This window comes from Grampus griseus (genome assembly GCF_964374135.1).
Source record: "Grampus griseus genome assembly, chromosome: 19".
NCBI lineage: Eukaryota > Metazoa > Chordata > Mammalia > Artiodactyla > Delphinidae > Grampus > Grampus griseus.
The window spans coordinates 16,651,409-16,795,587 of NC_139013.1; the positions used below are offsets into that span (position 1 = coordinate 16,651,409).

The following is a 144,179-nucleotide window of genomic DNA, read 5'->3' on the forward strand; positions in this document are numbered from 1 at the left end:
AGATATACTGAATTTGGGAGGACAGAGAAATGATAAAATAGTTCTACATGGAAACATCACCAAGACCCTTACAAGGAGGGGGGCTAGATTAGATGAGTCAGCTGTGATGTTTTAAAATTGGCTTTCTAAACCTGGCTGATCAGAACTACCTGTGGGACTTAGGCAGATTCCCAGGTTTCACTGCAGAACTTCAGAATCAGACTCTCCAAGTGTGGGGCATGGGAATTTGTACTTTAAAAAATGCTCCTCAGGTGCTTCTGGTATGAGATTTATGAACTACTGACAGAGAACAGGATGAAATGGTAATTCCTATGTGATGATAAATGAGTTTCCAAAATGTTGACAGTACTCTTGCAAGTAAGGTCCTTTTCCTTTCACATACCATGTAAAGATTCTTTAGTAAAGTTTTATTAAAAATTTTTGGGGAAAAATTAATTCCCCACTCATTGTCTTTCCATGTAGAGGGACTTTAGTCAGTATTTCTCGAAGTGGAAGGGTCACTGCTGCACTTGGGCTGCATAATCAATTATGGCACTGTCTAGCATAGCACAGAACATTTACCATCCTGGCCCTTACTCTTAAATGCCAGTGGTGGGCCCCGAGTCATTGTGATAACCAAAACACCTGCTTTCTCATTCCTAAATGCTCCCTGGACGGCAGTTCACCCCTGATTAAGATCCATTGAGCTGAATTAACATTCCTGACCACTCTCCCTACCCCTCACATTAAGTCGTGCTTTTGGAAGGAGAAATGGTCTATCCAAAGACAAGTTTCAGCAGAATCGGCCCTTCCCTTTTTTGCCTTCTGCATGTGCTTGCCCACAGAGGGTGCATTCTAGCCTAAGGTTTCCAGCTTGGCCTGTGCCTGGTTGGCTTAGTCTCCTCATGTCATGGATTGTAACTCAGGAGCTGTCTGTACTCTAGGAGGGGGAGAAAGGGCTTCCAGCTTTAAACACAACACTGTATAAATCCTAGGAAAACAAATTAATTTATCTATTTTAGGGAATATAAACATGACCATAATTCCATTGTTACATGTTAAAGATGCCCTTCACTATACTTCTTTCTACTGTAAGAAAATATTAGTGTTTAAGGAGAAAGAACTTTGACGAACATTTTTTATTGAACAGTTTTATTCTGTCTTAGAATTAAAAACCTTTTTAATATTGTAAGGTGCACTGCAGGTATGTCACGCTGCCGGTTATTACTGGGGTACCAAATGCCCTAGTCAATGACGCAGAGGGCTTGGAAAATGCATGAATTCATACTTTCAGAGCGTGTAGAACTGGTATTTACAGGTTTTTTTTGTTTTTGTTTTTTCAAATCAGCCCAGGACATCTCTAATAGTCTACACAGGTATTGCCATAGCACTTGCTCTGATGTTCAGAATGCCTCAGAAATGTGTTCAATGCCATGATTTATGGGTCCTCCAAAAGATTTTGTTGTTAACATGCGAGCAAACAGTATTAAACAATATTATCTAAACTATGGCTGCCAAGTACTGGACCTTAATAATGAAACCAAATTACAAAACATTTTCTTGTAGAGCTACACAAAAGATATAAAATTAAAATTATCAACCACCTTTATATACTCCAATTCTCCTACAGTGCAATTTTCCATATCTTTATCACTACTGAATATTTCAAGGAGAAAGTTAACAAAAATCAAAATAGATAAAAATATTTAATCTTTGGATCCCTTTATTCCACGGCCTTCATAAAAACACAAAGTGGCCAGATTTTTTTTCCACTATAGCTTAAAATACCAAAAAGATTTACTAATAATTTTAGCAATTAACTCTATACTGAGTCATTTGTGGGTCACAGGCCTAAGGACCAGTGTTATGATATCTTATAGGTTGCCAAAATAATTTCTAACACTCTGAATCATCTTGAAATATAATGGAAAGAGTCAAGGTATCACAACAAAACTCCAGGCATATCAGGAAGAACAGGTTAATTGACACCTAGTTTTATTGTCTTAAAAAAGGGGGGGGTTACTTATTTGAAAATACAGCTAAGTACATTCTTATCTATGATTATTTACATTTGTATACTGAAAATATCTATTATGTGGATAAATCCTGTGATATGCCATTTGCTACAAAATAAAGTTCTTACAATGAGCATAAGTAATTTACCCTTTTTAGATAATGAAAGAATGTATCAAATCTTCATTTACGTTCCAAACATTTAAAAAAAAATCAAAATCAACAATCTTAAGCCTGAAAAGCTATGAAAAAAAGACCCACCCATACTTCTGCTCCTCAGCACATCAACTTCTGCAAGGACACAGTATGTTTGCTGACTTTAAAATGTTTATTCTTTAAAAAATTAGTTGCTTTTTATACAGCTATACAAAGTTCTTAATGTTTCTTTGGCAATGGAATATAATGGAATTTTACAACTATATAAAAAAGTTACCTTTGCCTAAGAAACAGTATTTACTGTGTGTACATAGTTGACTGACAAAATTCTCTACCATCCAGCACCCTAATTAATTGACGAAATAAGCTACCTCAGAAGGGTTATTACAGGATTTCCAAAAAAAGAAAGAAAGAAAGAAAGAAAAAGAAAGATATAGACAGACACACAGACACATAGACACACAGACCCTTCCTTCTGTGGCTCAAAACAGTAACACGGCCCTATCTGCAGGCAACTCACAATAATTGCCAAATACAATTTAGTGATAAGAAAAATCCTTTCAGTGATGAAAAAATACTTATAAGTTCCACTGGAGTACTGCTTTAGTTTAACTATACATAAGAAATTACTTAACCTTCTGCTATTCCAAATATATTTAATGCTCATTTATTAAGATGAGCCTTCCCTCCCACCCCCAAAATTAACTGTATTGTATCTTTGAAATTAAGCAGAAAAACAAACAAACAAACAAACAAAAACCCAGTGCTGGTGACAAATATACAGCAAATTCACTTTTTCATTCTTCTCAAAGACTGAAACCAATTCTCAGGACCACGAAGAGCTAAAAATCCATCTATTTTCAAAGACTTGTTTGCAGACTATGCAGCAACTTTGTTGTCTTTCTAAAAAGGAAAAAAAAAATTAGCTCATGTTTCAAACTATTGGGGTTTATTAATAAGTATTTCTTTTAAATTTGCTTTATTTTAAGTATATTTTTCATAACCTTTAAATATATCCTCCTCTTACTTTCATGTATAAACTCGTTTCACTGATTTCCAGGAAACACTTTTTATAACTTACATACCCAGCAGTAGCTCATTATTTGTTAAGTGTATTTTCCAGTTAGTAGAGGTTAAAGCAGTGGTGCTGTGGGCTTGTCCTAGCAAGAAGGCCCCCTGCTAAGATATAGGCACACCCTACTACCTTTGGTGCTGTCCTAATAATTTAAAAAAAAATTAAGCCTTCATCATAGTAGTCAAACTCATCAAATACAACTGACATTTTTTGGAAGAAGATAAATAAAATTCCCGAGTCTTTGATATCTTTACTATGCAATAAAATATCCAGGTGGTAAAATAACATTTCTCTCCTCCACAGTTTCATGTCAGGAGAAAGCAATGATTTGGAAATTCATTTTAAAAGGACGACTTTTAAATCTGAAATAAGTTCTGAAAATCAGAGCGCTGCCTGGGAAATGTTTTCAAAAGCAACCAGGGAGAAAGCAATAAAAATCTCAAGGAGCCTCTAGCTTTCCAGTGAGATTAATCCTAAACCAAATGCCTGTACACAGAGCCAAGGGCTTCTCTTTTCCTCAGGACTAGTTGCTACCAACTAGCTGCTACTAGTTGCTACCTGATTTTTACTGCTGATTCTCACCCTGACTGTTAGAAATACACACTGCCTATGTTAAAAACTTAATTTTATCTGTGTATACAACACCAAACCATTTGTACAATGTTATTAAATTAGAATGCAAACGGCATGGTGTAAGTTGATACAGAAAGAAATAAGCTGAAGATGACCCTGATGTCTGCCCCCACCAATGCCAACCTTCACATGCCCTGTGTTTTTTTTTACCTTTCAGAAAGCTGTATGATCAATCCAGACCTTTTTGGGTTCAAAAGCTGTGATTTTCTGAAAGGTAAAAAAAGAAAGCGAGATAGAAAGGGAAAGAGGGAGGGAAAGGGGAGAAGGAAACAGAGAAGTAGCAGGAAGGAAAGGAGAAAATAAAAGGGGAAAGGGAGAGAGTACCATGCTGAGTCATTTCAGATACCTTGTTGTCTCTGGACCCTCTCTGAAGAAACACAGACTCAAATGAAAGGCAACCTGTCTCACCCACCATGGCAGCTTAACCTCCTTAGCAGCAGCGTATAAAATAGGAGTGGGCCACTCTCTCATTAGCCCCAGCCTGATCTCCCAGCCCCCAAAAAAGAAAGAAAAGAAAAAGCACCATAGGACCAAACTCACCACAAGTTTATGTTTCTAACATTATCCTAAGGAAAACTCAGAAGCCGAAGAGTAAATTTTGGCTAAGCTTATACCTAGATCAAGAGAGTTAACTCCTCTGGGTCCTTGGTTTCCTAACTATCTATTGCAGTAGGGTGGGAGAGAAGTTCTAGTTTGACTGATATTTCTAAGGAGTTCTAAAAAAAAATATATGATCCTATCACCCATGTTTTCATTAAACAACCAGATCTGCTTATAATGTTCATGTCAGTAGAGCATAAAGAACGAAGCTAACCCATTACATGAAGGCTGCTGCAAATGCCACTGTACTTCATCTCTGAGAAGTATTAGATGCTTCAGAAACAAGTATAATCTTAGAAGGTAAATTTCCTTTATGTAATAGTGGTCAATCACTACTTCCACCTTTAAAGGTGCCAGATGCTATGATTTAGAAGGAACAGGCTGCTGAGAAGGTCCGGGATCTAGTGGCAGACAGAAGATCATTCAACTTTGGAATGGACAAGCAATGGCTAGCCACACTGATGGACCTTCAGCCTCACTGAAGTAACTTATTCCTAATCAACATGCTAAGTACTTACTTCAAGCCCACTATGGCTCCATGCTGAGATAGGTGTTCTGGTGGAAAGAAAAGTAAAATACATATTCACTAATGCCAAGAGGCTCCCATCTAGTTGGCGATGCAGAACAAAACAAAACACATGAAATAGGGAATGTAAGTATACGTAAAATGTGTGGTGATGAAAGCAGATACCACAGGAGGTCAGAAAAGGAAGAAATCAGTGGAGGAAGGAAGAGAAGTTTCTAAGGATAGAGCAAACCTTAGGCAAGACTGAAAGGAAGCCCCTGTCTTTCAGCTGGGTCTGTCTTCCCACTGGACCATAAACATCAAGAAAGCTGGGACTGCATGTGTTTTGTTACCACCAATGTCCAGCATAGAGCTTGGCATATGTGAAGAATTCAATATATTTGGTCAATGAATGAAGTCAGAGTTGGAATCAAGCAGTGTGTATAAGAGATGACCATGAGTCAACTGCTTGAATCGGACAGGTTAAAGGGTAATAATAAATGGGGCTGGATATATCCAGTGGGACCCTTACAGAGTAAAACGAGCAGGCAGTGCAACGTCACATTAGAACCTTCTAGCCATCAGCCTGAGGTCTAGTGAATCTATCACTCCTTGAAACACCCAAGCAGAGGTTGAACTATCTGTCAGGGATACATTAGTGCGGATAAAGACTCATGCAGACAACCTCTACAATGCATTCTAATTCTACAATATATATGATAGGAGTTTTAACTAAAGGCTCAAAATGGCTGAACAGTGAGACACGGCCTCAAAACGAAGGTTTGCATTAATAAGTGCATATTCTATGCACACAGTGGTTACTCAAAGGTTTACTGATGACTGCTCAGATAAAGGGAATTAATGTTCCAGTCTTACACAACATGACAGCTAATTTTTTCAAATATATGAAAAATCATTACGAAGAAGAGTATATATTCTGTGTATAGACAAGGATAGAGTTAAACTAATAAGTTTAGAAGGTAGAGGGAAAAAGATTTTTTCAAATTATGTGTGTGTCTGTGAAATCCTAATAATTAGAGCACCCTTGGGGTGGGATGGATGCTCTTAGAAGGTGTAATAAGTTCCCAGCCCTCATAAAGGATACCAACAGAAGAGGTGTTTGGTTTGGCCAGGAGGTCACAACTCTCAGATGCTTTCCAACTCTGAGACTTTAATGGTGTGTCTGAAATAAAACTGTGCAAAACTGAGGGCCAGAAAGGTTTAACAACTCAACTGAGGTCATACTAGCAAAAATTACTAAAATTCTCATCAGGATCAAGGTCTAATTTAAACGTACTTTTTCTCAAACCAAGCTGACTCAATGTGGTCTTCAACAGGAGTTGCCACACGTTCTTCAACAGGTAGCTGATATGCCTGAAGTGAGGTAAAGAGAAACTGAAGGTCTAAACACCAATCAGTGGGTTATTATGGTAGTTGGCAGAAACGCCTCAAAGGAATGAACGTGGTGATGTGGAAATGGCCCATGATCATGGATACCTCCACAGCCTGGGAGACAAAAGAATACCAAACTGAGATGATGGGAAAGTGAGAAGATGATGAGGACATTCTGAGGAAGGTTAAGTTTAAGTTGATCACAGGACACAATGCAAGTAAATATAGAAAAATGTAAGTGAAAGCATACAAGGTCCAAGTTGAAAAACTGATTAGAAGCTATGAATAGACAAGCTCAGAAAGGGGAGGGGGAAATTGCTGCAGGAGAGGAGAGAGGGAAAGCTCGAGCCTATGCTAGAGTGCAAACATGAACACAATGGAGCAAACTGAACATTGCAGGCAGAAGGAATGGGTAAAAAGGTCGTGAGATAGGAATAAGCTTGGCACTAAACAAGAGCAAGAAGACCCACATACGTGTAGCAGAATGAATGAAGAAAAGGGCAGTCCCACTGGCAACAAGATCTAGAGCAAGTACTAGACCTCTCATCTGGAGAAACAGGCAGATCATGAAGCACCTTATAGGCTGTGTTAAGGAACATACGTTATTTTTATAAAGAGAAAAATATCAAAAGTGTTAAAAAAACAAAAAGCAGGAAGAAAGACTCCACGTTGGGTAGGCAGTTATCAGTGTCAAATATTGCAGAGTAGTTAAGGGCAAATATTTGTGAAAAGGCTACTGAATTCTATAAGCAAAGGTCACTGGCAACCTCAAGAGGAGTAATAGTGGCAAGGAAGAGGAGTTCTGTAGTTCCTAAGACACAGTCCCCTAGCTGGAATGGCCATTTTGCAAGTTAGAAGTGCTGAAGCTACATCAGGCTGCATTTACTGTGGCTGGGTATCCTGAGCTAACGACTTGAGGCTAATTTTCAGCAGCCCTGGCTGTGATGACACAATATTAAAGGCATCAAAATTAATAGAACAGATCCAAAAGCCACTAACAATGACCCTTCAAGAGGGATCTCAACAATGACCAGTTTTAAATACTGAATAATGGAATTCCTGCTAGTAGATCTTTTTGTTTCTTTTCCTTTTCTTTTTTTTTTTAAATTTTTTTTAAAATTTATTTTTGGCTGCTTTGGGTCTTTGTTGCTGTGCGCAGGCTTTCTCTAGTTGCAGCGAGCAGGGTCTACTCTTTATTGCAGTGCATGGGTTTCTCACTGCGGTGGCTTCTCTTGCTGCAGAGCAGGGCTCTAGGGTGTGTGGGCTTCAGTAGTTGTGGTATGCAGGCTCAGTAGTTGTGGCGCACGGGCTTAGTTGCTCCGCAGCATGTGGGATCTTCCCAGACCAGGGCTCAAACCCATGTCCCCTGCACTGGCAGGCGGATTCTTAACCACTGCGCCACCAGGGAAGTCCCGGTCTTTTTGTCTCTAGCTGCCCTATGTAATTCCTAGTAGACTTCTTTATGATAGGATTTTGATCGTTTCTTTGATTATATACTTTCCTCTCCACTATCCCTAAAATCGATGACTAGGATAGTAACACTGACTTAAAGACCCCTTTAAATATGTTCTTCCTAGATTCTCTTGGTATTGAAGCATACTTTGTAATATGAAATAAAGGTGATACAATATGGCTCTTTTCTGTACCGTATAATATCTTTTAGTGATCCCCTGTGCCTCCAACAACAACAAAATTTTTTTAAGGAAAAGAAATTAATCCTAAGTCAGTCTCTTAACAGGTTTTTGGAAGAAATTTTACCAGTCCATTAAATCTGAAACCATGGTTTTATAACAGAAAGATAAAAAAGAATATCACATTTCTATCTCTTTACTTCCTCCAACTGAAAAGAAAATAGTTAAAAAAGAATTAGATTCATTAACCAAGAAGTTACTGCTCCTTAAAATTATATAAATATCCTAATCAGGTACATCCTCCACTGAAAAGTCAAATGGAAGTTATACAAATGCCCTAAAAATATTCACCTCTAATAGATAAGAGTTTAAAACATTTTGAATTTCATACAACTGCAAGCCAACCCCAAAGCACATAATAATACTTACCCTATATTCGAAATCTGCAAACTCCCTGCCCCCACGACCTCCTCTGAATCCACCACGAAATCCTCGAGGAGTGGCAAAGTTACCACCTCGGCCGCTACCACGTCCTCGGCCACCACGGAAACCAAGACCTCCCCTGCCTCTGTACCCTCCACGGCCACGGTTTGGACGAAGTGGGATTCCAAATGTTTCTGCATTTAATCTTCTTTCTTCAGCCCAGGTTGGTCTCCGTTCTCTATTATGAGAACAAATAATCTTTAGTGTATCAAGTTTTAAAGAACATTTTCCAGCAAAACTATGCAGCACTGATTCCCAAATTAAGGCTAAGTAATTCCTAAGAATCAAATAAAAATAAGCACCTTATCTAAGTCATCACAAGCTGTCCATGGCAATATGTTCCTATAATTCATGTGAAAATATGACTGGTATTAAGCTTCTTGCAAATGCAGTTGATAATACAAAGAAACTGACTACAGCCCCAATAAATGGGATTGGCAATTGACTCTACCCTCCAATCAGCCCCAAAGGAAGAAATGGCAAAGCCAGGAAAGGAAATGCTGTCTCAGGATGTGAAGAGATGGAGGATAGATCCCTGAGTTCCTAGTATGCTCCTGGCCCAACCTCTGAACCTGACGCCTGAAGCGTCTGAATTGCTGCTGCTGGCCCACAGCCCAGATAATCAGAGGATTCACAATCATCCCCATTCACGTTTAAAGTGAAGTAGAAAACTGCCACCAGGTGGCACCAAACTGCAGCCAGGAGGACGATTAGGATCAGGCAGCAGAAACCCTGGAACTCTTAGTTTGTTATGTTGGATCCTTTAATTAACCAGTTTTCTGGATCCACATTTACTGCAATATAGCAGAGCTTTACTGTATCAGCAAACTTCATCTGAACTACATTGTAGAGGGGTAAAGTAAAAGGTGTTTAGGTGTTAGATGAATGCCTCTATTTTTATTTACTAATTTTCAAATGTGAATGCATCCCCAAACAAAAGTATATGATTATTTTTCTCAAAGAGTAATATCATTTAAAATTTTAGTATAAATTATTTTCTTTTAGCAAAATAAATCATTAAACAATTGTAGTCATTAGATTTTTTTTTTTTTTGGCCACACAATGCAGCATACGGGATCTTGGTTCCCCGACCAGGGATTGAACCCGTGGCCCCCCCACCCAGGGATTGAACCCGTGCATTGGAAGTGCGGATTTTTAACCACTGGACTGCCAGGGCAGTCCCTAGATATTTTTAAGTATTCATTAAACTTTGTGAATTTATAAGAATTCATTTCACACTTCAACCTCCTAAGAGCATAAGAGCAGCTTAAAAGACTGTACCTGTTATCATCACAAGAAATATTATCAAAGAAAGATTTAGTTTTGTCATAATAGCAGTTAGGTCCAAGTGGATCTTCTTCATCTGCATTTCCTTCACTGTTTTGGGTGTCAACTCCTGAGTCTCCTTTATCTTCACCATTTACAGGCTTCTCCTGTTTCTCAAGTTTATCTTCTAATGAAAAACAAAAGTACATACCATAAAAGTCAAGACTTGTACTAAACATCCATAATTCACAAGTCAAATAAGAGTATTTTTTGAATAGAAAAATAAAAACTCACCTTTCAATTTAAGTTTATTATGAAACTCTCTGTCGATTTCCTCCTTGTTAAATTGTGCATTTGCACTTTCAAAGTCAAAGTCTTTCTCAAATTTCATTGGACCATCTCGTCGAATACCAAATCTTCCCCTGCCACCTCGATGACCCCCACGCCCTCTCCTTGGAGCTGAAGGAGCACCTGGAACTATATTAATAAAGAAAGAACAAGCTGGTTTAGAGCAGAAGCTATTATTGTGGTCTTTACGGTCAACAAGAGAAATGCTTACAAGTCTCCATACACATGACGATATTTGTATTTTTTAATATAAAAAAGATGAAGTTTCACAAACATTTAATACATAATAGACTGAGAAGAGCACATATAAAATTTATAAACATGAAATTTATAAATGGCACACATGAAATTTATATCTATGGGGTTTACACTCATACATGCTACTGATACAGTATACAACCAAACAATTTGGGAGACTTCTGTACTAAATTACTTTGTTTTTCTTATATCCCTAATACCTACAAAATGTCAAATATATATTGGGTTCTCAAAATTCAGGAAGACTTTTATGGAAAGGATCATAGAAATCAAGATTTATAGTGAGAAAAATAGATGAACATTTAGCAGCACAAATTGCAAGATAACACAAAAGACAAGAAGTACATGGTCTCGGACTTCCCTGGTGGTGCAGTGGTTAAGAATCTGCCTGCCAATGCAGGGGACACGGGTTCTATCCCTGGTCCGGGAAGATCCCACATGCCGCGGAGAACCAAGCCTGTGAGCCACAACTACTGAGCCTGTGCTCTAGAGCCAACGAGCCACAACTACTGAGCCCGTGTGCCACAAGTACTGAAGCCCACGCGCCTCGAGCCCGTGCTCCACAACAAGAGAAGCCACTGCAATAAGAAACCCGTGAATAGCAATGAAGAGCAGCCCCCGCTCACTGCAACTAGAGAAAGCCCGCGTGCAGCAATGAAGACCCAACGCAGCCAAAAATAAATAAATAAATTTATATATTTTTTAAAAAAGAAAAGACGTACATGGTCTCAACCACTTCCTGCTTCACCTTTACTGTCTCCCTCTAAATGGCTCCATATTTTTCAAGTCTTCCTGTATCTATTTTTCTCTACAATTTAATACAATAACAAGATTTATGAGGTATGATAAAGCAATACCAAAGTAGCATAAATTATAGTGAAAACTTGAGAACCCAAATATCCAACACAAGAGGAACAGTTAAGAAGAAAAAAATTAAAGAGAAACATGGAATAGTATTTGATGTCGGTTAACAGAAAAATATAGAGCACAAAGCACTATGAATTCAATGATTATAATTATGTGAAATGTTTAACACATACTGATAAAGATCAGAAGTGACTACAGAGTAATAGACAGGTTTGTGCTCACTGTTCACTAAAATTTGGCAAATTGTCTAAGTTTGAGAAAACAAACCTCAAAAACCCACAGCAGTATATCCAGACACTTAAATCTAGACAAGCAGGATGTTTAAATATTCAGCTCTACTACTGAAAATGTCTTGGCCAAAAGCCAGAAATTACAGCACAGTATTTCTGTCTTAAATTTTGAAGGGCAGTGAGAGATATTTTATTTATTGCTTTACATGATTTATATTTTATTTTTTAAATTGAAGTATAGTTGATTTACAATGTTGTATTAGTTTCTGGTATACAGCAAAGTGATTCAGATAGACACACACACACACACATATACACACATATTCTTTTTATATTAAAATATGCAGTGTTTCACGAATTTGCATGTTATCCTTGTGCAGGAGCCATGCTAACCTTCTCCGTATCGTTCCAATTTTAGTATATGTGCTGCCAAAGCGTGCACTACTTTACACGATTTTTGAATGATGGAAGCATGGCAATTATTTTATCTTGAGAAGAGAGGGGTTCTTTTTCCAAATTAAAAAAAGTGAAACATAGTACACCAAACCAAAACCTCTGTAATTCTATGGCACACAGCACAAATAAAATACATATAGGGACTTCCCTGGCGGTCCAGTGGTTAAGACTTTGCCTTCCAGTGCAGGGGGTTCGGGTTCAATCCCTGGTTGGGGAGCTAAGATCCCACATGCCTCATAGCCAAAAAAACCAAGACATAACTCAGAAGCAATACTGTAATAAATTCAATAAAGACTTAAAAAAAAAATGGTCCACATCAAAAAACAACAACAAATAAAAACATAAACATATAAAAATGTACAGAAGAAATAAAGTGTTTTTACATTTAAAATTGTATCTAGCTTTCTAAAATTAAGTGAAAGAGCATCTTCCAATTATTATGTAATTAAAGAGATCACACACTGCTTTTATTTTTTAATTTGGAAGAGTTTATAATTATAATTTATTCTCTGCTAATAAATTTGAAAAGAATAAAATGGATGGATTTGGGGTAAATGTCATAGATTACAAAACAGATAAAGAAAGTATACAATCATACTAAATCAATAATAATGAAAGAAAGTTAAAGTCCTTGAATAATTACTTCCAAAAAAAAAGGAGCCCAGAGCTTAACTTTAATGAGAAAACTTCTCAATTTTAAAGGTACAGATAATTCAATTCTTTTTTAAAACATTTATTTTATTGAAGCATAGTTGATTTACAATGCTGTGTTAACTTCTGTTGTACAGCAAAGTGAGTCAGTTATATATATTCTTTTTCATATTCTTTTCCATTACGGTATATTACAGGATATTGAATATAGTTCCCGATAATTCCATTCTTTTTTTTCTTTTGGCCATGCCACGCGGCTTGCAGGATTTTAGTTCCCTGATCAGGGATTGAACCCAGGCCATGGCAGTGAAAGCACTGAGTCCTAACCATTAGGCCACCAGGGAACTCCCAATTCCATTCTTAAAAGCATAGAAAACAATTTTATAATGCTAACATGAAACTGACACAAAAACATAAAAAAATACAAGACAGTACAAAAGAGAAAGCCATAAAACAATGTAAATATAAACATACAAGTCCTACTTGCAGATAACATTCAAGAATATATCAATAGACAACTGCCTGCCATCAAGTAGGGTTTATTCCAGACACGTGATTAAAAAAAAAAAATCTTTTGAAATAATTAGGTTAAAAAAAATTGAAATAAAAGTAGCGTGGTCCTATGTGCCTATCACCCAGCTTCCCCTCCAACAGTTACATCTTGATTATCTATTATACATTATCAAAAACCGGGAAAAACCAGGACACTGGCACAATATAATTAACTATACTATAGATCTCATATTCAGATTTCAACAGTTTTGGATGTTCTCATTTTTTCGTATGTCGTTACGTACAGTTCTATGACATTTTGCTACGTATACAGATCCACAGTACCCCCACCATAAGATAAAGAACTGTCTGTTACCACAATGAAACTCCCCTGTGCTACTCCTTTATAGTCACCAACCCTTGCTATTCTTTCTTTATAGTAATTATGCATCATACATTTCAAATGTTCCCTCTATTGAAAAGCATAGGATAAGGCTTTCAGATCCAAGTAACAACTTACCGATTTGTCTCTTGCTATCATTTCTGAGTTGCTCATTTTCTGGTCTTGAAACCTTGTGTACTTCAGCTATAGAACACACAGAAAGTGACAGTTAACTTAGGACACATAATCAAAAACTTCTGGAAAGTTAGAAATGGAAAAACAAACAAACCCAGAACAAAACCAAAAATCTATATATCCCCACCACCATCACTACTTTGAGTCAAATTTGAAAGACTGAACATTCTATCAAGTTCAGTTTAAACTTTCTAGGATCATTTACATAGAGTAAATGTTTTTAATGAAAGTAAGTTGAATGGAAGATGTTGACCAGTCAATTAAAAAATAGTAAATAGCTAAAGTTCTACCTCGCCTGTGCTCTTGATTCTCTATTGCTTTTTGGCTGGTTGATGGTAAAGGCCTGGTTGATGATACAGGGCTCCTTCTCCCAACAGGTGCTGGAGCAGGTAAGTGGGCCGAGGCTGTCTGCACTGCTTGTTCCATGGTTGGGCTTTTTCTCAAAGGGTCTAACTGAGGGCTTGAACGACCTGAAACGTAACCAAAAGATAAGAAACTATCCCTATCCTCTGGGGGTTTCAAAATAACCTAGATCCTAAAAATAGGTCTAGAGTTTTACTTCTACCAATTCAAATCCTCAGCACAATCTGAATCCATCTACTCATTAGACCAGAGTTTAAAACTGTTTATCTTTAGTGGGCTGGTCACTTGATCAGTAAAAAAAATAAAATAAAATAAAATAAACCCCAAAACAAACAAACAAAAAAACTCTGGTACAAAATCCCCCAGGAATATTATCAAAGATAATTTAGGCAGGTCAGGTGTAGGCTTTCCCCAATAACCACAACCACCAGATTACACTGAGACTTTAGCCATTATTTCTAGAGGCTTTAACTTCTTTTAAAATTTATTTTTGGCTGCGTTGGGTCTTCCTTGCTGCATGTGGGCTTTCTCTAGTTGCGGACAGCGGGGGCTACTCTTCCTTGTGGTATACGGTCTTCTCATTGCAGTGGCTTCTCTTGCTGCGGAGCACAGGCTCTAGGCGCGCGGGCTTCAGTAGTTGTGGCTCCGGGCTCTAGAGCGCAGGCTCTGTAGTTGTGGCGCATGGGCTTAGTTGCTCCGCGGCATGTGGGATCTTCTCAGACCAGGGATTGAACCCGTGTCCCCTGCTTTGGCAGGTGGGTTCTTAACCACTGTGCCACCAGGGAAGTCCTAACTTTTTTAGTACTTTCTGAAGATATGTCTAAAGTGATACCCTTATATCTATAAGTATTATCTGCATTAAATTTCTATTATAAAGGAAGTAAAGAACTAGAAAGTCAGGTGAAGTTCTTCGATTCCTTAGAGTCTTGGGTAATTAAACATCAATACTAAAAGGCCAGCAACAAATAAACCCTTCAGATAATTACACAGTTGCCATACTCACCCTCTGCTGTTTGAATGATCACTTGGCAAATTTTTGCTTAATATGGGTTTTGTACTTACAAATTCCATTTTTCTTCCATGAGGTCAGAGCCTGGTCACAGTATGAACAGAAGAATGTAACACTGGGTGCTCCCATCATGCTTTTTGTCTCTAATGTTTGCCATAAATCTCCACTCAAGATGCTCTCACATCCCATGATATTGCACCAAAATAGGTTTTGCTTTAAAAAATTGTCCTCATTTTATGTAAAAAAAATATATTCCCAAATATGCTGCAAATGTTACTATCCACCTGTGCTACCTGCACAGGCTCCAAACTGGGGAACTGGTGAGTACTGACAGCACATTGGTGGTTGTGCACCAGGTGCTTCAGGGACTGTTTAGTAGTAATACTCCCCAAATATATGGTTAACTAAAGTATGCAATTACAAATGTGTGTCACCATTTCCAGCATTAATGACAAAGTTTACTCTGCCATTAATAGAAACACTGTAATTTTCCCACTGATTATAATGGGAAATCATAGTGGTTTATACAAGTTTTGGTCTAAGAGAAAACATTTTGTAACCACTTATCACCTTATAAACAGATTTATTTGTCAAACAAGTGTTAAGTTTTTGGAAAAGCCTACTGTTTAGGTAATTTTATCATAGTACATTAAATGATCTTATAAACTTACAAAACTTTACTTCATTAAGGCTTTTCTTTAAGATCCTGTGACTCACAATATTACAGAACTGCAAGTGATAGGGCAATCACAGTAAGTAATAACTCACTGCTGTTTTTTTTTTTTAATATTTATTTATTTGGCCGCACTGGGTCTTAGTTATGGTATGCGGGATCTTTTAGTTGCAATATGTGGGATCTAGTTCCCTGACCAGGGATCAAACCTGGGCCCTCTGAATTGGGAGCACGGAGTCTTAGCCACAGGTAAGTCCCTGTATTTTGAAAACCTTTGTAATTAAAGTCTGGTACTACATCATGATGGCAATTTTGTTATAAACAGGGAAATACAGGTGATACTGGACATATTAGGAATAAACTCAAAAGCTCTTTTATAATAAACACACCCCCTCGAGTTATCTTCACCTTCTTATTCTTACAGTTACAAGAAAATTCTAGGTGTTAAAATTTTATAAACTTCAAAAATTTTAGCTGGTGAAATCAAAATGCAGATTCCCAGGCCGCCTCTCCCATTGTTTTATTTAAACATACCTCTTTCTTCTAATAAATATGTAATTAAATTTTTAAAAAACATTTTAATCTATTCAAAACTTATTTTAGCCTTAAGTATGAGGGAAGGATTCTAGAGTTACTTTTCCAAGTGATCAGGCAGTTGTCTGTTCACATCATTTATTGGATGGATCATTTAGTAGTCTTTCTCTACTAATTTAAAAATAATATCTTTATCATATACTAATTACTTATTTATACTTGGATCTATTTCTGACTTTTGCTCTATTCATCTCTAAATTTATTCCTGTACTGCTTTATTTTATGTATACTTTATTAAGGAGGTAAGCCCTATCACATTACTTTTTTTTTTTTTTTTTTTTTGCGGTACGCGGGCCTCTCACTGTTGTGGCCTCTCCGGTTGCGGAGCACAGGCTCCAGACGTGCAGGCTCAGTGGCCATGGCTCACGAGCCTAGCCACTCCACGGCATGTGGGATCTTCCCGGACCGGGGCATGAACCCATGTCCCCTGCATTGGCAGGCGGACTCTCAACCACTGCGCCACCAGGGAAGCCCTCATTACTTTTATTTTTAAAACATATCTAGGTATACTTGCATACTTATTTTTAAGATAGTCTGTGTATCTGTTTTATTAGGTTCTCTTACTATTCCATGTAGATTTATTGAAAGTACAGTAAATTTAATTATTATGAGAAATAAAGTCTTCCTAATACTAAATCTTTTTATCTAGGAATAAGATATCTTTCTTTGATTACATGTAACTTCTTTTATGTCCCTCTATTATATTTTGTATCTTTCATCATAGAGACTGGCCATATTTCTTATTATGTATTTTATATATAATTTCTATTTCTCATCATTGTGAACATCTTCTTTTATCCCCATTAATAATCAGTGGGTTAGGTTTTAGGACATCTATTTTTTTTTTAATTTATTTAATTTTTGGCTGCATTGGGTCTTCCTGCTGTGCAAAGGCTTTCCCTAGTTGCAGTGAGCAGGGGCTACTCTTTGCTGTGGTGCACAGGCTTCTCATTGTTGTGGCTTCTCTTACTGCTGAGCATGGGCTCTAGGCACATGGGCTTCAATAGTTGTAGCATGCGGGCTGAGCAGTTGTGGCTCACGGGCTCTACAGCACAGGCTCAGTAGTTGTAGCTCACGGGCTTAGCTGCTCTGCGGCAATGTGGGATCTTCCTCGACCAGGGCTCGAACCCGTGTCCCCTGCACTGGCAGGTGGATTCTTAAACCACTGAGCCAGGGGGGAAGCCCTAGGACATCTACTGATTTTTATACTTATTCTCTACATTTTACCTCTATCTAATTTAAATCTCATATTAGTTCTAGTTTTTCAGTGAATTCTCAATTCCAAGTAGGAAGTCAGCATTGGCAAATAATGCTATTCTAATATTCATACTTATTTCTTTTTCATGTATTCCTGACATAGCTAAAAATTCCAGAACAATGCTGAGTAGCAATGAGAAAGGGAATCCTTACTTATGATTTTAATAAGAATCCTTCTGGTGCTTCAATATTAAGGTTAATGTTGGTTATTAATTAAGATAGCTAACATCTACTGAGCACGTTCTATGTGTCAGGCATTATGTTAAGGACACTGATACATTAAAAAAAAATTTAACCCTTACAATAAGTCTGTTGTTTTATCAGTAAAGTCCTGTTTTATAGTATGGAACACTAAAGCTTAAAAAGATTAAATATCTTCTCTAAGAAGGAAATCTTAAAAAAATTAACAAACCAATAACATACACACACAAATATACACTTATGTTAACCTAGATGAAAGCCTGGATGTAAATATTTGTTATTTCTGGGTGGTGAGATTATAGGTATTTTTATTTTCTTCCTATGCTTAGTGTATTTCTTTTTTAAAAAATTTATTGAAGTATAGTTGATTTACAAAGTTGTGTTAATTTCTACTGTACAGCAAAGTGATTCAGTTATACATATATATATACACATATATATTTTATATATATATACATTCTTTTTCATATTCTTTTCCATTATGGTTTATCACAGGATATTGAATATAGCTTCCCGTGCTATACAGTGCGCTTAGTGTATTTCTAATTTACCTACAAAAAATCTTTAGAATGTTAAAAAATTAAAAATTAAGTTTTTTTTAAATCAATATGAATAAAAGTAACTACAACTATTTCAAAATATCTAAAGTGAGATACACAGGATTATGTTTAGCATTGGCTTGATTTTACCCTCAAGTGCTTTAAAAAATACTGTCCTGATCATAATAGCATCTTTCTGAAATGACTTTACATTGTTTTATTTAAAAGTAAACATCCATATAAAGCAATGGGCCAGTTTCACCCACTTTAGCAGCAGATAAAGAATCCTGGGACCACTGAAGGTTATGAGACTGGTTGGTGGAAAAACAAAATTAAAAAGAAATGAAACAGGATCCTTTAAGCTTATTAAAATGCAGATCTCCAAGCTCCAGGGATTCTGATGTAGCAGTTCTCAGGATCTACATTTTTAAGAAGCATTCCAGATCAGATGATTTGATTGTGAGTGGTCCACACTGAGAGCCACTGCTCTAGATTCTATGAGGATGCTAGGAAAGATGCAACAGCATAATGAATAGTTTGTTTCCTCAGCTACTATTTCAAATTCATCAAGGATAGTTCATCCTCAGTGGTGAGTCTGAGATTGACCAGTAATATTTAAGTATTATATACAAGTAATATAATTGCTTTGTAAAAAAAAAAAAAGGTCAAACTTAGACAATGTTCACCATTTCAGTTTTATGATCTAAGAATTTATAAGAAGTCTGAACAGTGGAAGTCATTCAATAATGTACTTATTGAACAACAATTTAAAAATTTTTTTAAAGAACTAAGTAGAAATTATACATATGAGTTACAAGCTGCAAAAGCTCTTACATTCAGAGAAAGACTACTATCTATAGAAATTTAGAATGGAAAATTTTGAAGGAAAAAACAGCTTACCTTGAGATGACTGTGTTTTTAGAGCTCTTGTATCCTGTGTAAAGGCAGAACCAACTGCACTACTTTGGGACAGGGTACCGCTGTTTGATGCTTCTGTTCCAAAGGATGTCAAGGAGCTTCCAGCTTTAAGAAAATTTTTTTGAATGACAAAAATTTTTTAAAAAAATTTTAAACCTTTCAATTATATAAAGTAACACAGCATTTTAATGATAATTGTCCCTCCCTGTAGCACCTGTGTAAATTAATAATACTGGAAATTAGTGAAACTGAATCAAAAAATAATTTGAGAAATTTTTGACAATATATAAAAAGCAAGCCCATATATACTCCAGCATCTTTGAATGCAAACAATTTTTTTTAACATATGCAATACTCTCCTGGACAGTTATACAGATGGGACAGCAAGGATGTACATCAGATAGAGAAGTAGCAGAAATGGTACAGTCAATACCAACATTACGGTTCAATTATCTTAACACCAAGTATCTGCACAAATAGCCAAATCAGGAGACAGGTCTATGAAGAGCTTTCCCAGCATTTCCAAGGCAGTGGACAATGGACTCCAGTCCATTTCAATGCCTCCCCTCAGTACAGTATTGTGGGGCTGCATTCTGCCTAAAGCAACCACAAAAAGTTCTGGTAATATGAGGAACAAAATATGAGGAAAGGACCTTTGCTATACTAGGTTATGTCAATCTTCTTTTCTACATTTCTTCAGAGTTTATGGATCAATCACTTTCCATATGCTGTGCTCTCTTCTTAATATTTAATATACATAGGTTTTCTCTAGCAGGAACTGTTTCAATAGCCCCTCTTCCCCCACCTCTAAATCCAATATAAAAGTGGTACTGAGAATAATGTTTTATGAAACAGAAAAATAATCACATCACTACAGTGCTTAGGACTCTCTGATGGGCTTCCCACTGCCCTCAAGAAAAAAGTTCAAACTATTAAAAAAAAAAAACAAAAAAAACAAAAGTTCAAACTATTTACCTTAGGGTCCTCCCCCTTATCGGCCTACCTCTTTTCTCATTACTCATTTACACCTCTTTGTTCCACAACAGAAGTTTAACTACCTGCTTTTAAATTACTTGAAGATTATGATCATGTTCCTCACATCTTCTAATTTCCAAGCTAAGCAACTCTAGTTCCTTCAACAATTCTCATCTTCACATGCTCTTTAAGCCTTGCCTCTTTTGACTTCTCCTAATTTAATGAATTCTAGTTGTTCATCTCTCTTAAAACGGGGCATAAAAACTCAGCAAAGTACCTCAGACAATAAGAATGAATGGGACTCCTTTACAGGTGTAATCCATTCAGGCTGCAGTCCCAGCCAGCTAAGGAGAGGCCTAACATAACCTCCCACAACATCCCCAGAAATGTTGAGACTACTGCTCTCAATAATTCTGTGGGATGCTGAATCTATCCCATTATCCCTAGTATTTCTGGGTAATGACCAAGACATAAACCACTCTGATGATGTGTATTCAACCTCCATCCTGCTCTGACTCAATCTCCCACTGCTTGCGCCTGCCTCCCCACCGCCACCCAACCCCATGAGCAAACTCTTCTATATCCTCCGTCTCTTTTCTGACTTCCCAGTCATACTACACCCACCTCCCTCGTGCCATTGCTGCTATTGATTTATCTCAAATTATTTTTCATGTAGAGTGTGAGGCAGGGGTCATTGTTAATTTTTTCCAAATAGATATCTAGCTGCTGCAAGATCATTTGTTAAAAAGATTTCCCCTTCTATCCACAGGAAAATAAAAGTGAAATTTATAATCATCATTCACAAAAAAACCAAACCAAAACAAAAAAGACTTCCCTTCTCCATTGAACTGCACTGGCATCTTTGTCTTAAATCAGCATTTAAGTAGGTCTATTTCTGTACTCTCTATTCTTTACCCTGGTATATCTGTGTATTCTTATATCAATAATTCCCTGTTCTGAATCTTGAAATTGGGTGTATACCTCAAACTTCCTCTTTCTTCAAGAGTAGTTTGGCTATTATAGATTTTGTATTTCCATACAAATATTAGAATCAGCATGTCAATTTCTATTTTTAAAGTGTGATGGGATTTTGATCAGGATTGTGTTCAACCTGTAAACCAATTCTGGGGAAAGTGTCATCATAAAAATAATATTGAATATTCTAACCCATAAGCATGGATTAACTCTCTATTTATTTAGATCTCTAAATTCTCTCAGCAGTGTTCTGTGATTTTTATTGTAGAGCAGAGTTTTCTCAACTTCAGCACTACTGACGTGTTGGGCCAGATAATTTTTTGTTGAGAGGGGTTGTCCCATGCATTGTAGGATGTTAAGTAGCATCCCTGGCCTCTACCCATTAGATGCTAGTAGTATCACCCAGTTGTGACAAACAAAAATGTCTCCAGGCATTACCAAATGTCCCCTGAGGGAGGGGGGTAAAATGAACTCCCCTCCACTGAGAACCACATAGAGATTTTCAAATACTGTCTTTTGTTACATTCATTCCTGGGTATCTGATGTTATTGGTGCTATTGTAAGCTGTGTTGCACTTTATATTTCATTCACCAATAATTTGTTCTAGATCTGCAAACTTTATCTATAAGTAGCCAGATGGTAAATAAAATATTCTAGGCTTTTCAGGCCATATGCTCTCTGTTATAACTATACAACTCTGCCCTTGTAGTGTAGAAGTAGCCACAGACCACATGTAAATAAATGGGTATGGCTGTATTCCAGTAAAACAGGAGGCTGGTGGGATTTGGTCCACAGGCCATAGTTTGCCAAACTGTCTGTTCTGAATACAAAAATACAGTTGATTTTTGTATATTTACCATGTATTCCCTTACCATGCTAAATTCACTTATTCATTCCAGTAGCTTGAATATTCCTTTGCATTTTCTACATACACAATCATGTCACCTTCAAATAATGACATTTTTAGCTCTGCCTTTCCAATCTCTAAATCTTTTATTTATTTATTTATTTTCTTGCCTCACTGGACTGACTAGGACCTCTAGAACAACACTACATGAAATAAGACAATAAGCGTTTTTTCGCTTTATTCCTTACCTCAAGGGAAAAGCATTCATTATCCCACCATTATGTGTGTAAGCTTTTCATTTCACTGTTCAGATTAGGAAACTCCCTCCTGTTCCTTAGTTGTTGATAAATGGGTATTGAATTTTACCAAATGCCTGTTCTGTATCTCTTGGGATTGCAGTTTTTCGCCTTTATTCTGTTAATGTGGTAAATTACTAATGATTTTTAAATGTTAAAACATCTTTGCATTCCTGAGATGTCATTATGTAATATCCTTTTTATGAACTGCTGGCTTCCACTGCTAATACTATGTTAAGGATTTTTACATATATGTTCAGGGAAATTAGCTGTAATTTTATTTTCTTGTATTGATTTCATTTAGATACCATTTAGGTTTTGGTATCTCAGCTTCCCTTGGTTATCTGGTTAGGAAGTGTTCTTCTTTTATTCTCTCAAAGAGTTTGTGTAAGATTGGTAAAATTATTTCTTCCCTAAATGGTAGAATTTATCAGTAAAGCAAATAGTCTAGAATTTTCTTTACAGACGATTTTAAATTAGTTTCAACTTCTTTAACAGGGTGATACTGAGACTGTACTTCCTCCTGTGTTGGTTTAGGAAAGTTGTATTTTCAAGGAACTTGTCTATTTCATCTGAGATGTCAAATCTGTTGACGTAAAGTTGTTCACAATATCTTCATATTATCCTTTTAGGATCTATAGTGATGCCTACACTTTCATTTTTTTTTTGATTTTTTTAAAATTAATTAATTTATTTTTGGCTCTATTGGGTCTTCGTTTCCGTGCCAGGGCTTTCTCTAGTTGCAGCGAGCGGGGGCCACTTTCATCACGGTGCGTGGGCTTCTCTTGTTGCGGAGCACAGGTTCCAAACGTGCAGGCTCAGCAGTTGTGGCTCACGGGCCTAGTTGCTCCGCGGCATGTGGGATCTTCCCAGACCAGGGCTCAAACCCGTGTCCCCTACTACGTTGGCAGGCAGATTCTCAACCACTGCGCCACCAGGGAAGCCCTACACTTTCATTCTTGATATCAGTATTTGAGTCTTCTTTTTTTCCTTGTTTAGTCTTGCTAGGGGCTCATTAATTTTATGAAATTTTTCCAAGAACCAGCTCCTGGCTTTGATGATATTATATATATATTTTTGACTTGTTTCTATTTCCTTGATTTCTGCTTTAAATTTTTTCTTCCTTCTAGTACTTTGGGCTAATTTTCTTTCCTTTTTTTTAGCTTCTTAATAAGCTGGCAGCTTAGAGCACTGATTTTAAAATATTCTTGTTTTGGGGGCTTCCCTGGTGGTACAGTGGTTGAGAGTCCACCTGCCGATTCAGGGGACATGGGTTCGTGCCCCGGTCCGGGAAGATCCCACATGCTGCAGAGCGGCTGGGCCCGTGAGCCATGGCCGCTGAGCCTGTGCGTCCGGAGCCTGTGCTCCGCAACGGGAGAGGCCACAACAGTGAGAGGCCTGCGTACCGCAAAAAAAAAAAAAAAAAAAAATCTTGTTTTCTTATATATGTATTTAAAGGTATGAAATTTCCCCTAAGCAATGCTTAAGCTCCACTCACAAATTTTGATATGTTGTACTTTATGATCATTATATTTAAAAATATCTTATTTCTCCTATGATTTCTTCTTTAATTCATTAGTGATTTTTGTAAGTTTGCTCAATTTCTGTATTGAGCAAACAGAAATATACTATTTGTATATTTTTCAAGTTATCTTTATTAATTCCAAATTTAATTTCTTTGTGGTTTGAGAAGATACCACGTATGATTTCAATCCTTCTGAATTTAATGTAACTCATTTTATGGACCAGGATTTGATCTATCCCATTGATTGATCAATATTTACTTAAAAGAATCTACTTTCTGCAATTGTTGGTGTTGGTGTACTATTTTATAAAAGTTACATACACATCTAGGATTGTTACAGCTTCCTGATGTACTGTTATGAAGAATCCTTCTTTATCTTTGGCAGTACTCCTGATCTTTAAGCTGCTTTGTCTGATGTTAATTTTCCTAACATAGTTTTCTTGTTATCAGTGTTTGTATGGTATGTCATGCCTTTTTCTGTTCTTTAACTTTCTGTCTTTTAATTCATCTCTTATAAACATCACATAGCCGGGTCTTTTTAAAAAAAATTCAGTTTGATGATCTCTGCTTTTTAACTGGAATGTTTAATTCCTTTATACATTACCAAAGTAGATATATTTATTTATTTATTTAGGCTATACCACGTGGCATGAGGGATTAGTTCCCTGACCAGGGATCAAACCTGTGCCCTCTGCAGTGGAGGCAGGGAGTCCTGACCAATGGACTGCCAGGAAATTGCCCCTAAGCAGATCTTTAACAATCCTTTGTCATCCTTAATGCATGAAACACCCTCCTGGTTTATGCTAACTTTATTTATTTATTTATTTTATTTTTGGCTGTGTCAGGTCTCAGGTGCAACACATGGGATCTTCGTTGCAGCATGTGGGATCCTCTGCTGCAGTGTGGGCTCCTTGTTGCAGCGCGTGGGCTCCAGAGCATGTGGGCTCTGTAGTTGTGGCATGCGGGCTCTCTTGCTGTGGCCCGTGTGCTCAGTAGTTGCAGTGTGTGGGCTTAGTTGTCCTGCGGCATGTGAGATCTTAGGTCCCCGACCAGGGATCGAACCAATATCCCCTGCATTGGAAGGCAGATTCTTAACCACTGGACAACCAGGGAAGTCCCTATGCTAACTTTAAAGTTCATAAGCATGTTAAGTATTCATTAAACTCAGTGATTAAAAATTAACGTGTACAAAACACTAGAGACCTAAGAGAATCACTGTCCAATATGGTTCTGCTATTTAAGCAGCTAAAATGTACCCACTGGCTGAACCCATGTTCAGCCAATATGCCTCCATCTTGCCCACAAGAGTAGTATGAGACTTAGCATGTCATGGTTATTTTGATGCTTCAGTTTACTGTGAGATAATTAATTTTTCCTAATTAACATCAGTAATGACCTAATCTTTGCACATAAAAATTATTTGTGCATCAACTTAAAAAAAACAAAGTATGAGAGTATCTCTTTCTTCACAATCTTGCCAAAACAGAATATATTCAAACTTTTGGGTTTTTGTCAAATTGATAGTGAGAAATGGTGTCTTGGTGATGACTTAAGCTGTATATCTCTTATCATGAGCAAGATTTAAGCATCTTTCCATGTTTAAGCGCCATTTGTATTTATTTTTTTCTGAAAAAGGCGAAGTCAGTTTCTAATCTTTACAAATTTTTCTGTTGGATTGTAGAGCTTTATTTTTAGAAGCTCTTTAGATATTCAGGATATTAACCCTTCATGATATAAATTGCAAATAAAACTATGAAAATTAAAATAGAAAAAATTCCTCCCAAACAGCAATAGTGTAATCTTGATTTATTTAAACTTTCTCTTTACATCAGAATATTAGGCACAGAAAATGAAAACAAGAGGCTTAAATTAAAATCTGGCTTAATTTTACCAACACAAACTATATCTAAGTTAATTCCGTTTCTAAAAAACATCTGCCACCTTAATCAATGCTACAGTTTTCCTCCTCCTCGTTTAACTACTTCTAAATACTATATATAGTTCTCTAATTAGCCACTCCAATAATTGTTCTGCCAGTATGAAAATCAAACAATCAAAAATAATCTGTCAGGGCTTCCCTGGTGGCACAGTGGTTGAGTGTCCGCCTGCCGATGCAGGGGACACGGGTTCGTGCCCCGGTCCGGGAAGATCCCACATGCCGCGGAGTGCCTGGGCCCGTGAGCCATGGCCGCTGAGCCTGCGCGTCCGGAGCCTGTGCTCCGCGACGGGAGAGGCCACAACAGTGAGAGGCCCGCATACCGCAAAAAAACAAACGAAAAAAATCTGTCACTGCAAAAATTAAGTCTACCCACATGGAAAGCACAAGCAAAACCTTCTACCTTTTTGACACCCAAAGAACACTAAACCAGCAACCTCCAATATCAAAATTAGATAAAAGCATTTATAAGGAATATATATTTCACCACCACAAAATACTTTGATTAGAGGAGCAGGATGTGAAGAATAGCAGAAGCAGTATTTATTATGTAGATACTTTGTGCTAGATACTGTTCAAATGCTTTATACATATTAAGTTATGCAAACTTCACAGTAATGTAGAAGGTAAGTACAATAATCCAAATGTTAGCTAACTATTCAACTTAGTGAAAGGAGTCTCAAAAGGATAATATAATTTGCAACTGTCCCTTATCTGAATCCTCAGAATAGGATTCTAACAGTTATAACTAACGTAGAGTATATCTTGATTAACATGTATAAGCAACATTGATCTTCACTTGACTAGGATTAGAAGGTACGTGGACCAAAGCTACCCTATTTCACCAATCCAACAATAAATCTGAAAGTAATTAAATATTTAAATTTTGATTAGGGATGAATGTCTGGGTTACAACCCACCCCCCAACAAAAATAAATAAATTTGAAAAATGTCAAACCTGTGTCAAAATTGAAAGAGGAGTACACTGAATATCAATATATTCCTCCATCTAGCTCACCAACTACTAACATCTTGCCACGCCTATTCCATTTCTTCATGTTGTGATATACACAATTCTCTTTTTCCTATATAGACTACAATCAGTTTGCCTCTTCACCCTTAAATACTTCAAAATTATCTCCCCAAAACAGACATTCTCTTATATGGTTAACCACAATACCATTACCACATCTAAGAAAATAAACAATAACACCATCCAACATTTAGTCCTTACTCAAAGTTCCTCAGTAGTCCTAAAACATTCTTTATTATCAACTTCTCCTAAAACTTGCGATCCAATCACATATTATATTTGGATGCTATGTCTCTTCAGTCTTCCCAAGTCTAAAACAGTCCCAGGACTTCCCTGGTGGCACAGAGGTTAAGAATCCGCCTGCCAACACAGGGAATATGGGTTCGAGCCGTGGTCCGGGAAGATCCCACATACCACGGAGCAACTAAGCCCGTGCGCCACAACTACTGAGCCTGCGCTCTAAAGCCCACTCGCCTAGAGCCCGTGCTCCTTAACAAGAGAAGCTACTACAATGAGAAGCCTGCGCAACACAACGGAAGAGTAGCCCCCGCTCGCCGCAACTAAAGAAAGCCCATGCACAGCAACAAAGACCCAACACAGCCAAGAATAAATAATAAATTAATTAATTAAAATAAAATAAAATAAAGATCGAATGCAATTAAAAAAAAACCAGTCCCGCTGCCTCTGTTCTTTACAACATTGAATCCTTTGAAGAGCCTGGCATTCTGAATATATATCTCAATTTCTTCATGATTAGAGTCTGCATTTTCAGCAAGAATACCACAGAAGTGAAGTTGTTTACCCCCCTTCCCCCATATCATCACATCAGCAGACATATAATCATTAATTATGGCAATGCCAAACTTGACGACTTAATTAAGATGGTGACCATCAGATCTCTCCATTATAAAGGCACATTTTCTCCCTTTGGAATTAATAAGTAAACTGGGGGATGATACTTTTAAGATCATTTAAATATCCTGTTCCAACACCATTCACCCAATGATTTTAGCATCCACTGATAATCCTTGTTAATTATTTCACTAGAGATTACAAAATGGTGATTTTCTATGTCCACCACTCTTTCTATTTATTAGCTAGTGTTATTCTAAAAGCATTGTTTCCTCTTTTTCCTCTTCTTTTTAAAAGGGGCCTAGATCCCTTTTAGTGGGGAGAGGTATTTAGAAAGCAAGAACTGGGTTTATACACGTTCTTTGCTACTGGGTATCACTGCTTCCAGGCCCTTTCTATGAACAGAGTCAGGAAACAACCAGTTTTTAAAAAATGAGTTCACACCTATACCTCCAATTCACATTCACCACCATAGCGTTCTTCTTTACCTTTCCCCATTCCATATTTATATCTCCCTTCTCCAAGGTAAGAATACCATTTCTCAACAACATCAATATATTACTCATTTGCCCTATCCTATAACACATACAAAATAGTTTCAAAATTAACACCACCAATACCACTACCAATAATAAACCCTAAGTCAAGTTTTTTTTAATAGTTGTATTTATTCCTACAATATATCTTACTAAGAGTGTAAAAATTTACTTGAATTCTTATTTCTGTGTGGTTATGTTATCTGATATAGTTGTTTCTGTTTGTATTCATTCAATTTTTGGATTTACTTTTTTCCCATTGTTTTTTATTTTGTGAATAAGTAAAACATTTACATACTTGGAAAGTCACAACTATATAAAAAATATTCATAGAAAGGAATTAATTTTAACAAAACCTGTTAACATACTAATGAGTTTCAAGATAAACCTGAAACTGGATTTGTGATCAGTGAAATAAACTGATAAGTGATTATTTCAATGGAATTAAAAAAGATTAAGGGCTAGAGTTTGAGAGTTAAAACTCTTCTTTATTGTGGAAATTTCAATAAAGGTGTACTTAAGAGCTAAAATGCACAACTATAAAAATAAACACAAAAAAATCTGGTCTGATTATACCTAGTTTTTGTACATGATAACCTTTGTTCTCCAATCATAAACAGGACTGTTACTAGCCTAGCCCTCCTATATTTTCTCCTTATAGTGTTATATATTGATATTGCTCCCTAATAATGGCATTATCTCTACTTCCCTTTTTGAAAACCCACAATGTTGGAAAAAATGCTTATTTTAAATGGATATATCTTATGTAAATTTAAAATAACATTCAATAAAATTTGGTAATTGGATATATCTAGATTTTTTTTTAATGTTAGCATTCTAAGAGATGGCCTTTATAGAACCACTAATCATTAAGGACATTAAAATAAAGTCTTTAAAATAATAGGCTACAAAAGGAACACCAAACAATATGTCTGAAAATTTGTGGTTTTATATATCTTTGTGGTAAAGACAGGGAAATATACAAAAAAGAAAGAAAAAAAGGAAAAAAGCACAACATACCAACACCAACAGCCCCAAACTGCTGCCCGACTAATGAACTTGGACTGAATTGACTGTATGTTGGCATCCTGCCGAAAGGTCCATAGGAGCCCACTGACTGGAATGAAGAAGTAGATGAGCCTAGTGAAGACTGAAGAAGAGATCATGGGTTAATTTTCCAGGCTCTAAACAATATGTACATAATGGAAAGAAATTCAGATATTTACATTTTAAAGAAAACTATTAAATTACAACTACTAGACACAAAAGCAATTATAGCAACTTGCAACATGCATTTAATGTTAAAACAGCTGAATAACCTGATTGCAGAATTTATATACATGTGTCAATTGTACGCAATGTGATTTATAAATGCTTTTTTCTACAATGAACTCCTCCTCTGAGTTCAGTTTTACAACAGATTTAGGAAAGAACCGAAGAAAAGTTACCCGAATAAGTAAACTAACTTTGCTTAAAGAAAAAATATGAGAAAAATCAAATTTCGTTATAGTACTAAGTTTCAGTCTGGTGGTGACATAAGTAAGACATCTCACTTTTGATTTTACTCTTATTTTCAATCACTTGAGGTATACTATTAAATTTATGGGAAAGAAATGCAGAAACAAACTATCCTGTACAAAACCACTTACTACTTACACTTTTAAATAGTTATTATTACGTTAAAGAGCACTTTATAAAAAGCTTCTTACTAAACCTAAAATACATATATATAAATATATTAATATGTATATATATACATTAATTTATCTTAACATAAAATGTTTGATAATATAAATATGAAGTGTACTAACAGCCACTAGGATACGAGTTCACTGATGGCAGAACCCTATCTGTATGTTTGCTGCTAGTATCAGACACATGGCAGGTATTCAATAAATACTACTGAACGAATGAATCAAAAGATCAAAAGCCAAAATTTACAGTGGTTGGAAGAAGTTTTTAAAAATCATTTTGAATTGTGCTCTCTAGGTTATTGTCATTCCATAAAACTGACTGATGAAATAAGTTGTTCTCTGGAGAGTTATCAAAAGATATGAGAGTCCGATAACATCGCTCTTTGGTGTAGGCAGCTATTTCTATGAGAATGTGTCTCCTCTCCCTCCATTTAAGAAGTTTGCACTTTCTCAGGATTCTTTCAGACTTAATTCGTCAAAAGTAAGACTTAAAAAGCAGGGGATAGGTAAGAGTAGAGAATTTCTCCAGTTTATGTTGCAAGAACCAAATTTTTTATTTCTTAAAAGGCTTATCTTATACTCAGAAAAATAGTAAGTAAATGTTAAAAGGTACTTTCTCTTTTTTTCCCCATTTTAATTTTATATAGTACTTAATATTTTCTTTAGAAGAGTTCATTAGGTATTTCCTTTTAATAGCTGGAAGGCACATTCTATGCAAGATAATATATATTTTAATAGTCAGTTTTGTGAAAACCTAAGATTTTTATCAGTCACAGCATAAAAAAGAGGAAGTTAAAAAAACCCAATAAGCATATTTTACTGCAAATGACCAAAGACTTTTGACAAGAAAAAAACTTGAGAAGAAAATGGATTCAGCAGAAAAACCACATGGGGGCCACAAAGTTTTTAATCATCTATGCCAGGAACTAAAAACACTCATGTTAACCTGCTTCCTCTGCTGCTATAGTAGAAATTCAGAGCTTCTATGTGCTTCCAATTAACATATAAACAGGTACTATAATGAACATCTTCTTTAATTCATAATTTACAATCTTTTAGACATCATGTGTTTCTGTTTTAAATAAAATACACAAATTTTATAATTCCTCGGGCTTCCCTGGTGGCACAGTCGTTAAGAATCCGCCTGCCAATGCAGGGGACATGGGTTCAATCCCTGGTCCGGGAAGATCCCACATGCCATGGAGCAACTAAGCTCATGCGCCACAACTACTGAAGCCTGTGCACCTACAGCCCGTGCTCTGCAACAAGAGAAGCCACAACAATGAGAAGCCCGTGCACCGTAACGAAGAGTAGCCCCCGCTCGCCGCAACTAGAGAAAGCCCGCGCACAGCAACGAAGACCCAACACAGACAAGAATAAAACCAAATAAATAAATTAACTCATTAAAAAAAACCTTCTCTTAATGAGAATACTTAGGATCGTCTTCTTTAATACTTCATTTGGGAATTGAACAACGTATCTGTACGTGTTAAAATCCTTTTATATTTTTGCATTGCATGTATACTATGTAACAAACATATCATATATAATGTGATTTAGCATTTTTTTCATTAAACTTAGTCATCTTACCTAAGAGTAGCCATCACCACCCTGGTTTGTAATATGATCCACATGTGAATAGTATAGTGGCATGGATCCTGGATTCTAGAGCCAGAATTCCTGGGTCTGTTCAAATTATGGGTCTACTTCAATTTCCTCACTTATAAAAATGAGGATTATAAAAATGAGAATAACTATAGTACCAAGATGAGAGGGTGTTGTGAGGATTGTCCTATTATATGTGCAGTGCTTTGAATAGTGCTTCTTATAAAGTCAGATCTCAATAAATGTTAGCTATTTTAACCATTGTTGAAATCAGAAAGTATCTTATGATAAAAATTAATTCCTCAGCTATTTCTTAATCTATTTAGCCCCAACTTATTATCTAAAGAGAAAAACCTGGGTGAGAACATTATCCAGTTATTTTGGGTATCCAGGTAACTAGAAAACGGTAATAAGCTTATATGAACATTTAATCGAGAAAATTTAAAAAACAAAAACAAGGAGAGGCAAAATCCAAGGCTAGTTATGTGCATGAAATTTACTTGAACTCCAAGACCAATTTACTATGTTACCTGAACGATAGCTGGGTCCTGAGGCAAAGAACATTGTGGTTTTGGTGGCTCACAAACAGTGAGGTCTTTAATATCACTCCCACGGAATATAATGTATTCAAAGACTTCATCTCGAGGTGGTATTGGACGATCTGTTGGTCTGTCTTCTGTACCAAAGGACCGAACTGGTGAGAAAACAGAGGATATGAGATACATGTCTACTCACTGTATTCAGCTAGTGCCTCTTACAATGCACTGTTTCAAGTACTAAAGAGCAGTTCTTAAATGCCATCCATAAGAAAGTATTCATTAATTTGTAGCTAAGTAAATTTTTTTTCTTAAGTGGAAAACAGAGTGGGTTTTGCATAGAGCTAAATGTGTTCAATTTAAAAGACTATTGGCGGGGCGGCGGGGCTTCCCTGGTGGCGCAGTGGTTAAGAATCCGCCTGCCAATGCAAGGGACACGGGTTTGAGCCCTGGTCCGGGAAGATCCCACATGCTGCAGAGCAACTAAGTCCGTGCGCCATAACTACTGAGCCTGCGCTCTAGAGCCTGCGAGTCACAACTACTGAGCCCACGTGCCACAACTACTGAAGCCTGCACGTCTAGAGCCCATGCTCCACAAGAGAAGCCACTGCAATGAGAAGCCTGCGCACCGCAACAAAGAGTAGCCCCCGCTCGCCGCAACTAGAAAGTCTGCACAGAGCAATGAAGACCTAATGCGGCCAAAAACAAATAAATAAAATAAATAAATTTATATATTAAAAAAAAAAAGAATCTGCCTGCCAATGCAGGGGACACGGGTTCGAGCCCTGGTCCTGGAAGATCCCACATGCTGCTCAGCAACTAAGCCCGTGCACCACAACTACCGAGCCTGTGCTCTACAGCCCGTGAGCCACAACTACTGAAGCCCGCGTGCCTAGAGCCCGTGCTCCACAAGAGAAGCCACCGCAATGAGAAGCCCACGCACGGCAACGAAGAGTAGCCCCCGCTCACTGCAACTAGAGGGAGCCCGCGCGCAGCGACAAAGACCCAACACAGCAAAAAAAAAAAAAAAGTTATCTTTAAAAAAAACAAACAAGACTATCGGTATTATGAGGTTGTGTTCTTCCTACATTTTTATTTACTTATATCTTTGGTGGTTGTGATAAGAGGAGGTGTTAAAAATGTCCTTCATTGTTATTTATTTTTAATGCCGTCATTCAGCAAAATAAAAAACTGGCAGCATTTCGTGTGTGTGTGTGTGTGTGTGTGAGTGTGTGTGTGTGTGTGTGTGTGTGTGTGTGTGTGTGTGTAGTAAGTGAAGATGTGAAGATTTTCCCAATCTACAAAAATCCCAAAGTTTTGGAAATTGAGCTTTGGGTTTAAGAGAAGAAAATGGAAAGAATATCCATCTTGGTGAATAGTACGTCCTCTAGAAGCCAAGGAAAGCAGCTGTCAAACTATTCAGCTCCATGGGATAGCCTGAAATGCCCTAGTTACCTAAAATATCTATCTCATAATTAAATCTGATTATTTTAACACTTAAGATAGCATTACTCAAAGGTGAACTGTGGACCACCTGCATCAGGGTAAGCTAGAAAGATCCTCAAATCCACTGACTCAAATCTTCTGGGAAGAGGGTATAGAAATCTGCATTTTAAACCAATTCCTCAAGAGTTTCTTATGAATACTAAAGTTTCAGGTTCACTATCTTAGGAGACTTCTGATGTTGATATCCCTATAGAAACTCCAAATAAGAAAGTTTTCAATATCAGATATTATTCATTTAAAGAGTGTCCTAGAGGAAGTAAACACCTTAACATTGTGCAAAGTTTTGAATGTATGCATTTTTCTGCAGAATTGATCCATAGCGAGATAGAAAATAAAGATTTCAGTTTAAATAATGCCTTTTTTTAAATCCTAAAAATTCTTTCTAGTACTTATGAGACTTCCAGGAAAGATGATGGCATGGTTGTAGGTTTGCAGAATATGCCTCCCTAAAAACTAAAGAAAATTAAAAAGTTTAAATCTCCTTAAACCAGGAAAATACCTCAAACCTATACCATAAAGCTTTATTAAAAACTATCATTCAGATACTGAATAAGTTAGTACAAACCAGAAGACCAAGTCCAGAATCCACATGTAGCATGCTGAGAAATTTTCCCAGGCACCCTCCAACCTGGTGGACGGGGACACAGATGTGATAAAGGAAAAGATGTAGGACGTCCTAGCTGAAGCATCCCTTCCTCTGGTGGCCGAACAATACTTTATCAGGGCGGGAGCAAGTGACAAGGTCCTACATCTTGTCCTTTAACCAAAAGGAAGGCCAAAAAGAATTAGAAAAAGCAAAACTAATAAAATTACAAGTAGGCCAATCTCACTCCTAAACTTAGCACCACCACTATCGCCACCATACAATGCTTTATAAAGTCCCAGACCTCCAAAGTAACAGATTAGCTCATCCTGAAGCTGCAGGCAGGTGGGGTGGGGTTAAAGGTCTTCCATCTATTTACAAAACCAAAGAGACGCTCTACTAGGCTTTCTAAGGCATAACAAAACCATTCAAACTATACCCATGTAGTCAAAAGAAAGATGAAAAATCCATTCAGGATTAATATTTATCACAGGAAACAGAAGAAAATTTCAGAAAGAACTGCTTTACATTCTCAAGAAAAATAAAACTCTTATGATCAAAATGATACTGAAAAGAAAAGGTAGCATAGTTAAGGAAAGAAAAAATAGACAAGGCAAATATAACAGCAGAACTAATAAAACATATCAACAATAAGCAGAACAGTCTCTGAGAAAGACAACAGAACAAATAAGAGAAAATATAACTAAAGATATAACAAGCATCCTGACATAAAGACCTAAATTTGATCAAGTTTCACTGTACTTCCAGGAAAAAAAAAATTAGTGCACTATAAGCCATACAGACTTATCCTTTGCTACATCAAAATAAAGAACTCACAGAAACAGTGCCATCAAAAAATAAGAGATGGACAACAAATCCATTTAAGCACATAAATATATGTGACAATTTACTAAGGCGCTAGAATAGAATGTAAATTTAATAGTTCTGAAAAAGACTACAAAGTTACAAAGTGTTGCAAAAATTAGGATGGTACCTATTTCACACAGTATTCTAACAAAAATTGGGAGATGAAAATGACAAGAAGCAGAGGAAACACAAAAGGAAATTTATAAATTAATACTCATCTTTTATAGTAGGAGTCATCTCATAAAATTTGGGGGGAAGTTGATAAATTAACATATGTAGGCTTAAAAATTTGTTATTTGCAGTCCTAAAGGTAACCAACAATAGAGTTGAAAACTAAAGGCATACTTTCCAAAATATGGTATGAAGAAAACCGTTACCGGGCTTCCCTGGTGGTGCAGTGGTTAAGAATCTGCCGCCAATGCAGGGGACACGGGTTCGAGCCCTGGTCCAGGAAGATCCCACATGCCGCGGAACAACTAAACCCATGCGCCACAACTACTGAGCCTGAGCTCTAGAGCCCGCAAGCCACAACTACTGAGCCCTCGTGCCACAACAACTGCAGCCCGCGTGCCTAGAGTCCGTGCTCCTCAACAAGAGAATCCACTGCTATGAGAAGCCCACGCATCGCAATGAAGAGTAGCCCCCGCTCACCGCAACTAGAGAAAGCCAGCGCAGCAACAAAGATCAATGCAGCCAAAAATAAATAAATAAAAATAAAAGTTCCCTTAAAAAAAAAAAGCTACCATACAGCAAAAGAGGGAAAATGAAAAAGTGTGAAAACAGAGACCATGAGTTTGAGAAACAGGCTCTAATGATGGAAACCGATTTGATCAGATTTAATGTTTTCAACAGACAGTTCTTGTAGCATTATAAAGAATAAGTTAATTAGAAGAGCAATCAGAAGGGAACACATGTCTGGAAGATAACAACAAATGAGAGGTGGTGAAGGTTGAAACCTGGACATTGAGAATAGAAAGAGAGAAGGCCGGACAAACACAGAAAAGGTAGAAAATTACTAGTACTATTCTGCTACAAAACATTTCAATACATGAATTAGCTCATGTGCAACTGGTTAGTAAGGGAATTATGTCAGTACAGTCAAAAATCACATTGTTTCATCCCTAAGTTTTTTAACCTGTTATTTTTATTTATTTATTGCACTTTAGGGGGCAGCAGCTAAACACAGAAAGCCACAGAGTAACAGTATATGATGCCCAATCACCCCAAGTTTCCTCTTGGCTCAATTTGGCTATGTAATCAGTCTTATAAGTGCTTATTGCATGGTTCTGCATGGTTCTCCCTGATCCTGATGCACTCTTTCATTGTCTCCAACAGCAGATTCAACACTTTTTTATACTTTCTTCCATCAGGCTACCTTACATTTTTTTCTTTCAAGCTGGTAGATGACTTCATTGTTAGGTATACTTCACCAGCATTTTTGTTAACGCTATCATTTCCATTCATTTTCTTTTTCTTCTTTTCTTTTTTTTTTTGGCCACACCACTTGGCTTGCAGGATCTTAGGTCCCGGACCAGGGATTGAACCTGGGCCCCAGCAGTGAAGCGCCAAGTCCTAACTAACCACTGGACTGCCAGGGAATTCCCTATTTTTCTTAATTGTGGTTAAGAATACATAACATGAGATCTACCCTCTTAACAAAATTTTAAGTGTACATCACAGTATTGTTAATTATAAACAGAGCTCTACAACTTTACCACCTTGCTTAACGGAAACTTTATACCCACTGAACCACAGTGTATCATTTCCTCCTATCCGTAGCCCCTGGCAACCACTATCCTCCAGTATATTTTCTTCTGTAACTTGGAAAATAAAATCAAAAAGGAAGCAGAGGGCCAGTTTGGAAATTACTGGGCAAGTGCTGGTGAAAAGGTACCTAAAGAAGGAGGTCAAAATATAACATTATTTATCAAATGTAATTTCTTACTTAGAGTTCTACAACTCTGTCCACTTTTTTTCAAAATAAACTGCTATATTATTTGTTACATCAAATAATATATTTGATATACAATAATATATTGTATATTAGGTAAATATACAGTAACATTAAACATGCTATGTATGAGGCAGATTATAAAACTATTATTTTCAAAAGATTACAACTATCTGAAATTAAAACATATATGTGAGTGACATCATGGAAGATGGTAGAGTAGGAAGATCCAGGAATTGGTCCCTCCACCCAAACAACTGTTGGGCTGGCAAACAGTCTGAATTAACCTTTGTGGAACTATGGAATCTAGTCAAATGCCTGTAGCATCCAAGGGAGCACCTAATGAAGAAAGAGGCCAGTAACCTTTGGTGAATTCTGGCATTTTGCAGAGTGGCTGGCTATTACCATTCATCATCTCCCATCTCTGTCAAGGGCAGCTGTGGGGACAGTGGCCCATGTTTCTGGTGCAGCTTGCTGATGCCAGGTGGGCAACAGGGATCCTGTCCTCCAAAAAATTAGGGTTGTATGACATGATCTGCCTGAAAATTCACTGAGGGCCCAGCACAGAGGCTGGCCATTGTTTCAACCCTCAAGGGCAGGGCACAAGTGGCTTCTCTAGTAGTGCTGGTGAAGGCATTTAGAAGAGTTAGCATATCCTTTCCCCCCTCAACAACAGCAGAATGTACATTATTCTAAATTGCACATGGAACATTTTTCAGGACAGACCAAATTTTAGGCCAAAACCAACTCTCAATATATTGAAAAGGATTGAATTTTATGAAGTATTCTCTGACCACAGTGGAATGAAGCTAGAAATTAATAATAGAAGGGAAACTGGAAAATTCACAAGTACGTGTAAATTAAACTGACTCTTAAAGAACCAATAAGTCAAAGAAGAAATCACTAGGGAAATTAAGAAAAATCTGAAGACAATTGGAAAAGAAAATACCACCTGCCAAAATCAGGGGATGTAGAGAATGCCATACTCAAGCAGGAAATTTATAAATGCTACACTAAAAGAATCTCAAATGATCTTTATTAAGAAACTAGAAAAAGAACAAACTAAACCCAAATCCAGCAGAAGGAAGGAAGGAAATTATACTGGATTAGGGATGAGATGAACAACATAGAGAACAGAAAAACAGAATCATCAAAGCCAAAAATTGGTTCTTTGAAAAGATCAACAAAATAGACAAACCTTTAGCTAGACTAGACTGACTAAAGAAAAAGATGAGCAGATGTAAATAACTAAAATCAGATGAAAGCAAGGACATTACTACCAACTTTATAGAGATTAAAAGACTCAGAGAATACTACAGACAACGTATGCCAACAAAATAGATAAACTAGACAAAAAAGAAAAATTCCCAGAAACATACAAATTACCAAAACTGACTCAAGAAGAAATAGAAAATCTCAACAGATCTTTAACAGGTCCAACAAGAGACTGGACCAGTAATCAAAAACCTCCAAAGAACCAGGTCCAGTTTCACTGGTGAATTTTACTAAACATTTTAACATCAATCCTACTCAAACCTCTCCAAAGAAACAGAAGAAAAGGGAACACTTCCTAACACATTCTATTAGGCCAGCATTACCCTGACACCAAGGACAGACAAAGATACTGTAAGAAAACTACAGACCAATATCTCTTATGAATACAGACACAAAAACCCTCAACAAAATACTGGCAGACTGAATTCAACAGTACATTAAAAGGACTATAAACCATGACCAACTGGGATTTTATTCTAAGAATGCAAGGGTGGTTTAACACACAAAAAAATTCAATGTAATATGCCACATTAATAGACCAAGGTAGGGGGGAACCCCACAGGTTTACTGCAATAGATGCAGGAAAAGCGGTTGTTAAATTTAACACCCTTTCATGGTAAAAATACTTAGCAAACTAGGAAAGGAAGAAAACTTACTTTACATGATAAAGGGCATATATGAAAAACCCACAGTTAACATCACATTCAATGGTGAAAGACAGAAAACATTCCCCTAAGAACAGAAACAAGACAAGGATGTCCACTTTCACCACTGCTATTCAACAATGTACTAGAAGACTTAGCCAGCACAATTAGGCAAGAAAAAGAAATAAAAGGCATCCAAATAAGAAAGAAGTAAAACTCTTTTTGCAGATGACACAATTCCCATATATAGAAAAGTCCATAAAATCTATTTTTTAAAAAACTACTAGAGCTAATAAATGAAGTCAGCAAAGTTACAGGTACAACATCAGCACAAAAATCAGTCGTGTTTCTACCTACCAACAATGACCAATCCAAAAAGGAAACTAAGAAAACAATCCCACTTACAACAGCATCCAAAGGAATTTCTAAGAATAAATTTAACCAAGGAGGTAAAAAACTTGTACACTAACAATTACAAAATGTTGCTGAAAGAAACTGAAGACCTAAATAAATGGAAAGTCATCCCAGGTTCATGGATTGGAAGACTTAAGATTACAATGCTCCCCAAAGTGATCTACAGATTCAGTGCAGTCTCTATCAAAATTACAATGGCCTTCCCCCTTCCCCTAGAAATGGAAAAGCTAACTCTCAAATTTATATGGAACTTCAAGGGAGCCTGAATAGACAAAAGAATTTTGAAAACATTGGAGGACTCATACTTCCTGATTTCAAGATCTACTACAAAGCTACAGTAGTCAAAATAGTGTGGTATTGGCATAATGACAGACATATAGATTTATGGGATGGAATACAGAGTCCAGAAATAAACCCAAATATCTATGACCAATTAATTTTAGACAAGGGTCCAAGACTGTTCAACAGGGATAATAGAACAGTCTCTTCAAAAAATGTTCTGGGCTTCCCTGGTGGCGCAGTGGTTGAGAGTCCGCCTGCCGATGCAGAGGACATGAGTTCGTGCCCCAGTCCGGGAAGATCCCACATGCCGCGGAGTGGCTGGGCCCGTGAGCCATGGCTGTTGAGCCTGCGCATCCGGAGCCTGTGCTCCTCAACGGGAGAGGCCACAACAGTGAAAGGCCCGTGTACAGCAAAAAAAATAATAAAAATAATAATAATAATAAAAAAGTTCTGGGACAACTAGATAAATGTGAAAGAATGAGGGTGAAATCGTACCTTACTCCATATACAAAAATTATCCCTAAGTGGGTGTGATATTAAGATATCATAAGAAATACACATATATATATATATATATATGTCTTTATCTCTAGCTCCTGGCCAGAGTGCCTAAAACTTCTGTAATTTCCTAAGAGATAAAGGTACTAAGAGCATCTTTTGCTCTAATGTTTGGTCTTTGACCTTGGCTTCTGACATAGAGCTCCTAAATCTCTTGGAATTTCCTGGGTGATATCAGAGCATCTTTTGCTCTAATGAGGAGACTCTTGGTGAACTCCTGGATAGCTTCAGGAAGGGGGCTGGACATCAGAAAGATGAAGCTATGATAAGGAGCTTGAAACTTTCAGCCTCACCTCCTACCCTCTAAGGAGGGAGAGGGACTTGAGATTGAGTTAATAATTGATCACGCCTATGTGATGAAGCCTCCATAAAAATCTGTAAACTATGGGGTTTGGAGAGCTCCATGGTTGGTAAAGATGTGGAGGTGCTGGGAGGGTGATGTGCCTATAGAAGGCACGGAAGCTCGGCACCACTTCCCACATTTTACCCTCTACATCTCTTTCATCCGACTGTTCCTGAGTTGTATCCTTTTATAATAAACCAGTAATCTAACAAGTAAACTGTTTTCCTGAGTTCTGTGTGCTGTTCTAGAAAATGATCAAACCAAGGAAGGGGTTGTGGCAACCCCCAATTTATAACCAGTTGGTTAAAAATACAGGTCACAAGCTGGGCCTTGAGACTGCTGTGGGGAGTGGGTGGGGGGAAGTCTTATGGAACTGAGCCCTTAACCTGTGGTATCTGACGCTAACTTCAGATAGACAGTGTCAGAATTGAGTTAAATTGTAGGACACCCAGTTGGTGCCCAAGGAGTTGGAGAATTGATTGATGTGGGAACCCCCCCCCCACAATTTGGAAGCTAGAATGGAAGAGAAACACAGAATTTTTCTTTTAGTGGGTCAGTGACCTAAATATAAGAGCCAAAACTATAAAAATATTAAGAGAACATAGGAGCAATCTTTATGACCTTGAATTTGACAACGGATTCTTAGATTTGACACTAAAAGCAACAGCGACAGAAGAAAAAGACAGATGAATTGGACTTCATAAAAATTAAACCCTTCATAAAAATTAAACCCCTTCTTAAACAGTATTAAGAATATTAAAAGACAAGCTATGAAATAAGAGAAATGTTTGTAAGTCATATATAAGCGTTTAATATGTAGAATATATAAAGAACTCAACAAATTGTTAAAGACAAACAATCCAATTAAAAATGAGCAAAAACTTGGAGACACTTCTCAAAAGAAGATATACAAATAGCCAACAAGACATGAAAAGATGTTTAATATCATAAATCATTATGGAAATGCAAATCAAAACCAACATGAAATACCACTTCACAACTACCAGGATGGCTTTAGTAATAAAATCAGAAAATAACAAATATTGACGAGGATGTGGAGAAATAGGAACCCTTGCACACTGCTGGTAGAAATGTGAAATGGTGCAGCTGCTGTGGAAAATAGCTTGGTGGTTCCTCAAAAAACTAAACATATAATAACCAAATGACTCAGCAATTTCACTCATATATAAAAAACCTATGTCCACACAGAAATGAATGTTTCAAGTAGTATTATTCATAATAGTCAAAAGTTGGAAACTACCCAAATGCCCATCAACAGATGAACAAACTGTGTTTTTTACACACACACACACACACACAACACACACACACACACATACACACAAACGAGTATTATCCAGCCATAAAAAGGAACAAAATGCTGATACAGGGCTTCCCTGGTGGCGCAGTGGTTGGGAGTACGCCTGCTGATGCAGGGGACACAGGGACACGGGTTCATGCCGCGGGGCGGCTGGGCCCGTGAGCCATGGCCGCTGAGCCTGCGCGTTCGGAGCCTGTGCTCCGCAGCGGGAGAGGCCACGGTAGTGAGAGGCCCGTGTACCGCAAAAAAAAAAAAACCAAAAAACAAAATGCTGATACATGTTACAGCTAGAAAGAAGCTCCAAAGCATTATGCTAAGTGAAAGAAGACAGACACAAAAGTCACCTATTATACAATCCCTTTTATATAATATATCCAGAATGGGAAAAGCCAGAGAGACAGAAAGCAGATTAGTGGTTATTGAGGAAAGGCGGGGAAATGGGGAGGGAATTACTTAATGGGTAAGGGGTATTTTCCCAAGGTGATGAAAAAGTTTTGAAATTAAGGAGAGGTAGCGGTTACACAACACTGTGACTAAACTAAATGCCACTGAATCATACACTTTATAATGGTTAATTGTATGTTATATGAATTTCACATCAATAACATACACCGGGACTTCACTGGCAGTCCAGTGGTTAAGACTCTGTACTTCCACTGCAGGGGGCACGGGTTCAAGCCCTGGTCTTCCTGGTACGGAAACTAAGATCCCACATGCCACACGGTGAGACAAAACAAAAACAAAAACAAAAAACCACACACACACACATCCCTACAAATATAGCTGGTAAGAGAATACACAAAATGATAATAATAGTTGGATGAGAATGTTAAAACTAGGCGTGGTTGTCCTCTATATTCTCAACTTCATCATGTTGTTACCTTGCTTTAATAAGTATTCTAGTTTTTCTTATTCCCCAAACTAGAAAAGCCCAAATTTTAGGCCAGTGTTCAAAACAGGGGGAAGCAGGGAAAATACTTTTTTTTTCTATTAGTCTTAAAAGAATATAATCAATTCCCCACTCTGGCTACAAATAGCAAAGATTTATTAATAAAAATGTATACCATGATACTCTTTTTTAAAAAAAGAGATAGGGTCAAAGTTCTGGCAAAATCATTTATCTAAAATATCTCTATCTCTAAATCAAGGCAAGCTCAAATATCACACTGTCAAACCTGGTTAACAGTATATTAACACCCATACCCATAGTCATAGTACATGACTACAGGGAAGAGCTATAGTGACCAAATTCCCAATACAATACGTCCATTATAAAATACCAAAGCTTTCTAAGTTTAAATGATAAATATGTCCATAGTCAAGTATGGTTACCATCCTCAACATAACATTAATATTTTCCAAAAGCCTTAACTTTTTTTTTTTAAGTCTTTACTGAATTTGTTACAATATTGCTTCTGCTTTATGTTTTGGATTTTCAGCCCCCCTGAGGCATGTGGGATCTTAGCTCCCTGACCAGGGATTGAACCTGCACCCCCTGCAATGGAAGGCGCAGTCTTAACCACTGGACCACCAGGGAAGTCCCAAGGCTTAACTTTTGGACACAAACTAAAAATTATAAATTAGGCTCTAATACTGACTGATGAAAAAGAAAAATAAGTCTGTTGAATACTAAAATGGGAGAGCAATAAACAAAAGGTTGAATCATTCAAGAAATGTCCAAAAGTTAGTTGCGAAACTAAGGCTAAGTTCAAATGGAAATCTAGAATAACATTTATAGTGTCGTTTTAAAAAATATATATTATTTTTTAATTAATTAATTTATTTATTTTTGGCTGCGTTAGGTCTTCATTGCTGCGCGCAGGCTTTCTCTAGTTGCGGTGAGCAGAGGCTACTCTTTGTTGCAGTGCATGGGCTTCTCACTGTGGTGGCTTCTCTTGTTGCAGAGCACGGGCTCTAGGCACATGGGCTTCAGTAGTTGTGGCTCACGGGCTCTAGAGCGCACGCTCAGCAGCTGTGGCACATGGGCTTAGTTGCTCCGCGGCATGTGCGATCTCTCCAGATCAGGGCTCGAACCCGTGTTCCCTGCATTGGCACGCGGATTCTTAACTACTGCACCACCAGGGAATTCCCCTGATGTAGTCTTAAAGTTAAAACTCCTGTCAAGTATCAGTTGTAAGACCTGGTCCCAGACACTTACCCAAACTTAAGTTCCAACCAAGCTCATTATTCTCCATACACGGAGCAGGTTTTCCATCCTCTACCAAAACTCCTCCCCACATCTGACCTATCCTAAATTTCAGCTTGGATACTACTTGTATTCCTCATGGTTCTCCAGAGAAACAGAACCAACAGGATGCACGTATACACACACAGACACAGAGAGATTTATTTTAAGAAATTGGGCTCATGTGAAAATCCCAAATGTGCAGAGTAGGCCAGCAGGCTGGAGACCTGGAAAAGAGTTGTGTTTGAGTCCAAAGGTGGTCTGCTGGCAGAATTCCTTCTTGCTCAGAGGAGGTCAGTCTTTGTTCTATTAGGGCCTTCAACTTGACTGGATGAGGCCCACCCACGTCCCACATCATGGAGAGTAAATATGCTTTACTTTAAAGTCCAGTAATTTAAATATTAATCTGGTTAAAAAAACACCTTCAGAAAGGTCCAGAATATTTGACCAAATATCTGGGCACTGTGGCCCAGCCAAATTGACACAACACTAGCCATCACACAACTCCACCAGTGATATTCCCAGATGTAAGTAACACATTCTTCCTCTAAAAATCACACAGTATTCTACCATTGGATATACCTACCTCTTCTAAAAGTGAAAGATCTTCAGGACAAAGATCTGTATCTTTGTTAACTACCACAGTATCTAACACAGTGCCCTACATATTGCTGACATTTGAATATTTCTTTTTTTTTTAAACATCTTTATTGGAGTATAATTGCTTTACAATGGTGTGTTAGTTTCTGCTGCATAACAAAGTGAATCGGCTATATGTGTACATATATTCCCAAATCTCCCTCTTGCGTCTCCCTCCCACCCTCCCTATCCCACCCCTCTAGGTGGACACAAAGCACCTAGCTGATCTCCCTGTGCTATGCAGCTGCTTCCCACTAGCTATCTATTTTACATTTGGTAGTGTATATATATCAATGACACTCTCTCACTTCCTCCCAGCTTACCCTTCCCCCCTGCCCCGTGTCCTCAAGTCCATTCTCTATGTCTGCCGTCTTTATTCCCATCCTGCCCCTAGGTTCTTCATAACTTTTTTTTTTTTTTTTTAGATTCCATATATATGTGTTAGCATACGGTATTTGTTTTTCTCTTTCTGACTTACTTCACTCTGTAGGACAGACTCTAGGTCCATCCACCTCACTACAAATAACTCAATTTTGTTTCTTTTTGTGGCTGAGTAATATTCCATTGTATATATGTGCCACATCTTCTTTAGCCATTCATCTGTCGATGGACACTTAGGTTGGTTCCAGGTCCTGGCTATTGTAAATAGAGCTGCAATGAACATTGTTGTACATGACTCTTTTTGAATTATGGTTTTCTCAGGGTATATGCCCAGTACTGGGATTGCTGGTTTGTATGGTAGTTCTATTATTAGTTTAAGGAACCTCCATACTGTTCTCCATAGTGGCTGTATCAATTTACATTCCCACCAACAGTGCAGGAGGGTTCCCTGTTCTCCACACCCTCTCCAGCATTTATTGTTTGTAGTTTTTTGATGATGGCCGTTCTGACTGGTGTGAGGTGATACCTCATGGTAGTTTTGATTTTGAATATTTCTTGAATAAATTCTACAGTGGAAAAAGCTACTAAGTAAGCTATTTCCAAAATTGCTGAGCACTGTTTAATACCAAAGGAATTGAATTAAGTTACACAATAAACCTACTTAGAATAAAATGGGAAAATGACTATTTACAGCAAAAAGAAATAGCTGGACATCAATAGGATGGGCAAACAGAAAAAACAGCACATGGATTTAAAAGCTGCACTTGGTATTTTTTTTTCTCCTTCTGATATTTATCCTTAAGTACAGTTCTTGGTGCAAATCCAATATCCAATATTTATCCTTAAGTACAGTGCTTGGTGCAAATCCAGTATCATATATAAACTTTTGCTGAAACTATTTGAGATACTATATATTTGGAATAGCTGTTATATAAGGGTTTAATACAAGGTTTAATTATTTAAATATTAAAATATCTTCACTCATCAAGCTATCTCTCCAAAATGTACTACCCTACACAGACCCTGACAGCAGGACAGTAGTAAGCAGGCTCTGGATTTTTTTTACTTGGGCGGGGAGCTTTAAAAAATAAGATTCCACAGGCCTGGACTTTGAATCATACCACAGCCTGTCACCACAAACCTCCGCCTTCTGCACACCTGCACTTTCTCCTTTGGTCTATTCTTCACACTACTTTCCTTCTATTAGGGAATATTACTGCGCTGAATAAAAACATCTGTCCCCAGCCTCTGTAATCTCTTCCTGTACCCACTATATACTTGTCATCCCTAATAGAGACATTACTACTGACCTCTCCGCAATATTCTCAATCTCCTCAGCGCTGTCACATGCCAGTCACTGGTGACTCTAAGATAACAGAGTTCACAGCCCAGATGACTTTCCTCTCACCTTTTCAAACATATTCTTAAAACCAACTCCTTATCACTTAATTCTAAAAGTAAACTCCTGTTTGACTAAAAAGACTCCAAATGGTCTTGTCTTTTTCATTAATACATTTCATTATCTTCACTCATCTTCTCCCCTCTTCCTTGCAGTCTTGGGGGAAGTAAGATCCATACATTTCTTTTAACCCAATGTCATCTTCCACGATTATAGATTTGAGACCTTGCTCAGTCTTACTTGCAACTTCACTTGCTTCCTCCTGTTGGATTACTAATACATGCAGATTTACTCAGACATATCTTTGCTCAACCATGAGAATTTCAGACTGAGCTCAAGGGAATAACGACTAGTGAGAATAAGAATTTAGAAAGAGTGCCATGAAGAGAGAATTGTAAAACCAGAAAGCAATTTGAAAATTTAGATGGTGATGCAAAACAACAGTAATAATGCAAAACACATAAATAAGGACCTCTTTGAAATTGTAGATCCTGAAACATTTCTATAAAGCACAGGATGGCAAAAGAAAATTTGTTTATACTTATTATTACTAATCTGAGAGAATAAAATATTCTCAATACTGTCTTAATTTATCATACTGTCTTTTCCTATTAAATGTCAAGTTCAACCACACATTTTCTGACCGAGGAGAATTTTCAGAAATAATAATTCTTTATGTGATCAACAGTTAATTTGCTATGCACAAGGGACACAAGGGGGGGAAAGATGCTGAGGTCTAGTAATGAAAGATAAGAAAAGCTTGATAAGCACAAAAAGAAAATAGAAGGTAAAACACGAACACAGAAGATGCAATGAACACTTCCTGACTAGGGTAATCAAGGAAGGCTTTGCAGGGGTGGTGATACTGGAGCAGAATCTAGGAGTATAAACCTGATTCCCTCCTGATCCATTCCCAATTTTGGTCAATAGGAACCATTATAGGTACCACCATTCGATTCCTCCCTGTTCCTTGTTCAATTCTTTAAAGGCCAACCCATTCTCCTAATTTCTCATGTATCTGCTCTTTCTTCTCTATTTTAACTAGTTTAGGTCTGTATTTCTTCTTTCCCAAATTCTTAAAATATTCCAACCGAACTCAATATTGTTCGCTCATATTGTCCCGCACCCCCAATTTTTGCACAATGCTGTCAGCATAAACTTCCTAAACCTGGACTCTGACACATCACTTTATTGGCCAAAAACTTTCCGTGGCTCCTTACAATCCACCAAGAAAACTCAGACTTGTTCGCATGTCATTCAAATGACAAACGGAATAAACAAAGGTAAATGTAGCAGTGGAAAGAAGCAAAATAAAAGGGGACGGAGTGCTTGAATCTGTCATCTGACACATTTTCCTTGGGACTTGAGCCTTCCAGAGCGGTTAGTCCTTCTCTTTCGTTTGTGATTTCATTATCAATCTGTTGCTTTGTTCCATTTCTTCAACAGCCATGTAAGAAGGAAGAACATTCCAGTCAAGAGAACCTTGTGAAAAGGCCACAAATCTGAAGGAACTTGACTGATCTGAAGACCTAAATGACAACTAGTGTGGTCCTACCTTAGGTGAGTTGCAAGGTGTTGTGGGTAAGGATAAGTCTTGGACTTTGTGTTGTAGTTGTCTCTGTTCACTTCCCTGACAGACTGCAAACTCCCTGTGACCAAGGATTGGACACTTCTTCCTAGATATCCTCTTCATGTGGCTAATTGTGACTATCTGTCAGGCCCTAACTTGGCTGCTGGGTCCTCAAGAACCTTGTCTCTGTTGCTCTCTTTTGTTTACTAGCACCTAGCATAGTGTTTAACATATAGTCATAGTAGGCGCTCAGTAATTCTCTTGAATGGATATAATAAGCACCAGGCAGATACAAGCTTCCCTTATGCCCCATGTGCTCCATGCTGTCTTTAGTGTGGTAGGTATCTCTGCTCCCATATGTGCTAAGGTTTCTCCAGAACCTCTAGTTTACCCTCACCAGAGAGCACCAGGGTTGGAAAGGAATGGCTATCCAGTTGTGTAAAATGCAAAAGGGGCTTTGGAAATCTGACCACTGTTGAAACAAATTTCAAGTTAATCTTCCAGTTTTTACCTCTATCTTACCTAATTACTATAGTCCTTGTTTCCATTGCACATAATGATGCCAATTCCTGAGACTTTTAGGAGTTTGGGTGCAAATCAGGTTTACTTCGTGGCTTTACCCACTGCCTACTTAGGCTGCAGCTTTCTAAGTACTGCTAAGAAGACATTTAAACTCATCCATTTGTTTTCAGCCTCCAAAATTTTGTGGCTGTTGTCTCCTTTCCAAATCTACTTTGTCCTTTATGGGTTTATGTCTTTAAAAAAAGGCCTTCTCATGTAGTTTTAGTAGGACTTATAAACAGGAAGAAAAAGTAGAAGCATGTCCAATCTGCAGTCTAAATTTAATCTTGACTCTCTAAGCTTGCTTTGTTGGGCATTCTTCCTTGTGGTTGGTTTTTCTATTTTAATCTTCCAAACATATAACCCACAGACAGAGATATAAAAATATTTCTAAGAGCAAATTAATTAATTAAAAATAAATGTATCCAATAGGAATTAAAAAACAAAACAAAAAACACCAGGGTGGAAGAAAAACTAATCTGAGAGTCAGACAGAGAGAGTAAATTTATTAGGTTACAGTAAATTTATTATGGTACAGATGAACCGGTTTGCAAGGCAGAAATAGAGACACAGATGTAGAGAACAAATGTATGGACACCAAGGGGGAAAAGCGGCAGTTGGAGGGGTGGGATGAATGGGGAGATTGGGATTGACATACATACACTAATATGTATAAAATAGATAATAAGAACCTGCTGTATAGCACAGGGAACTCCACTTCACTGTACAGTAGAAACTAACACAGCATTGTAAAACAACTATACCCCAATTTAAAAAAAAAAAGATTGTTTTTTCAAGATTTACAAGATCCACAGAGAACCACTCAGGAAAAAAACATGCCAGTGTGGCAACGTTTCTTAACTCAAGAATAAAGCTTCCAGAGAGAAAAGTGACTGAGAATCAGACTGGCATCAGCAACACCAGCATGTGAGAACACAACATTCCAATAACTTCAAAGCTCCATAGAAAAAAAATTCTGAATTTGTAACAATATAGCCAGCCAATCAAGTAATCAACAAAAAGATAGGTTCACTAAGAAAATTTTCCACCCACACATCCCCCCACCCCTGCCCTGCAATACTAGGGGAAAAAGAGAGTCAACTAAGAGGTCAACTTGTAAACAAGAAACAGGAATCCCTGAATGTCTCTGAATAGACTGGTGAGAGATAATGGAACAGAGTAAAGCGGTAGAGGTTGTAAGAAGTAAAATTCTGCATATATTTTGAAATTAGAGCTGACAGGATCAGAAACACGTATGAGCTGTGAGAGGCAGAGAAATTAAGGATGACTCAAAGGTTTTTGATCTTACCAACTAAAAGAATAAGTTGTCATTCGATTAGATGGAGAAACAGGTTTGGGACATGCTGAATGGGAGATGCCTAGTAGACATCCTTCCAGGTGGAGATGTTAAGGAGGCAGATGGATATACAAGTCAGGAGTTCAGAGGAGGAGTACAGGTTGGAAATAACAGAAATCTATAGATAGTATTTGAAGTCATGAAGAGAAGAGTCATCAAGAGAAGAGTGCAGATGATAAAATAAGGAAATAACTTGTAAACAACAGAAAAGAAAAAAGAGAGAGGAGAGAGAGAACGAGAGAGTGAAGTTACGAACTAAGCCCTGGCATGCTCCAACATTTGGAGGTTTAGGAGTTGAAGAATCAGCAAAGGAGACTGAGATGCAACCAGTGAGGTATTAGAGAAAACTAGGATAACATCAAGTGAAAAAACTGTTACAAGAAGAGATCAATTGTGCCATATATTGCTGATCAGTCAAGTAGACTGAGAATAGGAACCAACCACTGAATTTAGCAACATGGAAGTCTTTGGTAACCTTAATGTAGACAACTCCTTCAAGGAGTTCTGGTGCAAAGGGAAGGGGAGAAATGGGGCAGTAGATAACAAAGAAGAACTGCATTAAGAGTAGTGCTTTTTTGTTGTTGCTGTTTTTAAGATGGGTGAAATAACAGCATATCTGTGAGTAGACAGGAAGGATCTGGTAGAAAAAGAAAAACTGAATACATAGGAGAGAGAGAGTAGAGAACTGCTAGAGCGATGTCTTTGAATCATCAAGAAGGGATGAAATCTTGCACAAGTGGAAGGGTGGCCTTAGAGAGAACAGTTTATCTATATTGACCAGAGAAAAGGAGAGGTTTGGGGCAGATGCAGGTAACTAGGTACATGTGGGATGAGTTGATAAAAATTCTCTTCTGTTTGCTGTTCTCTTCTCAATTAAATAGGAAGCAAGGTTCACAGGCTGAAAGTGAAGATGGGGGAAGAGGTGGTGGAAGTCTGAGGAAAACAAGGAATGGAATAGTCATGCAGAAAAATGGAACGAATGGACTATGGAAATACAGTATATATATATGGGAAGTAGCCATGACCGCTGGGCTTAGTGAACATAAACGTACAGTGAAATTGGCCAGCATGTCTGTGTTGACACTTGTACAAGAAAGTGGGAGAGGGAAAGGGGGATTGACAGTATATGCTCTGTACTGACTGTAACAACTCCTTGTGGAATTAAAGCAGGAAGTAAAGTTATGAGGGGAGTGTGGGGCAGTGAAAGGTAGTAAGATCAACAGACTATAGACTACAATAGATCTGAATGACTGATGGAGTTCGGGTACCTAAACAAAGATGGAGACAGTGGTTGGAAATAACACTGAGATAGCTACTCTCTGTTAAGCACCTACAATAAAACAGTTAACTTTTTTTTTTTTTTTTTGCGGTATGCGGGCCTCTCACTGCTGTGGCCTCACAGGCTCCGGACGCGCAGGCTCAGTGGCCATGGCTCACGGGCCCAGCCGCTTTGCGGCATGTGGGATATTCCCAGACCGGGGCACGAACCCGTGTCCCCTGCATCAGCAGGCGGACTCTCAACCACTGCGCCACCAGGGAAGCCCAACAGTTAACTTTTGATATTATCTCATTTAATTCTGAGAATGACTCTGAAAGATGGGCGTTATTATCCTTATTTAAAAGATGGAAGTTAAAGCTAACGTTAAATTACTTGTCCAAGGTCAAAGAGCTACTAAGTATTCCAACTGGCCTTTTGGGTCACATTTTCTTTCAGAAACGAACACCTCACAAAACTAGAATAAAATCCTTGTGAATAAAATATTTTACAGACTAACTCACACTTTATCCATTAAAAAAACGTACTTCAAGGATATCCAGTTTTTAAAATGGCTAACTGAAGTATTACTTTAAAGCATCATAAATAAAAGGTAAATTGTTTCCATAGAAAACACCTTCTATCATGGAGTAATAAATTCAAGTTAAACTATCTACAGTTACTGCTATTATTACTTTGGCACTGAGTTAAATATAAAATTCTTGCTATGTGTCATGCACAGGTAAGATCTCTTTACTCTTAATATTTCCTTCCTTCTACTATTATTTTCTTCAGGCTTTACGTTGTTTTCTTTACTTCTGATTCAGAAAGTCATGGCTTATTTTACTCCACTGGAAAATGTACAGTTAGTTTTTGGCACTTGACCCGTGACTCCCAGAATTACCAAGAATTTCTGCGGACTATGTATGCAACAACAACAAACTGTTTCCAAGGCTCCAAGTTCTGGCAACCTCACTAAATAGGACGACCAAAAGAAATCGCAGCATTAAGTTTCACTGGATCTTTGCTGTTCTAGGTAGTGATTTTGTGAATTGCTAGATTTGGATCTCCAACTCATGCGAGAATGCAAGAAATCAATAAAGCACTTCACAGGCATTTCATCCATCATACAAAACTCTCCCACTCTCTGAAGTTTATGACTATGTGGCTAATCAACAGTCAAGAAGTAGGTAAGCTATGCCAATGGGCAAGACTTAGCAGATGAGTCAGGAAATAATCCATTGCCAATTTACCCACTTTTATATTCCTCCACCAGTCACTTGATTTTAAAAACAAATCATTTTAAAAGTAGCTGGCTTATATAATCATTCTTCTTCACAAAGTCTCTTTTCCTAATTCAGTGGCAACCTGGTTTTCACTTGAGGGGTATATTATCCAGGTACAGCTAACTAAATATATGTTACATAAGAATTTCATTTAATTTTATTTAAATACTTTTAAAATCTACGTATATAATGCTTATAGGAAATGTAAACTTCCTCCAACTTTGAGATTCCCATAATTAGAAACCTTCAATAACTACAAGTATCCTTTTCATTTATTCAAATATTTACCAAGGGTCTGCTATGTGCCAGGCACTATTCCAGGTACTGAGGATAGAGCAATGAATGAGACAAAACTCTCTGCCTTCACGAAGCTTCCATTCTGTGCGAAATCTCTTAGTATCCAGGATCTAGTATGTGTCTGGGCGTCATATTCACGAACACAGGTGCAAATACAATTGGAAGTATCCCACAAACTATTGATGCATGTCATCACTTTGCAATTCCCTCAAATGTCCTGAACTGATTCTTCTCTTAAATTTTAAATGAAAACTATAATTGAGCTTGAGTCATAAGGTGAAACTCTGTCTCCCCAACAATGTCATTTGAATCATGTCATAAGATTTTTTCCTCTTATATCCCTATTCTCCAAAATTTCTTACTGTTGGGGGAGGGAACATACCTATGTATTTTAATTTTAAAGAGAGATACAATTGTGAACATGGAATTTGGAGATATCCCCAAGAGACTTCTATAAGATTAATAAACTAAAATGCTAATTAACTTCCATTTATTCATTCATTTAATAAATATTCATTCATCCCAGGAGCTCAGACTCTACGTGGGGAGCGAAGGTGGAGACAATAAACACATGCAAATAAACAAAGATGATTATGTGTAGGTCATGATCAGTATTAGGAAGAAAAAAAACGCAGAGCTATGACAAAGACTATAAGAAACAAACTACAGCCCAGGTTATCTACTAACATACTTAGACCTACATTAAAGTCTTTCTAGGTTGCCTTTAAAACTTCCTGACATTGATTTAGAAGACTGAGTATTAAAGTTCATCAAACTTACCTCAATTTCACTTTATAGAACTAGAGCTAGTCTGTGAAATCTCTAGCAGAAAATAAAAGACATCACCCATTCAGCAGTACCTCTGGGATTGGGCTTTTGATTATATACAGTGTGACCATACAATTTATTATCCAAACTGCAACATTTTCAAGAGAGAAAAGGGATGTTTTAACCATTATGCCAGAATAACAGGCACAAACAAGGACTTTCCACGAGGGCAAACCAGGCCATATGGTCACCCTAATTACATACTACATCAAGCAGAAATAGTCCAAAATTTCAGGACTATTTTATAGTTCCAGATGGATTTAAATTGTAAGTAACATCCAAGTAAAGAATCTAAATTATAATCTGGATCATATAAGCCAAGTGATGCCCTTACTAAATTTAAAGATTTAAATACCTCACAACATATACAAAATTAATTACAGGCGTATTATAGACCTAAATGCGAAAAGGCAAAATAAAAAAGTTTTGAAAAGATAATCAAAGTAACTCCATGACTTGGGATAGGGAAAAACTCCTTTAAAAAAAAGGAAAAGAAACACTAGCCATAATGGAAAAGAGTGATAAACATGTCTACATTAAAAGAACTTCTATTCACCAAAAGAAACCATTAAATGGGAAAAGATACTTGTAACAGATACATCCAGCAAAGGATTCATATTCTAAATATTGAACTCTAGAAAAAAACATGCAATTCAATAGGAAAATGGGCAAAAGATTTCAAAGGCACTTCACGAAAAGATGAAATCCAAATGACCAAGATATGAAAAGGTGTTCACCTCATTAGTAATCAGGGAGATTAAAACCAGGTACAAATACATACCCACCAGATTGGATAGAACGAAAACATAAAATACTTTATACTAAATATTATTGTTGAAGGATGTGGAACAACTATAACTTTCATATACTGTACTAATAATTGAAATAAAAACTAGTAAACAACTACTTTGGAAAACTGTTTGTCATTATCTAATAAAGACACACAATCCCCATGATCCTGCAATTCAAAGTATACACCATAAAGAAAATTACGTAAACATGCATCAGTAAACTCAAACACAAATGTTCACAAAGGCATTGTTCATAATTGCCAAAAACTGTAAACAATTTAAACAACTGCAGAATATCCAAAACAACTGCAGAAATAAACATATCATATGCATGATGGAATACTATCTCCCAACAAAAGCCAAAATAAATATATACAAGATGATTCCATTTATATAAAGTTCAAACACGGACAAAACTCTATCATTCAGAGATGTAAACTTAAGTGATAAAACTATGAATGTCAGAATAACATTTATATCTAGTTTAAGAGGGTAGTAGTTGATGGGAAGATGCAGGGGGTGGAAGGCTTGTGGGATGTTGACAATGCCTGTCTTACCCTGGATGGTAGTTACAAGGATCTTTGTTTAAAGATCTTTGTTTATCTACTTATCTTTTCAACATGTGTGGTTATATTTCACAATAAGAAAAAAAAAAAAAAAAACAGCTCCCTAGAGAGGAAAAAAATTAACATCCTAAAAAGAATTCTAAGAATGTTAAAGAGATTAACTCACTCCATAGCTTAAAAACAGTTAACAAGGATCTCTAAATCCAAATACACACTGTATTCTAAACATACAGTATTCTAAAATCCATGAATAAACTTCTGGCTTCAATCTGTTATACCGCCACTCTTCATCCAAATTTTGAAAAAGGTGGAATTTCAGATATCAAATTACTCAATAAGTCATGTAAATTCTAAAATTTTAAGACCAAACACCCCACTTCTAATTTTGAAATTTGAAATAAGTGCCCGGTTGTTGACTGGACAGTTATAAAGTAGTTTTAGATTAGATACCCCTAGGTAGAATAATATCAAGATTTGATAACTCCAATTTTTTGCAAACACAAATTCCCAAACCTCTGTTACACATTAAATAACTCAGATTTCTTAAGAAAAAAGAATATATTATGTATGTGGGGTTAAATATCAAAGCCATAAGTAGAGACATAAATTCAATGATTAAAAAAATATTTTCATTGCTGTACTTATATAACATATTTACCAAGTCATGATAAAAAAGACAAATTATGTTTTGCATATGATTTTAACTATTACAGACTAACAAAATGTTCACTGACCCTAGAAGCTGTTGAAAGGATAATTTGTAAAAATGTGGATCGTTATTAAAATACAGACTTTTTAGGTTCTTGCATAAAAGAGTATACAGATTTTTTTTAAAGACTGAAATGAATACATTAGCAATCTTTACAATGTACAGATTTTTTTCTTTGTGAGGAGTGAAGGAACTGGCAAGACACCTTAAAATTCAGATTAGGTAAAACAATGCCTTTTTAAAAAGCTATTAAACCACTTTAAAGAGAAATACTGTTTTCAGCTTGTATGTGGCTCTCACCAAGAACTGTAGAGGACCTTTTCCACAATTTCACAAAATCATAAAAATTAAAACATTATACAGCTAAATATGCACGCGGGGGGGTCGGTGAGAGGGGAGAGGAAAGAAAATTAAGATAAAATAATTTAAGGCTCCCTACCCAGATATAAGATTTGTCCCAACACGAGTGCTATTAAAAAGGATGTACCAGAGAATCCAAAAAAAATGTCACTAAATACTTGCGTGATACCGCGAAATGACTCTCCTGGGTCAAAGATTAATCTTTTTTAAAAAAATAGATTTAGAAAATATTTTTCCTATCGCCGTACCTCTCTCCTTACCATGCTATTCATTCTATAACTCTACCATGTGCTGCGAAAATTATCAATATCTTAGTTATCTTGCTTCCCTCTCCTAAGTGTTCCAAAAACTTGTGAGGTTTCTTTCAAGATCAGGAGCTAAAGTTTATTTTCTTCCTGGTTTCCCGGCGGAGCTAAGCCCAGACGTGTAAACGGAAACAAAACCCAGAAGACTGTGGCGATGCTAAATATTTGGGGGAGAACAGCTTCCTCCCCGACCCCAGAACTCTGTCCCAGGGAGCCTGCACGGGGGTCGGTCAGCGCCCACTGACCACTCAGATCTGCCTTGTGAACAAGGGTCCCGGAAAAAGCTTGAACACTTCTTTCCCCCGAGCTTCCAGAAACAAGGCCGAAACGAGAGCAGCAAACATTTTTAAAGAGATGGTTGCACAACAGGTTTGGAGAAGGATTCCGGTCTAACAGGTAAATACCACACAGGAGACAAGTGGGATGTGATCTGTTCCATGGTACCAATGGCATTTCGAGACCGTCTGCGTCGCAGAGGAAATCCAAAGTTTGGGCACATCACTTACAGTTCACCTGAGGGATATGCAGCGAATTGAAATTAAGAACGCGAGAAAATGGGTGCCGGAGAATCAACAAATCAGCACTTTAAACTAAGACTAGGCGGAAAAATTCTTTGACTACTCAGGCTTTGTTTGATGCTAAGACCGAATTTCGGAGTTGGAAGACGCGTATCTCCGTGTTCTTCGGCCCGTTCTCGGACTTCAGGGCCGCCGTGCCCGCCCAGCTCCCGGTCCTTAGTCCCCGGATTGAAGGCGCGGACCTTGGGGCAGAAGCCTGGGAGCCCGGGGAAGGCCGCGGCCCGGCCCAGCCCGCGACGCCTGGGCCCGGAAGGAGGGAAGGGGGCGGCCCCGCTCGGGAGGACGGCGGAGGGAGTAGGGAGGGAGCGAGGAGGTCGCGGGCCGAGAGCCGGGCGCAACCCCGAGCGCCCGGCCCGGCTCCACACCCAGAGGCCCGCCCCGGCGTACCTTTGGCGAGAGCTACGGTAGAGTTCTCGGTGTCGATAGTGTAGAGGATGCCCTCGTAGCGGATCTCCGCCTTGGAGATAAGGCTAATCTTGCTGCCGATGTAAGGGGTGCCCCCGCTCATGGCGCCGCCGCCGCCGCCGCTCCCGGCCGCTCGCAGAGAGGCAGATCCCGCGCCGCTGTGGCCGCTCAGCACGCCCGCTTGCTCCGTAGGCGCCTACAGCAGCCGCCTCAGACCCAACATGGCGGCAGCGCCGGCTCCACTACCCTCCCCCAGCCTCCCGCCCTCAAGCCGCGGCGCGGCGGCTGCAGCGGCGGCTGCGGCGGCGGCGGCTGCGGCGGCAGCACCAGCGGCGGCGGCGCGAGGCATGCTGGGCCGGGGAGGCCGCGCTCTCGCGAGACTCGGCCGGCTGTGGGCGGCTTCGTACGCATTGGCAGCCTCAGTAGTTCTAGCTTCGCTGCTTGATCTGATCTGTCGCTACCGTGCCCGCGCGGCCTGAGAGGACATTCACGGAGAGGCCAAGTTCCTCGGGACGCGACGACACTGTGGGCTGGAGTGGCGGCGCGCGCGATCCTCTTGACCTCAGCTGCGGCTTCCGCCATTTCCAGACCCACTGTATCTTGTCCTGAGGCCGGTGTCATTGCAAAAGAGGATCCCTCCACCTGGAAAGTTTCCAACCCGCCTCCAAGCTCCTGGTGAGCCTCTTTAAGACCCAGGCACTTCGTCTTTGAGGCAGCTGCGCCCCTCATGGAACCCTCATGGCCCCATTACAGCATGTTACCTAGCGAGTCTCCCCTCTTCTTCCCTTCGCTGCTCCTGGAGGTGGGATTCTGTCCAGCACTTTCAGATTGCCTCATCCAGGCTCATTGCTTTCAATGCCATTGCACACAGACCAATCCCAAGTGTTTGTCTGCAGTTTTGTTCAGTCCTGTGAACTCTGGATTCATATAAGCCATAGCCTTGTTAACTAAAAAAAAAAAAAAAGCACAACCTAAAGGTTGAGAATTGTGTTTTATTTCGGGATTTTGCTGAGGATTTAAGCCTGGAGACAGCCTCTGATATAGCTCTGAGGGCCTACTGGGAAGAGGTAAGGGAGGAGCCAGGATATATAGGAGTTTTTGAAAAAACGAAAACAAAATAACAACCCAGGTAGCCTAACATCAAAAGATTACTCTTAACTGAAGAAAAACCAGACATCTCAAGTTAATGAATTTACCACCTTTCTATGTACGGGAAGATGTAAGAGTCTGGGCTCATTGAAATCATTCTTTTGATATGCACCTTAACTATCTAGGGTTAGTAAACTGTTTTTCTCCGTCCTGAACCCCCTCAGGGTGCACAGTTGGGGGTGGCTACTGTGACTGACGGCTTGATAGCTGTAAAATCCTTATGTTTACTTATACGGCAGGGGACGTCCACAGCCTCTTCAGCATCAGCATCTCCAGCTGAATGTCGCTAATTGGCAACTTTGTGTGTCCGAAGCCATAATCCCGATTTCCCCTGTAAACCCAACCTTTCCACTCAACTGTTCACGCCCACATCTGTTCTGACTGCAAAATCATGTTCATTTCACATACAGAATATATCCTGAATCTGAGCACTTCTCACCATCTTCACCCCTACCCTACAATAAGCCACCCTTACTCTGGCCAGAATTATTGCAGTAGCCTCCTAAAAGGTCCTTCTACCTTTGCCCGTGTCCCCAATAGTTTATTCTCAACACAGCAGCCAGAGGGATCTTGTTAAAAAATCTAAGTCAGATCATATCCCTCCTCTATTCAATACTCCTCTCCCAAGTGATCTCATATCACACAAAATGAAAGCCAGACTCCTTACTTTGGCCTATAAGGACGTACATGATTTAGTCCCTTGTTACCTCACTTCACCATTCTGTTCTAGCCACTCCTTTTTCACCCAGAACTTTCCCACTTTATTCAGATCTCTACTCAAGTGTCACCTCTAGAGATGACTTTCCTTACTGTTTTGTTTAAAATAATACCACCTAGGACTTCCGTGGCGGTCCAGTGGTTAAGACTCTGCACTTCCACTGCGGGGGGCACGGGTTTGATCCCTGGCTGTGGAACTAAGATCCTGCATGATCCCATATGCTGCATGGTGTGGCCAAAAAAAAAAAAAGATAAAATAATACCACCGTCAACACTTTACATACCCTTACTCTGCTTGCTTTTTCTTCATATCTCCCTCCAATATCTCTAATTATTTGTGTCTTTCTCCTTCACTGGAATGTAAACGTTTTGAGACAGGGATGTGACTTTGGTCACTGCTATATGATCAGAACCTAGTACAGAGCCTGGAACAGAGGAGCTTTTCAGTAAATTGGATGAAGTTGGATAAAGGCAGAGCACAGGCAGGATGTCTGGTGAGCTGAGCAAACAAATGGTGAGAAGCCTGGCAATAAAGAGAGGGAAGCAGGAGAGAAGACTAGAGGCTGTGTTGGGTCTGGTGCACAATAGCTTCAAAGGAAGGCTGTGAAATACCTGCTTCAGTACAAAGTCCCTGCCAGGGAGTTGAACTCTTATTTCTGTTCTTTCCTCCCCCTTCCAGGCCTGGAACCCAGCTTATCTTCTCATGCTTCTTCAGTGAGCTCATGCTGTTCCATATATAAGCTGATTCCCAAATTTACATCTTCACGCCAGATCTCCTGATTTCCAGGGTCGCACTAACTACGTACTTACTAGATGCAGTTGCTTGGGTGTCCCTCAGGCACTTCCAATTCAACATGTTCAAAATTATCTGCATCTACTCCCCTCCATCCCAAAAATAAACCTGCCCTTTATCCATGCTCCCTGGCCCTATCACTGGCCCCAGGACTCACTCAGGTGTCCAGTCTTGAAACCAGAGTCCTTATCTGGCTACATGTAATCAATCACCAGTCTTGGTGATTCCAGTTTATGTTTTTCAATTCATAGTTTCCTGCACCCTAGGGCACCAGGAACTGTGCATAAATGCAGCTGATCAGTGTGGTAGCCCATAGTGTATTATGCATGTGAATCTCTAACTTAGGTGCTAGAAAAAGGTTGAGAAGGTGACAACTTTCACTACCATTGCTTCTGAAAACCGAAATCTCATGTTGCTCCCCTGCTTAAGACCATCAGTGATTTCTGGTAGCCTACAGAAACAAACAAACAAAACTACTTCTCCATTGAATGTTTTCAGCAATAGAAACTCTAGAATTTATACATTGGAGGGCTTAAGGAGAGGCAATCAAGTTGAAAGAGGAAATGAAAAGGATGGGAGGCTTGTCCAAAGCTATGTTTCTAGCTGGTACACTGTTTTGTTTTTTTTTTTTACATTTGTGTTTGCTTGGTGAGGCTGGGGAGTGGCTGATGGAGAATATGGGGGAAATAGACTCCTGCCACTCACCATCTTTTGGTGTGGCCACAGTTATTCACTGTAACTCCCAACATACTCTCTGCATGCCTTAGGCTCTGGCCACACTGAATTCATTGCTTATCAGAACATATGTATCACTCTGCCACTTCTAACCATTCTTTCATCTCCTGTTTGATATGAAAGACTCTCTATTCCATCTCCTCTTGACAGGCAAGATTCAAAGTCACCCTCACAGTATAGATAAAAATTAGCTCAGAATAGATCAAAGACCTAAATGTAAGAGCTAAAATTATAAAGCTCTTAGAAGAAAACATTGGGGTAAATCTTCTTGACCTGGATTAGGCAGTAGTTTCTTGGCTATGCCACAAAAAGCTCAAACAACCAAAGAAAAAATAGTTAACTTAGATTTCGTAAAAATTAAAAACTTCTGTGCTTCAAAGGACATTATCAAGAAAGTGAAGAGACAACTCACAGAATGGGAGAGACTATTTGCAAATCATAGATCTGATAAGAGATTCAGAATATATAAAGAATATATTGATATAAAGAATTCTTAAAACTAAAAGAAATTACAACATTAAATTAAAAAACACAAATTAAGTTGCCCAATTAAAAAATGTGTAAACCATAATGGAAAAGAATATAAAAAAGAATGTATATATATATGTATAGCGGAACCACTTTGCTGTACAGCAGAAATTAACACAACATTGTAAATCTGCTATACTTCAATTAAAAAACTAAATTAAAAAAAATGTGTTGAGGGATTTGTATAGACTTTTCGCCAAAGAAGATATACAAATGGCCAAAGAAGCACCAAAAAAGATGCTTAACATCATTAATCATTAGGGAAATGCAAATCAAAACCACAATGAGATGCCACTTCATACCTACTAGGATGGCTAGTAATGAAAAAGATGGTCAAGAACACGTGTTAGTAAGGATGTGGAAAAATTGGAACCCTCATACATTGCTGATGGGAATGTAAAATGTAAAATAGTGCAGGCTGTTTGGAAAATAGTTTGACAGTTCCTCAAAAAGTCAAACATAGAGTTACCATGTTACACAACTGTTCCATTCCTAGGTATATACCCACAATAATTGAAAATAATGTCCCCACAAAAAACTTGTGCATAGATGTTTATAGCAGCATTATTTATAATATAGTGGAAACAACCCAAATATCCATTAACTAATGAATGGATAAACAAAATATAGTATATCTATGGAATGGGATATTATTTAGCCATAAAAAGAAATGAAGTACTGGTACATGCTACAACATGGATGAACCTTAAAAATGTTACGCTAAGTGAAAGAAATCAGCAGGAAAGACACATAATGTATGATTCCATTGATATGAAATGTTCAGAATAGATTAGTAGATTAGTGGTTACCAGGGACTGAGGGGTATGGCTGGGGAGTAGGAATGAGGAGTGACTGCTAATGGGTGCAGGATTTCTCTTTCAGGTGATGAAAATGTCTGGAATTAGATAGTGGTGATTGTTACACTACATTACGAAGATTCTAAAAACCAGTAAATTGGGCTTCCCTAGTGGTGCAGTGGTTAAGAATCTGCCTGCTAATGCAGGAGACACGGGTTCGAGCCCTGGTCTGGGAAGATCCCACATGCCGCGGAGCGACTAAGCCCGTGCGCTACAGCTACTGAAGCCTGCACGCCTAGAGCCTGTGCTCTGCAATAAGGGAAGCCTGCGCACCGCAACAAAGAGTAGCCCCCGCTCGCGCAACCAGAGAAAGCCCTCGCGCAGAAACAAAGACCCAACGCAGCCAAAATAAATAGATAAACAAATTTATTGAAAAAGAAAAACAAGGGCTTCCCTGGTGGCGCAGTGGTTGAGAGTCCGCCTGCCAATGCAGGGGACACAGGTTCGTGCCCCGGTCTGGGAAGATGCCACATGCCGCGGAGCGGCTAGGCCCGTGAGCCATGGCCGTTGAGCCTGCGCGTCCGGAGCCTGTGCTCTGCAACGGGAGAGGCCACAACAGTAAGAGGCCCACATACCGCAAAAAAAAAAAAAAAAAAAAAAAAAAGTCTCCTCATATTATGATTCTATTACACTAAGGTTACATAGCCGAATGGACACATGCTTAAAAGAGAATAATTTTTTTTATTGCAGTATAGTTGATTTACAATATTGTGTTAGTTTTAGGTGTACAGTAAAGTGAATCAGTTATACATAAGAGAATATTTAAGTTAAAAAGCTAAATACAAAATTGTATGAGTATAAAGACTTTTTTAAAGGAAAAAAAACAGGCAGCATATGAAAATAAAGCAGGAAAGTAATAACTTCAAAATGCTATTGTCTCAAGGTATTAGATATAAGATTTTATGTTAATTTTTTCTTTCTGTATTAGTTAGGAGACGTGCTCTGGTTATCTATTGCTGTATAACAAACCACCCTAAAATTCAATTATTTATTTATTTATTATTAATATCTTTATTTATTTATTTTATTTATTTATTTTGGTTGTGCCGGGTCTTAGTTGCAGCAGGCAGGCTCCTTAGTTGCGGCTTGCTGGCTCCTTTAGTTGCAGCATGTGTGCTCCTTAGTTGTGGCATGTGAACTCTTAGTTGTGGTGTGCATGTGGGATCTAGTTCCCTGACAAGGGATCGAACCTGCGTCCCCTGCATTGGAAGGTGGACTCTCAATTACTGCGCTACCAGGGAAGTCCCTAAAATTCAATGATTTAAAACAATTACCATTTTGTTATATTGCATAATATTTAGAGCAAGGCGTGACTAAGTAATTCTATTCCATGTAGCATAATCTAGGATCATTGGGTGGCCACTTGCCTGGTCTAGCGGGTCCAAGATGGCTTCATTCACATGTCTGGCAGGATAGAAGGCTGGGACTTTTATGACACTGTGAAGCCACCTTACCAGCTTGGACTGTCAACTATCTTACTTGTGTCAGTGTTTTATATATATATATATATATATATATATGCCGCACAGCATGCGGCATTTTAGTTCCCAGCAGGGGTTGAACCCATGCCCCCTGCAGTGGAAGCAGAGTCTTAACCACTGGACCGCCTGGGAAGTCCCATGTCAGTGTTATTTTGTCTGTCTTAGCTAGCAGTCAAATACATTTCCTAAGTGATGCAAAAAGAAAGGCAAATGATTGGGTCAGTCATTTTATATACATTGGAGGAGCCACATCTTAAACAGGGTTGAGTTCTAAACTCAGCATGTGTGTCAGCTGGTTCTCCTTAGAAGTAGATTCTGAGACGTAAGTGAAAGAGGTTTATTGGAGGTAATGCCTGTGAAAGATAAAAGGGAGAGGAAGCAGGATTCAGCAGGTAGAGTTTGCAGATCTGACAAAGTCTCAGGCAACCTAACAGGGGGTCCTTGAGCAAAGATTGCTCTTTAGAATAGACCCACATCAGGCAGAAACTATCAGGCCCTAGGACCCTTGCTGTGCTCTGTCATTGGCCTGGGCTACCCAGGAAGAGCAAGGACTTGGATTGAAAGCTGTCCACTAACTTCACTCCTTGCAGTACATTGCAAGTAAAAATTAGGTAGAGCCAAGTAAAAATTAGGTAGAGTCAACAATTCCCTAAAGTCTTTTTATGTGATCACATCCCACTTTGGCAAGTGTTAGTGAATTTGATCCCCGATTTAATAAGTTTCTCTTCTATAAAACACTACATTCATAGACTAGAGTAGAACCTTTGAGATTTCCTATTTCTTCTTATGTCGACTTCACTAAGTTTTTTTTTTAAGGAATTTGATCTGAGTTGTGAAATTGTATTGGCATAAACTTATTCATAATACCCTGTTAATGTGCATTTAATGTTGGTAGGCTCTGTAGTGATATTTCCCCTATAATTTGAATCTTCTTTCTGTTTTCCCTTGATCAATCTTGCTAGGGTTTATCAGTTTTATTAATCTTTTCAAAGAACTAGATTTGGTTTTGTTAATTTTATCTATTGTTTGTTTTCCATTTCATTGACTTCTGCTGTTATCTTCACTATTTCTTCCACTTATTTTGGGTTTAATTTGCTCTTCTTTTCTCAGCTTCTTAAGGTAGAAGCTTAAATTATAGATGTTAAACTATTCTTCTTTTTTGTATAAGCATTTAAACCTGTAAATTTCCTTCTAACAACTACTTTAGCTGCATCCCACACAATTTAATATGTATTGTTTTTATTATTATTCTGTTAGAAACATTTTCTAATTTCCTGCTGTGACTTCTTCTTTGACCCATAAATTATTTCCAAGTATGTGGCATAATTCCAGACTTTGGAGAATATTCTAGATGTCTTTTGTTAATAATTTTTCATTTATTTCCATCATGGTCAGAGATTATGCTCTGCATGCAATGCTTTGAATTTCCTGAGACTTGTTTTACAGCCCGACATCTTGATGAATGTTCCATATGCAATTGAAAAGAATGTGTATTCTGCAGTTACTGGGTTTAGTATTCTATAAATGCTAAGCCAAGTTGGTAGATAATGTTCTTCAAATATTTTGATTTTTTTGGTCTGTTTGATCTGTCAGTTACTGAGAGGGGTATGTTAAAAGTCTCTATGATTATAGATTAATCTATTTTTCTTTTTATATCTATCAGTTTTTGCTTCATTTATGTTATGAAGTGCATGTACTTTGGATTGTTACTCTCTCCTGATGAAGCAACACTTTTTTTTTTTTTTTTTTGCGGTACGCGGGCCTCTCACCGTTGTGGCCTCTCCCGTTGTGGAGCACAGGCTCCGGACGCGCAGGCTCAGCGGCCGTGGCTCACGGGCCCAGCCGTTCCGCTGCATGCGGGATCCTCCCGGACCGGGGCATGAACCCGTGTCCCCTGCATCGGCAGGCGGACTCTCAACCACTGCGCCACCAGGGAAGCCCGAAGCAACACTTTTATCACTATGAAATGTCTTTCTGTAAGGTGCTTTACCTGATACTAATAAAGTTATAACTGCTTTCTCATGACTAGTGTTGCTTGGCATATATTTTTAGTCCTTTTACTTTCACCTATCTGTATCCTTTTATTTATAATGTGTACTTTGTAATAGCATATAACAATGTTCTGTTTACATTCAGTTTGACAAGTCCTAACTTTTACTTGGAACATTCAGTCTGTTTATAATTAATATAATTATTGATATGATTATGTTTAAGTTTACCATTTTGCTATTTGTTTTCCTTTGTTCTACTTTTTGTTTGTTTTTTCTTTTCCGCTTTCTTTTGTATTAATCAAATAATTTTTATTATTCCATTTTTTCCTCCTCTATTGGAAATTTAGCTCTACCTTTTTGCATTTATACTAGTGGTTGCCCTAGAAATTATAAAATACATCCACAACTTACTGTAGTCTAGACTGAATTAGCTTTTTACTACATGTCTCTCATGGTCTGTTCTATTTCCTTTTTTTTTTTCCTCTTTGTTTCATTTTGGGTAATTTCTATTGGCCTGTTTTTTGGCTCACAGATCCTTTCTTCTGCTGGTCCCAATCAATTATTCATTCCATCCAGTATTATATTTCTTCAGTTCTAGAATGTCCATTTGGATCTTCTTAAGAAAGTGTATTTTTCTGGGCTTCCCTGGTGTTGCAGTGGTTAAGAATCCACCTGCCAACGCAGGGAACATGGGTTCAAGCCCTGGTCTGGGAAGATCCCACATGCTGTGGAGCAACTAAGCCCGTGCACCACAACTACTGAGCCTGTGCTCTAGAGCCCGTGAGCCACAACTACTGAACACCACGTGCTGCAACTACTGAAGCCCACGTGCCTAGAGCCCATGCTCTGCAACAAGAAAAGCCACCGCAGTGAGAAGCCTGCGCACTGCAACAAAGAGTAGCCCCTTCTCACCACAACTAGAGGAAGCCCACATGCAGCAATGAAGAACCAACGCAGCCAAAAAAAAAAATTAAAAAAAAAGAAAGTGTATTTTTCTGTTGAAAATTTGCATCTTCTTATCCACTCTGTCCAACTTATGCTCTGATTTCTTTAACATAATTGTGATAGTTATTTGAAAGTTCTTTCCTGCTTATGCCAGCATCTGGGTCATATGAGGATCTGTATGTATTGATTTTTCTTTCTCTTGACTATGGATCACATTTCTCTGCTTCTTTGCATCTCATAATTTTTTAAAAAATAAATTTGTTCATTTTATTTATTTATTTTTGGCTGCGTTGGGTCTTTGTTGCTGCATGCAGGCTTTCTCTAGTTGCAGAAAGTGGTGGCTACTCTTTACATTACATTTGGGACTCTAGGCACAGACTCTAGGCACGTGGGCTTCAGTAGTTGTGGCATGTGGGCTCAGTAGTTATGGCTCGCGGGCTCTAGAGCACAGGCTCAGTAGTTGGGGCACACAGATTTAGTTGCTCTGTGGCATGTCGGAGATGCAAGAGGGAAGAGATATGGGAACATATGTATATGTATAACTCATTCACTTTGTTATAAAGCAGAAACTAACACACCATTGTAAAGCAATTATACTCTAATAAAGATGTAAAAAAAAAAAAAAAAGCCAAACATAGGGGCTTCCCTGGTGGCTCAGTGCTTAGGAATCCGCCTGCCAATGCAGGGGACACGGGTTCAAACCCTGGTCTGGGAAGATCTCACATGCCATGGAGCAACTAAGCCCGTGTGCCACAACTACTGAGCCTGTGCTCTAGAGCCCGTGAGCCACACTTCTGAAGCCTGCGCGCCACAACTTCTGAAGCCCGCGTGCCATAACTACTGAAGCCCGCACACCACAACTACTGAAGCCCTCGCGCCTAGAGCCCATGATCCACAACAAGAGAAGCCACTGCAATGAGAAGCCTGCGCACCACAACAAAGAGTAGCTCCTGCTTGCTGCAACTAGAGAAAGCCTGCGTGCAGCAACAAAGACCCAACGCAACCAAAAATAATAAATAAATTAAATAAATAAATTTATAAAAACAAACAAACATAGAACATAGGTGCAGTTAATTGATGTCCTACACAACTCATTTTAAGCCTTCATGTATTAAAATAGAATCTTCAAAACTACAAGTAGTTCCTTCTATAGCTTCTGTTTTTTAAAAAGTCACCTCCTACTGTATCTTTGTTGTAAATTCACAAAATACAAAAAAAAGAAAAAATCTATTAGTTCATCTGACAGAGAGGTTTTGTATGTCTACTCTGTGCAAGGTCCGAGTTGGTGCTAAGAATGCAGTGGTGGAAAGGCACATATAGTCCCTGCTCTCAGCACAACTTACAGACTAGGGTAAAATGTGCATATGTAAATAGGCAATTTCACCACAATGTGACAGCACAAAGGACTTAGTACAGGTTGAATAGGATCGTTTAGGAGGAGCAACTATCTCAGGACAGCAGTGAGAAAGCTTGTGTACTAAGTTAACATGCAAATTTCAGTTGCCAGTTGAGTAGTTCTATATGGCAGACACCCATGGCTTTCTCATTCACCCCATCTGGGCCTCCAGTGTGGTCTAATTATCCTGAAGAGCCAAGATGTGTTAGAGCTGAGCTTGGTTACTCTAATGGCACACAATGTTTTTACAAATCTCCCAATTTCCTGAATAATTATCATTATCATGTATATGTGTTTAGCCAAAAGCTTAATCGGAAAATTCCAGAATGAAACAATGCTACATGAGAAAAAACCTTCCAGTCATTTTCTTTGAAAAACAACCGTGTTTTTAAAATCAAAGTACCACTAATACGTGCATAAGTTTAAACCATCAAATCATGCAGAAGGGCTTATGATGCATAACAGTTATTCCTAGCCTACCTCTCCCCAGCCATGGACCTATGGAGGCCTCCACTTCTAACTCTTTTTAGCTGTTTCTCCTGGTGGTTATCTTTGTCTCTAAATAATATGCTTACATCATCAATCTTGATTCATCCGTTGTAGACATTATCTATTAATTTCCAGCTATGATAAATGAAGATTTATCTCACAGGTCAAGTACTTAGAGATATTTTAAAGTTCTTTTCCTGAGTTGCTTTTATTTCCTCCATGCAGGATGGAGGTCCAGCATGGGATCTCCAGGGAGGTCCCTGTTGTGACTTTTACAGGCCTACCATTGTAAGGTAGGCCTGCTATGTCCTGGTGGTGCCTAGTTTGACTATGTATAGCCCTTGCTGTACTGTCAGTTCCATAGTATGAAGATGCCCCTTGCCTCTTGGCTATGATTTTGTTTGCTTATCTTAGAGTGAGTCTTTCATGTTGGAGGCTTTCATCAGAGTATGGTGACCATTGGAGCATATGTAAGAACGAGATCATAAATCATCTCTGTGATGGGGCCTTTTGTGTTTATAGTGGACTCGCTGACTGAAGGACTTCCCTTATGGTGATCGGGTGGGAAGCCACTCATTTATTTATTTAAAACATTTTTATTTTTTTGTACAATTTTTAAAGCTTACTTTCCATTTACAGTTATTATAAAGTATTGGCTATGTTCCCCACGTGGTACAGTGTATCCTCGAGCCTACCTTACACCCAATAGTTTCTGCCTCCCATTCCGCATCCCTGTACTGCCCCTCCCCACCCCCACTGGCAACCACTAGTTTGTCCTCTATATCTTTTTTTTTTTTTTTTTTTGCGGTACGTGGGCCTCTCACTGTTGTGGCCTCTCCCGTTGCGGAGCACAGGCTCCTGGACGCGCAGGCTCAGCGGCCATGGCTCACGGGCCCAGCCGCTCCGCGGCATGTGGGATCTTCCCGGACCGGGGCACGAACCTGTGTCCCCTGCATCGGCAGGCGGACTCTCAACCCCTGCGCCACCAGGGAAGCCCTTGTTTTTGGTTTTATTTGTTAGTTTGTTGTATTTTTTAGAGTCCACATGTAAGTGATATCATACATTATTTGTCTCAGAAGCCACTGTTTAGATGTTTAATGGGTACACCTCTAAATGACAGGTTATGGAAGTTTTGAGGCATTCAATTCCTTTTTAGAGAACTCCTGTAGTTTTTCTGGGGGATGCATGTCAGGCCATCACGAGGCAGCTAGGTGAGAGTGGTGGGGAGAGGAATGGCATTCAGCCCCATGTCTGGCTCCTACCCTTTGCTGTACTGCGCACAACACACAAACCACTTGGGCGTCTGAGGGATGATTTGCTCCCACTGGGCTGCTGTTCTCCTTCCTACTGTCCACCACATGCGTTCAGTCCTTGGCCTCCTGTACTTGGCTTCATCAGTGACCTCTACTCTCTATTTTTGTGTATCTGTGGTGAAATATATACAAAATTTACCATTTCCACCATTTTTTCCCTTTTATTGGTGTGTTTGCTTTTTGATTTACTTTTTTAAAAAAATTGAAGTATAGGGCTTCCCTGGTGGCGCAGTGGTTGAGAGTCCGCCTGCCGATGCAGGGGACGCAGGTTCGTGCCCCAGTCCGGGAGGATCCCGCATGACGCGGAGCGGCTGGGCGCGTGAGCCATGGCCACTGAGCCTGCGCTCCGTGACGGGAGAGGCTACAACGGTGAGAGGCCCGCGTACCGCAAAAAAAAAAAAAAAAAAAAAAAAAAAAAAAAAAAAAAATTGAAGTATAATCTATACTCATGCTTCCCTTCATAATCGAGTGAATCTTTTGCCTTTTACTAAAGATTCACGTGGGAAGGGAAAAGCACGACTGTTGCTTCAATTTTTTGAAGCCTTGTGGAAATAAAAAAAAAATTGAAGTATAGTTGATTTACAGTGTTTTAGGTGTACAACAAAGTGATTCAGTTTTATATATCTATATCTATCTAGATATCGCTATCTACCTACCTATCTCTATATATTTATCCCGCACTGTGCGGCATGCGGGATCTTAGTTCCCCCACCACGGATCAAACCTGTGCCCCCTGAATTGGGAGCATGGAGTCTTAACCACTGGACCGCCAGGGAAGTCTATATATATATATATATGCTTTTTCAGATTCTTTTCCATTATGGGTTATTACAATATATTGAATATAGTTCCCTGAGCTATACAGTAGGTCTTTGTTGTTTACCTATTTTATGTATAGTAGTGTGTATATGTTAATCCCAAATTCCTAATTTATTCCTCCCCCTACCTTTCTCCTTTGGTAACCATAAGTTTGTTTTCTGTCTATGAGTCTATTTCTGTTTTGTAATAAGTTCATTTGTATCATTTTCTTAGAGTTTACATATGTGATATCATATTTGTCTTTCTCTGTCTGACTTACTTCCATTTTCACCATTTTTAAGTACAATTCAGTGGCATTAACTACGCTCACATTGTTTGTAACCATCGCTATTATCTACCTGCAGAACTTTTTCAGTTCTTGAAACTGAAACTCTGTACCTATTAAACAATACCTTCTCATTGCCCTCTCCCCACAGCCCCTGGCAACTACCATTCTACTTTCTATCTCTATGAATTTGACTACTCTAGATATCTCACATGAGTGGAATCATACAATATCTGTTCTTCGTGTTCACCCTTTACTTTACATCCTTAATAAATCTGTTGAAATGTCTTATCTCCTGGTTGTTTCCCATCTCTTGTTGCACCTTTTACCTCCTTTACTATTATCTTAGTGGGGTATTGGGAAGGCATGGAGATAAAAATGTAGGTTAAACAGCCATCTTTAACCAGTAGTTCACTCATTTTGAAAAGGGAGTGTTCTAACAAAAGGACAAATACTGTATGATTCCATTTACATGAGGTACCTAGAATAGTCAAATTCATAGAGACAGAAAGTTGAATGGTGGTTACCAGGGGTGGGGGCAGGCAAGGAGTAGTGGGGAGTTTTGTTTCATGGGTATGGAATTTCAGTTTGGGATGATGAAAAAGTGCTGGAGGTGGATGATACAACAATGTGAATATACTTCGGGCTTCCCTGGTGGCACAGTGGTTAAGAATTCACCTACCAATGCAGGGGACATGGGTTCGAGCCCTGGTCTGGGAAGATCCCACGTGCCACAGAGAAACTAAACCCGTGCGCCACAACTACCCAAGCCCGCGCACCTAGAGCCCGAGCTCTGCAACAAGAGAAGCCACCGCAATGAGAAGCCTGTGCACTGCAATGAAGGGTAGCCCTTGCTCGCTGCAACTAGAGAAAGCCTGCATACAGCAACGAAGACCCAACGCAGCCAAAAATAAATAAATAAAAAACAAAGAAACTCAATGTGAATATACTTAATGCCACTTAAAAATGGTGAAAATGGTACATTTTCAGTTATGTCTATTTTACCAGAAGAAAAACTAGATAGGGTTTATCTTCACTGTATATGATTTTGTTACAATTAAGTGTCTAAGTAAAAGTAGCTCCTTTATTTGTTTATTTTTAAAATCTTTATTAAAATTATAGAAGAACATAGATTTAAGAAGCAAATAATTCTACAAAGTTTCTACCAAGAATTCTACAAAACAAAAAACCTAAATGGACATCATACTCAGAGGCACTCCTTTTAGCCTTCTTCTCTTTTCTTTCTTTTTTTAATTTCCCCACAATTACCCCATGATTTTAAGTGACATGTTGTTCGTGAATTTTCAGTTTTAGTGTTGTCCATTGTCTCTCCACTATGGAGAATGACGATTCAGCTTTCTTTCTTACCCTGTCTTGATTGGACACTGGTATTCAGCCTGCTTCCCATCTTTTCCAAGGGGCCTCCCTAAGGAGTTTTTAAGGGCTCTCAGGCGGCATGCCAGGGCAAGCTTCCCAGCGTCTCACCTGTTGTGACGCTCCACGCCGAAGCAGCCCCTTTAAAATGCTATGGAGGGCTTCCCTGGTGGCACAGTGTTTAAGAATCTGCCTGCCAATGCAGGGGACACGGGTTCAAGCCCTGGTCTGGGAAGATCCCACATGCCACAGAGCAAGTAAGCCTGTGCACCACGGCTACTGAGCCTGCACTCTAGAGTCCACAAACCACAACTACTGAGCCCAGGTGTCACAACTACTGAAGCACGCACGCCTAGAGCCTGTGCTCCACAACAAGAGAAGCCACCACAATGAGAAGCCTGCGCACCACAACCAAGAGTAGCGCCTGCTCGCCACAACTAGAGAAAACCCATGCGCAGCAACGAAGACACAACATGGCCACACACACACACAAAAATGCTATGGAAGGTGAGGTTTTAATTTTGGAAATGACAGTATCTTGTATTGAACTGACTTATCTGTTGATAATAATTATTAACCCTGGATCAAAAAATTCTTTTTTTTTTTTTTTTTGCGGTACGCGGGCCTCTCACTGCCGTGGCCTCTCCCGCTGTGGAGCACAGGCTCCGGACGCGCAGGCCCAGCGGCCACGGCTCACGGGCCCAGCCCCTCCGCGGCACGTGGGATCCCCCCGGACCAGGGCACGAACCCGCGTCCCCTGCATCAGCAGGCGGACTCCCAACCACTGCGCCACCAGGGAAGCCCCAAAAAATTCTTTTAAGTGCTATTACTTGAAGGCACCGGTGAGCAATCTAAATCAGGCAGGAATTGAAGAGCACATGAGTCTTGTAAGAAGGGAAGGAAACTGGTTACTTCCAGTTTATCAGACTTTTCCTCCAAGGGCACTTCCATTTTTCAGCAACACATGACACAAGGTAGAATAGAGCTAAAATAGAAAGTGGTGGGGAACTATACTCAATATCTTGTAATAACCTATAATGGAAAAGAATCTAAAAAAAGAATAACTGAATCACTTTGTTGTACACCTGAAACGAACACAACATTGTAAATCAACTATATTTCAATAATTTTTTTTTTAAGTGGTGGTCTTACTAGCTGAAGAGACTGAGGTTAGATTTTAGGGCTGCCAAAATAGCTGGAAATTGATAGAGGACATCCCAGAAAGGAGAGAGTCATAGAGAGAAACTACAAAATCTGCATGTAAATTCCCCTCAAATCCCTGGCTGACTTCTAACAGGAACATGTGCAGGGCAAGACCTCAGCGAACCCAGCTGAAAGTTTTAGCTAGAATTTCAGGCAGAAATTTCTGTACTAGTTTGAAGTTCAAGTCTTGACAAATAAGAGGGGCTCACTGAACTCCTAAAGCTTTTTACTGAAATCCAAAAGGGCCATGTCTTACAAGTAAGCCCAGGATTAAGGATTATCAAAAACATCCACGGGATAGACTTAATAGCAGAATGCAACTGCAGAACACAGGAGAGTCAACTTGAAGACAGGTTCGTAGAAATCATTCAAATATAGGGAGAAAACTATTGAAAAAGGTGACTTGTGGAACAATATCAAGTCGTCTAATACACATGTAGTTGGAATTCCAAAAATAGAGGAAAAAAATATATCAAAGACCAGTGGTCCAGAACTCCCCACATTTGGTGAGATACATGAACCCACAGGTCCAAATTCAAAAGAGAATCTATAGCAGCGCTTCCCAGTCACTCTTGCACATTTTTTTTTTCCTGAAGTGTATGTGCAGATGTAAAGCAGACTTAGACAAGATGGGACACGAAGTTAAAATCTAATGACTTCTAGGCCTACTGTGAGCCCAATGCAGAGGAATGCAGAGGGTCAATCCCTCTACAATGGAACTTCAGTACCAGAGCACAATAGACCAGGAAACGATTACATTGGCTTATTCCTGCATCTGCAAGCTTTGGAAGTGTCTCCCTCCAAGGTATCTGGGCCAGGGATAGGGTGAGACAAGGTAGGCAACTAGTGTGGAAAATTTAAGGAGGTAATCATTGTCAGTGTACACTTCCAGTAAGAGAGAGGACTACTCCATCACACTGCCACACCACTGCAGCATTAGGAATCATGATCTAATGAACAGATTTTGCATGCTGTGGGATGATCACAAATAGCGCATTAATGTACTGTTAACAGAGCATTTTTATCTGTTGATCTTCATACAACTTGATGTGTAGTAGAGCAGAGGATCCGTGTTATCATGCTCCTCTCTTTACACTGGGGAAACCAAGGGCCAGAGAAGGTGATGGTTTTAACCTCAGTTGACAATGGTTGAGCCAAGACTTGTACTCAAGGCTTTTCAGCTCAAACCTCAGCACCCAGCTAGAAGAGAAAGCAGTCTACTCAATAACTGATTCAGCTCTACTGCTTTGTGTGCAAAATTCCTGTTTTGCTCTACTGCATATCTTGACTGATTTTGCATTCTGATAGTTGACCAGAGTTATTGAAGATATAAATAAGTTATGATAAGTAATAGGCATAACTATTGGCAAATAAAAATGATGGAGTAACTAATCAATGTGTTATTGCAAAACACTTTCATAAAAATTGCCTTTTTCTGGAGATTCAAAGCATCATAAAAAGAAACAAATTACAATGGAACAACTTTTAGAGTTTATATATATATATATATATATATATATATATATATATATATACCACACTGTTGCAGCTTGTGGGATCTTAGTTTCCCGACCAGGGATTGAACCTGGGGCACCGGCAGTTAAAGCGCCGAGTCCTAACCACTGGACCGCCAGGGAATTCCCCAGAGTTTATATTTATAGAAAGTAATTTTAGGACAAAAGTAAAAAAATTGAGCAAAATTATGAAAACAACAGTAAATTACATAACAATAAATTGTATGTTACTATATTATAGTAATTATGTAAATCATGTAGCAGTAATTCTTAAATTTGGATGTTATTGGCTGCCTTACCGACAGTATTATATTATTGGAGGTGATATTTACGTAATTTATCTCTAAAAAATATTAAAGGTTAGAGGTACTTACTGGGGTAACATTTTAAAAAATTGCTCATTTTTCCAGATATACCTCGCTTCTAAGATCTGGGCACCATATTGGTGTTATTTACTTAGTTGGAATTCCAAGGCGTCTTGGACATGAGTGTACACTAGTGTCGGTAAGATGCAACCCCCTACAATATCTTTTGGCTTTGGAGAGTTGTGGGTAAGGGAAATGTGCCTTAAGGCCCTGTGCTGACCAGAGGCAGTGGTGGCAGTGTGGGTGGCTGTAGCCATGGTGGTGGGGTGGTAGCGGTGGCAGTAGTGTGTTAAATGAATGAGAGGGAGACACAGAAACCTCCAGAGGTCTTAAGTCCGTCATAGGGGATTTTGTTGGTCAAATATCAAGAGGTTCAAAGAAATTAGACAAATTAGAAAGAAAAGACATTCCAGAGGTAGAGGGTAGAAAGAATGAGGAAATGGCCAGTTTGGGGTCTGCCCTGAATTTTTAAAAAAATATTTATTTATTTTTATTTATTTATTTTGGCTGTCCCAGTTGCAGCATGAGGACTTTTAGTTGTGGCATGCTAACTCCCAGCGGTGTCACGCATGTGGGATCTAGTTCTCCCCCCCCCCCCATTGGGATCATGGAGTCTTATCCACCAGACCACCAGGGAAGTCCCTGCTCTGTATTGTTGAAAGGCTGAGCACTAAGCCTGGGGCTTGTTGCCAAGCTGAGTGGCTGCAGGCAAGGAGGCTGGGAGGCATTGCCACAGGCTGCTCCTGATTCTCCCAGGGACAATAGGAGCCAGCTTGCAGATTCCCTTCGCAGGTGAATACCTGTGGGGACCAGTTCACCCTGAGACTGTTCTGAGAAGTGTTTGTGGTTTTTACCCAGGCAGCCTCTTGCATTATGGAGCAGGGGCAAATTACAAATGAAGACCACGTACCATATGTCTAAATGTTTAAAAATTGTAATTCAAGTACTTCCCTGGTGGTCCAGCGGTTGAGGCTCCACACTTCCACTTCAGTAGGCACGGGTTCGATCCCTGGTTGGGCAAGTTCCACATACTGTGCAGTATGGCCAAAAAAAAAAAAAATTATAATTCAAGCAATAAACAGTTACATAAGATATGTTATTTCCTTTTTCTCTGGATAAACTGTACCTTCAAACCGACCAGGAAGGCCAGGTCAAATGCAGACTTCTCAGACGCCTTGGAGTTCCATGTCAGAACATGGTGAATGGGGAGACCCAGCCCCAACTGTGGCCTGGTCCCCCTTCTCTTCTCACTCTCAGCTCTTTCCAACAGTATAAAGGCCCCATCTGTGTGGTTAAATCTGTCTACATTCCTCCAAACAGCCACCTGAGGTCACACTCAAGCCTAGGGAAATGCACACCCTAAGTGGCAATGTGCCAGGCCTCAGGATGGTGGACATGGGAAGAGAGGCCCATGGAGGCCCACCTAGAAATGGGCTTGAGGCTGTTTGGGCTTGGAATTCTGGAGTCCTGGGCCAGTGGGACCTACGGAAATTTTCATAGGTCTGTTAATTAGGTAATAGCATTGTACTGATGCTAATTCCCAATTTGAGAATTATACTGTAATTATGTACATAGACGTTTTAGTTTTAGGAAGTACACAATAAAGTATTTAAGGGATATGATGGCTGCGACTTACTCTCAAATAATAATAATGATAATAAAAATACATATATATGTAGAGAGAGAAAAAAATAAAGCAAATGTGGCAAAATGTTAACAATTGGTCAATCTTCTGTGAAGTCTTTCTAGGAGTTCTTTATATTCTTTTTGCAATTTTTATATATGTTTGAAATTATTTCATAATAAAAAGCGAAACAATAAAATGTGGGGACAGGGCATTCCCTCTCCCCTTTTCACCCCTGCACCCCTCTCCCTCCCTTCACCATTATGCTCACTGTAATTCAGTGAATTATAACAAATAACAAATGAAAAGGAAATGAGCATAGTTACGGAAAACAAGTCATTTTTGGCAGCTGGTATAATTACCTATGCAAGGCCCACTAGTGGTCTCTTAGGCTTATTCAGACTCACAAGATGACCGTAGGTCACGCTCAGCCTCTTTAGAAGGAGATAGGGCAGGGGAGCTTCAGACTTTCCCTGCAGCTACAGCCAGTGTCCTTGCTATAGTTCACTCGGTAGGTGCAAAGATGCTACATACACATTGCGCCTTAATGAGAGCTGCTTTGATTTAAAAGTCCCATGCCTCACAAGAGACAATCTCACAATTCCATAGGCATAGTTTCCAGGGTTTCTGCAAGGAATGTGCCTAGTTATGAGTTCTACACTCATGAAGCCCAAAACAATGTTTTCCCCATCAGGTAGTTACAGGTCTGTCAGTCCAGATGCAAGTTACCAATGATCATTTTTTTTTTTTTTTTTTTTTGGTACGCGGACCTCTCACTGTTGTGGCCTCTCCCGTTGTGGAGCACAGGCTCCGGACGCGCAGGCTCAGCAGCCATGGCTCACGGGCCCAGCCGCTCCGCAGCATGTGGGATCTTCCCGGACCGGGGCACGAACCCATGTCCCCTGCATCGGCAGGCAGACTCTCAACCACTGCGCCACCAGGGAAGCCCACCAATGATGATTTTTAAAAAATTAAAAATAAATTTTTGGCTGCACCACACAGCATGTGGGATCTTAGTTTCCCAAACAGGGATTGAACCCATACCCCCTGTGTTGGTAGTGCAGAGTCTTAACCACTGGACCATCAGGGATGTCCCACCAGTGATCATTTTTACCATAATGTAGCCTAGCAACATACTTAACATACATTCAGGGAAATAAACCTAAGGTTAGATTGTCATGCAGAAATGTTTTGTTAAATCTTTGCCTATAGTCCATCCCCATGTCTTTGGCCATCTGTTTTTTTTGGCTGCATTGGGTCTTCGTTGCTGCACGTGGGCTTTCTCTAGCTGCAGAGAGCAGGGGCTACTTTTCGCAGGCTTCTCCTTGCAGTGGCTTCTTTTTTTTTTTTTTTTTTTTTTGCGGTACGCGGGCCTCTCACCGCTGTGGCCTCTCCCGTCGCGGAGCACAGGCTCCGGACGCGCAGGCTCAGCGGCCATGGCTCACAGGCGCAGCCGCTCCACGGCATGTGGGATCTTCCCGGACCGGGGCACGAACCCGCATCCCCTGCATTGGCAGGCGGACTCTCAACCACTGCGCCACCAGGGAAGCCCTGCAGTGGCTTCTCTTATTGTGGAGCATGGGCTCTAGGCGAGCGGGCTTCAGTAGTTGCAGTGGCATGCAGGCTCACTAGTTGTGGTGCACAGGCTTAGCTGCTCTGTGGCATGTGGGATCTTCCCGGACCAGGGCTCGAACCCGTGTCCCCTGCATTGGCAGGCGGATTCTTAACCACTGTGCCACCAGGGAAGTCCCAAGGCCATCTGTCTTTACAGTGCCCACAATACCTTCTTTATTCTGGGATTTCTAGGCATTTTACATCTAACAATATTACATGATAGTTTTTAGGAAATGGAACCTACTACATTGAAATTTATTTAACTTTTTTAGAAGAGGAATCTGTTCCCCCTATATACCATTTGTAAATCAAAGTTTTTATCCAGTCTGAAAGCTTAGGCCTTTAAAACAACCTATTATTGCTTTAACAATCTCTTGTCACTTTAGAAAATGTTTGCATTCCCATCAAGTTTTCACTAGATGGCAGCAGAGGACACTGGTCAGGCTCCCGTGTAGCCTTAAATGACTTCAAGAATTCTCAGTCCACAGCTTTTACCAGACCCATGGATGATGTTCAGGTTGACCTGGGATTATCCCTTACCATTTTCTTTAACCTTTTATTGATGACCCCAAATGCTATTACACTGTTGTTTCACGTAGCCCTGCTTGGACCTGATGGCCACCACACAGCCAGCTGTCTACTTTTGCCCTCTACTGTCTCAAACATTGCTCTGTAGATTAAAGTTTGGATGGAGTCAGTCTCCTTGGCAGTTCCACCTGCTTTATCAGGTGGCAGCCCCATCACAAGCATGGTGTCTTCTGGTTCATTCTCTTGTCTTTGCCACCCCTATCCAACACCCACCCAGCCAATGTCTATTAATCAGTTCCTGTGGCCCAGCTGCAGTGAGTCCCTTTAAGGACAGTGAGCAATTTCTTCTCTCAGTGTGAATTTGGTTTTACTCTAGCCCACACCTGCCCCCACAAGGGGATGATTTATCCCCTGTTATATACAGCTGAGTTTTCAACATCAGAGAATGGGTAGATGGCTTCTCTCACACAGGCATTTAGCACCTTGTCAGAATTTCCTTCTTCCTTCCTTTATCTCACAGCCCACTGGTCAAACTGAATTGATGGTCTGAAAGTCTAGCCTACTGCTGCCGCCACTCTGCAATGCCCATGGGGGGGTCTTCTTAGATTTGACTAAATATTCAGACTCACAAGACTATCGCAGGCCACACATGACATTGGCCTAGTCAGGGACATAGGACAGGAACCACACGTGCCAGCAAACGCAGTCAGATATTCCTAGCGGTGGGAATCTTTGCAGCAGTTCACTCAGCAAGATGGCTCTGGGTCCCCACCAGGGACCTTCAGATTAAAAAAGGAACCCAAGGCTAGGTGATTCCCAGTCCAGATAAAAGTTACAAACTAGGGGTCATTGTAATTATAAACAATGTTGCCTAGTTGACACATGCTATCTTCATCTGTTTCCAGGAAAACATTGTTAGAAAATTAACCACAAGTCAGATTCTCATACAAAGGAGAAAAAGTTTTATTTAACACTTTACTACAACCTAGAAATGGAAAGAATCAAATGAAAAACTACAAAAATGAATGAAGGAGTTCAATAAGGTGGCCAGATATTTAAAAAAGAAAAAAGCATTTTTACATACCAACAATAGAGAATGTAATGGGATAAATGTTTCCATTATAATAGCAACAGAAACCATAATTGTGCAATTACATCATATACGTATCAAAAAAATGTTCAAGCCCTACATAAGAACACTTCGTTGAAAATTCCTCAATAAATGAACCATGTTAATTGAATGGAAAGACTCACTATTGTAGTTGCTTTACAAATAAACTAAATATATGGCATATTCCCAATAAAAATCACAATAGGAATTTTCTAAGGAATTTGAAAAATTGATCCTAAAATTCACCTGGAAACATACATGTGCAAGAAATTTTTGAAAGAAAAGAGGTGGCCTTATTTTGTAGATTTCAAACCTACTAGAAAGTTATAGTGATCAAAAGAGTATAGTTTTGGCCCAGAAATAGGCACATGTATCAGTGGAATTGAATAATTATGTTCATAAACAGACACTTTAGTTTTCTTTTATGTTGATATAACTTACATACATGAAATATATATATTTTTACACGTAAAGAATAGTGAATTTTTACATCTATCTATCTGTCTATCTATCTCAGCTTAGCCACCACTCAGATCAAGATGTAGAGCATTTCTGGTACCCCAATAGGTTTGCTTGTACTCTCTCCCAGTCATTATCACTCCCTCCACCAAAAGTAACTGTGGGTTAGTTTTGCCTGTTTCTGAACTTCATATAGATAGAATCATACAGATGTAATCTTTTGTACCTTGCTTATTGTGGTCAACTTTATATTTGTGATATTCATTTGTGTGCTCGCATGTAGCAGTGATTTGTTCTTTTTCACTGTTGTAGTACTCCATTCCATACGACAGCATTCCATGATATGAATATAACACAATATAGTTAGTTACCCATTCTATTGTTGATGGACATTTGGGTTGTTTCCAGGTGTTGGTCATTATGAATAAAACTGCTATGAACATTCTTGTACATGTCTTTTGCTGGACATAAGCGTTGATTTGTCAGGTATACCCTGAAATGGAACTGCTGGGTCACAGGATGGAATATGTATATTTAGTTTTTGTAGATACTGCCAGTTTTCCAAAGTGGTTGCTCCATGGTAGCGGTTGGGATGTTGGTTTGTAGTGATATCCCAAGTGGGGCTTTAATTTGCATTTTCTTCGATGACTAATGATGCTGAATGCTTTTTTCATCTGCTTATTGGCCATTTGGATATCCTCTTTTGTGAAGGTCAGTGCAAGTCTTCTGCCCCTCTGCTCCCCTAAAGTTGATTCAGATGTTTTCTTAGAAATTTATAGGAGTCCTCTGTCAGATATATGTTTTGCAAATCTCTTTTCCTGGGTGGTCACTTACCTTTCCATTTTCTTCATGGCATCTTTTGATGATTAGAAATTTTAGTAATTAAACTAATATGTAAATTAAACTTATTTAATTCATACATTAAGTTGGATTAATTTATTAATCATTTATGGTTACTGCTACTTGTGTCCCATTTAAGAAATTTTTGCCTACTCTTACCCATTAACATAGTTTCTTATGTTTTCTTTAATAGTATTATTGTCTTGTCTTTCACATTTAGGTCTATAATACTTCTCAAATTAATTTTTGTGTATGGTATGAGGTAGGGATCAAGGTTCATGTTTTCTTATATGAATATCCAGTCGATCCAGTCTCACCTATTGAAAAGACCATCCATTCCTTACTGAATTGTACTGGAGGTTACAGCTAGTGCAATAGGTAAGAATAAGAAATAAAAGTCATCTAGATTAAAAAGGAAGAAGAAATTCACCTTTATTTACTGATGACTGATAACATGATTGTATCTACAGAAAATCCTATACAATTTATAAAAAGCTACTCAAACTCAAGTGAGTTCACCAAGTTTTCAGGATATAAGATCTATATACAAAAAAACAGTTGTATTTCTATATATTAGCAATAAGCTATTAAAAATTTAGAAACAATACTATTTACAATAGCATAAAAATATGAAATACTTCAGCATAAATCTGACAAAAGATGTGCAAGGCCTGTACACTGAAAACTACAAAACAATTCTGAAAGAAATTATAGAATACCTACATAACTGGAGATATATAACATAGTCATAGATCAGAAGACGTTATTTTTAAGGTGTCAGTGTGCCATAGATTGATCTACAGATTTACTGAAATACTAATCAAAATCCCAGCAGGCTCTTTTTCTGTTGTTGAAATTGATAAACTGATTCTAACATTCATTTGGAAATGCAAAGGATATAGGATAGCCAAGACAACTTTGAGACCAAAGAACAAAGTTGGAAGATTTAAATCACCTGATCTTGGGACTTCCCTGGTGGCACAGTGGATAAGACTCAGAGCTCCCAATGCAGGGGGCCCGGGTTCGATCCTTGGTCAGGGAACTAGAACCCACATGCATGCCACAACTAAGAGTTCACATGCCACAACTAAGCAGCCTGCGAGCCACAACTAAGGAGCCCGTGAGCAGCAACTAAGGAGCTGGCGAGCTGCAACTAAGGGAGACCACATGCTACAACAAAGATTCGGTGCAACCAAATAAAAAAAATAAATAAATGACCTGATCTCAAGATTTATTATAAAGTTTTGGTAATCAAGACCATGTAGTATCAATGTGAAGGCAGAAAAATAACTCAATGAACAGAATAGATTCCATAAATAAACCCACATTTATACAATCAATTGATTCTCAACAGTGGCAAAGACAATTCAGTGGAGAAAGGATAATCTTTTCAACAAATGGTTGAAACAATTGGATTTCTATATGCAAAAAAATTAACTTCAATCCATATCTTGCACTGTATATAAAAATTAATATATCATAGATTACGGTCATAAATTTATAATTTAGGACTATAAAACTTCTAGAGAAAAAATAGACAAAATCTTTGGAGCCCTGGGTTAGGCAGTCTTCTTAGATATGACACCAAAAAAAATCTATAAATAAAAATTGATTAAGTTAAACTTTATCAAAATTTAAAATGTCTGCTTCTGAAACATGCTTTTAAGAGAATGAAAGGACAAGCCAGAAGATTGGGAGAAAATATTCACAAATCACATTATCTGAAAAGGTATATCCAGATTATGTAAAGAACTTTCAAAATTGAATAGTAAGAGAATGAAGAACCTAATTTTAAAAAATGGGCGAAAGATCTGAATTGCCACTTCGTTAAAAAAAGATATATTGATGGCAAATAAGCTCATGAAAGGATGCTCAACATCACTAGTCATTAGATAAATGCAAATTAAACCTACAATGAGATATCACTATGCACGTTTTAGAATGTCTAACAAGCGTTGGTGAGAATATGGAAGATCTAGAACTCTCATCCATTGCTGGTGGGAATATAAAATGGAACAACCACTTTGAAAAATAATTTGGCAGTTTCTTAAAAAGTCAAATGTAAACCTACCGTATGATAGCCATTTCACGTCTAGGTTTTAATCCAAATAAAAGCACACTTGCATACAAAGACTTGTACATCAACGTCGACAGCTTTGTTTGTAATAGCCAGAAGCTGGAAACAACATAAAAGTCCAACGATGTGTGAATGGATAAACAATTTGTGGTATATCCATATAATGGACTATTACTCAGTAATACAAAAGACTGAACTGTTGATATACTCAGCAACATGGATTAATCTCAAAATAATTAAGCCTGACTCACCCCAGCCTCCCCCAAAGCACATAGTATGTGATTCCATTTATATTCAATTCCATAAAATGCGAACTAATCTATAGTGATCAAAAGCAGATCTATGGTTTTCTGAGGAGTAAGTATAGCAGGTTGTGACTGGGAGGAGGGATTACAAATGGGCAGAAGGAAACTTTTGGGGGTGATGGGTATGTTCATTCTCTTGGTTGTGATAGTTTCAGAGGTGTATACATATATACGTAAATATCAAATTGTACAATTCAAATATGTGCAGATTTTGAGTATATCACCTCAAAAAAGCCGTTTAAAAAAGTGTGGAGAAACACAGAGGCCACGTGTGACCCAGGTATTGCCACCAAAGTTGGGTTGGTGTCCTTGGGCAAGTCACTGGAGAATCCTCGCTGTGGAGATAATACTGCCCTCGCGGGACTTAAAAGACAGTGAAAACTTATGTATAGCATATGACGCTCGGCTAGGCATTCTGTTATTCCGCCGTTTGAGGTGGAAGTGTGGTAGGCAGCCTGCAATAAACTTCAAGCTCCAGAACATTTTTGGGTATGTGACTTTAAGCAAGTTCTTTACCTTCTCTGTTTCACTGTCAGTTGCAGAGGGTATTAAAGTGACACAATACATGGAACTAGCGTAGTACCAGGTACATAGGAGGAGAGGAGGCGTCAGTAGCGTTAGACTGGTTGCTAACTGGCTGGTTGCTGGAATCCGGCGGAGGGCCGCGGCAGGAATGTTCTGGGTTGGTGGCCGGTAATGCTGGGAGGCTCAAGACGGGTGGAACAGGAGCTGTGGCAAAAGCGACATCCAGAAACCGCGGCGAACACCTGAGCAGCGCAACAAGTAACCCAGCCTCCGACCCAACCAACAAGCCACCGACACCTCCCAACCTGCCCCGCGGCTTCGGACGCAGGCGCAGTGAAGTGGGCGGGGGGAGGGCGCAGTGAGGTTCGGCCCCGAGGGTAGGTAGGCGTGGCCTGAGTCATCTTCCCGCCTCCCGACCAGGGCAGCCGCAGGAGGCGCAGGTGCTGGCTTCAGAGCGACAGTCTGCCCGCGGGTGAGTGTGGCGGGGCTGTTGTGGGCGCCCGGGGTTGTTCACACCAACTGGTTTGATGAAGGGAAGGCAGGGTGTTGCCGGTGCTGAGTGGGATGATCTTCTCCGGTTCCCTCAGCTCAGTTAGGACCGAGCCCCTGAGTCCCGCCGCGAGTGGGACAACTACGCGGGAGGTGCTCTCCGCGTCCTCTCGCCGACTTCAGGAGCACTGTTGAAAAAGAAGTGCAGCACTTGGGTGTTTTGCTTCTTCCTGGGTAGGGAGTTTTCGGTTTAAATACAGTTGTTCCTTCCCGACCTAATATAGTATATGAGTGCGTGAGGAAACTGAGGCACAGAGAAGAAAGGTTGCCTCCCAAAGATTTCACACCTGTTAGTGGCAGAGTCAGTCAAGGTAGGAATCTCCACAGCCTGGCTTCAGAGCTTCTGCTCTTCTTGACTATTCAATATTGCCTCCAGGCTAGTTCCTTGTCAAGCTGTAGTTAGACATTTACTTCAATTGCTTAAAAAAAAAAAGAATAAAATGTCTGGATCCTGGATGCTAATTTGCTTCACTCATAGATGAAGCAAAGGTTACTCAGGGCAACCTGATGTGTTCATTCATACTTGAATTTAAAAAGACATGGATTACAGGGAGATCAGCTGGGTGCTTTGTGACCACCTAGAGGGGTGGGGTAGGGACGGTGGGAGGGAGACGCAAGAGGGAGGAGATATGGGGATGTATGTGTATGTATAGCTGATTCACTTTGTTATACAGCAGAAACTAACACACCATTGTAAGGCAGTTATACTCCAATAAAGATGTTAAAAAAAATCAATAGGTTTCCATTTCCAAAGAAAGGGAGAAAAAATCATATTCACAATAATATAAAAAACCATAAACTTCTCAGCAATAAACTTAATGAAAAATGTGAAAGACTCTTACATCTAAATCTATAAATGTTATTGACTGAATAGAAGACCTGAATAAATGGAACATCAAACTTTTAATGACAAAAAAAAAGACATGGATTAGGAAATTGCTATTTTATTTGCCATCAAGCTATGAAAAACTTAGTGGTCCAAAACACTCCTCATTTCATTTTTGTCTTAAAGGAGTCAAATCTGTATGTGAGAATACCTGCAATTTTATGGTAATTTTTATCCATTCCTTAGAGTTACAGCACCTCCCCTAAAAGAGGAGAACCATCTTCACTTCTGGCCGGCCCCGTGGTCCTCTCCAGGGCTGCACTGTAGCTGCTGGCCTGCTGAGTAGACTCATAAGTAGCCATGACCATCAGACATCTCCTGATGCTTGGCAGGCTGCTGAGTTTTGTTTCTCCACTGTAGTACTTGTTGAACACTTTAGGAACAAGAATAAAAACTCTCAATAGATGACAAACCAAAGCATAAACTTCCATTACAAAATAACATACTACTACTTTTCTTCTACATAGGCCAAGCATTGTAGATGGACTTTGGAGGTTCTGGTTATGTTCAGTTTCAGTGGTATATGTTTTGTATGTTGTCAGGAGTAGATACACAGTTTTATGGATGTGTTTTCTATTTCCTTCCTGCCTAGTGGTTTTATGGACATATAGTTGCTATCACATGTTGTTCCCTGCCCACCCCCAGCCCAGAACCAGATCTTCTTATGATATTTTGCTGTTCTTGTTTTCTGATCATATTTGGGAATCTCGGGTCCAGCTTGTCTTGGATTCTCTGTTCCTCACCTCCCCAGGCTCATGGCTACCTGTGACATCAGGACACCTAGCCCCAGTTGGCAGCTGTCTTTTTCACCTTCTTTTTAAGAGGAAGGGCCTCAAGCCTCGAGTTTGGCTTGGGACTCTATTCTTGCAGGGGGCATGACTTCTTTCCCCCAGTGGAATTGAGTGCCTGGCTGCCAGTGCTGGGCTCCATCCCTAGGCCCCAATAGCCCTGGGGCTGCCCTTCTGCCACCACTGTGTACCTATATCTGTACCTTGTCTACTGAGATACTTTTCTTATTCTTGAGCCCAAATGTGGCTTATTGATTTTCTCTTTTTATATTTTATCACTCATTTTAAGCTCCCAGAAGACAGGAACTGTCAGTTTTGTTCATCACTTTATCTCTGGCATTCAGAATGGAACCTGACACATAGTAGGTATCCAGTAAATATTCATTGGATAAATAAATGAATAAAATGCTTTGTTTTGAAAAAGCGTGAACTTAGCAGTCATCCAGAAGTGGAATTTGACATGTTCTCCCAGATGTGCATTCTGGACAGCAAAATAATGGTAGAATTCCAATATTAACCTCTCATTCTCTCTTTTTAAAAACAAACTTCCCACTTTTATCTTTGTTTCATATCTAATAGATTTACTCTATGATTTCATAAAGATATCTGAAAAGTATAATCAGATTCTTTTCACTAACAGTATATTTCTGTAGAATGGAGAATTCTGTTTAAAACTTATAACGCTATCAGGTTTTTATTGTACCAGCTATCAATTTCTGGATAACAAACTACCCCCCCACAAGTGAGTTAAAACAACAATCATTTTGTAATTTTTTTTGCAGTTTTGTGGGCCAGGAATTCAGACAGAACGCAGTGAGGAAGATTCCTTTATATGTACTCTATGATGTCTGAGACCTCGGCTGGGAGCTAGCTGGGCATCTCTCTCTACAGATGTAGTCTCACAGCCTCTTTACACGTGTCTCTAGCATAGTGACCTTAGGATAGTTGGAATTTTTACATGGTGGCTGAGGACTCCAAGAGCCACTGTTTCAAGACACAAGAAATGGAAATGGAAGCTGCTTGTCCTTAAGGGCTGGGCCCGGAAACTGGCATGGCATCACTCCTGCAGTATTCTATTGGTCAAAGCAGTTATAGAACTTGCCCAAATTTAAGGAGAGGTAACAAACATCCCACCTTTAATGGGAGGAATGTCAATTTATGATCATCTTTTTAAAAAAATTAATTAATTAATTAATTAATTTTTGGCTGTGTTGGTTCTTCATTGCTGTGCGCGGGCTTTCTTTTTAGTTGCGGTGAGTGGGGGGCTACTCTTTGTTGTGGTGCACAGGCCTCTCATTAGGGTGGCTTCTCTTGTTACGGAGCATGGGCTCTAGATGCACGGGCTTCAGTAGTTGTGGCACGTGGGCTCAGTAGTTGTGGCTCGAGGGCTCTAGAGTGCAGGCTCAGTAGTTGTGGCGCATGGGCTTAGTTGCTCCATGGTGTGCGGGATCTTCCCAGACCAAGGCTCAAACCCGTGTCCCCTGCATTGGCAGGTGGATTCTTTTTCTTTTTTTTTTTTTTTGAGAGGTGGGCATTTTTATTTCTGTTTTACTGATGAAGCCAAGTGAGACTAAAGCATTGAGCAACTTACCCAAAGGCACTCAGCTAAGAAACACTCAGATCCAGTCTGCCAAACACCCATGCCTCTGCTCACCGGCCCCTCCAGGTTTGCAGCTTCCATGTCTTCTTTCAGTACCACTCTTGTCCCGGCAGGTGGATTCTTAACCACTGCTCCACCACGGAAGCCCTATGACCATCTTTAATCTGCCACATTGAATATTAGAAAAGTATTTTAGGAAGAAGGCATCCCAGAGGTAATATCTTCTAATCTGCCATGCTCTGGACATTTCTTTTATAAATAGCATCCCCCCCAAAAAAACAGTTCAATTTATGTTTGAACATTTTCAATGAGGTGAAAGTAAGCCTTTGTTTTGGTGTTAGATCAGCTTCTGATGTTAACTTTGAGATAAAGGGAATACTAAAAAAAAGGACAGTTAATTTAATTACTAAGAGTCCTCATTTTTTAGCTAATCGTTTTGAAGTTTGTAATACAAAACTCCAATTAAAGCAACAGGTATATGGTGATATCCAGGGAAAGTGGGAATCTCTGAGATGCTGAAAATCTGAAACATGCAGGGTGTTAATGTGTTGGATGTGAGTCCTCTAAGTTGCATTTACAGTGGAGAAAACCTGTAAAGAGGCAACAGCTGTAATCTTAAAGAGAGGTGACACAGTCCTGACAGTCGAAGAAGGCAGCCAGTGTGGACCTTGTCACCTCTCTTTAAGATTACAGCTATTGAGGCTGAATGGGCAGGACTTTTGTGCCTGGGTTCGTGAGAGAGGAGGGGAAGGAAGAGCTGGTACCTCCAGGCTCTGAGTCCTGGTGGCTGGAAATGGAGACTCCTTTCAATGAGGCAAATAGGGAAGAGGATGAGCATTTGTTACCGGACTGAGGTGATTATGAAATCCAGGTTATCACAGGTGAAGCTGAGACATGAACACGTAGTTCACCAGATAGAAAATGAGGACTGCCAGGCCTCTAATTGGGGATCAGATGACGTTGGACATTAAATCCCTTGGATATATTCATAGACTAGACCGGGTAGCTCTTGGCTTCTTGTTCTCCCAGGGGTTTAGATATTCTTTTACAGGTAGTGTAAATCTATTGAAGAAGTTTCAGTGAGGGAGTGACATAATAAATTAAGAATTTTAGGAAGATCACTCTGTTGGCATTGTAGAGAGTTAATGAGGAAAGGCTAAGTCCAGTTGTAGGTCTACTTCATTAGTCCAGAAGTATGAACTAAGCCTGGGTCTTTAGTGATGGAAATGAGGGGACAAATTTGAGAGTTATTTACAAGATGGACTCTGAAGAGTTTGGATATAGAGTAGAAGAAGGTGGCAGGAACAGGGAGAGAGAAATCTAGGATGAGTTGGGCTTGAAGAATACTAAATAGATGGTGATGTGTAAACTAAGATAAAAAGTAGGAGGAAAAGGTTTGGAAAGAAGAATGATGAGTTTGACTCTTTAACTTAATCAGGGTATAATTTATATATAGTGAAATGCATAGATCTTAAGAGTACAGTTCAATCAAAAAAATTTTTTTTTGTCTGTACCACGTAGCTTGTGGGATCTTAGTTCCCTGACCAGGGATTGAACCCAGGCCTGCGGCAGTGAAAGCGCTGAGCCCTAACCTCTGGATCGCCAGTTTTGACAAATGTATATACCCAGGTAACTCACAGCCCTATCAAGATACAGAGCATTTCCATCACTCTCAGAGAGTACTCTTGTGCCCCTTTTCAGTCAATCCCACCTCCAGAAACAACCATTGCTGGTTTCTATCACCATAAATTAGTTTTGCCTGTGTTAGACTTTCTGTGGAAATAATGTGCTATATACTATTCTGTGTCTGGCTTTTCTTACTCAGCATAACGTTGTTGAGATTAATCTATGCTGTTATGCATATCAATTCATTCCATTTTACTCCCGAGTAGTTTTCTACTGCTGCCTAAGTTTTTCAAAGTGTTTGTACCATTTTACACTCTACCAGCAAAATTTGAGCATTCCAGGTGTTTCTTGTCTTTACCAACACTTGATGTTGTCAGTCTTTTTTTTTTTTTTTTTTTTTTGCGGTACCCGGGCCTCCCACTGCCACGGCCTCTCCCGCCGCGGAGCACAGGCCCCGGACACGCAGGCCCAGCGGCCATGGCCCACGGGCCCAGCCGCTCTGCGGCATGTGGGATCCTCCCGGAGCGGGGCACGAACCCACGTCCCCCGCACCGGCAGGCGGCCTCTCAACCACCGCGCCACCAGGGAAGCCCCTGGGTGGATTTTTTGATCTAGCCAGGAGTCTCAGAAGTATATTACATCTAACGCCCCACATGACTGTAAGTGCTAGGCATGCTGTGGGTTTTAAGACCATTGGACAAGTCTTGTGCCCCAGAAATTTTTCTTTCATTCATTCATTTATATCATTTTTATTACATGCCTGCTATGTTTCGGACACTGCTGTAGGTGTGGGTGATTCAGCAGTGGACAAAGTCCCTACCCTGGTGGAACACATGTTCTAGAAGATATGTTCAAAATAAGGGAGGATGAAGGAGACAGACAATACGTAAAATAATTTTGGAAGCGTTACTCAACCAAACTTGGGTCTGATCACTTGTGTGCAGTAAAGCCAATTTACTGACACTGGGTTGTGGTGAAAGAAAGTGCAACGTTTATTGTAAAGGTGCCAATACAAGGAGAATGGGTGGCTCATGCTCTAAAACCTCAAGCCGCCCAAAGGGATTTGGCAAAGCATTTTTAAAGGCCAGGTGAGGGGGTCGGGGTCCCAGGGTATGTGATCAGCTCATGCACAGTTCTCTGATTGGTTAATGGTGAGGTAACAGGGCGGTGTCACAGGGATTAACATGACCAATCCTTAGGTGCCAGTAGGTCTGGGGGCTCATGATCATCAACTAGTTAATTTCTTCCAATTGGTGGTGGTCTTAGCATCTGTAAAACAACTCAGGAAGTGTGCATCAGATTCCATTATCCAGGTACTTCAGAGAGGAGCTACAGCAGAGGATATGGGGGAGGGGTCTGTCCCGGGAAGGCCCCATAGAGTCTGCTCGGTTACGGAAGCAAAAAATAGGGTGACAGAATAGTAACTGGGTGGGGTGGAATAGGAATAGTGGCTGTGGGTCTCCTTTAGGGATAGGGTGGTCAACTACTTTTGTTAAGTATTGTGAAGTGAAGAGCTCCCTGAATTCAGGGCCAAGAAGACTTGGGCTCTGCTCAGCTCTGCCAGTGTGACTTCAGGTAAGGTGTCCAGTATCTTTGAACTTTAGTACCTCATTTGTAACATGAAGATATTGATAATTGCCCTACAGTGTTGTGAGAATTAAGTGAGATGATGCATATGAAAGGAAATGTTTGGTAACTATAAAGAGGTATAGAAATACAATGTTACTTTATTTCTCAATTGACTGCGTGGATTTCATGCAGAAATGATGATTGTGGACCAACCCTTTGGTGGGACTTTGAAACAGAGACCTGGGCCTTATGAGCTTCTGGACCACTGGTTTTCTCAGGAGAGCACTGGGTGTCTGCTCCTGAGGAGGTGGATGCCTGCCTGGCTGCAGGAAGACAGAGGTCAGGCTAGGGGGAGTTCCAAGGTGGGAGCAGAGTAGCCACCAGCTCTTCATTTAGTGTCTGCATCCTGCCCTGGGTCCTTGTGGGATCCATAATGGTTTTAATAAAAATCCTTTTGACCTTGTGGATCTTTTCCTTTTCTCACATCTAAACAAGTATAGCTGTTAAGAGCTCATGAACTCATACTTAATTTAGGCAAATTGAGTAGTAAGAAAAAAAGTATGTACGGATGTTTGCCCTGTTTGGAATTTGTAAACAAAATTAAATTTGTATAAATTCATACATTCATTCATTCATTTTCTCTTTTGATTCCTAATTATTATTATTATTATTTTTTGTGGTATGCAGGCCTCTCACTGTTGTGGCCTCTCCCGTTGCTGTGCTCCGGACGCGCAGGCTCAGCGGCCATGGCTCACGGGCCCAGCCGCTCCGTGGCATGTGGGATTTTCCCGGACCGGGGCACGAACCCGCGTCCCATGCATCAGCAGGGGGACTCTCAACCACTGTGCCACCAGGGAAGCCCCCTAATTATTTTTGATGTTTGAAAAAAGACAGCAGTGTGACTGCCATTTGTGACCTAGAAAGGCAGGCAAGTGCTGCCATCTAGTTTTATATGTTTGACTATTGTCTTTGCTGACATTTGGAATGAAGTTGCTGGAGAAACTCTGAAACGTTAAACAGAGTTTTACATATAGGACCAAGCTGATTTTTCATTTGCAGCTGTTGGAGTTGATTTAACATTATTTTAACTATGTGACACATTTAATATCTTTAGTATAACCCTTTTACTAAAACTATCCTAGAACACAGGAAGGACTATTTTAGGAGGAAAGGCACTATAAGCAGGCTGAAGGTTAGAGTTGCTTTCGAAGTGCATTGCATTGGCCATGGAGGTGAGCAGTTGACTCTGAAAATTGTTAATTTTTCAGTATTTAAACATTATTTTTAGTTGTGGGCTGAGGGTAGAAAGTGAAGTTTGTGGAGTAGATTAAATTTTGATCAGGGGCAAGCTTTTATATGACATTCCAGGTCTCCATTGTGGCTTGCTAGCTCTGCTGGTGGTTTTCCCACCCCTCTGCCTCAGCTTGTATGACTTTCTTTTCTACACTGTCCTGTTCTTAGTTCCTGGATGATACCAATCTCCGTCTTCAACTAGGTTCATTCCATTTCTTTTGCCAGGAACATTTTTCCCTCTGCTCCTATTTATTTGTTAATTTTTAGAAATTAAAAATACACAGCAAAGAAGGAAACAGTCATCCACATTCCTTCCACTTAGGACTACACCACTACTAACATCTTTGCATATTTGCTTTAAATCTTTTTTTTTTTTAAAGAAAAATCACCATCAGTTTGTGTGATATTGTGATTTATAAGAAATATATATTTTGTCATTCAGATGGTCAAATATGTGGTCTTTGTGGATCCTGGCTCACAGCTCCCAAAACCCTTGGAATTTCCCAGGTGGTGAGAGCTTAAAGGTGTTGCTTATGTTATGTTAGTAAACTGACTTTTGGAAGTCACCTAAGGATGGGAACTGGCTGCTAGGAGAACCAACCAGGTGATTAGAGGGTTGGAACATTTAGGCCCACCCCCCTGACCTCCTGGGAGGGGGGAGGGGCTGGAGGTTGGATCAGTAGCTAATGGCCAATGATCTAACCAATCATGCCTACGTAATGAAACCTTCATAAAAACCCAGAAGGATGGGGTTCAGAGAGCTTCCAGGTTGGTGAAAATGTAGAGATTTGGAGAGAGTGATGCTCCTGGAGAGAGTGTGGAAGTTCTGCGCCCTTTCTCCGTATCATTTTTTTTTAATTGCTTCTTTTTCTTGTCTTTCTCCATGTCTTATCCTATACATCTCTTCCATCTGGCTCTTCCTGAGTTATAGCTTTTTATGATAGACTGGTAATCTAGTAGGTCAGATATTTCTCTAAGTTCTGTGAGCTGCTCTAGCACGTTGATCCAACCCAAGGCAGGGGTCATTGGAACCTCCAATGTATAGCTAGTTGGTCAGAAGCCAGGTGATAACCTGGGCTTGTGACTGGCATTTGAAGTAGGGCAGGGAGACAAAGTCTTGTAGGACTGAGCCCTTAACCTGTGGATATGGTGCTGTCTCCAGGTAGAGAGTGTCAGAGTTTAGTTGACTTGTAGGCCACTTTGCTGGTATCCTGAGAACTGTTGCTGTGGAGGAACCTCCCCCCAACCCTGTCACATGTATCACAATGGAAATTGGGACCCAGAACCCTTTTAGTTTGATAACAGTGATATTTGTTCATTCTAAAGAGTTCAACTAATGCAGAAAACTTTATGATCAAATGTAAAAAATATATATATAACCCTCCCTAAAGCCCACCACCCGGAAGTAACCACCATTAACATTAAATGACCATCCTAGCAGACACAAACACGCCTGTCACACATTCTCTGCTTCAGCACACATTTCTGTGTGGTCTTCTGGCTTTGACTGCTGCCGTGGGGAAGTCTGAGGCCATCCAGATTCTTCTACCTGGTACCTGAGCAAGTCCTTATGATTGAACTTCAGTAGCTTTGGTACTGAAATTGAGCTTTTTGTATCCAATTTCTTGTTGTGTGGTGTGGACAAATTATTGTTGCTTGCCATTCCAGTAAACAACAAATGTTGAGGCACTGCAGCGGCCCTGATAGTGCATCCTGAGGGGAATTCAGGATGGAGAAAAAACAGGATACTGGCCGTAGATAGTTAAGATGCATATCAAAGGAATAATGTTTTAAAAATAAATTTATTTATATATTTATGGCTGCGTTGGGTCTTCGTTGCCTTGTGTGGGCTTTCTCTAGTTGCAGCGAGCGGGGGCTACTCTTTGTTGTGGTGCGCAGGCTTCTCATTGCGGTGGCTTCTTTTGTTGTGGAGCATGGGCTCTAGGTGCGCAGTCTTCAGTAGTTGTGGCACGCGGGCTCAGTAGCTGTGGCTTGCGGGCTCTAGAGTGCAGGCTCAGTAGTTGTGGCGCACGGGCTTAGTTGCTCTGCGGCATGTGGGATCTTCCCAGACCAGGGCTCGAACCCATGTCTCCTGCATTGGCAGGCAGATTCTTAACCACTGCGCCACCGGGGAAGTCCCCAAAGGAATAATTTTAATGAGCCCAGACTCTTGCATCTTCTCCAACACAGAAAAGCACTAAAATCATTAGCTTAAGATGTCTGTTTTTTGTGCTTAGCAGTAACCTTTTGATGTTCTTTTGATTTTTTTTTTTTTCAGTAAAAACTCTTTTACATCCTGGCTCCTCCCTTACCTCTTTGGAAAAGTTTCTTGGAGCTATCTGAGAGGCTGATTCCTGAGCTATAGTCCTCAGTAATGTTCCTGAATAAAATATAATTCTCAACTTTTAGGTTGTATGTTTTTTTCAGTTGACAGTGATATGCCCTTTCAATATCCAGACTTTTTTTTTCTAATTCAGGGAAATTATCTTGTGTTTCATCTTTGAAAATTTCTGTTCCATTTGTTGGGTTTTTCACTGCATAAACACCAGTCATCCTAATACAGGATCATCTCCACCTGACCTCCGTAGCCATGTTTCCTTCCAATTGCTTTACTTTTTTTTTTTTACTTTTGAATCTTTGTTCTTTGCCATTTCTGTAAGCCCATTTTCCCCATATGTTTTTACTTTGATCATCAGCTGTGGTGGAGTCTGTTTCTTGTCATTTTTTTTTTTAATTTAATTAATTTATTTATGGCTGTGTTGGCTCTTCGTTTCTGTGCGAGGGCTTTCTCCAGTTGCGGCAAGTGGGGGCCACTTCTCATAGCGGTGCGCGGGCCTCTCACTATCGCGGCTTCTCTTGTTGCGGAGCACAGGCTCCAGATGCTCAGGCTCAGTAATTATGGCTCACGGGGCTAGTTGCTCCGCGGTATGTGGGATCTTCCCAGACCAGGGCTCGAACCCGTGTCCCCTGCATTGGTAGGCAGATTCTCAACCACTGCGCCACCAGAGAAGCCCTGTTTCTTGCCATTTCTAACATGTTGATTTGTTCTGTAATGTTTTGGTCCTCAGTTTCACTGTCTGCACTCTTCCTTTTCATACCATTTTGTTGTTTTCCATCTTGTCCTTGAGTTTTATTGAACTCATGTTCTCTTTGACTTGCTATCATGAGAAGTCGTTGTAGGGAAGTGTTCCTCTGTTCTTTGAGTTAATCGTCTTCAGGGTTAATTTTGTGTGGTAAGTTCCTGGGAGGTGTTTGCATAGTGCATTCTGTTTCCTGTGAACCTGCTCATGCTTGGGCAGCTATGCATGTGTGTAGGCCTCCCACTCTGCTCAGTGAGGTGACTCAGTGGGGTGACTTCTTGACAGTCTTTCTACAGTACCCGGGCAATTTACTTTCCTTCAGGAGCCACAGAGTGAGGGCTGGATATTTCCCGTGCTATCCATTTTTCTGTGCCCTGAGTGGTGGCAGATGAGGGTAGCGTGGAGGTGTGAGTTGGAGGGGTTACTCAGTTGAGGGCTTGACCTGTAAACAAGGTTAACTACATAATTTCTGGGGCCCAGTGCAAAATGAAGATGTGACACATAGGTCAATGGAACAGACTAGATAACCCAGAAATAGAACCCCACACATATACCCAACTTATTTTTGACAAAAGTGCAAAGGCAATTCACTGGAGGAAGTATAGCTTTGCAAAAAACAGTGTTGGAGCAATTGGACAGACATAGGCAAAAAATAATTCTTGACCTATAACTCAAAATGTAAAGTACAAAACTATAAATTTTTCAGGAAAAAATCAAAGGAGAAAATCTTTAGGATCTAGAATGGTGCAAAAAGTTCTTATCCTTGATATCAAAAGCATGATCCATAGAAGGAAAAATTGATAAACTGGACTTTATTAGAATTAAAAACATTTGCTCTCCTAAAGCCCATGTGAAGAGGATGAAAAGACAAATTATAGACTTGGAAGAAATATTTGCAAACTACATATCCAACAAAAAACTAGTATTTACAATATATAAAGAACCCTCTAAAATGAATGCTAAAAGAGAGATCTTTATTATTTTTTATAACTGCATGTAAATCTACAATTATTTCAAAATAAAATGTTTAAATAACATCTTCAGAGCATCCTTTTTTCTGGCCCTCCGGACTAACATTCTTGTTGAACTCTGAGCTTTTCCTTTGGAACATTTGTCAGATTTAAATCCGTGCCTCCCCCACTTTCTTCTTTTTGAAAAAATGAACACCTTATCCTCTTCCCAGGTTGCTCCTCATCCTTTGATCCTCTTGGCTGGGCCTTGAATCACCATCAGCCTCTGTACAACATCTGCTGTTTCTCCAGGCTCTCCAAGTTGGACAGCTGCCGAGAATATCTGCCCCCTTGGCCTCCTCAGGGCTGAGTTTGCCCAGTAATTAGTCTCATTACTCTGTGTTGGAATTTTAGAAAGACAGCATGATGTTGTTATTATTCAATGAATAGCAACATTTAAATTGATCCAATGCTCAGTGAAAATGACATCTCTAGGTCTGTTTATAACAACCTAGTCAGACATTTTGACTTATCACTAAAAACAATTCAAGTGCCTTCGACTTCTCAAATGACAAGTTCTTTTCAGAAAATATATTGAGGGGAATCTCTCTGACGGGTCAGACCTTGTAACAAGTGACTTATTTGACAGGAAAAGTTAGTTTTAGAATTCTGTTTGAATTCTGAGCAGTGTTTGCCTGAGAAAGAAGGGACAGTTTGGGAGGTCACAGGAGGGCAGCATTCCTGTTTGCTGTTTTGAACCAGTCTGGTTGTTGAAGAAGTCAGCAGGATTTTCTTATGCAGTCTGACTTTGCACAGCATTATTGAAGCGTGTCTGTATTCTCAAGACAACAGAGATATCCTGCTTTATGATTGAAGAAATATATTATCAATGCAGGAGACTTAGAAAATAGTAAAAAACCAAATCTCCCCCCCCACCAAAATATCAACACCAAGAGATAATCACTCTTTTAAATTTAAAATGTTGAACTAATTTTAGTCTTTGAGAACAGTTGCAAATAGAGTTGTGGTAGGAAAATTGTCCCTCAAAGATATCCATGCTCTAATCTCAGAAGCCTCTGAATATATTATGTTAGATGGCAAAGGAGACTTTGCGGATGTATTTAAGTTTGTAAACCTTAAAATAGGGAGACTGGCCTGGAATATCCAGGTGGGTTCAGTTTAATCACATGAGCCCTTAAGAGCAGAAAACTTTTTCTGGCTGAAGTCAGAGAGATTCAAAGCATGAGGACTCAACACACTTTTGCTAGCTGTGAGATGGAGGAGGCCATGGGCAGGGACCAGAAAGAACCCTCTAGGAGACAAGGGTGGCCCCTGGCTGACAGCCAGCTAGGAAGTGGAACACTCTTCCTATAACTTCGAGGAACTAAATCTTGCCAACAACCTGAGTGAGCTTGCAGGAGGAGGACCCTGAGTCCAGATGGGAACTACAGCCTCGGTGGATACCTTGATTTTAACCTGCTGAGACGCTGAGCAGAGAATCTAGCCCTGCATGCCAGGCCTCTGACCTATGGAACTGTGAGATAATAATTGGGTGGTTTTTTTTTTGCGGTATGCGGGCCTCTCACTGTTGTGGCCTCTCCTGTTGTGGAGCACAGGCTCCGGACGCGCAGGCTCAGCGGCTGTGGCTCACGGGCCCAGCCGCTCCGTGGCATGTGGGATCTTCCCAGACCGGGGCACGAACCCGTGTCCCCTGCATCGGCAGGCAGACTCTCAACCACTGCGCCACCAGGGAAGCCCTGGGTGTTGTTTTAAGCTGCTAAATTTGTGGTAATTTGTTATGCAGCAATAGAAAACTAATACAACAGTACAAAGAATTCCTGTATATTCTTCACGCAGTTTCCCCTGATGTTAACATTTTACATGCCATAGTACAGTGATCAAAACCAGGGTATTTCATTGACAGATGAATGGATAAAGAAGATGTGGTACATATATAGAATGGAATACTACTCAGCCATAAAAAAGAATGAAATAGTGCCATTTGCAGCAACATGGATGGAGCTGTAGATTATCATACTAAGTGAAGTAAGTCAGAAAGAGAAAGACAGATACCATATGATGTCAGTTATATGTGGAATCTAAAATAGGACACAAATGAACTTATCTGTGAAACAGAAACAGATTCACAGACATAGAGAAGAGACTTGTGGTTGCCAAAGGGGAGGGATGGAGTGGGGGAGGGATAGAGTGGGAGTTTGGGGTTAGCAGATGCAAACTATTACATATAGGATGGATAAACAAAAAGGTCCTACTGTGTAGCACAGGGAACTATATTCAATATCCTGTGATAAACCATACTGGAAAAGAATATATATATGTGTGTGTGTGTAACTGAATCACTTTGCTGTACAGCAGAAATTAACACAACATTGTAAATCAACTGTACTTTAATAAACATACTATAAAACTCAGCATATAAGAAAGTAAGCATGAAGTTAAAGTAAAAACAAACAAAAAAACAAAAACAACGACCTCCCCTCCCCTAGGACATTGATGTTGGTACAATACTACTAACTAAACTACAGGCTTTATTTGAATTTTACCAGTGTTTCCACTAATGTTCTTTTGCTGTTCCAGGATCCAATCTAGAATTAAACAGTGCATTTAATCAGCATGTCTCCTTAATCACTTCCAATCTGTGACAGTTCTCTAGCCTTTCATGACCTTGACACTTCTAAAGAGTACTGACTATTTATTTATTTATTTTGCGGTACGCGGGCCTCTCACTGCTGTGGCTTCTCCCGCCGCGGGAGCACAGGCTCCGGACGCGCAGGCCCAGCGGCCATGGCCCACCGGCCCAGCTGCCCCGCGGCATGCGGGACCCTCCCGGACCGGGGTACGAACCCGCGTCCCCTGCATCGGCAGGCGGACTCTCAACCACTGCGCCACCAGGGAAGCCCTGACTAGTTATTTTGTAGAATATAATTTGATTTGAGTTTGTTAGATTTTGCTAATTGATTGGAATGAAGTTAGATACTGTTGGCAGCAGTACCTCAGAAGTGTGCTTTTCTCATATCCAAGCGTCCATGGTCTCGATATATCTTATTAATGGCTTTATTAACCTTGATCACTTGGTTATGGTGGTATCTGCTGGGTTTCTGCACTATGAAGTTACTGTCTTTCCTTTTGTATTAATAAATATCTTTGAATCTATGCAAATCTTGTTCCTCTTTAAACATTTGCTCACTAGTTTTAGAATCCATTGATGAATTTTGTCAGTAATAAGAGGGGAAATGGGAGGACTATTAATAGTTTAATCAGTATCCTTCCATCTGCCTCCTGTGTTTGGTGAATATGTGTTTGTATAATTTATATTAGTATACATATATATGTATATATATATGGAGAGGGTGTGGAGAAAAAGGATTCCTCCTACAGTGTTGGTGGAATGTGAATTGGTTCAGCCACTAGGGAGAACAGTATGCAGGTTCCTTAAAAAACTAAAAGTAGAGTTACTATATGATCCTGCAGTCCCACTCAGGGGCATATATCCAGAGAAAACTCTAATTCGAAGAGATACATGCACCCCAATGATTACTCAGCCATAAAAAAGAAGGAAATAATGCCATTTGCAGCAACATGGATGGACCTAGAGATTATCATATTAAGTGAAGTCAGAGAAAGACAAATATCATATGATTTATCACTTATACAAATGAACTTATTTACAAAACAGAAATACACTCACAGACAAAAAAAACTCCCAAACTTATGGTTACCAAAGGGGATAGAGGGAGTGGGGAGTAGGGAGAGATAAATTAGGAGTTTGGGATTAACATATACACTCTACTATATATAAAATAGGTAAACAACAAGGACCTACTGTATAGCACAGGGAACTGTACTCACTACATTGTAATAACTTATAATGGAAAAGAATCTGAAAAAGAATATATATATTCTCTTTGCTGTACACTTGAAACTAACAACATTGTAAATTAACTATACTTCAATAAATAAATAGGATATATTTGTTACATATAATAATAATGCTATTTTGTAACTAGCTATTTACCTAGCAATGTATCATGAACATTTTCCTTATCATTAAATATGTTTTAGAACACCAGTTGTAAAAGTAGTTAATAGTAGTAGTTAATAACATTTTCTTTTATGGTTCTATTATTTTTCTAGCCATTTTACAATTTTTGGATGATTGGTTTAAATTATTTTCTGTTATATATAGGGTGCAGTGAATATCTCTATACACACATCTTTGCACTCGTCTCTGTATTTCCTAAGGATAGTTTTCTTGAAGTCAAATTGCTGGCTCAAAAGGTTTGTACATTTTAAAAACATTTGATACACACTGTAAACTTCCCTCTCTCTGACCCAAAATGCAGATGCGTGGCAGATTCTCCCATTCATCCTACTTTTAGCAGTGTTTTATGTCAGGATTTTCAGCATTCTTGCTCATGTGTAATCATTTAATAATAATTATATTCCCACAAAGCCAGCTCTCCATTTTCAGAACCAATGACTGTGGGTGGAGACACAGGCCACTGCAGACACCAGCCTATGGAGTGCTGGGGGTGAGCTGGGGGGGGCTCACTTCACTCTGAAGTTAGTGTTAGGAGTCTTCCCTGAGTAAGCCTGAGCTTACAGTCAGTGGGCTGCCCACTGGGACAGGCTGCTCTGGTGGTCCTCAGTGTCTGGTGGTATCAGAATCACCTGGGAGGCTTATTAAAATGTAGATTTCTGGGTTCAAATCCAGATCTAAAGATCAGAATTCTCTGGGGGAGTGCCCCAGGCATCTGTATTTTAAACAATCTCATCAGGGATGTCAAAAGAAGGGGGTGCTTGGGGCCATACTTTGAGAAACACCACTTTTGGCTGTAAGCAACCTTAAGAGATTATTCTTTGGAGACTCTTAAGAAAACTAAACTGGACATGTGAATTTATGCCTTCATTTTCACCACGTGCTAGGGCAGGCTTTCTCTAACCTTCCTCTCATAAATATCCACTTTTCAGTTAGTCCTCCTTTTTTTTTTTTTTTTTTTTTTTGGTCCAGGCTCTTTTTTGAGAAGGTGTACTTTTCCCGAATAGAAACCTTTTCTTTCTTTCAGGTAAATAATCATATCACTCCCACCATTTCATTTCTCCTTCGGCCTCTCCTGCTTTGATGCTCATGTTTCTTATGTATGATTCCATGGGATGCTCACAGCAAGCCCTTCAGGGTAAGGGGAGTTGGTATTAGTAGCCATTGCATTTGCAAAGATTAGGAAACAGACTTAGGCGGATGAAGGAATGATAATAATTACATTCGCCGAGTCTCTGTTGTATCCCAGCACTCCTGCAGAGTGGAAATTAATATCCTCAGGCACCAGCAGGTCATGAGACGGACCTAAGTGGGCTGGTTAGAAACAGAGCTGAAGTTCATGTCATAGGCTGGTCCAGACCAGATTCTCCTTGTCGTTTACCAAGCCCACTGCTCCTTGATGGCAGAACTGGGTTGAGAGCTCAAGGGTGCTGCTCCTGGCCCAGGATAGTTGGCCCTGAACCCCATCTGCAGGTATATCTAACACAACCCTAGGCTGTGAGTGTGTGTTGTGGGGTGGGGGTCAGGATCCTCTGAGCTCTGGGTTCTGGGTTCTGGGTCTAGTGTAGTCTCTGTCTGCTGTATATACTTACAATCTTAGTGTATGGATACAGTAGGGGAGGGGGAGCAGGATACATTTAGTTCCTTGGCTTTTAGAATGCCTTGGTTTCCTAACCCCAACACCAAACAGGTAGAGAAAATCCACTCAGAAGCATCATATTTATGGAAGCTGTTCATACATCATACAGAAGTGGGTTCTAGAGACCGGGCTGGTGTGGAGGAAATGAACCTTCATGATTGATGATCAGAGGCATTACCTGCTCCTGAATCTCCAGGCTGTTATATAGTTTTTTATGTGAACATGAAGCATTTAAAGGTATAATATCTAAAACGTACTTGACATTAAATCATAGTTCTGCTCTTAAAATACTTTATAGAGAACATGGGACATGCTTTCATTCATACGGATTGTTAGGCTCAATTCCTTAAAAGAGATGGGCTTCGTAAAGTAATGGGTTTGATGTGTACAAGGATAATTTTAGTGTAAGTACCTCCTAACTTACGCGGTTGAGAGCAGAGAGAGTCGGGAGTACAGAGTAATTATGTAAAGCGTGTTCATCACTTCTTTTATCTCAAGGTAAAGATTAGGTATCTCCATTAAGTGTAATGTATAAACACATAAGAACCCTTTTCATTAGGTAGTGTACTGAGAGCAGCTGGTCCTTAAAATGGCTCAATTTCTCTGAATACAGAGTTGAGGAAAGAAAGCAAGTGATTTCTCCTAGATGACTCTTGAACAATTTCTCCCTTTTCCTGAAACTTCATATACTTTCTTATTCTCACTTGCAACTATCAAAGAGAACCTGTGTACTTCCCATCATCACATCTATAAAATGACCACGTCCCTCTGTGTTTACTTTGCCTTCCCTCCTGTTACTTTGGGTACCACCTTCCTTTGCCTTCTCAAGCACTTCGCTCCAGCCGTTTTCCCCTTTGCTCTATCATCAAGTTTTTCCCTATTTACTGGATCGTTCCCATCAGCATATACATTTGCTATAAAATCACCCATTTTAAGGTTAAAAAAGAAGCTTCTTTACTCCTTCCCTAGTGATGACTTATATCTCTCCTCCCTTTTAGCAAAGCTCCTTGAGAAAGTTGTCATATTTTTTCTTGACTAGAAGCCAAATCAGGTCACTCCTGTATTCAGAACTCACCAGTGATTTCCTGTCTTTGAGTAAACCAAGTCTTTACAGTGGTCTACAAGACCCTACGTGATTAGGCTCCCTCCTGTCTCTCTGAACCTCATCCTCTTCTCCCTTTTTCTTACATCAGAACTGATCATGGACTTAATAAAATGAACGTGGTCCTACTCTGCACTGCCACAGTGGGGGGCTGGGGGTGGGGGAGTGAGGTGGGGCTGAAGATTTCTAACCGGATTGCTATGAGCTTGCTTCATCACTGCTTATCCCTGTGAGTGCCAGCACTGCATGGTGTGCAGTGTTAAAAGAACAACACTGTTTTTCCCCCTCAATCATAATTTCTAGGCATTATCTTGTAGAAACCTAGGGTCCCACAAATCCCTAGTTGAGAAACCTGATTTACTCCTCCTTTCTTGCCCTCTTTGGATTAATCAATTTCTTAATTATTCTCTCCTTTATTATCTTTATAGATAAATATTCTTGTAATAATCCTTTCATGGTTACTCTAGAAACTACTGTATACATGCTTACTTATGATAGTTACTATAGATTTCTTTAAATTAGTGCTTTTACCACTTTCCAAATAATATAAGAAACATCTCAATTTTGAATACCCTCTTGCCTTTTTTTTGCTATTGTTGTCATATGCTTTACTTCTGCATGTATTACACATTTTATAAAACGTTATCATTATTGTTTTTAAGGTAAGAAATGTTCCTTTATACTTATCCCATATTTATCCTGTCTGATGCTCTTCATTCTTTCCTGCAGTGTTGCTTCCATCTGAAGCCATTTTCCTTTAGGCTGAGGAACTCCCTTTATTTCATTTCTGTTTTTGAAGGATCTCTTTACTGGATGAATAATGTGTTTTTTTCCCAGCACTTTAAAGATGTTATCCATTGTCTCTGGCTCCCTTAGTTTCTGTTGAAAAAACAAGCAATCATCCCATGGACTTCTGTGCTCATTGGCCTGACCTGTGTCAAATGGTCACCCTTGGCTTCAAGGCTGGGAATTCTAGGGATTCCCTGGTGGTCCAGTGGTTAGGACTCCGTGCTTCTACTGCAAGGGGCATGGATTTGATCCCGGGTCAGGGAACTAAGATCCCACAAGCTGTGCAGTGCGGCCAAAAAAAAAAAAAAGCTGGGAATTCTAGGATGTCCGTATATCCAGCCTGTACTATAGAGCAAGATAAGGGAGAAGGGAGTTGGACTTGGTGTTGTTGACATAAATGGCAATATGTGAGTGTTGTACTAGATGGTAGCAGAAGGGATGTGGTCAAGAGGAATTGTCTGGGAATAATCCATAAAATACATTGGCTGCTTGGATGTGGAAGGAGAATTACAGGATAACTCTAAGGTGTGTGGACTGAGTAACTAAGAGAGTAATGATCAAATTCACAGAAATAAGAATATCTAGAATACTGCCTTCTTTTGGGAGAAAGATGAGTTTGGTTAAAACCTAATGAGTTTGTGAGATTGGCAGGTATAAAATAGGTACTGATTTTTTATCGTATCCTGACAACTTACTAGTTCTGATGGTTAGTTTTTCAGTTAATTGTCATGGATTTTTTAGGTAAGAAAATCATAGTGTCTGCAAATAATGATCAGTTTTTGCTTTCATGTCAATATTTTTGTATTAAAAATTTTAAAAGGCATTGCTTTTTCTACTTTACAGTATTATGGTAAGAAGTCATTTTGATCCTTAATCCTTTTGTATGTTATTTTTGCCTCTCTGCAACCTATTATGATTTTCTCTTTATCCTTGGAGTTCTAAAATTTCACGACAGTGTGAATTTTAAATTATTCATTGAGATGAGGACGCAGATGGGTCATTTCAATTTAGAGATTTGTGTTTCCTGAACTAATTATTTCCTTCCTCAACTTTCTCTGAATTCACTTTCTGGAACTCTTCTTATTTGAATGTTAAACCCCATGAACTGATTTTTCAACCTTTCTCTGATTCTCAAAGTCTGTCTGTCTTCCTGTCTGTTTCTCTTCTCTTCTTGGCTTACCTTTTTAAAAATCTCTTCTATTGAATTTGAAGTGTTGATTTTCAGAAACTTTTCTTATTTTTTGTTTGAGTGTCTTTTCTCTATAATCCCTAATCTTTTTTTTAAAAGATTTATTATTTATTTATTTAATTTATTTTTGGCTGCGTCGGGTCTTAGTTGCAGCAAGCGGGATCTTTGTTGAGGCATGCGGGATCTTTAGTTGCAGTGTGTGGGCTCTTTGTTGTGGTGCGTGGGCTTCTCTCTAGTTGTGGTGTGTGGGTTTTCTCTTCTCTAGTTGTGGCGTACGGGCTCCAGGGCGCGTGGGCTCTATAGTTGTGTCATGTGGCTTCCAGAGTGCGTGGGCTCTGTAGTTTGTGGCACTCAGGCTCTCTGGTTGAGACGTGCAAGCTCAGTAGTTGCAGCACGTGGGCTTAGTTGCCCCGCAGCATGTGGGATCTTAGTTCCCTGACCAGGGATTGAACCCATGTCCCCTGCATTGTAAGGCGGATTCTTTACCATTGGACCACCAGGGAAGTCCATGTAATTCCTAATCTTGTTTCATGGATTAAATATCTTTTCTCTCGGAGGACATTAATTCCAATAAAAAATTTTTTTCTGCTCCATGGGTTATCTCCTTTTTTCTGGGTTCCTTTCTTTCCTGGGTTTCAGTTTTTACAATTTTCATTCAAAGTTAATAATTCCTCCCTAAATGTAAGACCAGATACTATAAAACTCTTAGAGGAAAAAATAGCCAGAACACTCTCTGACATAAATCGCAGCAATATCTTTTTTTGATCCACCTCCTAGAGTAATGAAAATAAAAACAAAAATAAACAAATGGAACCTAATTAAACTTAAAAGCTTTTGCACGACAAAGGAAACCATAAACAAGACGAAAAGACAACCCACAGAATGGGAGAAAATATTTGCAAATGAAGCGACCGACAAGAGATTAATCTCCAAAATATATACCTCATGCAGCTCAATATCAAAAAAACAAACAAGCCAATCAAAAAAATGGGTGGAAGATCTAAATAGATATTTCTCCAGGGAAGACATACAGATGGCCAACAAACACATGAAAAGATGCTCAACATCACTAATTATTAAAGAAATGCAAATCAAAACTACAATGAGGTATCACCTCACACCTGTCAGAATGGCCATTATCAAAAAAATCTACAAATGGGACTTTCCTGGTGGTCCAGTGGCTAAGACTCCGCACTCCCAATGCAGGGGGCCCGGATTTGATCCCTGGTCAGGGAACTAGATCCCACATGCCACAACTAAGAGTTCATATGCCACAACTAAAGATCCCGCATGCCGCAACTAAAGATTTCACATGCTGCAACAAAGATCCTGCGTGCTGCAACTAAGTCCGGCACAGCCAAATAAATAAATATTAAAAAAATCTACAAACAATAAATGCTGGAAAGGGTGTGGAGAAAAAGGAACCCTCCTACGCTGTTGGTGAGAATGTAAATTGGTATAGCCACTATGGAGAACAGTATGGAGGTTCCTTAAAAAACTAAAAATAGAGCTACCATATGATCCAGCAATCCTACTCCTGGGCATATATCTGAGAAAACCATAATTCAAAAAGATACAGGCGGGCTTCCCTGGTGGCACAGTGGTTGAGAGTCTGCCTGCCAGTGCAGGGGACATGGGTTCGAGCCCTGGTCTGGGAGGATCCCACATGCCGCGGAGCAACTCGGCCCGTGGGCCACAACTACTGAGCCTGTGTGTCTGGAGCTTGTGCTCCACAGCAAGAGAGGCCACGACAGTGAGGGGCCCGTGCACGCAATGAAGAGTGGCCCCCACTCACCACAACTAGAGAAAGCCCACACACAGAAACAAAGACCCAACACAGCCAAAAATAAATAATAAATAAATAAAATGTAAAAAAAAAAAAAGATACATGCACCCCAATGTTCATTGTGGCACTATTTACAATAGCCAGGACATGGAAGTAATCTAAATATTCATTGATGGAGGAATGGATAATGAAGGTGCGGTACATATATACAATGGAATATTACTCAGCCATAAAAAAGGTGCGAAATAATGCCATTTGCAATGACATGGTTGGACCTAGAGATTGTCATACTGAGTGAAGTAAGTCATAAAGAGAAAGACAAATATCATGATATCACTTGTATGTGGAATCTAAAAAAATGGTACAAATGAACTTATTTGCAAAACAGAAATAGAGTCACAGATGTAGAAAACAAATGTATGGTTACCAAGGGGGAAAGGAAGGGAAGGGATAAATTGGCAGATTGGGATTGACATATACACACTACTATATAAAAAATAGATAGGGGCTTTCCTGGTGGCACAGTGGATAGGAGTCTGCCTGCCAGTGCAGGGGACACGGGTTCGATCCCTGGTCCGGGAGGATCCCACATGCCATGGAGCAACTAAGCCCGTGCGCCATGACTACTGAGCCTGTGCTCTAGAGCCCGCGAGCCACAACTACTGAAGCCTGTGTGCCTAGAGCCATGCTCTGCAGCAAGAGAGGCCGCTGCAATGAGAAGCCCGTGCACCGCAACGAAGAGTAGCCTGCACTCACTGCAATTAGAGAAAGCCCGTGTGCAGCAACAAAGACCCAATGCAGCCATAAATAAATAAATAGAATTTAAAAAATTAAAACAAATACATAAAATAGATAACTAATAAGAACCTACTGTATAGCACAGGGAACTCTACTCAGTACTCTGTAATGACCTATATGGGAAAAGAATCTAAAAAAGAGTAGATGTATGTATTAATATATGTAAAACTGATTCACTTTGCTGTACACCTGAGACAACATTGTAAATACAACATTGTAAATCAACTATATTCCAAAAGATCAATTAAAAAATACCAAAGTTAATAATTCCTCAGTGTTCATTGTAGACAATAGCATCATCTGACACTTTTTCCTTTGTGTCTGTCTCATTTCTCTTCTTCTCCTATCCCAGGCACTTTGAATTCTTTTAGTTGATATATCTAAATACTGTACTTGCATCACTACTTCCTTGGTTTTTCAGTGTTAGGCACTATTACTGTTTTTTTTTTTTTTTTTTGCGGTACGTGGGCCTCTCACTGTCGTGGCCTCTCCCGTTGCGGAGCACAGGCTCCGGACGCGCAGGCTCAGCGGCCACGGCTCACAGGCCCAGCCGCTCTGCAGCATGTGGGATCTTCCCAGACCGGGGCACGAACCCATGTCCCCTGCATCGGCAGGCGGACTCTCAACCACTGCACCACCAGGGAAGCCCACTATCACTGTTTTATTGAAAAATGAGAATTCAACCCTCCTTCCTATCTCTGCTGCCATACACATCCTCTCTTGTCATCCCTCTATACTTCCAATGTTACTAGGCTGTTATTGAGTGTGGACATCATTACTCTTTGCCGATTGCAAACTGGGTTCTTTGTCTTTTCTTATTGATGTGTTAAGAGTTCTTTATATAGCTGGGATATTTTTCCTTTTTAGTTGTATGTGTTACAGAAAACTCCCATTCTGATCCTCTCTTTTTACTTTGTTTATGGTGCCTCTGTTATACAGAGGTGTAAATTCTAATGTAATCACGCTCAGCAGTCTTTTCCTTTATCGTATGTAGTTTCCCCCATCTTATTAAAGAAATTTACCTTGAGGTTATGAAACTATTTTCCCATATTCCTTTCTTAAAGTTCAAAGTCATGTTTTTCTCATTTAGGACTATGATTCACCTGCAAAATTAATTTTCTGTGTGATGTAAGGTAGGGATTCATTTTTTTAAGCTGTTACATCACTTTTATTTTTTATTTTAAAAGATTTTTATTGGAGTATAGTTGACTTACAATGTTGTGTTAGTTTCAGGTGTACAGCAAGGTGAATCAGTTATACATATACACATATCCACTTTTTTTTAGATTCTTTTCCCATATAGGTCATTACAGAGTATTGAGTAGAGTTCCCTGTGCTATACAGTGGGTCCTTATTAGTTATCTATTTTATATATATAATAGTGTATATGTCAATTCCAGTCTCCCAATTTATCCCTCCCCCCTTACCCCTAGTAACCATCAGTTTGCTTTCTACATCTGTAACTCTATTTCTGTTTTGTAGATAAGTTCATTTGTACCCTTTTTCTAGATTCCACAGGATTCATTTTTTATTGTTTTCCACCTGCTTATCTGTAGTCCCAATGCCATTTATTAAATATTGCATATTTTCTCCACTGATTTTTTTAAAACAATTTAAAAATATTTATTTATTCTTTGGTTGTATCAGGTATTAGTTGTGGCGTGTGGGATCTTCTTGGCAGCGTGCGGGCTTCTCTCTAGTTATGGTGCGCGGGCTCTAGTTGCCTCGCGGCATGTGGGATCTTAGTTCCCTGACCAGGGATTGAACCCATGTCCCCTGTATTGGAAGGCAGATTCTTAACCACTGGACCACCAGAGAAGTCCTGTCTCCACTGATTTTTAATGCCCTCTCTATCATTTGTCAAGTTCACAATGTGTTTAAGTCATGCTCTTTTTATCGTATTCCGTTGGTCTACTGCTTCATTAGCACAATGTCTTAATTATTATAGTTTAAACATAAGTCTTGATATTTGGGTATTCTTGTTCTTCTTCAGTAATTTCTTGGCTATTCTTGCCCTTTGCTGTTACATATGAATTTTCGGATCAGCTTATCCAGTTCCATGAAGATTTGGGATTTTGATTTAGGATTTTATTGCATTTATGTATTAGAATGGGGACTTCTCTTATTTCGGTTATGGCATAAGTATTCTCATCCATGAATGTGGCATATATTTTTCACTTATTCAGGTTTTCTTTCAATAATGTCTTATATTTTTCTCCATAGAAGCCTGGCACCTATTTTGTTAGATTTATTTATTTATATTTTAATTGCTATTATAAAGTGATATTTTAAGTGAAAATTTCTGATTGTTATGGACACACAGGGATGAAATTGATTTTTGTATATTGATTTTATATATAACACAACTTTGCTGAATTGTTATTCTGATAATTTATCAATAGATATTTTTGGATGTACTGTCTAGACAATTTTACCATGTATGATTAATGACATTTCTGACTCTTCTTTTTCAGTCTTTATTCCTCTTATTTATCTTCCATGTTTTACTCTGATGACTACCCTCTTCAGTACAGTGTTGAACTGAAATGAGGATGCATGTATCTTTGTTGCTGATTATTAAGGGAATTCTAATATTTCAATATAGTATTTCGTTTGCAGTGGGATTTTGACAAATTTCTTTTGTGTTCCCAGCTTGCTAAAGAGTTTATAAGAAGGTCTTGAATTTTACCAAGTGCTTTTGTGTGTGTGTGTGTGTGTGTGTGTGTGTGTGTGTGTGTGTGTGTGTTGCACACACCCATAGAATCTTTGAATCATGCTTTTTATTCTTCAATCTGTTATGTGGTAAAATACTTGACTTTAGTTAGTCTTTATCTTTAAAACTATATTCCTGGATTTGGTTTGCTAGTATTTTATGAGGTTGAGCTATAATTTTCCTTTCTCTTATTGCCTTTTCTTGTGTTGAAATTATTCTAGTTTCATAAAATGGGGTAAGTAGCGATTCCTTTTTTTTTTTAACAGAAGAGGTTTATAAAGTTGAAGTAATTAATTTCTTGACTGGCAGAATTTACCTTCAAAACTGTTTTGGACTTTTTTTTTCTTTTTTCTATCTGGGTTTGATTTTTTAAAAATAAATTTATTGGGCTTCCCCGGTGGCGCAGTGGTTGTGAGTCCGCCTGCTGATGCAGGGGACACGGGTTCGTGCCCCGGTCCGAGAGGATCCCACATGCCGCGGAGCGCGTCCGGAGCCTGTGCTCTGCAACGGGAGACGCCACAACAGTGAGAGGCTCGCGTACCGCAAAAAAAAAAAAAAAAAAAAAAAAAAAAAATTATTTATTTATATTTGGCTGAGTTGGGTCTTCATTGCTGTGCACGGGCTTTCTCTAGTTGTGAGTGGGGGCTACCCTTTGTTGCAGTGCGTGGGCTTCTCATTGTGGTAGCTTGTCTTTGTTGAGGAGCATGGGCTCTAGGTGCGTGGGCTTCAGTAGTTGTAGCACGCAGGCTCAGTAGTTGTGGCTTGTGGGCTCTAGAGCACAGGCTCAGCAGTTGTGGCGCATGGGCTTAGTTGCTCCGCGGCATGTGGGATCTTCCCAGACCAGGGCTCGAACCCATGTCCTCTGCATTGGCAGGCTGATTCTTAACCACTGCACGACCAGGGAAGTCCTGTGGGTTTTATTTTATTTTATTTTATTTTTGTAATGTATTTTTTTAACATCTTTATTGGAGTATAATTGCTTTACAATGGTGTGTTAGCTTCTGCTGTATAACAAGGTGAATCAACTATACGTATACATATATTCCCATATCTACTCCCTCTTGCGTCTCCCTCCCACCCTCCCTATCCCACCCCTCTAGGTGATCACAAAGCACGGAGCTGATCTCCCTGTGCTATGCGGCTGCTTCCCACTAGTTGTCTATTTTACATTTGGTAGTGTATATATGTCCATGCCACTCTCTCACTTCGTCCCAACTTACTGTGGGTTTGATTTTAATGACTTATTAAATTTCTGCAATAGTTATAGGACTATATAAATTTTCTTTTTCTTTCTGGGTAAGTTATATTTCCCTGTGAAATTATCTATTTTGTATAATTTCCAGATATATTGGTATTAAATTGTAGATAATAGTCTCTTTGAATTTTTTGAATCTCTACTTTTTTCCAAATATTATTTGTGCCCTTTTTTTTTTTTTTTGGTTAGCTGTCAGAGTTTTACCTGTTTTATCAGTACATGACAACCCAGTTAAGGCCTCCATATAAACTTCTAAGATCCTGACGGATGGGTGTGGAGATCTACTCATCAAGACAAGCCTCATATGTAAGTTCCCTTGCTTGTTAAACCTGCCACCTACCAATCTGGAGTGGCCTACCTTTTTCCAGTCTCTCCTTGCCCTCCGTGTACAGGGGCCAGTTTGCAAACCACCACTGTTTAAGTCCTTTGCCCATTTTTAATAATTGGGTTTTGCCTTTTTATTATTGATTTATAGTTCTTTCATATGTTTTCTGGATATGAGTCCTTTGTCAGATATTATGTGCTACGAATTTTTTCTTCCAGTCAGTGGCTTGCTTTTTCTTTCTTTTAATGGTAACTTTTAAAGAGCAGAAGTTATTAATTTTAATGATATCCAGTTTATCAATTTTTTTATGTTTAGTGTTTTCTGTGTCCTTTTAAGAAATCTTTGCCTACCCCAAGTTTGCCAAGATAGTCTCCTATTTCTCCTAGAAGCTATATAGTTATAACTTAAATTTTGTTCTATAGTCAACCCATTTTACCTGAAAATATCTTTATTTCAACTTTATTCTTTAAGGATATTTTCTCTGGATATTAAATTCTGGGTTGGCAGGGTTTTTTCCCTTTCTTTTAGCACTTTAAAGATGTTATCTCTCTGTCTTCTGACCTCTGTAGTTTCTGATGAGAAGTGAGTGGTAATTCGAATTATTGTTCCACTCTTATTCTGGCTGCTTTCAAGATTCTTTGTTTATTACTGGCTTTATCAGTTTGACCATGATATGCGTAGGGGTGTTTTTTGTTTTGTTTTGTATTTATTCTACTTGTGAACTTCTTGAATATGTGAATTTATCTCTTTTACCAAATTTGGGAAATTTTCAACCATTACTTCTTCAAATATTTATTTTGACTCTTTTTCTTTCTCTTTGCCTCTGGTGCTCCAAGTACACGTATACTAGACATTTTTAAAATTGTTCCATAGGCCCTGAGGCCCCACACATATGCCCCAGAGAGTGTGTCTGGCAATTCTCCTGTCCTGTCTCCAGTTTTTCTCACGTATACTTAGTAAATGCCCAAGGAGCAAAGGTGACCATAGGTACAGACTCTGCGCATGGTTGCTGTTAGGGATTCTAAACCATCATGCTGACTTTTGTTTAATCTCTAGAAATTCATTAAAAGTTCAGTGCTTTTCTTACCCATCTGTGGCAGCCCCCTCTGCCTTCCTCTGCTGTACCAAAGATGAAGGCAGCCATGCTTGTCTGTTTTGGATTTCATTTCATTAGGTTTCATTGCATCCTCAGCTCTCTGATGTACCTGAAAAGACTATGATTTTGTGGTGAACCACCTTTCTCTCGCTCTTAGGGTGGGAGAGGTATTCTCTTGCAACTTTCTACATCCTAAGTGGAAGTAGAAGTATCCTACTCGTTTTGACATGCTACATTTAAATTTAAAAAATTATCTTTCCATTCTGAACATGTTCTAATTTCCATGATGGTTTTTTTCGCTGACTTCTGTGTATCTTTAAATTTGTAAATATACAGTTATAAAAAATTGTTATTTTTATTATTGATTCCTAACTCAGTTATATTTGATGAGATTAAACCAGGTATGCTTTGGAGTGTTTAACATTTGTTATGATTTGCCTTATATCTTTGAGTGGTCAGTTTTTATCAATGTTGCATGTGAATGAAAAGAGTATGTATTCCTTAGTTATTGGTTCATTAGACCAAGCTGTTGTTCAAATGTTCTTTCTAAACTTTATTAATTTTTGTCCTCTTGATTATAAATTGCTGAGAAAGGCATGTTAAAAATCTCCTACTATGACTGTGGATACACCAGTTGCCCCTTGTAATTCTTTAATTTTTGCCTTAGATATTGTAAGCCACATGATTAGGTGTGTAGAAGTTTAACCGTTTATTATTGCGTGGTGACCCACTTTAATCTCATAAAGTGTTTTTTGCTTTCAAGGTTATTCACCTTTAGTTTATGCTCCTCGTTCTGGTTTCCTCTGTCTCTGGAATGCAGGAATTTCCCTTTTTTTTTCTGTTGAACTTCATTATATGTTAAATATCCCCCTCCCATTTTGTCTAGTGTGTCAGTGTGTGTTTGTGTGTGCGTGTGTGGTTGCAGTTGCTACACTAAGTCTGTTTACTCTCTAGCCCTGCTGTCCATCAGGGCCTCTCTCTTCATCATGACCTTTAACCTTCTTCTGTCATCACGAACTGCTTTTTTTTTCATGTCCCCATTCACATTCCCCAGCAACAGACTCTGATTGGCCTAGCTTATCCTTTTCCTCCAGATCCACCTTAGGAGACCTGGCCCACTTATAAGTTAGCTGCCCTTGGGACACATGCCCATCCCAATTCAACTGGGTCTGTGAGCTGGACAGCTTCACGTACAGAGGACTGTGGAATGGCATACTGGCCAGTTTGGCCCTTCTGTCTGTGGGCTCTTAGTGAACTGGGCTTTGTTTGGTTGTCAGCCTCGATTTCTTTTTAATTTTATTTATTTATTTATCTATTTATTTTTGGCCTCACTGCATGGCATGCAGGATCTTAGTTCCCTGACCAGGGATCGAACCCATGCCACCTGCAGTGGAAGCGCAGAGTCCTTACCACTGGAGTGCCGAGGAATTCCCCCAGCCTCAGCTTCTGTAGCAAGGAGTGTTCTGTCCGGGATCTGCTGCCACCCTGCAGTGCTGCATGGTGCCTCATTGAATTGCACAGCCCCGTCTGGAAGCCAGGGCCTTTTGCAAGGCTCTGAGGAAGGCTGGAGATTCACATCTAGGGATATAATCAGTGTCCTTGCCTCTCAAGCCAGCTCAATGTTCATTATCAGGCCTTCTCCCCCATCACTCCAGTCATCTGCCCCAAAGTCCCTTTTATCAGAGATAAAGGTCATTTTGGGAAAATGGTTCTGAAATTGGCTGCTAGGCAAAGTCTTATAAAGCAGAGCATGGAAAACAGGCTCTTATGATTTCTTTATGGAAGAGTAGTCTAGCCTGTCTGGGATCAGTGAGGTCTTTAGTCAGAGCTATTCTGACCTTGAGGACCTGTACAAGTGTGGGAAATTTTCCCCATTGAAATAACAGAATCTAGTATTTACTTCAACTCTAAGAGCCTCTGGGAGCAAGTCTTGGATATTCATCTTCTTGACCTGTTCATCAGCATCTTTGGTGAGTGATACGGGAGATTCACTGACAGCGTGATAGGTTATCAGAGCTGGAAGGAATCTCAGGAATCTCCTCCAACCCTCTCACTTCACTATGACATAACTGAGCTCCAGAGAGAAGAGGGGGCCGGTCCAAATTCTCACATCAGATGGTGGTAGAGATGGGACAAGGACCCTTGTACCTTGATCTTCCCAATCCAAGGCCTTCTTCCTCTTATCTCACTCTCCTCAAAGGCAGAGCACTAAATCATCCTTGAAGTTTTAATATTGTTTTGACAGAGTTGACTTAGAATCTGCAGTGACAGGAATGTCTAGAAATTAAAACATAGGAAGACCTGTGGTCCCTTGATGTGTAATTGTGGACAGGGGTAAATGACTTGAGTGGGTAGCTGGGGGTGAGATCTGCGCACAGGGCCTTTGAGGTGTGTGGAAAATTATAAATGCTGCTGTAAGCCTTGTGTTGTGTCACCCTGCTCAGAGGCGGGACAGTGGTACTCCCATCTCGTTTTCAGTGTTCTGTGTTTCCCTTTTTCTTTCTTTTTTCAGTCCATTCCTGCCTTTCTCTTCTCCCACTGCTTTCTTATATACCAATAACCCCTAGTTTCTGCAATCTTTGTTTCTTTCCCTACTAACCTCTGACATAAAGTATTAATTTTTGGCATTTTTTCCCTTTCTTTGAAGTGCTCCTGCTGGCTACAAAAACTTCCAATTAAGTTTTTTAAATAAAAGATAGAAGTTAAAAGCAACTGCTGCCTGGGGTTAGCAGGATAGAAACTTGTAGTTGCTTGAAGCTGCACTTCAAAAAGAGAAAACTCAATTTTAAAAGTGTAGAATTTTATTCATATAATACATTGTGTTCAAAAAATGACTCTGTGGATACTGTAGGCTGTAGAGGAGTCAGACGACAGGTCACTTGTTCTGTTGTATTTATTTACAGAATATTCTTTTTCTGTTTAATGTTTTCCTTCTAAATAAAAGTAAAAGGAGGGCTTCCCTGGTGGCGCAGTGGTTAAGAATCTGCCTGCCAATGCAGGGGACACTGGTTCAAGCCTTGGTCTGGGAAGATCCCACATGCTGCGGAGCAACTAAGTCCGTGTGCTGCAACTACTGAGCCCATGAGCCACAACTACCGAAGCCTGCGTGCCTAGTGCCCGTGCTCCGCAACAAGAGAAGCCACCTCAATGAGAAGCCCGCGCACCGCAACGAAGAGGAGCCCCTGCTCGCCACAACTAGAGAAAGCCCACGTGCAGCAACAAAGACCCAGTGCAGCTATAAATAAATAAATTAATTAATTAATTTTAAAAAAAGGAAAAGGAAATTTTGGGGCATCTGGATCCTTGTGTATTCTGTTCTCAGTAACATTAATTTAATATTGAGATTCTCATCTTTATTAACTGAAGAACTTTTACGAAGTTCTTACATAAAGTTCCTTTTATGTGCTATCGCATACATACAAAAGAATGTATGAATGTATCTTAAACCTCTTCCTTAGCAATTCCTCTTATTCCTAAATTCCACTTACAATAGACTCCCCAGAAAGTGCAGGTGTATTCTGAGAGAAATCACAGGGGTGAGGAGTCAATTATTCAGTTTTACACGGGCAGCTTCCTTTATGGGCACGTGTCCAGGGTGCTGTGCACACTCTTGGTAGCAAGGAGGAGACACCCGCCCAGGCCTCTCTTTCCCTCTGCCTCAGGGCTATTCTAGCCAGAAAGTTCTAGCCATGCCTTTAATTCAGCATTCAGAGGCCCCAGCAAATCAAAGTGCAGCTTCCTAGAAAAACTGGAGCTGACTAGCAACATGGACAAAAGATGGGAAACTTTGAAAAATCACTTTTTTTTTCTCATCTTCATCCTAAATCCAAGGAAGGTCAAGGAGGAGAAAAATAAGCAATCATCATTAAATGTAGTGTTTTTCAAACTGCAGGCTGTTTCCTGTTGGTGGACCATGAAATCAATTGAAAGTCTCATGACCTGCATTAAAAAAAAAAAAAAAAGGCATGAATGGAAAATAAAAATATGTGGCACAGTGAAGGTAAGTATTGTTTCAGTGAATCTTTATATATGTCTGTGTAGCCACAGACACACAGACAGATAGAGAGACAGACACAGAGGAACAAGATACAAAATTTCTTACCAGGGGTTGATATGAAAGAAGATGGAGAAGCAGACTGGCTTATTAAAGAGTGTGGAGCTTCTCCTCTGTGTCAGGCCCTCTCTCTGGGCAGGAGTCCATGGTACCATTTTTTAACCTGTGACCTACCATCCTACTGACATCATGCTTTTTGAGGGATACTGTCATCTTTTGCTAATTTCCTTGCCTGTGTGCTACCATTACCATTCTTTCTAGATCTTGCCTCTGGAGCTCCAGGCCCACCCACCTTTCTCTACATCCATATCCTCCCTCTCTAGCCTAGCCTTTGTCATCTATCATCTGGGAGATTGCCTCCTGTAGGGTGTTGGGGGTTTTGGGGGACTAGTCAAGGAAAACGATATGACCGTGAGGTGACAGTAGCACACACAAGCTTTATTGGGCAATGCTTTGACAGTTCCCAGGTGAGGAAGTCCCTCTCAGTGGGGGTCTATCCAGAGGCCAGAGCATGGGGGTTGCTGTTCAGAAGGGGAGGTGACAAGGGGACTCTCGGTGGGGAGAGAGCATTTATGTGTCTAGGTGGAGTCGTCAGCGGCACAGTGGGGAGGCTCTGGGTCAGGGCACTCTGAAGGACAGTGGCAACTTGCAGTCTTATAACCACAAGCCTCTGCCTTATCAATGGACTTCAGATGCTAGGTGTAGTTTAGTGGACCATGCAAGACAGGGAGGCCCTAAATGGCTAAAAATCTGCTTGTTTGGGCTATTTTCAAACAATTCATATGTAAATTTTGAGCTTGGTGTCCGTGGGCTCTTGAGCTAACCATCTCAGCCTGCAGTGAAGCAATAAACAACTGAGGGGCCAGTATAGAGAGGCCATTTCAGGCGTGTTTACGTAATACCCCTTCAATCCATTCTCCACACAGAAGCCAGAGCCATCTTTTAAAATTGCAAATCAGGCCTTGTCACTCCACTGCTTTCTCATTGTTTCCATTTGCCTGTTAACCTTTGCTGATCCCTTTATTTTCAACCTTTCTCAATCATTTCCGTTCATGTTTGTCTCTTGTATACAGCATATAGGTGAGTCTTGCTTTGGGAGCCAAATTGGAAATCTTGTTTTAATAAATCAGTTAATCCTCTCAAGGGCTTAATCCTATTCACATTAATTAAGGTCTCTGCTCTGTCATATTATTTTATAATTACTGTGTATTATATTTGCTATATTTCCTTCTCTACTTGATATTTTCATTTTTTACATTAATTTGGGTATTTAGGGAGGTTGATATTTTTGTTCTAGTAATTACCTCTGTAACTTAATCTTATCTAACCTTCAAATATCAGATTTGTTAGTTTTTTATTTTAAAGCCTTATTGACTTTTACATATCATATCATATGATTCAGTCATTTAAAGTATGTCCATCGGTTCTTAGTATATTCACAGATATGTGCAGCCATCACCGCAGTCCATTTTAAAACATTTTCATCATCTCAGAAAGAAATCCTGTATCCTTTACCTATCACCCCTATCCCTCCTCCCCCAGCCATAGGCAACCCCCAATCTACTTTCTGTCTCTATAGATTTTCTCTCTGGACATTTCATATGAATGGAATCATATAATTTGTAGTCCTTTGTGACTGGCTTCTTTCATTTAGCATAATGTTTCAAGGCTTATCCATGCTATAGCATGTGTCAGTTTTTCCTTCCCTTTTATGGTCGAATAATATTCCATTGTGTGGATACGCTATATATATATATATATATATATAAAAATATATATATATATATATATAATTTTTTTATTTTTTGCGGTACGCGGGCCTCTCACTGTTGTGGCCTCTCCCGTTGCGGAGCACAGGCTCCGGAAGCGCAGGCTCAGCGGCCATGGCTCACGGGCCTAGCCGCTCCGTGGCATGTGGGATCTTCCCGGACCAGGGCACGAACCCGTGTCCCCTGCATCGGCAGGCGGACTCTCAACCACTGCGCCACCAGGGAAGCCCTTCCCTTTTTAACTGAATGGCATCTTTGTCAAATATCAATTGACTACACATATGAGTATTTACTTCTGGACTCTCAATTGATCTATATGTCTGTCCTTAGGTCAGTACCCCACTGTCCTGATTACTCTAGATTATAGTAAATTTTGAAATGGGTAAGTGTGAGTCCTCTACCTTTGATCTTTTTCAAGATTGTTTTGGGTATTCTAGGTCTTTCCACATCCTTATGTGGATATTTTAGAATAGCTGGACAATTTCTGAAAAAAGAAAGCAGCTGGAGTTTTGATATGGATTGCATTGAATCTATAGACCAATTTGGGAAGTATTGCCATCTTAACAATATTAAATCTTCTGATCCATGAACATGGGATGTCTTTCCATTTATTTAAGTCTTCTTTAATTTCTTTCAATGTGTTTTATATTTATATTTTTTGTATTTATATTTTCAGAGTAAGAATATTATACATCTTTTGTTAAATTTATTCCTAAGTATTTTATTATTTTTGATGGTATTATAAATGTAATTATTTTCTTAATTTCAATTTTGGATTATCAGTTAATGCAGAAAATTACAATTGATTTTTTATATTGATCTTGTATCCTGCGACCTTGCTAAATTTGTTTATTAGTTCTAGTAGTTTCTAGTGGATTTTAAAGGATTTTTCTATATGCAGTATCATGTCATCTATAAATAGAGACAGTTCTACTTCTTCCTTTCCAGTCTGGTTACACTTTATTTCTTTTTCTTTTCTAATTGCCCTGGCCAGACCCTCCAGTATAATGTTGAATAGTAGTGGTAAGAATAGACATCCTTGTCTTGGTCTTGATTTTAGGGGGAAAGCATTCCATTTTTCACCATGTTAGCTATGGGTGTTTCATAAATACCCTTTATCATTTTGAGGAAGTTACTTTCTATTCCTAGTTTTTTGATGTTTTTAATCATGAAAGGGTATTGTATTTTGTCAAATAAATTTTATGCATTTATCAGGATGATCATGTGTGTGTCCTTTGTTCAACTGATATGGTATATTACATTGATTGATTTTTGGATGTTAAACCAACCTTGCATTCCTGGGATACATCCCACTTGGTCATGGCGTATTATCAGTTGTATAAATTGCTGGATTTTGTTTGCTAGTATTTTTTGAGGATTTTTGTATCTATATTTTTAGGAAACTTTTTTTTTCTTTTCTTGTGATGTCTTTCCCTGGTTTTGGTTTTAGTGTAATACTGGCATCATAAAATGAGCAGGAAAGGATTTTCCTTTCTGCTATTTTTTTGAATAGTTATGAAGAATTGATATTAATTCTTCTTTAGATCTTGGGTAGAATTCATCAGTGAAACCATCTGATTCTGAGCTTTCCTTTGTGGGAAGTTTAAAATGACATTCAGTCTCTTTTTTTAATAATTAGGTTTAATGTATATGCTATATGCACCCTAATTAAAAGGCAGAGATTGCCAGATTAGGTAAAAAGTAAGACTGAACTATATACTGCCTACAAGAAACACATTTGAAATTTAAGGACGTAAATAGGTTAAAAGTAAAATGATGGAGAAAGATATTCTATGCAACACCAATCAAAAGAAAGCTAAAATGGCTGTATCACATGCTGCCATGGAGGCCTCCTGACTTTCACACCATGCTGTGAGTAGATAGGTGGCTGACCTGAACTTGTCATTGAACTCTTTGGTTCAAAATACCACTTGTTCATTGAGTGGACATTTTTCCTTTCCTAGAGCTGTTTTAATGGATATTGACTCTCAGTCACTGATATATGATTTTCAAGTTTATTCTGAAAGTATGAATCAGGATCACATGATAGTAGAACTGGATTTTTTAAATATCTGAAGTTAAGGGTGTACATGAGTATATTATTAGCAAATATTTTTCTCTTTAGACCTAACTGGATTCTTAGGGGTTATTTGGTAGTCTTGTTTCACAAAATTTCAAAATTAAGGCTTTTAAACATTCGTTCTTCAAACATTAACTGGGTGCGTGTTACATTCTGGGCAGTGTATATACAGGCTTTGGAGTCAGGGAGATGTGAATTCAAGTTCTGGTTCTTTATTTGCAGCTACTGTGCCTTTGGGCAAATCACTTAACCGTCTGAGTCATGTTGTATAAAATAGGCTTCATAATGTGTAGCTTGTGTGATGTTGTAAGGGTTAAATGAGACACTATAAAACAGTGCTGGATTTTAGGCGCTTAATAAATGTTAGTTTTTCCTTTCACTGAAGGATTTCAAATTTAAAAATTACTCTTTTTAGAAATTTAAAAATAGGACTACTTACCAGCATTAAAAAAAATTAGTCACGTGAAATGAGTTTGCACTTGGAAATTCCCTGGTGGTCCAGTGGTTAGGACTCTGTGTTTTCACTGCTGAGGGCCTGGGTTCAATCCCTGGTCGGGGAACTAAGATCCCGCAAGCTGCGTGGCGTGGCCAAAAAAAAATGAGTTTGCTCTCAGTAATTTTTAATTTTTAGAAACATCCCTACACATGCACACACATGTGGTACATTACATAACTGAGTTCTTCTAATTGATTCTGAGTTAGAAAACCCCCTTGATATGAAAAATATGATTTCAGATACTCATTTTTCCAAATATATGTTGTGTTTGTGACTATTGTGTAAGTATAACGTAAAATGCAGATTAATCTAGCCAATATTTGCTTAGCATGTGAAAGAAAAAACTGTGTTCCTTTGACTTTAGAAATAGCTGAGGGCTTCCCTGGTGGCGCAGTGGTTGAGAATCTGCCTGCCAATGCAGGGGACACGGGTTCGAGACCCGGTCTGGGAAGATCCCACATGCCGCGGAGCAACTGGGCCCGTGAGCCACAATTACTGAGCCTGCGCCTCAGGAGCCTGTGCTCCGCGACAACAGAGGCTGCGATAGCGAGAGGCCCAGCGCACCGTGATGAAGAGTGGCCCCCGCTTGCCACAACTAGAGAAAGCCCTCGCACAGAAATGAAGACCAAACACAGCCATAAATAAATAAATTAATTAATTTTTAAAAAAAAAAAGAAATAACTGAGAATAAGACTACAAGGTGCAAGGTTTAACCTTCTAGTAAACTTAATACAGGCCTCACTAGGAATTAGCTCACTAGTATTTTCTTGTCATTTGCAACTGGCAGCACAGGGGAGATCTTAAAGGAATGACGGCAGGCTTCACGGTTATTACAATTCCCTGTTGCCTGGGAAGACAGTTTTTCCTACCTTTATCACCATTTCATACTTTGATTTTCCAAACTTGCCCTCTTTTTGTAAATCCACATAAATGTCATGTGACATATTCCTGATAAACGCTATAAATATATTTGCTTACTTGTTAATTGACCCACCTGAGCCCCTCTTTTCTTTCTGTAGTCTTAAAAAAATCCCTCTCTTTTCCATGTTTATCTCTTACCTTCATTCTGTGGATGACCTCTCCAGATGCTGAAGTCTGGACCCTCTCCAAGGGGTTGATCCCTGCTGTTCTGGAAGTCTCCAGGAAGTTTTTTGAGAGCTCGAAGCACTGTGTGCTGTGCAATTCCTGATAAAATGGAAGTCTAATTCGGGCAGTGTCTTTGAGTCTGTAGAGGCAGGAAATAGTAAGCAAGCGAACCACTGAGTTAGGAGTTTTTACTTCAGGCTAATGCTAAATTAGAAACTCAACAGTTCAGGTCTAAACATGGAATATCCTTGATAATCCTCTATATGAATTGCCTTTGAGATATTTTTCTTTTGCCCAAAGGAAGGACTACAATTTCATAATTTCACTTAAAGTTACATAAAGTAAAACTTGGAATATTTTAGAGTATGTCACAGTTCAGGATAGGAAGCAGGTAAATATGGAAAAATGAGAACACTGTGAGCTTTATTTGGGAGGCTACTTCAGAATTAAAGCTTTTGGGGAAAAAGTATACAAATCATATATTTTGAAGCTGTGTTGACAGGTGTTGATAAGATCAGGATGTTCTTCTGGCGAATTGTTAAGTAATGACTATCTTTACTGTTAATAGTGCTTTTTGCCTTTAGCATTTTTTTTGCCTCCCATTTTACCTTATGTTATACTAGCTTTAAGTGGGTGAGTATTTGCTTGGCATTTGTTTTCCTGTCTCTACTTTCGTTGTCTCTTTCTCTCTCTCCTTTTTGAAAAATAAGCTTTATTTTTTAGTGCAGCTTTAGATTTACAGAACAGTTGCAGAGAGAGTTCCCAAATACTCTACACCCAGTTTCCCCTATTAACATCTTACATTAGTATGCTGCATTGGCTACAATTAGTGAACGGATATTGATACATTATTAACCAAAGTCCATACTTCATTTAGCTGTCCTCAGTTTTTACCGAATGCCCTTTTTCTGTCTCAGAATCCAGTCCAGGATACCACATTAGACTTAGTTGTCATGTCATCTTGCTCTTCTTGGTTGTGACAGTTTCTCAGACTTCCCTTTTTTTTTTTTGATGGCCTTAACAGTTTTGAGGAGTCCTGGTCAGGTATTTTGTAGACTATCCACCAATTGGGATTTTTCGGATGTCTTTCTCATTATTAGACTGGGATTGTGGGGTTTAGGGAGGAAGATCACAGCGGTAAAGTGCCATTTTCATCACCTCATATCAAGGGTCTATACTACCAATACGACTTATCACTGTTGATGCTGACCTTGATCACCTGGCTTAGGTAGTGTTTGTCAGGATTCTTCACTGCCCGCCCCCCCATCCTTTCCATACTGTACTCTTTGGAAGTAAGTCCTGATGTTCAGTCCACACCTAATGAGTGGGGAGTTATGCTCCACCTCTCTGAGGGTGGAGTATCTACATAAGTTATTTTAACTTCTTCTGCGTGGAGATTTGTTTCTTCTCCCCCATTTATTTATTTAATCATTTATTTATTTATTTTTATTTTTTGGTTGCATTGGGTCTTCATTGCTGCATGCGGGCTTTCTCTAGTTGCGGCGAGTGGGGGCTACTCTTCGTTGTGCTTTGTGGGCTTCTCATTGTGGTGGCTTCTCGTTGCGGAGCACGGGCTCTAGGCACGCCATGGGCTTCAGTAGTTGCGGTGCGTGGGCTCAGTAGCTGTGGCTCATGGGCTCTAGAGCACAGGCTTAGTAGTTTTGGCACATGGGCTTAGTTGCTCCGTGGCATGTGGGATCTTCCCGGACCAGGGATCGAACTCGTGTCCCCTGCATTGGCAGGCGGATTCTTAACCACTGCACTACCAGGGAAGTCCCTAATCATTTATTTATAGCAGTATAGACTCCTGGATATTTATTTTATACTTTGGGTTATAATCCAATCTACTTTATTTTATTGCTCAAATTGTTCCAGATTTGGCCACTGGGAGCCCTTTCAGTTGTCTCCTGTGTCCCTTTGACATGCTTTCTTTGATTTGGGATTTTTTTTTTTTCCTGCCCAGTCCTAGAATCAGTCATTCCTCCAAGGAACCCATGGTACCTTTTGCTGGTGGATAGTATTAGAAACCAAGATCTGGGTGCTAAGTGTGCTCATTACTACTGTGATGTCATTGCTTCTAGGCCCTCTCAGCTATCAGAGCAAGGAAATGTGTGTATATATAGGTATGTCTCTTTTTAAACAGCATGTAAATGGAATTTTCTTCTTTAAAAAAACCCAATCTGAGGACTCTGTTTTTATAGGCAATTTAAATCTATTTACATTTATTATGAATACTGATTACATAGGAAGCTCTGGGATGCCCTGTCTCATCATAGCTGTCCATGGCAGCATCTGTCTCCTTGCCTGAAGTTTTCTCTAACTGCTGGAGTGTACTCAGCCACAAGCAGTCTAGGGTGAAAGTGTCTGAGAGTTCATACCCAGCGGTATCTCTCAACCATTGACTGATAAATATGCACCCCAGTCTCTTTACTCTTTCTTCACTCTGGGCTCCAGTTCTGCATTGGACTTTATTCAGGTCTCAGAAATCTCCAACAGGACTAAGCTACAGTTATCCACAATGGGAACTTGCTTCACAACATACCCTTTTGTGACCGCCTTCCCTTCCTTGTCTCACTTTTCCATTCCCCAACCAGTGTTTCCTGGGATCACTTCCCAAATAAACTACTTGCATTTGAATCTTTGTTTCAGGTTATGCTCCCAGGGGAACCCATACTAATACACTGACATATGTAGATGTATTTCTATCAGGTAATGCTTTCTCTATATAATTGTGCTTCTCCCTCCGCTACTCCTTTCCTGTCTTCTATTTGTCTAGTTTTCTTTAATTTTTCCTTACCCTGCCAGTAGTTTAGAAGTTTTACACTCTATTTCTCTTTTTGAGGTTACTTTTATCTTTTTAACATGCTTAGTGAGTAATATCTCCACTTCCCTGCAGAATAATGGAAGGACTTCAGAAAACTTTTAAGCTGATCCATCCTATCATTCATACCATCATTGAGTAGTTGTAAATTCCACCTTCTTTTTTTTTTTTCCCCCCACTGTGAGATCTTAGTCCCTCAACCAGGGATCGAACCCAGGCCCTTGACAGTGAGAGCACAGAGTCCCAACCACTGGACTGCCAGGGAATTGCCCCAATACTGACTTCTTTTAATTAATTCTTACCCTAAGTTGGACATTACTTTTAATAATATGTTTTATAGTCAATACTTATTTAAATACATTTATGAATTTCTTTGCTAACTATTCTTCTTGCTTGCATCTGCTTTTGGAGTGTACTTTTCTTCCCAAAGTACAGCCGTTTGTAATTCTTCAGCAATGGTTTGTCTGTCTGTCAGTAATACACTCTCTCAATCTTTTTTTGAAAATGTCTTTATTTCACTCTTACTCTTGATAATTTCACAATTATCTCACTGATTATTTAGTAGAGTATAGAATTCTAGATGGACAATTATTTTCCCTCAATACTTTTATACTACCTTCCACTGATTTTTATATCCACTGTTTTGATAAGAAATGTGCTGCCAGCCAATATATATGGCAATCTGACTTTTCTTTTTGGTAGCTTTTAAAGATTATATTCTTACATTTCATATGTTCTCCAGTTTTACTAGGGTTTTTGATGGGTTTGTTTTTACTTATCCTATTCAGCAGTGAGGACCCATAACTTCATAATTTCAGCTATTATATCTTAAAATATTGCCTTCTCCTAGCTCTGTGAATTCTTAATTTGTCATCTTCTTATTATATATAATATCATGTCATCTGCAAATAGTAATAGTTTTACTTCTTCCTTTCCAATTTAGATGCCTTTTATTTCTTTTTCTTGCCTAATTGCTCTGACTAGGATTTCCAATACTGTGTTAAATAAAAGTGGTGAGAGTGGTCATCTTTGTCTTGTTCCTGATCTTAGAGGAAAAGCTTTCAGCTTTTAACTATTGCATATGATGTTAGCTCTGGGTTTGTCACATGTGGCCTTTATTATGTTGAGATACGTTCCCTCTACATCCACTTTGTTGAGAGCTTTCACCATAAATGAATGTTGAATTTTGTCAAATGATTTTTCTGCATCTGTTGAGAAGGTCATATGATTTTTATCCTTCATTTTGTTAATGCGGTGTATCACATCGATAGATTTGTGGATGTTGAATTTTCCTTGCATCCATGGAATAAATCCCACTTGATTATGGCGTGTGATTCTTTTAATGTACTGTTGAATTTGGCTTGCTAATATTTTGTTAAGGATTTTTGCATCTATGTTCGTTAGGGATGTTGGACTGTAATCTTCTTTTCTTGTGATGTCCTTGTCTGGTTTTGGAATCAGTAATACTGGCCTCTTAAAATGAGTTTGGAAGTGTTCCCTCCTCTTCTATTTTTTGGAAGACTTTGAGAAAGATGGGTATTAATTTTTTGAATGTTTGGTAGAATTCACCAGTGAAGCCATCTGGTCCTGGACTTTTGTTTGTTGGGTGGTTTTTAATTACTGATTCAATCTCCTTACTAGTAATTGATCTGTTCAGATTTCCTTTTTGTTGTTGTTGTTTTTGGCCATACCAGCATGTGGGATCTCAGTTCCCTGACAAGGGATTGAACCTGTGCCCCTGTATTGGAAGTGCAGAGTCTTAGCCACTGGACCACCAGGGAAGTCCCCAAATTTTCTGTTTCTTTGTGATTCAGTCTTGGTAGGTTTTATGTTTCTAGAAATTTATCCATTTCTTCTAGGTTGTCCAATTTGTTGATGAGTAATGGTTCATAGTAGTCTCTTATGATCCTTTGCATTTCTGCGGTATCAGTTATAACCTTTTCTCTTTCTTTTATGATTTTATTTATTTGTGTCCTCTCTCTTTTTTTTCCATGATGAGTCTATCTAAAAGTCTGTCAGTTTTGTTTATCTTTTCAAAGAATGAGCTCTTAGTTTCATTGATCTTTTCTATTGTTTTTGTTCGTTTGTTTTTTTAGTCTCTATTTCTGCTCTGATTTTTTTTTTTTTTTTTTTTTTTTTTTTTTTTGCGGTACGCGGGCCTCTCACTGTCGTGGCCTCTCCCGTTGCGGAGCACAGGCTCCGGACGTGCAGGCTCAGCAGCCATGGCTCACGGGCCCAGCCGCTCCACGGCATGCGGGATCCTCTCGGACCGGGGCACGAACCTGCGTCCCCTGCATCGGCAGGTGGACTCTCAATCACTGCACCACCAGGGAAGCCCTCTGCTCTGATTTTTGTTATTTCATTCTTTCTACTAACTTTGGGCCTCATTTGTTCTTCTTTTTCTAGTTCCTTGAGATGTAAAGAAAGGTTGTTTATTTGAGATTTTTCTTGTTTATTGATGTAGGCATTTATTGCTATGAACTTCTCTCTCAGAACTGCTTTTGCTGCATCCCATAAGTTTTGGTTTCTATTTTCATTTATCTCAAGGCATTTTTAAATTTTTTTTCTCTTTTGATTTATTCTTTGACCCACTGGTTGTTCATGTGTTCACAGTTAGCCAGTTAGATAAATGTTGGATCTTATTTTATTTTTTATGTATACTAATTACATTTCACACTCTCTGTGTCTTTATCCCCATCTACCATATTCTACGTGAATTTTTTGTATGTTTTCCGTTTGTTCATTCTTTCTTCAGCTTTGTCTAATCTATATAATCTAATTATCAACTTAAAAATTTATTTATTTTTATTTTTGGCTGCATTGGGTCTTCATTGCTGAGCATGGGCTTTCTCTAGTTGCGGCCAGTGGGGGCTACTCTTTGTTGCAGTGCGCAGGCTTCTCATTGCAGTGGCTTCTCTTGTTGTGGAGCACGGGCTCTAGGTACGTGGCTTCAGTAGTTGTGGTGAGCGGGCTCAGTAGTTGTGGCTCGCGGGCTCTAGAGCGCAGGCTCAGTAGTTGTGGTGCATGGGCTTATTTGCTCTGCGGCATGTGGGATCTTCCCAGCCCAGGGAATGAACCTGTGTCCCCTGCATTGGCAGATGGATTCTTAAGCACTGCATCACCCGGGAGATCCCTAAATTAGTTTTTTAAGAAAGGTTTTCTTTTATGCATGGATAAAATAACATTAATATTTGTATAATATTTAAGTATTCTAGAGTCTTTATAGAAATTATTCCCTTTTGTATAAATCTGCTGGTTTATATGTGTATATTTGTAGATGTATACCTATGTGTTATATGTATGCAAATATGTTTAAATTTATATGTTTGAAATACACACACATACAGAGCCCATTTCTGGGAGTGAGAAACTCTCAGTAATTTGAAATGCCACTGTACTGGATTGAATTGTGTCCTCCCAAAATATATGGTTAAGTCCTAACCCCGATACCTGTGAATGTGACTTTATTTGAAAATAGGGTCTTTGCAGATGTAATTAAATTAAGATGAAGTCATACTGGATTAAGGTGGGCTAATCAATGGCTAGTGTCCATTTGGACTCAGACAGACAGATAGAGGGAAGAAAGCCATGTATGGATGGAAGCAGAGACTGGAATTATGCTGCCCCAGCCAAGGACCACCAAGGATGGCCAGCAACCACCAGAAGCTAGAAGAACCAAAGAAGAACTCTTCTTGAGACTTTGGCAGGAGTGTTGGCCTGCTGACACCTTGAATTTGAACTTCTCGCCCCCAGAACTATGAGAGAATAAACCTTCTGTTGGTTTAAGCTACCCAGTTTGTGGTACTTTGTTATGGCAGCCCTCAGAAATTAGTATAGACACCTTACATAAGTTGTTGGCAGCTGTGCTAAAGCCATTCAAGTGGAGAAAGCCAGTCGGCAAGTGAATGTAGACCCTTGGAATTTAGGGGACAGGTGAAGACAAGTGATACATATATTTCCTTATTTTTCTGTTGGATTGTGTTTCCTATTTATTTGTAGTAACTCTATAAATTCTGGATATTAGTCTTTTGTTATGCGTAAGTGTAGACAATTACCTCATTTTGTTTTGTACTAAACTTGGGTAACCAGTTTGTACAAATACATTCCTTAGTGATCAGTATAGCAGAGAATTAAGAACATGGCTTCTGGAGTCAGAATCCCTGTGTTTTAATGTCACTTTTTAGCTGTATGATCTTGGAAAAGTTATTAACCTCTGTAAGTGTTGCTTTCCTCCTCTATAAAATAGAGACATACCTACCTTATGGACTTATGGGTGATTAAATGGGATAATTCTGGCAAAGTACTTGTTAGTGTCTGTTAAAACTTATATATTAGAGAAATATTAGCTATAATTTCTCCTACAAATTTATGTCAGAAATTCCTTTGGTAAATATTATTTTTATTAATTTCAGTAAGCGTTTTGTTTGTTAAACATTTATTAACAAGTTCTAAATAAAAAATGAGTAGAATTCAGGAACAATTTGTTTGTGAAATAGCTCCTTCAAAAATGGTGAAATTTAGGTAAATTTTTTTCTAATAAGTATTACAATACCTACAAATTCTAAGTCTCAGATCTGACAAATTAAAAACGATAGCTATTTGAGCTTATTATGTATATATGTATATATATATGTATATTCAAACTGAAAAGTATGCAGTGTAAACTCTATTTATGTGAGAAAATATTATTTCCCTGTCTTTAAAAATAACCTCTTTCAGATTTTGTTTTTAGCTCAATGGTAATGCAGTGTTACTTATATTTAATTACTCTTTTGAATTTTTCTGCTGACTTTGCACATGTAATTCCTATATGTGTAACCATCAGAACTTCCTTCCCAAATTATTTTCTTGAAGTACCTGTATGCGTGGATAAGATGATCAATATATAGGTAGTTGTCACCAGCTTCTTAGTCAGTGTTGCCATTTCTCATTCATAAAAACTGTCTCCCATTTTTAAAGACTTCTATAATATATAGCATATGTAGTATCACTCCTATTTTTATTCTTCATACCAAAACTAATAGAAATTTTCTTGTGAAAAAAATCTTTGGTTTATTTTTCCAGAAACCCCTTCCCAGCAAAACTCTTTAAAATCCTTTAAAAAAAATTAAAAAAAAAATTTTTTTTTAATTTCCCAAAGAGACAGAATCTCTCCAGTTGATAGTTTCTGGAAAGATTCTATGACATGAATTGGCTAAGACAGCTTGTAATAACATTACTTAGTATTTTTCTGGCACAGTAGGGAAGGTGTCCACAACATATTCCTGTAAAATCCTGTGGGATTTTGTGTTCAGATTTTTGCAAGCCAGAAGCACAAGTCCGCGAAGGTGGTCGTTTTTATATTCAAGAAAGGCTTTTCGTTTTTTGTGTTATGTTAATAAACATGGAATGACCTCAACACCAGAGGGCAGTATTTTATAGTAGTTGCCAAAATGTCCTCATAGTCTTTGTAATTATTTGATGGATTAAAAAAGATGTCCTGTGTATATTTAGTGTTTTTCCCCATGTTGCTATAAAATGCACCTGGTTCTGAGAGTCATAATGAATCTAGAATTTCATAAACCGCAGGCTTTTTTAAAAAGCCAATCTGTCTCGTGGAGTTAAACCTCCCTGAATTAATTTTCACACTAAGCTGTGCCGTTTCCAGTGGTTAGTCTGGTTGGCAGGGATGAGTGGCTTTTACACTGCGCCATGTGCCCCGAGCCCAGGCCCAAAGGAGGTCCTGCCCTGTTAGGGAGTAAAAGTCAGATTCATTTGCAGCCAGCAGACTTGGTTTGGCTTCAGGGGTGGTCAGAATTTGTGAATTTTGTTCCAGAGTATCCTGATCTTACCAAGAAGAGAATGGGCTTTAACTCCAGAAGCTTTAATAAAATTTATTTTATTAAAGATAAAATTTATTTAATGCACATTTATACTTTTGGCAGTTTAAAAACAAAAGACAATAGTGAGGATATTTCAATATATTACATTTGGTTCCCCATTTCTTTTTGTTTGCTAGTTTCAATTCAATATAACCAAGATATTTGAATCTTTTAAAGTACTCTTCTAGTCTTCTGATATCCTTGTTAAAACAGGGAAGCATATTTGTATTGACCAGGTAATTCCTATTTTCTCTTTTTAAAAAAGGTTTTCCGGGAATTCCCTGGTGGTCCAGTGGTTAGGACTCCACACTGTCACTGCCAGGGGCCCGGGTTCTATCCCTGGTCAGGGAACTAACATCCCACAAACCACGCGGTGTGGCCAAAAAAAATAAAAAAGTTTTCTTGCTACACATTATTATAGAAAATAAATATGGCAAAAGAAGAAAGTAAAAAACACTAGTAATCTCATCTGATAAACGATTTCATTATATATACTCTGCTTTTTTCAAATTTTTTCTTTCTTAAAAATACAGTAGAAACATCTGTACATGCTATTTTATAATTTTGTATTTTTCACATAACAATGTAATAAGTATCATCACTTCTCATGATTATTTAGTATTTTATACTATGAATATGTGTGATTCATTAAATCAGTTTACCCTCCTATCAGCAGTACATGAGAGAGTCTGGGTTATTCACACGCTCACCTACTGTGGGTATTACTATTATTTAAAAATCCCCCAATTTTGTTAATCTGCTACATTCATTCAACAGATATATACTGATGGCTGACCATGTACCAGGGATTATTCTCAGTGCTTGGGATAGATTAGTGACAAAGGACAATCCCTGACCTCACGAAACTTATATTCTAGTGGGGGAGACAAACATATAATAAATGTAGTAAGTGAGTAAATCATTTAGTATTTTAGAAAGCAATAAATGCTACAGAAAAAAGAATCAGAGCAGGTGAAGGGGGTAGGAGTGAAGAGGGTGCAGTTTCAGTAGGAGAAGTCAGGGTAAGCCTAACTGAGACAGTGACGTTGCAATTCTTCTGACTGAAGTGACAGATATTTTAATTTGTATTTTTATTATTACTAAGGCTAAACATCCTTTCATATGTTTATTCTTATGTGCATGGTCTGTCCATGTCCTGTGCTCATTTTTCTGATTGGGATGTTAGTTTTTTTGTTGTGATTTCTTTTAAGCAAAACTTTTCTTTTGGAAATAATTTCACACCTACAGAAAGGTTGCAAAAACGAATACAAAGAACACCTGTATATACTTTACCCAGATTCCCATATTATTAACATTTTGCCCATTTTTCTTCATTACCAATTCTCCATATATCTAGTTTTTTTCTTGAACCATTTGAGAGTAAAGTTGCATACATCATGATCTTTCACCTCTAAATACTTTGATGTATATTACCTAAGAATAAGAATGTTCTTTTACATTACCATAGTGCAATGATCAACTTTAGTACATTTGCATAATGCTTTAATCTACTGTCAGCATTCCACTTTTGTCAAATGACCCAATAACCTCGTTTTCCTCCAAAACAAGATCCAGTTTAGATCAGATCTTGCACTTAGTTGTTTTGTCTCCTTAAGCTCCCCTATCTGGAAAGTTCAGAGCTTTTGTCTTTTATGATACTGACATTTTAAAAAGAATATTATTGTCTTAGTCTATCTGGGCTGCGATAACAAAATACCACAGACTGGGTGGCTTAAAAACAGCAGAAATTTATCTCTGACAGTTCTGGAGGTTGCAAATCCAAGACCAGGGTGCCAGCATGGTTGGATTCTGGTGAAGGCCCTCTTCCACATTGCAGACTGAAGACTTCTTTGCTGGGTCCTCGCCTGGTGGAAGGGGGCAGGGAAATGTCAGCTCTCTTTTATAAGGACACTGATCCCATTTATAAGAGCTCTGCCCTCATGACCTAATCACCTCCCAAAGGCCCCACCTCCTCATTCCTAACATAGGAATTTGGGGGGGGGACACAAACATTCAGACCACAGCAAATATGATCCCTCGTTTTTAAATTGAGAATGTTCCTCATTTTGGTTGTCTCTGGTGTTTTTTTCATGACTGGATTTAGGAAACTCGTTCTTGCCTGGAATACTATTTATATATAATAGTATGTGTCCTTAGCACATCCACCTTGAGGCACTACATTCCATCTGCCCTACAATGATGATGTTCATTTTGATCATCTATTCAAGTTGTTCTATTTCTCCACTGGATAGTAATTCTTTTCCGCCTTAAAATTAGTAACCCATCTACGAGGAGACACTTTAAGTGTGTGCAAATATCCTGTTCCTCATCAGAATTTCCCCCCTAGATTTTGCACCCATTGGTGATCCTTGCCTAACCAGTGTTTACTGCAGTTGCTATAGGGAAGGAAAAAGTTTTCCTTGATCCTCTTAGGGTCCGTACCTGGATCTGAAAATTAGACTGACAAAGACAGAGTAGAAAAGCATACAAACTGTATTGAATTTTTTTCTCTAGTTCTCCTCCCCTTTCTTCATGAAGGCATTCCAGTCAGCCGTTCATCTTCACCACTCCACCAGTACCTCTCAGGCCAAGGTCACCAGTGTGTAGGCACCTCTGTGTTGCTAAATCCGTTGGTCAGTTCACATCCTGATATTACTTGACCAACCAACAGCATCTGATACAGCGCATTACTCTCCTGATACCCTTTCTTCATTGGCTTCTGGAACACCACTCACTTGGTTTTCCTTCTGCCTTATAGGCTACTTCTCAGAGTCCTTCGCTGCTTACTCTTTATCTTCCCATCTCTAAATGCTTGAGACCCCAGGACTTAAACCTTGGTCTGTTCTTTCTCTATCTTTTTACTCCTTTGGTGATCACATCATCCAGTCTCAAGATATAAATATTATCTCTTTAATGGAAACTCTGAATTTATATGCCCTGTTCAGATTTCTCCTCTGAGCTCCAAACTTGTGTATCCAGCTGCTTCCTTACATCTAATTCATTTCCAGCTAACATACCCCTTATTTATTATTTTTTTACCTATTTATGTATTTGCTTTTTTCCCAGTAGCCTTCAAGTTTCATAAACGCAGAGATTTTTTTTTTTTTTATTGTAGTCAAGGTTGTTTGTACAGCTCCTGGAACAGTGCCTACTGCATAGCAATTGCATCATAAATATTTGTTGAATGAATGTCCTAAGTATACAAATTGATATTTTTTGATGTTTCTCCATTTTCTTACAATGAGTTTATTTCAATGGGGGTAAATCTCCCTTATTTTAAGCTATTGAATTTTTTATTCTCTGGTAATTTTTTGGCTCATTCCTATAGAGGGAACCATGTTTGACTAATGCTTAACTAATAATAGATTTGATCAGTTATTATATTGTGGGTTCCTGTTTCAGTTATTTCAGGTCAAGGTGAGAGGAGAAGAGAATAGTTTGGATTTTCTGGGGGTTTATTTTTCTAGACAGAGTTACAGTTGCCTGTGTAGAGTAGAAAGAGAGCTCACCTAGAAGCAGCCAAGGGCAGGGAACTTCCCTGTGGTGCTGAAAAGTTTTTTTTTTTTTTTTTTACCCCTTTTGTTACCGTTATGGAAGTAGCAGCGGTAGGAATAACAACAATGAAACAATGAGGTTGGAAACAATTGCTAGTATTTACTGAATGCTTCACTGAGTGCCAAGCACTGTGATAGAGCTTTACACACACTTTCTCACTTAAACCTTATAATTACCTTACGAGCAAGTACTATTATTATTCCAACTTCATAGATGATAGATCTGAAGCTTGCATAAATTAGGTAATGCAATAGCCAGCCTCCAAGGTGGTTCCCAGTGATCCTCACCTCCTGGTTTTTACATACTTGTGTGTCCTCTCCCACATTATACCAGGGCTGGCTGGTCTGTGGGACCAATAGCATACAGCAGTAGTGAGGATATGTTTCTTTCTTTTTTTTTTTTTTTTGTGGTACGCGGGCCTCTCACTGTTGTGGCCTCTCCCGTTGCGGAGCACAGGCTCCGGACGCGCAGGCTCAGCGGCCATGGCTCACGAGCCCAGCCGCTCCTCGGCATGTGGGATCTTCCCGGACCGGGGCACGAACCCGTGTCCCCTGCATCGGCAGGTGGACTGTCAACCACTGCGCCACCAGGGAAGCCCAGGATATGTTTCTTTTGAGATTAGGTTAATAAAGACTGTGGCTTCCTTCTTGGACATTGTCTTGTTCTCTTTCTCTCTCTCTCTCTGATCACTTGTTCTAGGGAAGGTGTTAGAAGGGTACTCAGGCAGCGTATGGAGAGGCCTGTCGGGTAAGGAACACAGCCCAGGAGCCAGCAAGGAATTCAGACCTGGCAACAACCACAGGAATGAGCTTGAAAGTGGATTCTCCATCCCCATTAGAGCTTTCAGATAGTTGTAGCCCCGGCTTGACAGCTTGCCTGCAACCTTGGGAGAGATATGGCGTCCAAACCACCCAGCTAAGCTGCTTCTGGATTCCTGACCTTTAGAACCTGTTTGAGATAATGAATGATAATTATTTTAAGTGGCTAAGTTTGGGCATAATGTGTTATGCAGCAGTAGATAACTAATATAGTTAACTTGATCAAGAACACACTATTGATAAGTAGTAGGACAAAAACTTGAGCTTGGGTTTGTCAAACTTCGGAGCCTGAGTTCTTGACCGCTGGGCTCCATTGCCGTGGGGATAGCTACAGTGTCTAGTCTTCTTAACCTGGGCCTGTTGTGAACTGCAACTGACTCTGTGGGTTTGCTGTGGCCTGTGGGACTGAGAACTGACTCTATGACTTCTAAGAGCATCTTTCCCTCATTCCTAGTATGAATTAAGCTTTTTAAGTATTTCATACTCCCTTAGTGATTTCTATGAGCACTTATGGAGAGCACATTTAAGGTAATCTCCACTTAAACTGGATGTCCAGATTTCCTGTTTAGACCAGGAGTCGGCAAACTTTTCTGTAAAGGGCCATATATTAAACATTTTAGGTTTTGTGGGAATAGTAGAGTTTTTAAAAATGTTGTCTTGACCAAGTTTTGAGGCTCTGGCTAGGGACTGGTCAGTTCCTCTTCTTGAGCAGCCTTTTAAATCCATACCCCCATCTACCTCCCTGAAGGGGTTCTCATACTCTGGGCAGCTGCATACCCACCCAGGGCCAGATACTTGACAACCAAGGACAGCCCCAATGCCCCAGAGCCCCCTGAACTGATTCAGATTAGCCTGTCTAAAACATGCCTACTCTGTATCATCCTTTCCTTTCTGTGGAAACCATAATAAAGATGCTTGACCACAGTTCCCACAAAAACCCCTCTGCCTTGTGATTGACCCTGGATCTTCCCCTGAGCGACTCTGCAAGGTGTGCTGTGTTCCCCGCAGGGAACTGTGAGTAACAAAATTATAAAACTCTTCTTAAAAAAAATTAATAAATTTATTTATTTAATTTTTGGCTGCATTGGGTCTTCATTGCTGCATGCCGGTTTTCTCTAATTGTGGTGAGCAGGGGCTACTCTTTGTTGCAGTGCGCAGGCTTCTCATTGTGGTGGCTCCTCTTCTTGTGGAGCATGGGCTCTAGGCACACGGGCTTCTATAAAACTCTTCATTTTCTCTCGTGATCTGCATCTAGTCTCACCATACCTTATCACAGGAAATATGGTTAAAACAGCAGGACATATGGTTTTGGTCACAGCTACTCAACTCTGTCAATCTGGTGCCAAAACAGCCAGGACAATGTATGAATGATGGGTGTGATTATGTTCCAATAAAACTTTATTTATAAAAATAGATTGTGGGTCAGATTTGGCCCACGGGTTATGGTTTGCTGACCCCTTCTTTAAAGCATCCTTATGGATGTTGATTTTTCTGATCAATGGGTAACACTAAAGAAAGTTTCACATATGTAGGTTCACTAGTAAAACTTTTCAAGCTGTCAGTTAGATGACACTGAACGACTCTTGCAAAAGCTTGAAAGGCATTTTGTACCCTGTGAACTGTTTTAGTTCTGATGCCTGTCGGTATTGTAGTCTATTGTTGACTTAAAGAAAAACACACAATATAAGAGTTGTGAATTTAAGTTTTATTCAGGGTCTTACTGAGGACTGTAGCCCAGGAGACAGCCCTGAGGAACTGCTTTGAAGAGGTAGGGGAGGAGCCAGTATATATATGATTTTTTTTCACTAGGAAATAACATGTAGTCAAGCATACATTGTTAGACCTGCGCGGTCTCCTAGGAGTTTCGACTCGCCCAGGAAACAACAAGAGTCGGAAGTCGATGCAAAACGCAAGAGGTTTATTGAAGGCCGGTGCACCGGGGTTCCTTGGTCCTCATGCAGGAGGTCGAAGAAGAAACCCTTTTGGGCGCGAATATGTCAGTTTTATAGGTTCCCACTTCCCCGTATGTAAATTATAGATTTGGTTGTGTTCTCCTGCTGATTGGTCCCGGCTTAGGCTCGGACCAGAGAGGGAACTTGTCCCCAGCTGCCTGATTGGTCTTTGACAGACACCTTTTTTACATTTTGTTATCTCCCTCCTTCTCCCCAGCTGCCTGATTGGTCTTTGACAGACACCTTCTTTACATTTTGTTATCTCCCTCCTTCTCCCCAGCTGCCTGATTGGTCTTTGACAGACACCTTCTTTACATTTTGTTATCTCCCTCCTTCTCGGAAGGGGGCCGGACATCCTGGAAATTCACCCATTGTCTAAGAAGCCCCTATTGTCTGGAGAGTTCTTAATCATTAGCTGGAACAATGTCCCTCGAGTCCCACATTCCCCCCTTTTTCTTGTGACTATTGATTCCAATCATGGAATCTCAACCTTCTGTTCGTAAACTTTGGTACTGTTGTCTTAACATTAGAACTTGTACAGTACTGATACGTTCTCTAATAAATGCTATCAAGCGATTTAGAACACATGGTCCAAAAGTTAAAATCAACAATAAAACAATAAGAGGTCCCAACAGAGTAGAGATTAAGGTGGTAAACCAGGGGGACTTATCAAACCATGATTGAAACCATCCTTTTTCGTTTTCTCTCTCCTTTTGCCTTTTATCTAAGCGTTCCCTTAGTTTATCCATGGTTTTGGTAATGGTTCCTGAATGATCAATATAAAAGCAACATTCTTCTTTTAGAGCGGCGCATAATCCCCCTTCTTTAAGAAACAGCAAATCTAGGCCTCTTCTATTCTGCAACACCATTTCCAGAAACCGAAGACAGAGTTAATTTACTGTTCCCTTTCTGTTTCCATCGACAATGGTCCGGGGAGCTGACATTAGTATAATTAGAACTATATCCTATAGCATCATAATAAGGGGGAGGGGCAGCATAACAGAGCCAACATGATTTTGTAGCCTCCGGGTTTGTAGCATTAAGGACCGTAAAGGCTGCCTGCACCAAAGAAAGCATCCTATCCTGAGGAGTCCCAGGCTTAACTGTGGGTTCTTTGGATCCAGAGGTTTCATTAGTCTCATTCTTTGTTGACGTAGTTGAAGGGGCCGGGGGAAGCAAAGGGGGGCCAAGTACGGGATTTGGGCCTATTGATATAGGAGCAGGAGTCTCAATCTTTAGCTTAAGGGTCATTAATATTCCCAAATCATATCCATTCTTGTAAAATCTAATGCCCCATGAGTGGCCATTTACCCATTTTTTATCTCTTTTTCCAGGATTACTAAAGGAAATTTTGAGGGGGTGGCACCATCCTGAACATTCGGGGGCGACGGGTCGGGGACCCCTATAAGAAGTATGAGTGTAGTTGGCTGTTACTGTAATAAAATCCCAAGTTGAGGTGGGTCTCCAATAAGTATCTCCTGTGGTTTCACATCCCCAGTTTTGGCAATATAAATTTTCAGTTCCCCCACATTTATAATTCAGGGATCGGGGGCGATGGAACCCAGGGCATACATAGAAGGAGAGGGTTCTGAGCCAACTTCTTCGGACCTGGTTTTTACAACCCTTTCCGGAGTAATCAGCTTTAGTTAGAAGTTGGGACGGAGCATTATGCTGATCATAATAACTCTCTAGATCCCAATAGGGAGCTCCTATGGCCAGTTTACAGACATCAGGAAAAAGGTCTGGCCACCAGGTCCAGGGAGGGGCAGTATGGCTAATGGACCAGGTTATATCTCCAGTTTGAGAAATTACCTGCCAAGTTAGACGTTGAGGCAGGTGAGGGCTAAAATCACTTACAGTCAGTAAAGGCAGTAAAACCAAAATTATAAGTCTTAGGTTCGTAGAAGCTTGAGTTTGAGCGGGTTGTCGGTTCTTTGGGCCTGCCATCCTGATGATGCCGCCGCTGGTGCAGCTTTCACGTGTGAAGCATGGATCCAGGCAGCGATGCCGTCCACTTTTATGGCCGTTGGGGTGGTTAGGAGGACGGTGTATGGTCCTTTCCATCGAGGTTCCAACGTCTGGGTTCGATGCCGACGGACGTATGCGGAGTCTCCGACTTGGAAAGGATGAGTTTCTCCCAGTGTTCCCGGTTGGTAGGCCTCGGCGAGTTGGGACCATATCTCCTTTTGGACCAGTTGGAGTCCCAATAGCCTAGCATACAAGTCAGTGTTATTTTGACAGTCTGGTTTTATTTCTTCTCCTAAGGTGAGAAGGGGAGGTGGGGCCCCGTATAGCACCTCAAAAGGAGTAAGATGGTACTGGGAAGGTGTATTCCTAACCCGGAACAGGGCTAAAGGAAGGAGCACCGTCCAATCTGTACCGCCAGTCTCCAAGGACAATTTGGTTAGGGTCTCTTTTAGAGTTCTATTCATTCTTTCTACCTGACCTGAACTCTGGGGTCTATATGCACAATGTAATTTCCAATCAGTCCCCAAATATCTGGCCACATCCTGACTTACCTGGGCGACGAAGGCTGGACCATTATCAGACCCTATTACCTTTGGTGCTCCAAATCGAGGAAAAATTTCTTCTAAAATCTTCTTGGCTACTACAGCAGCTGTTTCTTTCTTTGTTGGGAAAGCCTCTATCCATCCTGAAAAAGTGTCTACAAAAACTAAAAGGTATTTATTACCGTACCTTCCAGGACGCACTTCGGTAAAGTCCACCTCCCAGTAAGTTCCTGGGCGGTCCCCCCTGAGTCTCTTTCCAGTTTCAAGTTTCCCTTTGTGAGCATTTACCTGTTGACATGGGACGCATTCCTGCACAATTTGTTCAGCTAATTTTGTCATTCCAGGGGTTTCGTACCCAGCTTTTTGTAACAAGGCTACCATCTTTTTAGTCCCCAAATGTGTCCATCTGTGCATCTGTTGTAACATGGATTCTGCTTGCTGAGGGGACAAAGTTCCTTTTGTTGTGGCCGGGATGATTTCTTCGTCGCGGCCTGGTTTTTCAGGAACTTTATCTGACAGTCCTAGAATGACTTCTCCCGATGCTATTTCTCGGGCCACTTGGTCAGCCATATTATTTCCCCTAATTATTGGGGTATTTCCTTTTTGATGTCCAGGGCAGTGGATGATACTGACTTTAGTAGGAAGCATAAGTGCAGTCAACAAAGCCATGATTTCGTCTTTGTTTTTAATTTCTTTGCCACCTGAAGTTAGTAGCCCTCTCTGTTGGTAAATGGCACCGTGGATATGAGCGGTAGCAAACGCATATCTACTGTCTGTGTAGATGTTTACTTTTTTATTCTCTGCCATCTCTAATGCCCTCGTCAGGGCAATTAATTCAGCTCGTTGGGCTGAGGTCCCTTGTGGTAGCGCCGCTGCCCATATGACTTGTTTTCCGTCTACCACGGCTGCCCCAGTTCGACGCTTACCTTCCTCCAGGAAACTGCTCCCATCCGTGAACCAGGTGAAATCAGCATCAGGGAGGGGCAGGTCCATCAGATCTGGCCTACTGCCGTGTGCTGCGGCCAGTACTTCCTGACAATCATGTATGATGGTGGAGCCTTCCAAGTCAGGATCAGGTAGCAAGGTGGCTGGATTGAGTCCTGTGGCTGGAGCAAACTTGATGCGATCTGAGTTTAGCAACAGGGTTTGGTAATGGGTCATCCTGGCATTAGTTAGCCACCTATCCGGTGGTTGACGGACTACATTTTCCAGGGCATGAGGAGCTGTTATCGTTAGATTTTGTCCTAAAGTTAGTTTGTCAGCATCTTTGACTAGAACAGCCACTGCAGCGATTATCTTTAAACAGGTGGGCCATCCTGATGTTACAGGGTCCAATTTTTTTGACAAATAAGCAACTGGGCGATTCCAGGGACCCAATTTCTGAGTCAATACTCCTTTTGCAATGCCCTTATTTTCGGCCACATATAAATGAAAAGGTTTGGTTACATCTGGCAGTCCTAGGGCTGGAGCTGAAAGTAAAGCTCGTTTGATTTGGTCAAAAGCCCGTTGTTCCTTATTGCCCCAAACGAAAGGAGTGCTGTTTTTGGTTAGGGGGTACAATGGGGCTGCCAGCTCAGCAAACCCTGGAATCCATAGCCTACAGAATCCGGCCGTCCCCAAAAATTCTCTAACCTGCCTGGCGTTTTTGGGAGCCGGAATTTGGGCCACCGTATCCTTTCTGCTCTCCGTGAGCCATCTTTGCCCCCCTTTTAATAGATACCCCAGGTAACTGACCTGTTGTTGGCATATTTGTGCTTTCTTGGCTGAGGCTCTATATCCCAGGGTTCCAAGTTCCGTTAACAGTTTTTCAGTACCCTTGATACAATCTTCTTGGGTCTCAGCAGCTAATAAAATATCATCAACGTATTGGAGTAATGTTACCTGGGGATTTGATTCTCTATATAATGCCAAATCCTGATGGAGGGCTTCATCAAAAATGGTCGGGGAGTTCTTAAATCCCTGAGGTAGCCGTGTCCATGTCAGCTGACCAGACATTCCCGATGTTGGATCTTTCCATTCGAAGGCAAAGTAGGGTTGGCTCAGGGGAGAGAGTCTTAAACAAAAAAAAGCATCTTTAAGGTCCAAAACAGTATACCACGTATGTTGAGGTGGAAGAGTGCTCAGGAGGTTGTAAGGGTTTGGAACTGTGGGGTGGAGGTCTGCCACCCGTTTGTTTACCTCTCGTAGATCCTGCACCGGCCGATAATCATTTGTTCCTGGTTTCTTTACCGGCAGGAGAGGGGTGTTCCATGCTGATTGACATCTTATTAAGATGCCCAAGTCTAGTAGCCTCTGTATATGGGGACGGATACCATCTTTGGCTTCTCTACTCATGGGGTATTGACGGACCGTTATTGGGGTGGCAGTTGCCTTGAGTTCCACTAGCACCGGGGGCCGATTTTTGGCCATCCCCATTCCGGCAGTTTCTGCCCAGGCTTGAGCGAACCGAGTTACCCAATCTGTAACATTAACTCGTGAGGATGAAGGCTGCTCGTATAATTTATATTCATCTTCTAATTTCATAGTCAATATTTGAAGTAACCTTCCTTTATTATCAGTTATGGTGGGACCTTCTGGCTGAAAGTGGATTTGAGCCCCTACTTTGGAGAGTAAATCTCTTCCCAGCAAAGGATAGGGGCATTCCGGAATAATCAAAAATGAATGGGTTACTCGTCCAATCCCAAGATCTACTGTCCTTCGTGTGGTCCATGAATATTGTTTATTCCCAGTGGCTCCTTGTACCCATGACCTTTTAGCTGAGATAGGACCTTTTGAGTGGAGAAGGACGGAGTGCTGGGCTCCGGTATCTACCAAAAATTGAACAGGTTCCCCCTCCACTTTAAGAGTTACCCGGGGCTCGGGGAGAGGGTTCGAGCCCTGACTTTCCTAGTCTTCTTCTTCCAAGGTTAAGATTTTGTTTCTGGTTGGCCTTCCTCCATTCTTTTTCTTAGGGCATTCTCTCGCCCAATGTCCTTTTTCTTTACAGTAGGCACATTGGTCCTTGTCTAATGGTCGCCTTCTGTCTGCCGTTCGCCCTTCCTGCCCATTTCTATCCCCTATATTTCTTCCTCCAACCACAGTGGCCAGTATCTTACTTAAATTCCTCTCTTGTCTCTTATCTCGTCTTCTTTCACGGGCTGCCTGCTCTTTCTGCTTTCTTTCTTCCTTCTCTTCCTCTGTTTCTCTTTTGTTATATACTTTATCTGCCTCTTTTACTAACTCCTGAAGCGAAAATCCCTGCAAGCCATCTAGCCTCTGTAATTTCTTCTTAATATCAGGGGCCGCTTGATCAATGAAAGCCATTGCTACAGTAGCCCTATGTTCCTCCGAAGTTGGATCATAAGGGGTAAAGCGTCTAAAGGCTTCCATTAAACGTTCCAGGAACACAGTTGGCGATTCCTGGGGCCCCTGAGTTACTTCCCTTACCTTAGCCAAATTAGTGGGCCGTCTGGCCGCTCCATGGAGACCCGCCACCAGAGCCTGGCGATACATTTTCAGGCGCTCCCTACCTTCCGGGGCATTGAAATCCCAGTTTGGCCTGACGAGTGGGAAACCAACATCAATCTCATTAGGCAGCTGGGTAGGTTGCCCATTGGCGCCTAATACATTTTTTCTGGCTTCTAAAAGAACCCGTTGCCTCTCCTCAGTCGTTAGGAGAGTCTGAAGCAGCTGCTGACAATCATCCCATGTGGGCTGGTGGGAGAAAACAAGAGATTCTATTAAAGCGGTAAGGGCCTGTGGATTTTCGGAAAAAGTTGGGTTATGCATTTTCCAATTATAAAGATCTGCAGAGGAAAAGGGCCAATATTGGAGAGGTCTATTCCCTTGGCCGTCGGGGGGGCCATACTCTCTAAGAGGTAGGGCAGTGGAGTCCG

General features: G+C 39.6%; 1 protein-coding gene across 7 annotated transcripts; it reads right to left on the bottom strand.

Moving 5' to 3' along the window:
• Nucleotides 1-1,090: 1,090 nt before the first annotated feature.
• On the bottom strand, nt 1,091-57,499 carry LSM14A (LSM14A mRNA processing body assembly factor). 7 transcript variants are annotated; one of them, XM_082676485.1, is made up of 13 exons: nt 57,175-57,499; nt 31,971-32,134; nt 29,162-29,291; nt 19,149-19,271; nt 13,903-14,082; nt 13,556-13,621; nt 10,028-10,210; nt 9,749-9,920; nt 8,414-8,645; nt 6,259-6,335; nt 4,975-5,011; nt 4,007-4,063; nt 1,093-3,051 (listed from the first exon to the last, which is right to left on the bottom strand). In XM_082676485.1, exons 1-12 carry the CDS (start codon nt 57,293-57,295, stop codon nt 4,010-4,012), a joined length of 1,539 nt encoding a protein of 512 aa, XP_082532611.1. In that variant the 5' UTR covers nt 57,296-57,499; the 3' UTR covers nt 1,093-3,051; nt 4,007-4,009. The 7 variants fall into 7 exon arrangements, with proteins under 7 accessions (XP_082532615.1, XP_082532611.1, XP_082532617.1 ...); XM_082676489.1 differs by lacking the exon at nt 13,903-14,082 and having other exon boundaries at nt 1,091-3,051; XM_082676491.1 differs by lacking the exon at nt 4,975-5,011.
• Nucleotides 57,500-144,179: the final 86,680 nt, after the last annotated feature.

Bases quoted from the DNA above. Each gene is read 5' to 3' on its own strand.
- LSM14A (XM_082676491.1), bottom strand. From the start codon at position 57,295: ATGAGCGGGGGCACCCCTTACATCGGCAGCAAGATTAGCCTTATCTCC. The intron at 19,272-29,161 runs GTATGTTGTGCT...ATTTTCTTAAAG, and splicing joins GTTTGGGGCTGTTGGTGTTG to CTGGAAGCTCCTTGACATCC. The intron at 4,064-6,258 runs GTACGTTTAAAT...TTTACCTTTCAG, and splicing joins TCAGCTTGGTTTGAGAAAAA to AAAATCACAGCTTTTGAACC.